General features: G+C 46.3%; 5 protein-coding genes, 1 long non-coding RNA gene and 1 pseudogene across 10 annotated transcripts in view; 2 read left to right on the plus strand and 5 right to left on the minus strand.

Moving 5' to 3' along the window:
* Positions 1-316, minus strand: part of LOC120669230 (protein Barley B recombinant-like) — a 1860-nt gene extending 1544 nt beyond the window's left edge. Inside the window, exon 1 of the mRNA XM_039949016.1 lies at positions 158-316. The gene's annotated coding sequence lies outside the window, so the exon portion shown is untranslated. The remainder of the gene's footprint in view (positions 1-157) is intronic.
* Positions 317-5530: 5214 nt separating this feature from the next.
* Positions 5531-6685, plus strand: LOC120695153. Its single transcript, XM_039978462.1, has 4 exons — positions 5531-5749; positions 5828-5926; positions 6015-6395; positions 6517-6685. The coding sequence occupies exons 1-4, from the start codon at positions 5531-5533 to the stop codon at positions 6553-6555; spliced, it is 738 nt and encodes a 245-aa protein (XP_039834396.1). The 3' UTR covers positions 6556-6685.
* Positions 6686-10854: 4169 nt separating this feature from the next.
* LOC120669238 lies at positions 10855-12302 on the minus strand. Of its 2 annotated transcripts, XR_005672673.1 has the most exons (3): positions 12173-12302; positions 11875-12096; positions 11704-11770 (listed from the first exon to the last, which is right to left on the minus strand). XR_005672673.1 is itself a non-coding variant. In XM_039949022.1 (2 exons), the coding sequence occupies exons 1-2, from the start codon at positions 12112-12114 to the stop codon at positions 11285-11287; spliced, it is 726 nt and encodes a 241-aa protein (XP_039804956.1). In that variant the 5' UTR covers positions 12115-12295; the 3' UTR covers positions 10855-11284. The 2 variants fall into 2 exon arrangements, 1 of the variants encoding a protein (XP_039804956.1); XM_039949022.1 differs by having other exon boundaries at positions 10855-11770; positions 11875-12295.
* A 262-nt stretch (positions 12303-12564) lies between these two features.
* On the minus strand, positions 12565-13136 carry LOC120695953. Its single transcript, XR_005683957.1, has 2 exons — positions 13076-13136; positions 12565-12677 (listed from the first exon to the last, which is right to left on the minus strand). It is a non-coding gene; the product is annotated as an uncharacterized LOC120695953 (long non-coding RNA).
* A 41025-nt stretch (positions 13137-54161) lies between these two features.
* LOC120669248 (calcium-dependent protein kinase 18-like) lies at positions 54162-75823 on the minus strand. 2 transcript variants are annotated; one of them, XR_005672675.1, is made up of 12 exons: positions 75352-75823; positions 74203-74333; positions 73729-73770; positions 73076-73187; positions 72891-72969; positions 72634-72803; positions 58343-58469; positions 57667-57782; positions 57466-57573; positions 55434-55496; positions 54700-54905; positions 54162-54547 (listed from the first exon to the last, which is right to left on the minus strand). XR_005672675.1 is itself a non-coding variant. In XM_039949030.1 (12 exons), exons 1-12 carry the CDS (start codon positions 75613-75615, stop codon positions 54392-54394), a joined length of 1542 nt encoding a protein of 513 aa, XP_039804964.1. In that variant the 5' UTR covers positions 75616-75812; the 3' UTR covers positions 54162-54391. The 2 variants fall into 2 exon arrangements, 1 of the variants encoding a protein (XP_039804964.1); XM_039949030.1 differs by having other exon boundaries at positions 54700-54873; positions 75352-75812.
* Positions 75824-82838: 7015 nt separating this feature from the next.
* Positions 82839-100161, minus strand: LOC120669261 (protein EXPORTIN 1A-like). 3 transcript variants are annotated; one of them, XM_039949041.1, is made up of 32 exons: positions 99876-100161; positions 98744-98860; positions 97890-97982; positions 97723-97794; positions 97480-97587; positions 97306-97388; positions 96175-96313; positions 96032-96100; positions 95797-95874; positions 95650-95709; positions 94992-95036; positions 94649-94756; positions 94488-94568; positions 93054-93266; positions 92905-92964; positions 91992-92102; positions 87859-87956; positions 87660-87768; positions 87344-87409; positions 86385-86483; positions 86231-86311; positions 86044-86133; positions 85519-85604; positions 85238-85318; positions 84987-85169; positions 84750-84816; positions 84555-84665; positions 84320-84427; positions 84104-84241; positions 83896-84027; positions 83720-83824; positions 82839-83409 (listed from the first exon to the last, which is right to left on the minus strand). In XM_039949041.1, exons 1-32 carry the CDS (start codon positions 99972-99974, stop codon positions 83287-83289), a joined length of 3213 nt encoding a protein of 1070 aa, XP_039804975.1. In that variant the 5' UTR covers positions 99975-100161; the 3' UTR covers positions 82839-83286. The 3 variants fall into 3 exon arrangements, with proteins under 3 accessions (XP_039804975.1, XP_039804986.1, XP_039804981.1); XM_039949052.1 differs by lacking the exons at positions 97306-97388; positions 97480-97587; positions 97723-97794; ... (1 more) ...; positions 98744-98860; positions 99876-100161 and adding an exon at positions 96660-96892 and having other exon boundaries at positions 96175-96267; XM_039949047.1 differs by lacking the exons at positions 97306-97388; positions 97480-97587; positions 97723-97794; ... (1 more) ...; positions 98744-98860; positions 99876-100161 and adding an exon at positions 96660-96891.
* A 5033-nt stretch (positions 100162-105194) lies between these two features.
* On the plus strand, positions 105195-107404 carry LOC120669281 (annotated as a pseudogene).
* The last annotated feature ends 36362 nt before the right edge of the window (positions 107405-143766 follow it).

The following is a 143766-nucleotide window of genomic DNA, read 5'->3' on the forward strand; positions in this document are numbered from 1 at the left end:
CAAAATCGCGGGGCATTCCAACCAACCAAACCCTAGGTGTACCAAATCGAAGCTGCCGGGCATCACACACACGGATACCTGCCGCCGCGGGTCAGATCCGGACGCGAATCGCTCGCGGCTCGGCGCGGCGCGGCGGGAAGGGAAGCGGCGGGCGTACCTGGTGGGCGCTCGTCGCCTGCGCGGAACCGGCGAAGTGCACCGCCGCGCTCCCCCCCAGTCGCCGCCGCCGCCGCCAACGAGAGGAGGCAGAGCCCGGGCCACGGCACGCGAGAGGCGAACGAACGGATCCCTCTGGCGTTTTTCGGAAGCAACGTCGTCAGCGTGGTTTTTTATATTTTTACCATTGACGCTGACATTTTTAGTACTCTTATCTCCCGGAATTTTTTTTATTTTTAACCTTTTTTTAATAAAATTTTAATTTCAAACCGTTTTTATTTGCAGGAAGTAGCCCGTTTCGTCGCGCCACTTTACCCGGCGCGACAGATAGCCTCTGTGGTGCCAGTGCATGTGGCGCGACAGGGTGGACACGCTGGCGGCCCGAGCCTGCGCTGCGCCGCGTCGGCGCTGACGTGGACCTCCCTGTCGTGTCACATGCACTGGCGCGACAACGAGGCGGGCTGCCGCGACAAGGCAAATGTTCTGGGCCCGCGCCGGCCTCTTCTCCCCCACCCTCTCTTTCCTTCCCTCAGTCTTCCCCGAGAAGAGCGCGTCCAGGGCGACGCCGCCGCCCGCCCCCCAGATCCCCCCAAATTCGGCATTTTGGAGGGGGAAAAGTGGGGGGAAACGTTCCGCACCCTTCCCCGAAGGTATTGCTCCCATTTTTTCCTCCTTTAACCGTGCACATTTGTAGATATTAGCGCTTCTAGGTGATTAGGGTTTGGTTCTTGATTTGAAAAATAATGTCGTAGTTGTTAGTTTTCTCATGATTAGTGCTTTAGGTGATGCGTAGATGGTACTCTGCTCTCTATTTGGACGTGAGGTAGTACGTGCATGCATCGATTAATATGATTTATAGGATTGAGTAGTGGGGATGTTAATATGGGTTTCACCCATAGATACTAGGCACAGTGAAGAATTGTTATTGTAGTTGATTTCTTTGTATAAGTGATGAAGGTACTCCGATTTCTTTTTTGTTGTAGATGGACGAATTAGTTCGGGTTTTTTATGGTGGTATGGTTAAGGAAAATGGAGAGTTTGAGAATATGGTAGATGATATCGAACTGTTCGATAGTCCTCCAATGTTAAAGGATTTGGTAGACCGGGTGGTTTCAAAACATTCATGTGGAATTGATGAAATATCTCTGAGGGGTAGATTTGATTGTGGTAAAGCTAGAGCACATTATGTTTTGATGACATTGGAATCTGAGATGCATTGGAGAAAGTACAAGGATATAGTAGCTCGTGCAAATGTGATTTGTTTGGAGGTGGTTGTTGAATTAACCCGTAGAACAAGATTAGAAGAATAAGTTGGGAGAGTAGATGAAATTTCATTTTCTATTGAGAATATGACTCCAGAGTCAACCTTTGTAGAAGATGCCCCAAATCCCACTTGTGCTTCGGATTACGATATGGCAGTCGCTTCCGATCATTTGGGGCTAGATAGCTTCGAGGAACAAGATGACATGGATGCTGCAGATGATGATGATATTTCTTTAGGTTCGGAGGACAGTGAATACGATAGTAGTGATGAGGACGACAATGGTGAAGACACCGGGGTAGAAGAACAGGAGGGTAATGGTGTAGAGGCCCAAGTAGAGCAGGAAAATGATGCCGGCGATGGAGACAACACAATTGATGATGATCAACGATTTATTTATACCGCCGAGGAGTTGCGCATGTTGAAGTTAGCCCACGTAGAAGTCCCTACGGTATCAAATGCTAAGGACCTTAGCAGGATCGATAGAGACATTTGTGATTCAACTATTTTTGAAAGTGAGTGTGTAATTGATAGTGACTGTCCGGAGATTCGAAAGGGCATGAAGTTCAATTCCCTTCCAGAGTTGCAGTTTTTCTTGGTTGATTATGCAGTGCGTCACCACCGACCATTTTATGTGGTTCATTCAGACAAGAGGGTACGCTACGATGTGCTATGCAAGTAGGGATGCTTTTGGGGTGTTTGGGCACGTATCGTTAGTGGCACTGGTCAGTGGAAAGATCACCAATGTAAAACAGCCTCACACATGTGCATCGTCGAAACCGAAGCAAGTTCATGCACAGTGCACCGCATGGTACCTTGCTCCTCGGATTCTTGGTATTGTTCAGAAGGACAGCGACACCTCAGTTCCATCGCTTATGGAGTCCATTTTCGCTTTAAGTTCTTACCGGGTGAAGTACTCCAAAGCATGGCGTGCAAAGCAACATGCTATAGCTCTGTTGTGGGGAGATTGGTTAGAGTCATATGCCAGGGTGTCCAAGGTGTTGACGGGCATGTCTCTCTTCAATCCAGGCATAAGATGGTTCACGTACATGGGAAACATGATGCTCCCTCATAACGGAGTGTACAAGCATGTTTTACAAAGGGTGTTCTGGTGTTTTCCCCAATGTGCTGAAGCATTCCAGCATTGCCGACCTGTGATTCTCGTGGACGCCACATTCCTGACGGGTAAATATAAGGGGCACTAATGATGGCCGTTGCCGTGGACCCTGATAGGCAACTAGTCCCTCTAGCATTTGCTTTGACCGAAGGAGAAAACAACGACAGCTGGTCTTGGTTTATGAAACTGGTGCGGTTGTATGTGTTGGGTCCATCGAGGCAAGTTTGTATGATATCTGACCGGCATCATGGTCTCCTAAATTGTGTTAAAGAGCACATGGATGGTTTTCCAACTCTTGTGCATAGGTGGTGCATGCGACACTTTGCAGCAAATATGTGGAGGCGTCAGAAAAAGAAAGAACTAATTGGGAAACTAAAGTTGTTGTGTTCAGTGCGCACGGAGAAAGCTTTTGAAGACAAACTTGCTGATTTAGAAAAGGACATGAATGAGAGGGCCAAGGAGTGGTTGAAAGGTGAAATGGTGGACAAGGACAAATGGGCTCTTGCTTATGATGACGGTGGGTGGCGGTACGGTATCATGACCACAAACAACGCTGAGTTAGTGAACAATATATTCAAAGGTATTCGATCAAGACCTGTTGCTGGCATTGTAGAGTTCTCTTTCGAAAAGTTGAACGAGTACTTCGTCGATAGATGGGGGAAAGCTCGGAGTTTGTTGGACAAGGGTCAACAGTGGGGACTAATAGCGCATGAACACCTTGGGGATGCCGAGAATAGATCGGTCAACCAACTTGCAGCGCCTTACGGGCCTGAAAGAATGATTTATGGTGTTAGAGGAGCAGGTGGTACAAATATAGGAAGTGAGAGTCATGGAGGACGCCATTACAAAGTGGTCCTCAGATCTGGAGGCTGTACTTGCATGACTCCACAATTGTTACACCTTCCATGCTCGCACCTAATAACGGCATGTAGGGCCCGCGGCTTTTGTTTCAAAAGCCCCACTTATTTGAGCCCGTACTACGCTCGGTCGAACACAATCAACATATGGGAGTCTAGTTTTGAGCCTTATCTCGATCCGTCCCAATGGCCCGAGTACAAGGGAGTAGAGTACGTGCCGGATGCGTCGCTATTGAAACCTAAAAAAGAAAGGAGGCGGAAGAAAAGGCTCAAAGGTGACATGGACGAGTCACAAGGTCGGGCTAGTGCGGACTATGGCACCAGTGATTTCGATGAGGACAGGAGCCAAAACCGTTGCTCCAAGTGCCATAGATTTTGTTCTCAGTGCAAGTGTAAGAAGAAAAAAAATCAAAACAAAAAAGAACGTCCACAACAAGTGTTAGAAAGAGGACTAGGCATATCACACGGAGAGAGGTACAGTAGTTTGTGCTTAGCACAAATATTAATATATACATACAGTGTTTTGCTTATCATTATTAGTTGGGTTTGTCATGGTCTTTATTTTTGTCTTATACTCATCAAGTTCTGATTCATCATTGCAGGATGGCGCACCCCACGTTCCCACTACTGGAGACGTTCTACGACTCCAAGCACCGAGCACACGTCCTAGTTGACCGTGCCGAGGTTAGTGTTACTGTTTGTCAATAGTTCAATTTAACTTTTTAGCTGCCTGTAATGACTCATTTGCTCCCATATTAGGTGTTGGCGCCCCTCCGCGCACGTGCCCACTCCCCCCTTCGGTGGGATGAGCGGTATGTGCCGTACCTTCGCCGGGCTGGGATGCTTCCTCTTGCTCGACTGGTGTGTGCGGGCCTCCCAGCGATGGATGCGCCTCTGCTAACTACTTTTGTGGACTGTTGGAGGCCGGAGACACATTCTTTTCATTTACCTTACGGGGAGGTCAGCATCACTTTGCAAGATGTGGCGATGATTCTTGGGCTGCCTTTAGATGGAATTGCAGTGACCGGCATTATACAGACTGATGGCTGGAGAGATATTGTAGAAGCACTGATTGGGATTCGGCCTCCATAACCACCTGAGGGGGTCAAGGACAGGAAGACCTCAGGGGTTAGCTCGGCTTGGTTGAGGCAGAATTTTAACCATTGTCCTCAAGGAGCACCGCAGGAGGCTATAGAGCGGTATACTCGCGTATGGTTGTGGCACATGTTTGGAGGTTTTCTGTTTCCTGATGGTTCGGGAAACACGATTTCATGGATGATACTTCCAATTATTGGCCAGCAGTGGGAGAACATTGCTCAGTATAGTTGGGGGCCGGCAACTTTAGCTTGGATGTACCGGCAGCTTTGTGACGCATGTCGGCAGATTGCTAATGATTCAAACCTAGGAGGTTGTGTATACCTCCTGCAAATCTGGATTTGGGAGCGCTTTCCAGTAGGCCGGCCGTACCGAGGCGAACTAGAGGTATTAATTAGCGTTGCAATCTCACTTTTCGTTGGCGGGACATTAAATGATTTTTGGATAACCATAATTTTCCTCCTTTTGCAGCCGTGGCCACACCATGATGAGGAGTCTAGGCCCACCGTTGCTTACTGTTGGAAGAACATGGGAGCTGTAAGAGGGGATCCTGCATGCCGCTACATGCGTTACATGGATGACCTAGACTGCCTCACTCAAAATCAGGTTACAACCTTCATACCGTTCGGTAAATAAATGCTTCTATCTACATGATTTCTAATGCGTACGTGGTATGTAGATCTTCTGGACACCGTACAGTAGAGCCGAGCTGGACGAGTTGGAACTGAGTGATATTTGCACACGCGATGCCGAACTGTGGAGGACTTGCGTGGCTTTGATTTTTTTCTTTGTAGTCGAGATGCACTTGCCACACCGTGTCAAGTGACAGTTCGGCAGATTGCAAGACTTCCCTCCGGAGGCAATTTCGACGTCCCAAGCTTTGCATAGGTACATTTTATGCCTTCAAATTCATTTCTCTTTACCAATACTATTTCACTAATACACCGCTCTTATGTCAGTATTGACAGGAAGAAACGGTACAATGAGAATGATTGGCGTGTCAAACATGCACAGCCACTGGCACAGTGGGAACAAAGGCAAAGGATGCATCCGGAAAGTGGACTGGCACATAGGCACAACCATTACAAGAAGTACCTTCGGTGGCTTCATTCAGTGGCTAGAGTTTCTGTCAAGCCACCACAATCCACTAAACCTATAGAAGACCACGTGGACACCGACGATGATGATGACATCATCGATGTGTACGATGATATCACTCGTGGAGGAGTTCAGCCCGAACGGGGCCCTTTGCAGAACTACATGGTACATCACGCTCTTTGTTTGACATTTCCTTACGTTTGCACATTTTCAATTATTTTTGGACTAACTGAATTGAAATAGGCACAACAACTCGGACGCCTCGCTAACGAGGCTGGCGTGGCAATGGCTCATGCAAACGAAGGAGACAATGCCGGGGGGCACTTTAGGGCATTTGTCGAGGTTACTATCTTTCCTTGAATCCGAATGTAACTAGTTATCTGAAATATAGTTCAACGGGTAATGACTCACATATTGCTCTTTGATATAGAGAGTCCATCGGAGCTGCAGGCGGATGGCCGCTAGGCTCAATTGCATGGCTCGGCCAGACGAGGCGTTTGGTCCAAAGGCCTCTGGTGCGCGAACTTCAAGTGCACGTGACCCCACTTCCAGCATACGGACACCGATTCACTACGGTGCCGCAACCGCTACAACTCCTGGGCATTCCGGTTCGAGAAGCCGTTCAAGGACCACTTCCAGGACTAGTTCACGTGCCTTGTCAAGGGGCAAAGCTATCCAGTCATCCGAAGGCAGTGAAGAGTCCGACTACCAAGGCGACTCAGAAGATGAGGACCCAAGCTTTCAGGTGCTTAGGATGTCGCAGATGTTTGATGCTCCCCTAGGAACGCAGACTCAGGGTGAATCGAGTCAGGTAAGCATGTGTAATTGAAATGTTCTAACTTAGAGGTGATACTGCATCATTATAAAGAAAATGTGATATTGTACACATTTTTTATCTTCAACATGCCTCCATTTTATATATTTTTGTGCAGGCACCTCAGGATGCACCCGCTTCTCCTCCGCGTCGCTGACAAAGGCGTTCTCGTGACCACACCGACGTTGGTAGCACGAACGTGCTCGCAACAGTTCCTGGAAGGCAACGGCGGCCCACCGACCCTTTCAGCCCTGCCGAGCGTGGACGGCGCCGTGGATGAAGGAGCACCGACACTTTGTTCCTAGATGTATTGTAAAAGTGCTAACTAGAACCTATTTGTGCTTGTCATGAACTTTATGTGCTTGTCATGAACGATTTGTGCTTCTCATGGACCACTTTAGGTTGAGATGGACAAGGTCATTGTAATGGACTACTTTAGGTTCTAATGGACTATGTGCTTGTGTGCTGACAGCTCTCTATCTCTTTATTGGTTGGTTTGAATTTATGTTAGTACAAGCCCCTCTTGCGAAAAACAAGATTTATTTTTATGGGGTGGGGCAGTTTTGGTTCGGTTATTGAACCATTAGCAGCTTGAGCACCAGCAGCACAAGCAAGCAGCAGCGAGAGAGCAGCAGAAGCAAGGCAGAGCAGCAAGGTACCTAAGTGGCAAATTATGTGCTTGTCGCGCCACTCCGGGTGGCGCTACAAAGCTAAGCTGTCGCGCCACTAGGAGTGGCGCAACCAAAAGGACCTGCCACGCCACCGAATTGAAAATGCAGTCCTTACTGGGCTTGGGCACACAATGGTGCGACAGAGTAGGCTTGTCGCGCCAACACCACTGGCGCGACAGATGCCCTGGCGACAGTGTGGCCACGCTGCCGGCCGGCGATAACGTGGCCCTCATTATCGCGCTACATGCACTGGCGCGACAACATTGTCGCGCCAGGCGGGCTGGCGCGACAAGGCCAATATCCTAGGCCCACCTGCCTCTTCTCCCCAACCCTCCCTTTCCTTCCCTCAGTCCTCCCCGAGCAAAGCACGTCCAGGGTGACGCCGCCGGCCGCCCCCCCCCCCCCGATCCCCCCAAATCCGGCGTTTTGGAGGGGGGAAAGTGGGGGGAAACGTTCCCCACCCTTCCCCGAAGGTATTGCTCCCATTTTTTCCTCCTTTAACCGTGCACATTTGTAGATATTAGGGATTCTTGGTGATTAGAGTTCGGTTCTTGATTTGAAAAATAATGTCGTAGTTGATAGTTTTCTCATGATTATGGCTTTCTCATGATTAGGGCTTTCGATGATTAATATGATTTCTAGGATTGAGTAGTGGGGATGTTAATATGGATTTCACTCATGGATACTAGGCACCGTGAAGAATTGTTTTTGTAGTTCATCTAGATTGGTGTTACCAAAGCCATCTATTAGCATTGCTACGTGGTCCAAATCCTAGTATGAGCGCAGGTATAGTTTTGAGAGAGAGAGACAATCCTAGTTCATAAAAATCTGATCATCTTGTTTTATGATTTCAATTATTGAATAATTGCATAACAAGGACAAAGGCAAAGCGCCACAAAGACACATTCAAGCACCGTACGAAGCCCATGACACAATATAGTTGTAAAGTCGTATATTTAAGCATTGCTATGCCATCCAGCACAACTTCTAAATGCAGTTCCAATTTTTTTAAAAAGTGTCATGCAGTTCAATTTCTTTTAAAACTGTCATGCAGTTCCATTATACACAACTCCAATAATTAATTTGTCCCAGTTATTCTACCAACTCAGTTATTTTGTTCTTGGGACTCAGTTATCCTTGTCTGACCACTCAGTTATTCTGGTATGCGGCCTCAGCTAGCCCCCCTCCCAGGCGCCTCCTCCAAATTCAAGACTGCGGCGAGGCCACTTCCACCTACAACAACATCACCAAACCCAGATCCACATGTGAAATTTGTCCTGTGTTTGCTTTGGTGGAACCATTGAAATATCAAAGTTCTCACCAAATACTATGACATTACGGAAGAAACTATCCAAGATGATTAGCTGGTTAGATGGGTGTCTGCCCTGTAGCAACTGTGCAACACATGTCAGCTGCTTCTCCAGCACCAACAACGACAACAACCCCATCGTCACCATCAACTACTATGCCAATACTCCAAGGGAAGGAGAAAGTAGTGGTCACGGTACCCAGCTGGAAGAAGGAAGCCAAGGTCGCGGTAGCAAGCAAGATGCTTTGCCGGATCTTATATCGATGTAATTGCTGGAAAGGTCTTGTGAGATGGATTTCTGTTGCCTTATCTGTATGCATGTACATCTAGAGTATCGGTTTGCATGCTACTGAGTACGTGATTTGTTATGGACTTGTTTGGTGATACTTGTGAGCTTGGTGGTGGGCTTGGTTTGATTTGTGGACTTGTGATTATATCTGTGTACTATATGTGTGATATGTGGACTTGTTTGGTGATATATGTCATATTTGAGACATTTGTGTGATATATGTGATATTTGAGCGATTTGTGTGACATGTGAGGTGTTTGATTTGCACGAGCTGAAACTAAAAACAAAAATAAAATTGAATATATGGCCGCTTTGCCGAGTGTTTAGGCTAAAACACTCGGCAGAGCGGCCCTTTGCTGAGTGTTTTTGCCAAAACACACGGCAAATATGGGTGCCGAGTACCATCACTTTGACCTGTTGCCGAGTGCCATGACTTCTACAGTACGGTGTGCCTTCTCCTTAGGCGGTGTTACCACCTCCTCCTCATACGAGGTGCTCTGGTCAGACGACAAACCACCATCATCAATTATAACCGGACTCGAGTTGCGCCATTCTTTAGTAGGCTTGGCCGCCATTGGAATCTATGAACAACAGAATATATGAAAAGTACAAAAGAGTATAAGGAAATTGTAGAATCAAAGAGATCATTTATATATTCATGGTATAAAATATTTCTAACTCTAAAAAAATAGAGTGAGGCCAGCCAGCCACGTGGCGGCTTTGTTTATTATTTGATGTACATCATAGAGTGTCAAAATAATTCATTCATACTACAAAATTTGTATTAAAAATAAATACACTATCTCACAATTATTTTTGTCACTCTCTTCAGTTTTCTTACATATTCACAATTACTCCCATATCCTTGAACTTTGTTACGAAAAAGAATCTACAATGTCAACATTATCACTCACTCTTTTGTCTCTCTATGTATGTGTCTACGTATTTGTATCTTGCGAATGAGAGAAAGAAAGAATGGAGACATCGCAGATTCTTTCTTATAATCAAATCGAGGACTCATCATATATTCAACTTTAATTATTCACTAACTTAGATTATAAGCAAAGTACAAAAGAGAATATTGAAGTACAAAATTGTAACAATTTCATGTCCTCAATCATTATAAACCTATTGTAACAATTTCATATCCTGAGTCTGTGTATAGCTCAAGAACACCTAGAACATTTATGTGTCATTTAATCTAGATTTAAATCTAAGGTTCCAAATTTCCGAGAACTGTCCATGGTCATGTTGACTAAGCAGAGTAGGCTTGTCGCGCCAACACCACTGGCGCGACAGATGCCCGCTGTCGCGCCATTGTGTGCCCACGCCCAGTAAGGACTGCATTTTTCACTTGGTGGCGTGGCAGCTCCCTTTGGTCGCGCCACTCCCAATGGCGCGACAGAGTAGCTTTGTAGCGCCACTCCGAGTGGTGCGACAAAGGTAACTACCTTGCTGCTCTGCCTTCCTGCTCCCTCTCCCTGCCTGCTATTTACACCGACATTTCAAAATCAAAGTATTTTCGTAATTTGTTCGCATAAATTCTTATCGTCATCTGTTGCACCTATGATTTGGACACCGAAACATATTCTAATTAAAAAACATTGAGTATGGACGTCGCTCAAAACTTCAAAACCAACAAATTCGCAATAGAGCAGTCTTGAACAAATGTTGCTCCAAATTCTAAAATCTATAACTTTCATACACAGCTAACACAATTTAATGCAATTTTCTATTTCTCTTGCAATATTTTTCAAATTTAAACAGAAGATATACTTTAAAAAAGTACTCAATATTCAAAAGATCTAAAATATTTCCACTTTCAAATTCAACGTGCTTTGGCATTCATTTTCAAAAAATATATATTTATAAGATTACGGTGCGCAATTGTTAAGTTTACACGCGGGTCGTGCCACAATATTTTTTGCATCTGCAGTTGTGATTGTAATCTAAAACACTTGTTCAATAATGGAGATGACCCATCATTAAATTGCACACGATACAAACTAAATAAATTCCTAATTTCATAACCATACAATGTTCCAAACTACAAATAAAGTCTCATACACATACGACAACCACATGAATAGGTAAAGCACATATATAGACCAGCAATAAAAAACGTCCGTCACACACATAGTCCAATCATATATAGAGTTCATACAATTATAAACAAAAGAAGCTAATCAGAGTCACCTTCAATCAAAAGCTCTCCCCAACCATCATCATCATCATCTCCATCATCTTGGACTAAAGCTTTCCCCTTTCTTACCTCAATTTGGGACACTATGACTTCTACTTCATCTGCATTCATTGACCACCACTCGTCATCATCTCCATCATCAGTAACATGGTCATGCTCAGAAGCACTCTTCCCTTTGTCATGCACTGCACTATTCCCTTGGTTATCGACTACAGGTGTGTCCACTGCTTTTCCTTTCCTGTCACACGGGTGATCCTGGGCAGGTAAGTCTCCTACAAGTGCCTTCATTGCCTCCATTTGAGTAGCTCTAACACCCAAAACCTCCGTGCTCGCGGATGACACATCCTTCTCAACGTTGGGCACCTTGTGTGGCAGATCGGCAACTAGGGCCTGCATTGCCTCCATCTGAGCCTCCTAAGCTAAATGCTCCATCTTTTCCATTTCTTCCATCCTCTTGTTAGCCTCCAATTTGTGAAAATATTCTTCCCATGAACCCTTTGGGTATTTAGCTTCCGGATCAACAGTAAAACATTTCTTTGCTCTTTCCTCCCTTAACCTCTGCCTCTCCATCTCCTCCTCCTTCTCCTTCTTCACATAATTTGCCAAAAGCTCCCTATCTGTGAGGGGCCGTGGGTACTTGGTTCGGTTCCTCCTCCAATAAACAATGCAATCCTCAAGAGTCACCTTTTCTGCTGCCTTCTTTCCATACTCACGCCGTAGGTCTTGGAGTACAGGCCCCGACAGAAATGACTCAAGGGGCAAAGTAACTTGGTAATCCTTCCTTATCTTCAGTTTTCTATTTAAAGTGTCTCGCGATTTCCAAGGCTCTTTTGTTCTGCCCAATTGCAACATTAGCTCATACCGGCCTTCGAACCACTCCCAATCACATGTCCTTCCCTCCTGAAAAATTATTGAGAGCCAAACATTCAGAAATGTTAATATACCAAATACTAGCACAATGACATAATCATAAGGAGTTTCAACTTTGTCGTTAATATACGAACCCAATACTCTCCGTAGCTATTGCCACAGTAATATCTGTAGCCAAACTCAGAAGGAACTACGCCTTTTGTGGCCAGAATACCACACTTGCATCGAAGACTAGGAGTAGTTGTACATGGCCATGGCTTCTTCCCACTCTCAAATTCTCGCACTTCCTCTTCTGTCGGCCAATGAGATCTAGGACCATAAATATACTCATTGAAGTCACATGCCGGCCATCCATCCTGCATGACACATAACATTAGCGAGCATCTACTCCTGCAAAATTAAAGAATCAATGCTACGCTACATGACACTTACTCTAGTCTTTAGCGAGCATCTAAAAAAGGGAGTGAACTTTGGAGGGACACCAATATTAGGCCTTTGAAGTTTGGCACGAACACCGCAATGACATTTGGGAGGATTGTTCACACGATATATAGCAGCTTTTGCTTCTCTTCATCTGTCATAGGTGGTGGATTTGGTGGGGGAGGGACCCATCGTCTAAACTCATTGTACGCCCACGACTCTGACCGATAATAAGGGAACAGCCAAATTCTAGGATCAAACTTATCCGGACCATCAATCCACTGAAAGAAAAGGCAGTGGCAAGGATTCAATGAATCATTCCACTTGCATATGTAGAATGCGCTACCGGCCATCTTGGGATGCCTCGATTGCTTCACCTCTGCCAGCTGATTGCCCGGTTCACAACGACAGAATGGAACTGGAAGGGCAGGAGGGACTGGGGCATCCTCATCACACTCGGATGGGTACTGTCCACCACCAAGCAGCTTGTACCGGGCATCGCTCATTGCCATGTGCACTGCAGATACATAAATTCAATTGCCATGTGAAATAAAAAAAACTTATGGAAACAAAAACAAAATAATTATGGAAACAAAGTATATACTAATTAAGCACAATATACCAGCGCTCAAAATATAATATGTACATTCCTAAAACTATGGAATAAAATTACATGTAACTCATATTAACATCCCCACCACTCAATCCTAGAAATCATATTAATCAATGCATGCACGTACTTCCTCACGTCCAAATCGAGAGCAGAGTACCATCTAAGTATCATCTAAAATCCTAATCATGATAAAACTATCAACAACACCACCATTTCTCATATCAAGAACCTAACCCTAATCAAAAATACCACCAATAACTACTAATGCACACGGTTAAACGATGAGATATTAGGGGCAATACCTTCGGGGAAGGGTGGGGAACGATTCCCCGTACTTTTTCCCCTAAAAAAATCTGATTTTTGGGGGGGATCTGGGGGGGGTGGCGGTGGCCAGCGGCGACCCTAGACGCGCTGTGGTCGGGGTGGAGCGAGGGAAGGAAAGGGAGGGTGGGGGAGAAGGGGCCGGCGTCCCAGTACATTGGCCTTGTTGCGCCAGTGCATGTGGCGCGACAGAGAGGGCCACGTCATCGCCGACGCAGCACAGCGCTGGCTCGGACCGCCAGCGTGGCCACCCTGTCGCGCCACATGCACTGGCGCGACAGAAGCTATTTGTCGTGCCATGCGGGCTGGCGCGACCAAACGGGCTACGGCCTGCAAATAAAAACCAATACGGGTTAAACTTAAAATATTATTAAAAAAAGGTTAAAAATAAAAAAAATCCTATCTCGCGGCCCTTACATATATACCACTTTTGCCGATGTGGCAGTCCATGTCGGCCTGACAGAGTGGCACACAGTCACTTGGGTCACGAGAAATGACCTATGTGCCCCTGCCCATTAGTGGATTAGTCAGCAGGGTCACGCACGCCCTCTCCCTCCTCTCATTTCATTCTCCTGGAGCCGCCCCCCCCCTTTCTTCCTCCCCCGACGGCGCTGGCACCGGCGCCTCCCCCAGCGCCGCCGCAGCTGAGATCCAGGTACGTGTGCCATACTCACTCATTGGGACCCAAGAAGCCCGCTTCGTCTCGGGTTAGGGTTCGTGGCATCTGATTTCTCTTCGTCGCCATTGCCACAGTAATGTCGCACATGTCGGAGTCGTCAAGCACAAGTAGGGTGACGAGGGTGCATGGAAGAGGCTTGAGCTCCTGATGCGAGCAGTATTCAATTTGGAAGGAGTCAGGGCTCCCTTTGATTTGGTGCCCCAATTGCAACCTTACCCGGGTAATTGAGCTTCGCGTGGTCAAGCAGGACAGTACGAACAAGGGGCGCTGCTTCTTTAAATGATCGCGAAATGGGGTACGTGCTCAATGTTCTTTGTTTTGTTTCAGTATCACATATGAACAAAGGAAAAGTGCTCAACTTTTTTGATTTTTTGCAGAATCTGAAGCTGTGTGGATTCTATATGTTTCAGAAAGAGTATTTGGATGAGTTGGTGGAAAAGAAGATGATCAGGATCTACTGTCAACAGATTGAGGAACTAGAAGAGGAAGAGGATGAGCGGATGAAGCAACTGGAGATAAAGCTGGATGAAATGAAGCAACTGGAGATGAAGCTAGAGAAAATGATGTGCAAAATGAACATTGTGATTGTTTGTCATGCAATTGTTGTATTGGCAGCTGTTGTGAAATCAGTTGTATGAGTACTTAGAAAATGATGTAGGAAGTAGCAGTAGGGAATGAACTTGAATGATCAATTTGTCATGTAGGAAGTAGCAGTTGTATGAACTTGAATGATCCACTTGGTAAAGTGGCAGTTTTATTTTGGAATGAACTTGCATGATCTTGAATGAACAATTATGTTGGGCATAATGAAAGATGCCACCCCAAAATGAGCATGTTATGGCCAGTGCACAGAGTTCATACAACAGAAAAGAGATAGTGGCCAGTGCCATTACACAGAGTTTGATGGCCAGCGCCCATTACACATGCTAAATGTTCAGAAAACACACAATAGTGTTCATACAGCACAGAACTTCAAAATTCCATGCAAAAGACAGTATTTTGGCCGAACATACAACACAAAAGTTTTGTCAATGAGATGAGCACAACTCAATCACTGCTCACTGCGCCTTGCGTGCTTTCTTCTTAGGTGGAGTTTTCTTCACTCTAGTTGCAAGAACCTTCCTTTTTGGTGTCATTTTCTTGAATAGTTCCCTGTGTTGAAGACAATAAAGAAAATTCATTCACTACTGCCATAACCAGATGGATTGAACAGTTGAGAATAAGAGGTTATAGAAGAGGGTGACAACCTTTTTGCTGGAGGGGTAGCCTTAATGGGTTTTGGGTCATGGACTAGTGCCAGAGCAAGAGGGGTAACAGATGGTTCTGCTGCTTCCCTTGCTGCTGGGACATGTGCTACAAATTCATTCTTGGTAGCTTCAATCTCTTCTCTTGCTGCTGCTTCCCTTACTGCTGCTGCCTTCAGTTCTGCTTCTTCTGCCTCTCTCTTTGCTTTGGCTGCTGCTTCCCTTGCCAATGCTCCTCTTGTCCTTGGAGTTGTCTGTTCAGCAGGAGCTGCAGTTGTCTTCTCCTTTTTCTTCCTCCCAACCTTGGCAGCCTTTTTCTTAGTTCTCTTCCTGCAAAACATAAGTCATGGGTGGTTAGAAAGTAATAATATGTACAAACACTTAGAAAGTAAAGGTACTTAGGCACCTTTTCTTTGTTCTAGTGAGATGACACTTCCAGCTACTAGCTCTGTGGCCATACTCTAAATAGTTAGGGCACTTGACTTGCCTAGTTGCTCTGCCTCCTGTCTCTCTAGCTGATTTCATTCTATTTTTTCTCAACCTCCCAAGTTCTTTCTTTTTTTTGGATTAGAGGGTGCAGTGTGAAACCCTTGTCAACCTCAGTCCATTGACCCCTGTCAGTGATGCTAGAAATGATCCCTGCATAAGCTACTTGGAACTTGGCAACTAAATAGTAGTTGTCCACAAAAGATCCCATGTCAGGCTGCCTCATGCTAGTAATCACAGTCAATACATGTGGTCAGGCTTTACCAGTTGCTTGCCACTATCTGCATGTGCAAATTTTCTGAGATAAGTACACAACATGTCTTCTAATATCTTCATCTTTGTACACCTCTGTGACCTCTGCTTCATTAGGGTGCCCTTTGGAAATCTTCAAGTGTCCTAGTCCCCTAGAGGCAGCATTTAGCTGATGTATGACAGCAGGCAGTATACCCTGAGGCAATGCTGTAGATATCTTTCTCCTTTTTGCAAACAGGATCATTATCTTCTCTCTGATAGCATCAGCCATGCAATGCACAGGTAGGTCTTTTAGATCTTTGATCCAAGCATTCCAACATTCGGCCAATTTGTTGTTTATATAGTCACACTTGATGTCTGCTGAGAACTTACTTCTTGCCCAAAGAAAAGGATGGTGCTGATCCAACCATTTCTGGACTAGCTGCCAACACCTTGTCAAAAAAATACTTGAACTTATGTGGAGAGTATGCTCTAGCTGCAGGCCACATGTTCTTCTTATACACATCACCAGTATAGAAACTCTTGAGGTTGTCCATTAAATGCCTAAAACACTCTCTCTACTCTACTTGTGAAAACACAAGTTTAACAGATGACTCTAATCCCTTGCATGCATCTGTGTAAATAGCTAAATGCTGCATGGGACGAATTGCTTTCCTAAGTTGTTGCATGAACCAAATCTAATTTTCCTTGGACTCTCCATCTCCATCAAAGAATCCAAATGCCACAGGAAACATCCAATTGTGGCCATCTAGAGCTAAGGTTGTAGGCATGTGCCCACCCCACATGCCATTCAGATGTGTGGAGTCTACACTAAGAAAAGGCCGGTAGCCATTCAAGAAACCATCTATACTTGCTTTGAATGCACAGAAAAATTTACTAAACCTAACATTGCCATCTTCATCAGTGATAGTGCCTATCTCTACCACACTACCAGGAGATCTCAGTTCTATCTCTGCCTTAAACTGATACAACCAATCGAAAGAATCATTCCACTTACAAATAATTTCTCAGGTGCTCTCTTTAAACCATTGTACACAGTCTGATAGGGGATGTCAATGTTGTATTTGTACCTCAGCTGCTTCTGCATTTCTGAAGCATCCATTGATGGCTTCACCTTTAGCAAAGGAATTGCTCTCTCAGCCACCCAGCTTATTGATGCCATCCTGCTCAAAACCCTTTGTGTAGATGCACACTGATGTTCTCCCTGATTTATTTGTATATGCATTTAGAAAAAACAGCCACAGATCAGTACAATACAACTCAAATAAATACAATACATGGCACACAAACATCCTCTAAGTAACAAACAAAATCAGAAGTTATACCCTGATACTGCCATCATGCTGGGTTCTAGCTCTAAGTTTCCAAGGACAGCCTATAGCAGCACATCGAACCCTGTATATTTCTTTGTCAGAATGCTCAGTTTCAAGCTCAAACTCCTTGACTATAGCATGCTGCTTAACAGCAAGTCTAATGTCTGCCATGCTGGGGTAGCAAATGCCTACACTCAGATCAGGATTGTCCCTATCCCATTCATATAGTGGCTCTTCATCAACTGTGTCATCAACATTTACAACTGCTTCATTCATATCTTTTTGTATCTCTGCTGTCATAGATGGAATTGGTACCTGTTGTCCAACCCCCTCTTCTGGTTCCACGGCTTTCTTGAATCCCATTGCCTCAAAGACATGGTCCTCATCAACAAGCTTTGTAGCTAACCCAACATCATCAGGGTTCTCTAATATGATTAGAGTGCTCCAATCAACTGCTGCCACAGGATGTTCAGTAGGTGCTGGTGGGGGGAGCTCTATGTATTACCACAGCCTTCTACATCATTTACCTCTGCATAGCTTGTTGATGTCACACCAGAGACACATCTACCTTTTGAAGCATTAGAGAAAGCATTGCCATTACTGGAGTCTTTTGTCACAACATCTACTACAAGGAAAGCCTTCCTTTCATCCCATCTATCTTCAATCATCTGCTGCACATGCTCATCCCTCCTTAGCTTCCACTCGGACCCAGTATCTTGGTCAAGAACCCAGACTGACACTGTTTGATTGGGACCCCATATAATCTTTGCAGCTAAATCCTCAGTTAAACGAGCCAGAGAGTACTCACTGGTCCTATCAAACCATATGTCATGGTGCTGCTCTGCCATGTCCACCATCCCATACTCACCATCAGCAACATATGCACCAACCTTAACAACTAGCCTAAATGCACTACAAGAATCGATCCTGGCATAATCATAAATAGTGAAAAAACATGAGGAACTACTCTGTATCTATGCACAGTACACACATTCATGGGCTGGTGCTTAAAGGCTTACCAGGGAGGGCAGTCACCACTATCCATTGCGACCACGAGAGATGGCGTCCCCTTACATCTAACGCCTGAGACGAGGGAAGAGAAATCAGATGCAATGAACGCTAACCCTAGACGAAGAGGGATTCTTGGGTCCTGTCAGACCCGAGGCAGCAGGACTGCTCGCGGGCATGGAATATTCTTGAGTAGGGAGTAGTTCATGGGTACGCCCTACCTCTTTTGTATCTACCCGAATAGGAGTAGAACTTGTCGTTGTACTCGGGACCTAGCCGAACTCGTCGGACTAGGATCCTATCAGAACTCCACTAGGATTTCCCATGTAACCCTATTCCCCTAGATCATATAAGGGCGAACAGGGACCCCTCCAAAACAGCGAACAACACCTAAGGGAATACAAACCACCACACAGGACGTAGGGTATTACGCTCCGGCGGCTTGAACCTGTCTAAATCCTTGTGTTCCTTGCACCATCGCGTTCTGATCGCGGCGAGTCCCTACTTATAACCACTCTCCTCGGGAAACCGCCCCGAAGAACCCAACGGTAAAACACCGACAGCTAACGCCCACCGTGGGCCCTCTCGCCAACAATCGTCAGAAGAACTCGATGGCTCCTCTCGACGACAACTCAGTGCTTGAAAAAGGCACCTCCTTCCGCGTTGGCTCCTGGATTTTCGTCGCCAACGGATCAGGCGGTTTCGAAAGCTGCTCGACTGACCAAAATGTTCCAGAAGCCTCGGAAAACCGCAAAACATCACGAACTCGACGACTTCATCGACCAACTCAATGAAGTCGGATTCTCGGCCCTCAATGATTCAACCCGAATTCGGCGCAATTAGAGCCAAAACACTTTCCAAGTTGGAAGAGGATTTGGAAAAACTGCCGGGAGAAACAAGACAAGAAACTCCCACAGACGAAAAGGCTTTATCTTCTAGCCGCATCCACTTTGTTGAACCAAGTCTTCAGAGAAAAAGCGAAAGACCAATTTCAAGAAAACTACTCGCAGAAAGAAGCCATCAAAAGACATTTTTTCAAACATCGATAATATCGACAAAAAGATCGAACATTGCCTTCAGCTAGCAGAAGACACGTTCAATGACGGGATTTCCTACAAAGAACTATCCAACCCTTGGGCCCTCAACTCTGCAGAACTAGAGCAGGACCAAGCATTCATCAAATTCCTCAAAGAACTGGACGAACCAATCTCCGAAGACGAACTAGCCGAGTGTGGTCAAACGACATCGACTTATTTATGGAAGGACTGACAAATCCAGACAAGATTGAAACACTTTGGGAGCAGTCCAAAGCAAAAATACTATGGGACGATTCACAAAACAGGTTATTGATTCAGCCAAACTGATACTTGTCCGAATCTCACCTTGCAGAAGATTCTGTTTCAATTGAAGACTACATGAGTCGCTGGTGCAATGTCATTCAAACTCCAAATTCACCTACTCCGCAAAAAAATCATCACATGCCACATCTATCTTCTCCAGAAGAACGTGACAATCTGGACAAGTACAATAAATTCATAAACAAGCTTTCAGTCCGAATCGAAGGCGGATGGTCCCCAGCGAACACCCTCCCGTACGATGAAGACCTCCTTCGATTCACGCTTGGACTATCTCCTCGAGTCAAGACAGACGAAGAATTCTATCCGGATTCGGATCAAGTCCTTAAAAGAAACCGACTTGCAATACAACTCAATTCGGACAAGAAGACAGAATCCGACAAGGAATCTACTTCTACTGTCTCTACAAAAGGAGAATTGCAGAGTTCAAATCATAGAGAGGAACAACAACTCTCAGAATACGAAGAATTCCCATTCCAGCAAGGTTTTCCGCTCAAGGAAGACAACAAGACGAAAATCCCCAATCACAATCGCGAAATTTTCTTGACGACCCTCTCGGATCCTATGAACCAAAAGGCCAATTCCATGGCGTTGGAAGACCTAAACTACAATGATTTCCTTTCTGAAATAGAGGCAAGCGAAGCAGCAGCAGCAGCTAGCTACGAAATCCCTCCACCACCACAAGGAATCACGGTCACCGTCCATCTAGATAACAATCCGAAGATGATCCTCAAGATAGAGCACCATCAACAACTTGGCGACTCGTTTGACTATTCCAACAGCGACTTACGCAATGTTATCAACATTGATCACAATGTGAAAATAGTCATCATCAACAATGGTGAAGATCATGAAGAAGTCGAAGCTTACAGCCCAACATCCAACTTCAAACTACCCAATAACTATGGGTACAATTCGCAGAAGCAATCGAAGATTGACTACACTCATCAGAAATTACACTCAAAATGCTTTCTGCACCCCCAAAGGAAAGCACTCGAGCTTCCAATGCATCATCCTTCGCAAAACACTCGGAGTACCTCCATCTTCTGCCGACAAAGACAAGAAAAATCAACACGAGCAAAATCTCTTCTGAAAATCAAAGGAGCTAGTCGGATGGGTCCAACCACCTCAGGGCTCACCCCCGGTCTTATACCCAATAAAGGCTAGCATGGGTCTGCCCAAGGGATGTTCCACCCCCGAAGTACTCGAAGAATAAGAAATACTCCTCACAAGCTAGTCGGATGGGTCCAACCACCTCAGGGCTCACCCCCGGTCTTATACCCAATAAAGGCTAGGATGGGTCTGCCCGAGGGAGGTTCCACCCCCGAACTATCAACAAAAAGAAGATAGGAGTATGACAACAACTTGATCGAGTCACCTCAGGGCCTACCCCCGGTCTTACACCCAACAAAAGGCTACGATGTGTTTGCCCGAATTCTGACTTAGTATCCAAGCTACTCGTGTCGGCAGAAGACAATTACTAAAGTTGAATCCCTCAGGGCTCTCCCCCGGTCTTACACCCAATAAAGGTTAGGATGGGTCCGCCCGAGCAAGATTCCAATATAAGGAAGAAATCGAGTACTTCAAAGAAGATTTTGTCATCAAAAATCCTAGAGACAAGTTCGCTACCTTCTTCAGGAGTCGTTACTCCATCAGGTACTTCGAATACCAACCTTTCTTTGTTCATTCAAGGTAAAAGGCACAATGAATCGAGTAGCTGGGGCTAAGAGACATGAGCTCTGCGGTCCTAGAGACAAGTTCTCTACCCTCTTCAGGAGTTGTTACTCCATCAGTTACTTCGAATACCAATCTTTCTTTGTTTACTCAAAGTAAAAGGCACAGCGAATCGAGTAGCTGGGGCTAAGAGACACGAGCTCTGCGGCCCTAGAGACAAGTTCTCTACCATCTTCAGGAGTTGGTACTCCATCAGCTACTTCGAATACCAACCTTTCTTTGTTCACTCAAGGTAAAAGGCTTGGTGAATCGAGTAGCTGGGGCTAAGAGACATGAGCTCCGCGGCCCTAAGGAACAAGTTTCCTATTTCCCAAGAGGAATCAGTCATCCATGAGGTGACAATTCGTCGACTGCTACGGTACTCGACTCAAGATGAGACAAGATCTCTACCTCCCAAGAGGACTTAGTCATCCATGAGGTGACAATTCGTCGACTGCTACGGTACTCGACTCAAGATGAGACAAGATCTCTACATCCCAAAAGGGCTTAGTCATCCATGAGGTGATAATTCGTTAACTGCTATGATACTCGACTCAAGATGAGACAAGATCTCTACCTCCCAAGAGGACTTAGTCATCCATGAGGTGACAATTCATCGACTGCTACGGTACTCGACTCAAGATGAGACAAGATCTCTACCTCCCAAGAGGACTTAGTCATCCATGAGGTGATAATTCTTCGACTGCTATGGTACTCGACTCAAGATGAGACAAGATCTCTATTTCTCAAGAAGACTTAGTCATCCATGAGGTGATAATTCGTCAACTGCTACGGTACTTGATTCAAGATGAGACAAGATCTCTACCTCCCAAGAGGACTTAGTCATCCATGAGGTGTAAATTTGTCGAGTGCTACGGTACTCGACTCAAGATGAGACAAGATCTCTACTTCTCAAGAAGACTTAGTCATCCATGAGGTGATAATTCATTGACTGCTACGGTACTCGACTCAAGATGATACAATATCTCTATTTTCCAAGAGGACTTATTCATCCATGAGATGGCAATTTGTCGACTACTACGACAATCGATTTTGAGAAAATACAAGGCTTCTAATTCCTAAAAGGAATTCCTCGTCAATAAGCCGACAACTCGTTGACTACCACAGTACTTGTCAGACCCGGGACAGGAGGACTGCTCACAAGCATAGAATGTTCGAGAGTAAGGGATAGCTCATGGATGTACCTTACCTCTTTTGTAACTACCCGAATAGGCGTAGTACTAAATGCAGTACAAGGAAACTACCCGATTGTGTTGTAGAAGGACTCCAACTGTACTCAGCTAGGACTTTCCATGTAACCCTATCCCCCGGATATATAAGGGCGGGCAGGGACCCCCTCGAAACGCATCTACACCTAAGGCAATACAAACCACCACACAGGATGTAGGGTATTACGCAACTCGCGGCCCGAACCTGTCTAAATCTTTGTATTCCTTGCACCATCAAGTCCCAGAGCCGTCGATCCCTACCTACAAATCCTACTGCTAAGGGTATCCCTGAGCAGGCTTGGCGGTAGACACCGACAGCTGGCGCGCCAAGTAGGTGTAACACCCTAATTTAAATTTCAGCATTTATTAATAAATTTAATTGGCTTTATTTAATTTTCTAAGGTTTATTGTGTTAGACTGGCATTTAATCTAAAATTTTGTTCCTTAAGTAATTAAAATTTTATCATAGGTTAAAAATTGTGTTGCATTCATGCTGGTGCATATTTTTATTTGAGTGTGGTTTGAATTCAAATTTGTATTTGAAGTCAAACTTTGTTTGAATTAGAAATAGAAGAAAAAAATAGAGGAAGAAACCAAACCCAAAACCCAGTCCGGCCCATCCCCCCTTCCCTTTTTCCCGAGCCCAGCCCAAGGCAAACCAATCCTCTCCCCGCCTGGCCCAACTCGCCACCCCCCTCGGCCTGCCAGCGCCCAGCGCCCACGCAAGCCCCCGCTCACCCCGCGCCGAAGCCAGCAAACGCCCCCGGGCCCACTTGTCGGCGCTGCTCGCCCGTACGCCAGCGCTCGCGTCTCTCCCTTCCCGCTGCCAGCCCGGCCCCACGCGCCAGGGCCGTCACCTTCCTCCGGATCCCACTCGCGCAACTGCCGCCCGAACGTCTCGCCGGGGATCACGCCCGCGCCCCCACGGCACGCGTCCCCAAGATCCCCGACTTGCCCTTTTTTAACCCCCCCCCCCCCGCGGACCCCTGCGTCCCCATCTCCACCCCGCAACCCCCACCATCACCCTAGCGCTCCCTCGCCTCGCTCCGCCGTGCCGCCGCTCTGCGCCGCCGGGATTCGGCCACTCCGCCGCACCAGGGCCCCGTCCAAGGAGAGCACCGGCTCCGCCTCGACTCCTAGAGTTTCCCCGGGGCCGCTGCACTCCGTTCCGACCCCTGCATCAACCTTGACGCCGACCTCCGCCACACGCCGCCGCATAACCCCATCGCCGGTGCCACTACATCACCTATCCGTCCACTACAACCCCTCGGGGAGCATCCCAGAGCCCCACGCCTCCGTTTGCGCCACTCCAATTAGGCCGTAGGCTACTCTGGCGCGCCGGGCACCGCGCGCCGTCGATGCTCCGCCGCACGCACCCTGCACCACCGCGAGTCCCCAACCGAGCCGTAATCCCCCGACCTGAGGGCACAGATGGGTTACGCGTTTTCCGCCGTTGCTCCTTGACCCAACCCCGACCCGAATCGAGTCCGGGAACGCCGGATTCGGTTTGCGCTGGCGATCCCCTGCCGCGGAAGCGCGCCGTCGGCGCGTTCCGCCGCCCCCCCCCCCACACCCAAACCCTCTTGAACCGTCCGATCCGGAACCTGTGGTCAGGATTAGATCACCCCCCATTTAGATCCAAACCACCCGATCGCGATCCTACGGTCGAGATCTATAGATACCGGTTCGCTGTGGCGGTTTTACATAAGAGCCCCTCGGTTTTCTTAGTTTCAACCCGCGGTCCAACTCTATTCAAAACTAATTCCAAATCCGCCCCTGCTTTTATGTTTTAGACCCTGGGTTTCTATAAAATACAACCCGCCGTCCAGCCTGGTAGTTTTTGCGAGTTAGACCCTGGAGTTAATGGTTAGTTACGTCTAGGCCCTCGATTTTAGCAGAAAAGTCCCTGGAACCCTGTTTTTATAACAAATAAGCCCCTGAACCTTGTTTTTAGCCTAGATAATGCGTTTTAGCTCTGTTTTAGGCGTTCTTTATATCCACACGATCGTTGTAATGCGTAGAATAGTTTTAGACTAGTTTAGTGTGCTGTTTTTTATGTATTGATGTATTGTTTCTTAGTTTTTGTTAGTGTTTGCTTGTATGCTTATTGTTGTGCATTGTTTTGGCCATGTGTTCGTGAGTAGACGCTGATCCATCTGAGGAGCCCCAGTACCAGTACCCGGAGCAGCCGTCTTCCGAGCACTTTGAGCAGCAGCAGGAGCAGTACGAGGAAGGCAAGTATAACATGAACACCACCTATCATCTTTAATTACAATTTCATACTGCATTTTAATACTCTATGCCTATAAGGATTTCCTAGCCACTTTATATCCTTTATATATACCTTTGGGTTGCATTTTGGTTAGTTGTGCTAGGTGCCGCGCTATAACGCACTCTGGTCCTTTTTAATTAATTTGATTAATGGTTTACTTGAACTTAATTCTGAGAGTGGCCCTCTGTGTGGATGAGTGGCTCACAGTCTCGTTAAAAGATGGTTTTTGTAGAAACATGGTTTAGGGGGCCAGCACGGTGCTTAGTGCTTGGTTGGCCACTCTCCATAAGGACCGGTTCATAGAGCGACACCTAGGACAACAGTGCTACCACAAGGCTAGAATGGGATAGACTTGGCTTACTAATTAGGTCTTTTTGGTTTGGAGTAACTTACCTACGGGGCAAGAGTAGTAAGCTTCAATGGTCCCTGCTCCTCCGGCTGGTCTGTGCTTGGTTTGCGTACCTGTGCTTGTACCCCTGGAGGTGGGCCCCATCGTCGCTGACCTAACTCTCGCGGTTACGCCTTACCAACGAGATTCTTTGTAACGGCCTCGTAGTGAGTCGCTAGTCATCTCACCTAAGGAAGTGTGATGAACCTCTAGCGTAGCTCACGACTTGTGGGTAAAGATGTGCAACCTCTGCAGAGTGTAAAACTGGTATACTAGCCGTGCTCACGGTCATGAGCGGCCCAGATCCTCCTTTTGATTAGTGGGGTTGTCTCCTTCCGACGAGAGAGGTGCCTCTCGGGGTTACCTTGGTGGCTTGGTCTTGGTTTGGTTCTCAGTAGTATCATAAATTAATTCTGATTAATTACTATGCAACTGGGTTAATGGTAATTCATCAACTTGTAGTAAATAGCTTTAATAAAATTTTGCCAAGACTTAAAAGCTAAAGCAGTTGAGTCAGCCAACCTAGAGCCTCATAGTTTGTGTTATACTTGTTGAGTACAAGTTGTGTACTCACTCTTGCCTCTTCTCTACTTTTTCCTCTTGGCTACGCTACTGCTGCTCAGTTCCTGCCGACACGAGGGAGTTCGCTCAGCGCTTCCAGGACTACGAGGACTTCTAGGTGTTCGTGTCCCAGTCGACGTCCCTGTGGCGCCCTGCTCAGCTTCGGAGAGTTTTATCGTATTTTGTACTTCGGTTCCGCTATATCAGACATTTTTGTCATTAATGTAATAAATAACATACGTATTTCGATTTATTATGTCTTATTCGTGATATGTGCTATGATATATTGTTCATTCTGTTGTATATACGTGTGACTTGATCCTGGCACGTATATGATTGCTCGGTTTATGTCCTTTTATAAACCGGGTGTTACAGAGTGGTATCAGAGCCGTATCGACTGTAGGACGAAGCCTAGATAGAACTGGTCGAGTTGTAGGACTTCTTCTCTCCAATCCTTGCCTGCTGAAACTATTTTACTATTATACCCCTTGAATTCTATGACTTTTACCCGTCTTGCCTTGATTTCTCTCTCTGAAGAATAGTTTTCCTAGATTTGGCCTGAATCAGTCATCTGACCACCATGAGTATTAGCTAGGTGACCCTTTTATAATAATACGATAGCACGTTCTGCGACGCGTTGTGTTAGTCGAGTCGTATGTTAAACTCGGTTAAGTCGTGAAAATTGACTGCTTGTTATTATGCTACATGTTTGATTTGGATTTTTGAATGATTGCATAGCTTAGTAGTTTAAATTTGTTTAAAAAAATCACTCTTATGTTAAGTTAATTAATTAATAAAAAGAGTTAGATCGTTGGGGGTAAAATAGTCCACTCTATTCTGTCTACTTTATCATGGCTGAGTCTTCTTCCGCAAAGAGTTATCATATCCATCTGAATTTATTCCTGTAATATCCTTACTCGTGAAATCTTTTGTCCAAAATCAGATGGTGAACACCAGGCGTGGTTCTGACCAGCAGGGGCAGAACAACCAGGGTCAGAACACCCAGGGGACCGGGATCCCGATGCCTCCGCCCTTGACTCCGGAGCAGTACTTCCAGCTCCAGATGCAGATGATGGCCACCCTGAACAACACTGTTCAGGCTCTTCAGCATGCTCACACTCAGCCTCCGCCTCCTCCACCGCCGCAGCCTCGCGACAGGCGTGCTGAGTTCCTGAGGGGTCACCCGCCGACGTTTTCTCACACGTCCGACCCTCTTCAGGCTGACGACTGGCTCCGTGCAGTGGAGCGCCAGTTGGACATCGCCCAGTGCGATGATCGGGAGCGAGTTCTGTACGCAGCAGGACAGCTGCGAGGGGCAGCTTTGGACTGGTGGGAGTCCCCAGTTCAGGACCGCGAGGCTCTCACTTGGCGCCAGTTCCGAGAGCGGTTCCGCAGCCACAATGTCCCCGCGGGCGTTATGAAGATGAAGCAGAAGGAGTTCCTTGCACTGAAGCAGGTAATCTTAAATATAATCATTCAGCGATTTCTTTTGAGCTAATGCCCCTTGTTCTATCCTTATGAATCTTGAGTTAATCTTTCGATATCTATCTGTCTTTGTCAATTCAAGGGACTATGTCGGTCACGGAGTATCGTGATCGCTTTCTTCAGCTGGCTCGCTACGCCCCTGCCGATGTTGCGGATGACCGCAAGAAGCAGGAGCACTTCATGGAGGGCATTGAGGACTACCTCCAGTACGCGCTGCTCAACCTCCGCTTCGACAACTTCAACCATCTGGTTGACAGCGCGCTCAACACTGAGCGCAAGTACTTGGAGATGGAGGACAAGAAGAGGAAGATTGTCCCCGTTGCTTCCGGCAGCAACACTCGTCCTCGCCTCCAGCAGCCTCGGCAGTACCAGCAGCCTCAGTACCGGCCTCCTCAGCAGTACCAGCAGAGGCCACAACAGCAGTACCCACCTCGACAGCAGCAGCAGGCGGGGCAGGGCCAGAGGTTACCGGCACCTCCGGCTCGTTCTGCTCCCCCAGCACCGCAGGCTCCACGTCCGGCAGCTCCTACCGGACAGCAGGCTCAGGGACCCCCTCGCACCTGCTTTCACTACGGCCAGCCGGGGCACTACGCCAACGCTTGCCCCCGGAAGGCGCAGGCGGGACAGCAGGGGCGCCCAGCTCAGCCCAGGGCGCCACTTCAGGGCAGAGTGAACCACGTGACGGCCGAGTCAGCGGCCGAGGCTCCCAACGTGGTTATTGGTACGTTCATGGTTAATTCATATCCAGCTACAGTGCTTTTCGATACTGGTGCTACGCATTCCTTCATTACTCAGTCTTTTGTCGAGCATCATGGTATTCAAACTAGCACATTAAAGAGGTGCCTGTTAGTATCTTCACCGGGAGGACAGTTGAGGTCTCACACTTACTGCCCGAGAGTCAGTGTTTCCTTGAGGGGAGTAGAGTTCTGTACTGATCTGATGGTGCTAGACACCAAGGGCATTGATGTCATTCTGGGAATGGAGACTCTGGCCAAGTGGGGAGTCCGGATAGATTGTGCTCAGAGGACAGTCTTGCTATCAGCTTCCAGTGGCCAAGAGGTTGTTATCAGTGCAGTGGAGCCTTCGGGATTTCTTCATCAGATGAAGGCTAGACCCACGGACGGTATTCACGTGGTGTCTGAATTCCCGGATGTCTTTCCGGATGATCTGACAGGTATGCCGCCTGAATGCGCTATTGAGTTTTGTATTGATCTCTTGCCTGGCACAGCTCCTATTGCAAAGCGGCCCTACCGTATGGCACCTATAGAGCATGAAGAAGTCAAGAAGACTATTGATGAGTTGCTAGCCAAGGGCTATATCCGTCGCAGCTTCTCTCCTTGGGCTTTTCCATTATTGCTGGTAGATAAGAAGGATGGCTCGAAGAGGATGTGTGTGGATTATCGGGAGCTGAATGCAGTCACTATCAAGAACAAGCATCCACTGCCCCGTATTGAGGATCTCTTTGATTTGCTTCGAGGTGCCCGTATATTCTCGAAGATTGATCTTCGTTCGGGATATTTTTAGCTGAGGATCCGTCTTGGGGATATTCCGAAAACGGCATTCACCTGCAAGTATGGGCTATATGAGTATACGGTCATGTCCTTCGGCTTGACTAATGCCCCGGCTTTCTTCATGCATCTGATGAACATGGTTTTCATGGACTATCTGGATGTCTTTGTGGTGATTTTCATTGATGATATTCTGATCTTCTCCAAGACAGAAGAAGAGCATGAGGAGCATCTGAGACTCGTGTTGCAGAGATTGAGAGAGCATCAGTTGTATGCCAAGTTCAGCAAGTGCGAGTTCTGGATTGACGAGGTGCCATTCCTCGGACATGTTATCTCTCAGGGAGGCATTGCTGTTGATCCGAGCAAGGTAAAGGATGTAGTCGAGTGGGAGGCACCGCAGATAGTAAAGGAAGTCAGGTCATTCTTGGGCTTAGCTGGATATTATCGGAGGTTCATTGAGAATTTCTCCAAGATCGCGAAGCCTTTGACTTCCTTGCTAGAGAAGAATGTGGCATTCATATGGACTGATGAGCGTCAGAGGGCCTTCGATGAGCTGAAGAAAAGGTTGACTACGGCGCCAGTCCTGACTCTGCCAGACCAGACCAAGAGGTTCACGGTATATTGTGATGCTTCGAAGGATGGTCTTGGGTGTGTTCTGATGCAGGAGGGCAGAGTGATAGCTTATGCTTCACGGCAGTTAAGTCGGCATGAGCTGAACTACCCCACTCATGATCTTGAGTTGGCCGCAGTTGTGCATGCTCTGATGATTTGGAGGCATTACTTGTATGTGCAGTGGTGTGATATCTACACTGATCACAAGAGCCTCAAGTACATTTTCACGCAGAATGAGCTGAACATGCGGCTAGAGTTAGTCAAGGATTATGACCTGGAGATTCACTATCATCCGGGCAAGGCCAATGTTGTAGCAGATGCTCTGAGCAGAAGAAGTTATGTCAACATGGCCGTGGCTTTCCAGATGCCTCCAGAGTTATGCGAGGAGTTCGAGCAGTTGAGTCTGGGCTTCTTGCATCATACTTCGAGTGCAGCGTTTGAGGCAGTACCGACTCTAGAGTCAGAGATCAAGCAGCATCAGAAAGATGATGAGAAGCTGCAGGAGATCCGTGAGTTGCTCAAGAAGGGCAAGGCTCTTCATTTCAGAGAGGATGATCAGGGTACTTTGTGGTACAAGAACCAGATCTGCGTGCCTGATGTGCATGATCTCCGGAAGTTGATTCTGAGTGAGGCCCATGATACAGCTTACTCTATTCATCCGGGCAGCACAAAGATGTACTATGATCTGAAGGAACGTTTCTAGTGGTATGGGATGAAGCGTTCAGTGGCAGAGTACGTGGCTATTTGTGACACCTGTCAGCGTGTCAAGGCTGAGCATCAGAGGCCAGCAGGTCTGTTACAGCCTTTGAAGATTCCAGAGTGGAAATGGGAGGAAATCACTATGGACTTCATTGTTGGATTGCCTCGTACTCAGAAATGGTACAACTCTATATGGGTAGTAGTGGATCTATTGACGAAGGTTGCCCACTTCATTCCAGTGAACACTACTTACTCCGGTGCTAGACTTGCAGAGTTGTACATCTCACGGATTGTCTGCTTACATGGTGTGCCCAAAAAGATCATATCTGACAGAGGATCTCAGTTCACTTCTCGGTTCTGGGAGTAGCTCCATGATTCGCTGGATACGAAGCAGCGTTTCAGTACGGCTTATCACCCTCAGACAGATGGGCAGACAGAGAGAACCAACCAAGTGTTGGAGGATATGCTGAGAGCCTGTGCCATTCAGTACGGTACTAGTTGGGATAAGTGCCTGTCTTATGCTGAGTTCTCATATAACAACAGCTATCAGGCCAGTCTGAAGAAGTCCCCCTTTGAGGCATTGTATGGCAGAAAGTGCAGGACTCCTCTCTATTGGGATCAGATTGGTGAGAAGCAGCTCTTTGGCCCTGAGATCATAGATGATGCAGAGCAGATGGTTCAGGCTGTGCGGGAAAATCTGAGGATTGCACAGAGCAGACAAAAGAGCTATGCTAATGGCAAACGGAGAGATCTGACCTTCAGTGTCGGTGATTATGTGTACCTGAAGGTGTCTCCGATGAGAGGAATTCGCAGATTCAATGTCAAGGGAAAGTTAGCACCTCGGTATGTTGGGCCATTCAAGGTGCTAGAGCGGAAAGGCGAAGTTGCTTATCGCCTGGAGTTACCTCTCAGCTTCTCAGGAGTTCATGATGTCTTCCATATATCTCAGCTGAAGAGGTGTCTGCGAGTACCCGAGGAGCAGGCACCACTGGATGGAGTAGATGTCCAGGAAGATCTGACTTATACTGAGCATCCGGTGAAGATTCTGGAGACATCAGAAAGGGTTACTCGGAACAAGCGCATCAAGATGTGCAGAGTTCAGTGGAGTCACCACAGTGAAGCTGAGGCTACATGGGAGCGAGAAGATGAGCTGAGGAGGACATATCCAGATCTCTTTGCTAGCCAGCCCAGCTAAATCTCGGGGACGAGATTTCTTTAAGGGGGTAGGGTCTGTAACACCCTAATTTAAATTTCAGCATTTATTAATAAATTTAATTGGCTTTATTTAATTTTCTAAGGTTTATTGTGTTAGACTGGCATTTAATCTAAAATTTTGTTCCTTAAGTAATTAAAATTTTATCATAGGTTTAAAAATTGTGTTGCATTCATGCTGGTGCATATTTTTATTTGAGTGTGGTTTGAATTCAAATTTGTATTTGAAGTCAAACTTTGTTTGAATTAGAAATAGAAGAAAAAAAATAGACGAAGAAACCAAACCCAAATCCCAGTCCGGCCCATCCCCCCTTCCCTTTTTCCCGAGCCCAGCCCAAGGCAAACCAATCCTCTCCCCGCCCGGCCCAACTCGCCACCCCCCTCGGCCTGCCAGCGCCCAGCGCCCACGCAAGCCCCCGCTCACCCCGCGCCGAAGCCAGCAAACGCCCCCGGGCCCACTTGTCGGCGCTGCTCGCCCGTACGCCAGCGCTCGCGTCTCTCCCTTCCCGCTGCCAGCCCGGCCCCACGCGCCAGGGCCGTCACCTTCCTCCGGATCCCACTCGCGCAACTGCCGCCCGAACGTCTCGCCGGGGATCACGCCCGCGCCCCCACGGCACGCGTCCCCAAGATCCCCGACTTGCCCTTTTTTAACCCCCCCCCCCCCCCCCCCCCCGCGGACCCCTGCGTCCCCATCTCCACCCCGCAACCCCCACCATCACCCTAGCGCTCCCTCGCCTCGCTCCGCCGTGCCGCCGCTCTGCGCCGCCGGGATTCGGCCACTCCGCCGCACCAGGGCCCCGTCCAAGGAGAGCACCGGCTCCGCCTCGACTCCTAGAGTTTCCCCGGGGCCGCTGCACTCCGTTCCGACCCCTGCATCAACCTTGACGCCGACCTCCGCCACACGCCGCCGCATAACCCCATCGCCGGTGCCACTACATCACCTATCCGTCCACTACAACCCCTCGGGGAGCATCCCAGAGCCCCACGCCTCCGTTTGCGCCACTCCAATTAGGCCGTAGGCTACTCTGGCGCGCCGGGCACCGCGCGCCGTCGATGCTCCGCCGCACGCACCCTGCACCACCGCGAGTCCCCAACCGAGCCGTAATCCCCCGACCTGAGGGCACAGATGGGTTACGCGTTTTCCGCCGTTGCTCCTTGACCCAACCCCGACCCGAATCGAGTCCGGGAACGCCGGATTCGGTTTGCGCTGGCGATCCCCTGCCGCGGAAGCGCGCCGTCGGCGCGTTCCGCCGCCCCCCCCCCCCCCCCACACCCAAACCCTCTTGAACCGTCCGATCCGGAACCTGTGGTCAGGATTAGATCACCCCCCATTTAGATCCAAACCACCCGATCGCGATCCTACGGTCGAGATCTATAGATACCGGTTCGCTGTGGCGGTTTTACATAAGAGCCCCTCGGTTTTCTTAGTTTCAACCCGCGGTCCAACTCTATTCAAAACTAATTCCAAATCCGCCCCTGCTTTTATGTTTTAGACCCTGGGTTTCTATAAAATACAACCCGCCGTCCAGCCTGGTAGTTTTTGCGAGTTAGACCCTGGAGTTAATGGTTAGTTACGTCTAGGCCCTCGATTTTAGCAGAAAAGTCCCTGGAACCCTGTTTTTATAACAAATAAGCCCCTGAACCTTGTTTTTAGCCTAGATAATGCGTTTTAGCTCTGTTTTAGGCGTTCTTTATATCCACACGATCGTTGTAATGCGTAGAATAGTTTTAGACTAGTTTAGTGTGCTGTTTTTTATGTATTGATGTATTGTTTCTTAGTTTTTGTTAGTGTTTGCTTGTATGCTTATTGTTGTGCATTGTTTTGGCCATGTGTTCGTGAGTAGACGCTGATCCATCTGAGGAGCCCCAGTACCAGTACCCGGAGCAGCCGTCTTCCGAGCACTTTGAGCAGCAGCAGGAGCAGTACGAGGAAGGTAAGTATAACATGAACACCACCTATCATCTTTAATTACAATTTCATACTGCATTTTAATACTGTATGCCTATAAGGATTTCCTAGCCACTTTATATCCTTTATATATACCTTTGGGTTGCATTTTGGTTAGTTGTGCTAGGTGCCGCACTATAACGCACTCTGGTCCTTTTGAATTAATTTGATTAATGGTTTACTTGAACTTAATTCTGAGAGTGGCCCTCTGTGTGGATGAGTGGCTCACATCTCGTTAAAAGATGGTTTTTGTAGAAACATGGTTTAGGGGGCCAGTACGGTGCTTAGTGCTTGGTTGGCCACTCTCCATAAGGACCGGTTCATAGAGCGACACCTGGGACAACAGTGCTACCACAAGGCTAGAATGGGATAGACTTGGCTTACTAATTAGGTCTTTTTGGTTTGGAGTAACTTACCTGCGGGGCAAGAGTAGTAAGCTTCAATGGTCCCTGCTCCTCCGGCTGGTCTGTGCTTGGTTTGCGTACCTGTGCTTGTACCCCTGGAGGTGGGCCCCATCGTCGCTGACCTAACTCTCGCGGTTACGCCTTACCAACGAGATTCTTTGTAACGGCCTCGTAGTGAGTCGCTAGTCATCTCACCTAAGGAAGTGTGATGAACCTCTAGCGTAGCTCACGACTTGTGGGTAAAGATGTGCAACCTCTGCAGAGTGTAAAACTGGTATACTAGCCGTGCTCACGGTCATGAGCGGCCCAGATCCTCCTTTTGATTAGTGGGGTTGTCTCCTTCCGACGAGAGAGGTGCCTCTCGGGGTTACCTTGGTGGCTTGGTCTTGGTTTGGTTCTCAGTAGTATCATAAATTAATTCTGATTAATTACTATGCAACTGGGTTAATGGTAATTCATCAACTTGTAGTAAATAGCTTTAATAAAATTTTGTCAAGACTTAAAAGCTAAAGCAGTTGAGTCAGCCAACCTAGAGCCTCATAGTTTGTGTTATACTTGTTGAGTACAAGTTGTGTACTCACTCTTGCCTCTTCTCTACTTTTTCCTCTTGGCTACGCTACTGCTGCTCAGTTCCTGCCGACACGAGGGAGTTCGCTCAGCGCTTCCAGGACTACGAGGACTTCTAGGTGTTCGTGTCCCAGTCGACGTCCCTGTGGCGCCCTGCTCAGCTTCGGAGAGTTTTATCGTATTTTGTACTTCGGTTCCGCTATATCAGACATTTTTGTCATTAATGTAATAAATAACATACGTATTTCGATTTATTATGTCTTATTCGTGATATGTGCTATGATATATTGTTCATTCTGTTGTATATACGTGTGACTTGATCCTGGCACGTATATGATTGCTCGGTTTATGTCCTTTTATAAACCGGGTGTTACAGAGTGGTATCAGAGCCGTATCGACTGTAGGACGAAGCCTAGATAGAACTGGTCGAGTTGTAGGACTTCTTCTCTCCAATCCTTGCCTGCTGAAACTATTTTACTATTATACCCCTTGAATTCTATGACTTTTACCCGTCTTGCCTTGATTTCTCTCTCTGAAGAATAGTTTTCCTAGATTTGGCCTGAATCAGTCATCTGACCACCATGAGTATTAGCTAGGTGACCCTTTTATAATAATACGATAGCACATTCTGCGACGCGTTGTGTTAGTCGAGTCGTATGTTAAACTCGGTTAAGTCGTGAAAATTGACTGCTTGTTATTATGCTACATGTTTGATTTGGATTTTTGAATGATTGCATAGCTTAGTAGTTTAAATTTGTTTAAAAAAAATCACTCTTATGTTAAGTTAATTAATTAATAAAAAGAGTTAGATCGTTGGGGGTAAAACAATCCACTCTATTCTGTCTACTTTATCATGGCTGAGTCTTTTTCCGCAAAGAGTTATCATATCCATCTGAATTTATTCCTGTAATATCCTTACTCGTGAAATCTTTTGTCCAAAATCAGATGGTGAACACCAGGCGTGGTTCTGACCAGTAGGGGCAGAACAACCAGGGTCAGAACACCCAGGGGACCGGGATCCCGATGCCTCCGCCCTTGACTCCGGAGCAGTACTTCCAGCTCCAGATGCAGATGATAAACCGAGAGGGAAACTGGCTTCGGTGGAACTGTCCTAGCTGATTACGAATCAGACCTGGAAAGCTTCTCTCACGAGCATTTGGTTCCGGTAATTGTCCAGCCTGGGGGTGCTCCAAGCAACCATGATCCCAACGAAGCCTTGGATCAGATCTCAGCAGACAATTTGACCCAAGATGCTCCAGCTGATGAAGACGAAGTCACTCGTACAGCCCACAGGGAAACGAATCAACGCAAAGAAGTGCGCAGGACTCGTGCGGCCGAACGTGCTCATCTCCCACCACGCAACCTCAACAACGAATTCAACAATGCTGCAGATCCCATCTTCAGAACGCCAATAGCCGCAATGACAGAAGCAACCCTGCGACTCATGACGATGCCCCAGAATCCCGAGTTGGAACGAGTAATAAATCTCACCAAAAATGTTGTTGAACAACTCGAGAGACAGAACCCCTGTCCTCGCTTCACGGTACGCGATCAAGGGCTACTGCAACAGCAATACCTCAAGCAAGCCGTACCCCCGGAGGCCACCAGCGTCAACAGCAGCAGGAACAGCAGAACCAAAGAAACCAAGAGGATCAGGAAGCTGCGAGTAGTCATCGCCCCAGAGGTGGCCAACCACAAGCAAATCAAGCTCCTGGCCCTCAGCAAAACCGCAACAACAACAACAACCGTGGGAACAACAGGGAAGAGGTAACCGATTCCATTATGGACGCACGGGACATCATCAACGCAAGACGTAGAGCGCAACTTGCGGACAACTCCAACCGCTTCCAAGCCCTGAGTAAGGCTTTCGACAACATCGAGTACCCGAAGGATTTCAAGCCTACGAACATCCAAAAGTACGATGGTAAGCAAGACCCTGCTCAATGGTTACGATTATACTCTATTAGTGTTGCAGGGGGAGACACCAACACCAAGGTCCTCTACCTCCTGATGGCCCTGAAGCCCGCACATCTCACGTGGCTCGAAAGCTTAGCGCGCGAGTCAATCCACTCATGGGAGGACCTCAAGAAGGCGTTCGTCGACAACTTCCAAGGGTCGCTACACCGAGTAGCTACTCGCCACGCCCTATCCATGATCAAGCAGGAGCAAGGTGAGTCTATCAGATCCTACGTCAAGCGCTTCTTCGACACAAGAGCTACCATCCCCAACGTCGCCGACGACGACGTCATCGACTACTTCCAGAGCGGCATCACCGTCCAGTCACTATACCGCGACTTTGGGCGTAATCGGCCCAAAACGGTGGTAGATCTACGTGACATGATGTAGCGCTGGGCAGATGAAGAGGAGCAAGAACGCAGTCGCTTTCCCCGCCGCAAGAACGACAACAACGGGAAGCACCACAATGACCGTGGAGGGCCCAGCAACCAGCGGGATCCCACGCGTAAGCATAAGCCTGACGACACTGTCGACACTATGGATCGCACACCGCGTGGTAAGAAGGGCGACAAGCCGCAGGACCAGTTCGACAAGATCCTTCACAACAAAAGATGTCTAATCCACCCCAAGAGCAACCACTCAATGTGGGAGTGCACGATCCTGCGCAAATCCTTCCAGTCGGCACCTGCAACTGCAACAAAGAAAGAACAAGACAAAGATGATGAAGACGACAAGAAAGACCGTGATGGTTTCCAACATCTGCAAAATGTCGTCAACGTCATATTTGGAGGAGATCCTAACTTCTCCAAGTGAGCTCAGAAGCTCCTACTCAGAGAGATCCTCTCAGTCGAGCCAGCAATTCAGAGGCCAATCAAATATAGTGAGGTCCCCATTACCTTCTCCAGGGAGGATCAGTGGAGCAGCTTCTCTGAACCTGGAAAGTTCCTGCTAGTACTCGATCCAGTCGTTCAGGGCTCCAAGCTTACTCGAGTACTCATCGACGGCGGAAGTGGGCTCAACCTGATCTTTGCAAGCACATTGGTAAAGATGTGCCTCAATTATATGAGTCTGCTTACTCCAAGCAAGGCTCCATTCTACGGCATCGTTCCTGAAAACTCTTCTACACCAATTGGCTCGGTCACCTTCCCAGACACATTTGGTACAGAACAGAACTTTCGGACAGAGTACATTAAATTCGAAGTAGCTGACTTCAAGTCCTCTTACCATGCTATCTTGGGGAGACCTACATTAGCCAAGTTCATGGCAGTGCCGCACTATGTCTACCTGCTCCTCAAGATGCCAGGCAACACAGGAGTCCTTTCACTATGGGGAGACCTCCTCAAGTCCTTCGAGTGCGACAAAGAAGCAATAGATCATGCTTCTACTATCCGGGTTCCAAGTTCTGTCAGCGAAATACTTGCTGCTGCTAAAGAACTCTCACTCAAGGAGTCGATGCCTTCTAAAAAGCCAAGCCAATCATCGGTTAAACCAACCAATAGTGTGGGCACCAAAACTATCCAGCTACAAGAGGGAGACGACTCCAAAACAGCCATCATTGGAGCGGGACTGGGCGACAAATAGGAACTCGAGCTCGTCAACTTTCTTAGGGCCAACCGAGACGTATTCGCGTGGAAACCAGCGGATATGCCAGGGGTGCCCAAGGAGTTGATCGAGCATGCCTTGAAGGTCGACCCTAAAGCCACACCAAAAAAGCAACGGTTACGGCGGTTCTCACCGGACAAGCGAGAAGCCATCAAGAAAGAGCTGGCAAAACTACTCGCAGCAGGGTTTATCAAGGAAGTCTACCATCCTGATTGGTTGGCCAACCCTGTGCTCGTCCAGAAGAAGAACAACAACGAGTGGAGGATGTGTGTCGACTACACTGATCTAAACAAGCATTGCCCGAAGGATCCTTTCGGGCTACCACGTATTGATCAAGTAATCAACTCGACAGCTGGATGTGTCCTCTTATCCTTCCTCGACTGCTACTCAGGGTATCATCAGATCGCCCTAAAAGAAGAAGACCAAATCAAGACGGCCTTCATCACCCCTTACGGGGCATACGCCTACAAGACCATGTCCTTCGGGTTGAAGAATGCTGACGCTACTTACCAACGTGCGATACAGTTGTGCTTCTCCGATCCGCTACATCGCAACGTTGAAGCCTATGTTGATGACGTCGTTGTCAAAACGAAGACCCAGGATCAATTCATTGCTGACCTGGAAGAGACCTTCGACAGCTTCCGAAAATTCCGCTGGAAGCTAAACCCAACCAAGTGCGTCTTTAGTGTACCCTCTGGAAAATTACTCGGATTCATCGTCAGCAATCGAGGAATTGAGGCTAATCCAGAAAAGATCAATGCCATCATCGCCATAGACGCTCCAGCTACCATCAAGGACATCCAGAAGCTTACAGGTTGCATGGCAGCCTTGAATCGATTCTTGTCTAGGCTTGGCGAACGGGAATTTCCCTTCTTCAAACTCCTAAAGCGACAAGATAAATTCGAGTGGACTACAAAAGCTGCGGAAGTACTCGAGAACCTCAAGCATCATCTCCAGTCACCGCCGATTCTAACAGCCCCACTACTCGGTGAGGAATTACTCCTCTACATCGCTGCGACTACCCATGTAGTTAGTACGGCGATAGTAGTCGAACGCCCGGAGGAAGACCACGCTTATGGTGTTCAGAGACCAGTCTACTTCATCAGCGAAGTACTCTCTGAATCAAAGGTTAGATATCCATCAATTCAGAAACTTCTGTATGGAATTCTTATCACCTCCAAAAAGCTCCGGTATTACTTCGACGAATACAAGATCTCAGTCATAACTGACTTCCCATTGGGGGATATACTCCACAATCGAGATGCCACTGGATGAATCTCAAAGTGGGCAGTTGAACTGGGAGCTTTGGAAATCAACTTCAAGCCAAGAACAGCAATCATCATAGGCACTAGTCGACTTCTTGGCTGAATAGCGGGAAAATCAAATTCCAGCACCCAGAGCATTCCAGAGCATTGGGTGATGTACTTCGATGGCTCACTCAAGATCGATGGAGGCGGCGCTGGAGTTTTGTTCATCTCCCCCAAGGGAGAACAATTGAAGTATGTGTTCCAAATCTTGTTCAAGGTCTCCAACAATGAAGCTGAATACGAGGCATTGCTACACGGCCTCCGACTAGCAGTATCTCTCGGCATCAAGCGACTACATGTCTACGGCGATTCTCTACTCGTCGTTCAACAAGTAAATAAAGAATGGGACGTCAACAAGGATACAATGAACGCATATGTTGCTAAAATCAGGAAGCTCGAAAACAAGTTCTCAGGATTGGAAATCCACCACGTCGATCGCAACAACAATGTGGGAGCTGACGTCCTCTCCAAACTTGGGTCCACTCGAGCAGCTGTTCCACCAGGAGTTTTTGTCCATGAACTTTACCACCCATCAGTCAAGGAACAAAGCCAACAAGCCACTGACACGGAGGACCCGGCCATAGTCAGAGAAGTGCTGATGATTGAAGAAGATTGGCGAACTCAGTTTATCGACTTCATCAAGGAATTCAAACTCCCACCCATATTGATCCTAAAAGCGCTGAAGCTGCCCACATTATCAGGCGTAGCAAGGGTTTGGTCCTCGTTGGCGACAACCTATACAAGTGCTCTACTTCAGGCATCCTCATGAAATGTGTTACCCTTGAAGAAGGCAAAGACATCCTCCGAGAAATACACGAAGGAGTTTGCGGCAATCACGCTGCATCAAGGACAATAGTCGGTAAGGCGTATAGGTCAGGATTCTTCTGGCAAACAGCTGTCTCGGACGCAGAAGACCTGGTTAGACGGTGTCCTGGCTGCCAATTCTTCGGCAAGAAGACTCGCGTCCCAGCACACAACTTGATAACAATCCCTCCATCATGGTCGTTCGCCTATTGGAGTTTGGACATGATCGGACCATTAACCGCCACTCCAGGAGGATTCCATCATGTGCTGGTAGCAGTCGACAAGTTCACCAAGTGGATCGAGTATAAGCCCATTGTCAAGATTTCATCAGATAGAGCAGTGGATTTCATCTCCGACATTATCCATCGGTTTGGTTTTCCTCACATCATTATTACAGATCTTGGCTCCAACTTCACGTCACAATCTTTTTGGGATTTCTGTGACAACTCCTGCATTGAGGTCAAATATGCTTCAGTAGCTCATCCTCGGCCAAATGGACAAGTTGACCGCATCAATGGTTTAGTACTCAACGGCTTGAAGAAAAGACTCTACGACGCCAACACCAAGAAAGCCGGCAAGTGGATTCAAGAACTACCTCATGTAGTCTGGGGGCTGCGAACCCAACCTAGCAAAGCAACTGGACAATCTCCTTTCTTCCTTACCTATGGGTCAGAGGCTATACTACCCGCTGATATCATGTGGATATCCCCAAGAGTAGAAGCCTATCAAGAAGGAGAAGAAGATGAAGCTCGACAATTGGAGTTAGATTCAGTCGAAGAGGCCAGAGTCAACTCCTTAACTCAATCGGCTAGATATCTTCAAGGAGTCAGACGCTATCATGATCGCAACGTCCAGCAAAGATCCTTCAACATTGGAGATCTAGTACTTCGCCGGATTCAGGATGAGACAGGATTGCACAAGTTAAACTCCAGATGGGAAGGTCCATTCATCGTAACTAAGGTTACAAGACCTGGTTCATACAGAATCACTGATGCAGATGGCAATGAGGTACTGAATTCTTGAAACATCGAGCACCTGCGCAAGTTTTATCCCTGATCCAAGCAACTTAGTGGTGTCAGTTGATTTCTTTAATAAAGTGAGGATCCTTATTGGCATATCAACTACATTAAAGACAATTTTATGGCATCACCATTTCAGGATAAGCTTACACAGTTTTCTATCAGAATAACTACACAAGCCGCATCCTTTCCCTTAAAGGGCACAACCTACTCACCTAGCTCGAGAAGGTGAATGGATACCTTTACTAGTTGTCAATCTTGGGTAACTCGACAGAGTTCATCCTAACAGGTCAACTATGAGGAACTCCAGCATTGTTGTAAATGCAAAACTACTCACTCGCCCGAGTATGTTATGGATACTACTGCATTTTGTCCATCTTGGGCAACCCGACGGGGTTCGCCCTAACAGGTCAATCTTAGTAGTAACTCCAGTCTATAAGTTAGACACCTTACTCACCTCGCTCAAGTAAGTTTTAGATATCTTTCTAGCATTTACGTCTTGGATAGCCCGACGGGGTTCATACCTAATAGTTTTGCCTTAAGGATTACTCCAGTCCTTGGTTAAAGGACACCTTACTCACCCTGCTCGAGTAATTTTTGGATATCCCTTCGACATTTACATCTTGGGCAACCCGACGGGGTTCATTCCTAACAGTTCTGTCTTACGGATTACTCCAGTCCTTGGTTAGGACATACTACTCGCTTGCTCGAGTAGTTTTTGGATGTCTTTACAAGTTTTTTCTATTTGGATAGTCCGACGGGACTCATCCTAACTGATTAACTTTAAGGATTACTCCATGTGGGTATTCTACTCGATTGATCGACTAGCTCATACTTATCCTACGATATCAGGATACAAGCTATGAACAACGACAAGAGGTCACTGGAGATTATAAGAGTTGTTACAAGCAGTCTACTCTACCATGTTCTTCAGAATTTCCTCCGCAATCACTTCTGATTCCTTACAATACTCTCGGAATTTCTCATCAGAGCAACTGGGAGCTATTCCTTTAGCTATCAGAGCTAAATTAAACTGAGGCAAGTATGACATGACAAATCCTATCATGTGGGTTAGATAATTCTTGGAAGTAGCCGTCATGACATCAAAAAATTTCTGGGGAGCTTCTTCCAAACGCTCCACCAAGGACTTGCTACTTGACGACTCTTCTTCAGTATCAACCACATCCACAAGAGCTTGAGCTACTGCTATTAGTTGAGTATGGCCTTCCGGAGAACCTGAGGGGAAGATATCTTAGAAATTGATATGACAAAGCAAAATCAGGACAAAAGATCGAGTGCTTACAGGCTTGGGCAGACTGCAATTGCTTCTGAATCCTGGAATTTTCCTCTTGAAGCTTTGATTTTTCTTCTTCAAGGCTCTTAATTTGGCACTTCATGTCACAAACTTCCAGATGATGCTGCTGACTTGCTTCATAAAGTTTGTTCCGAGCAGCAAGGGCTTCATCTAGTCGTTTGGCAATCATGGCCTTTTGCTCCTCTAAGATCTTTCGATTGTCTACAGTCTTATATAAAGCATGAGACTTCAAGAAAGATCGATTGGCTACATCCTGAGACATACAAGGTGAATCTGGTCAGACATCAACAACTACTCGACAAAGACAAGTAGTGGCAGAAGACTCACCTTGGTAAATTTAAAGCTCCACTGCATACAATCTGCAAGTTTTTCTCATGTTGTCTAGAGACAACAGTGGATCATCAAATAGTTCCTTTCCCAACTCTTCCTGGGCTGACTGAGGCATAGACTGGAACGGTACCAGTCGAACGGAAGGACCTTTTGACCCTTCTGCTCCTCTACTCCCAGATCCACCAGCTTTGGAGGCTCCTTCAGCAGCCGCAGGAGTATCAGATGTTTCAGGGCTTGGTTCGCTTGGTCTCTCAGCTGTGTCTGCACTCAGGAAACTGGGAGCCGGGGTCTCGATCAACCCAATTACAGGAGAATCAGTGGCTGATCGACTAGTTCCTTTAGAAACATTCGACACCCAGTTGCAGAAGTCTTGGACTTGATCTTTTTCATGCTGTTGGCGCTCCTTAAGTATCCATTTTATCCCCTGTTTAACTTTGATAATGGCATGAATTTAATATCAAAATCACTAACCATCCTAACCTCGGCCCAATTATTGGTCGTTTTCACGTTTGCACATATATTTTGGAGGTACTTCATTTTTGCAGGTTTTTGACCAATTTTGGAGCATGAAATGGCGAGGCCCACGATCGCGCGATGACACGAAGAAAGATGAAGGCCAAAGCCCGAACAAAGGATCGAAGGCCATGATGATTAGAGGCCCGTTCATGCACATCCACCCTCCAATGAAACCCAAAAGACAAAGCCCACAAGATAAGATCGAGATACTTCGGGGCTAAGCAAAGCAAAGAGATATTTAAGGAAGGATTTTCCATCCTATCCTTCTCCTCGAAGAAATCTCGAAGATAACGACGTCTAAAGGGGTGCAATCGTGAAAGACATAAACTCTAGAAGATTCCAGGAGACTTGGGGAGAAAGTTGAGCACAAGCCGACGAAGGAAAGACCCAGGCCGGCCGGCCTAGGCTCATTGGGCCGGCCGGCCCAGCCTGTTTTTAGGTCAGTTCGACCTCCCCTTTGACCGAGGGTTCCCTGAGGCTATTTAAAGACCCCTCCCCAAGGTTCACGCAGAGATCAATTCGGGAGACGACACTAAGGAGCAAAGAAGATAGAGGGACACCTCTCGGAGAGCCGAGGGTCATGCTAGTTGTCTAGGGTTCGCCCTAGCCGATGTGGGAACCTTGCAAGGAAGACCACGTTGGAGTTCTGGAGCCCCAGTTGTGATCTTGTGATGTACTATCATTCATGGTGAAGTTATTTGTGTTTCCGAATGTTTAGCGACCATGTTCTCCTCTTTCGATTTCGTTCTTTTCTTTGGGTTCGCTTCATCCTAGATCTATTATCGAGATAGATCACTTAGCATGATCTTGTAGTCATGGTGGCTAGAGGTTCATGGCGGAACTACCAAAGGGGGTTCGACTTGCTTCAGGGTATCTCGTTGAAAGGGGTGGCGTCGTGACAGGCCGTTGCCACTTAGTAGGTTAGGTATCGAGGGATCGGATTGGAGATTTTGGGTTTAAAGAGGCTTTTCATTGAGATTCACATATATCTTACTTCACTTTATCTAGCTGGAACTACAACATATGCATGATCTAGGTGATCTAGATTGGTTATCTCTAACTTTCTCTTGCTACCTTCGGTGTTTGTCGTGTTTTTAGTAGATTAGATTCGTTTTCACCATCTCACACAAAGGAATCTCTATGCTAGTAGATTGTTTCTTGTTTCTTTGGTTCCGTGGATTGATAAACCTTGGGGGAATACTCTGAGGGAAAAGCTACACGAAACCGTGCGCTTGCGGTATATAAATCGGAGGCACTAAGGAGCGTCAACACATGCGCTGAAAGATGTTGGACCCTAGCCAAGCAAAATTCTGAATAAGAAAGCTGAGGCAAACGGGATACAATCAACAAAATATTATATACTTATTGGCCGGCATCGAGACGAGGAATTTTCCTCTGCGACATTGATCCGGGAGCCACCTTCCGTTTCTTGCTGTCGTCAGAATCAGCATTTGCAGAAGTCGGAGGCATACAATACCAGGATTTATATTTCTTCTGCAGAAAAAAGCTAATACTTAGTCAGAAGATCAAAAATGGTTGACTACAAGTACTCGACATGGTATCCAAAGCACGTACCCAGGCATTCTCGGGAGGATTTTGTGCCGAGAAGAGTGTTGGAAGCATCAAAGACTTGTTGAAGCTATCGAGTACTTTGCAGCATCTCTTTATTACTTCAGACTGAGCCATTGGTTCTAAGGACATCCTAGTGGGATCCTGCGTACCTTCATATCTAAAGGCAGGATGCTTCCGCACCTGGAGAGACTGCGTCCAGCGACTGATAAATGAGAAGACCACATGATCTCCAGTGACTCCCTTTTTCTTAATAATGGCAATCGCACGAAGAATGGTTTCAACTTGTTTGCCACCAAGTCCTCTACTCGACCAACTCTCCTGGACTTGGGGGGCACCAGCAGTCCTTTCTGGAAGTGGGGATTCAAAGTTCCCAATATGGAACCAGAATTTCTTCCATTCGGCTCCTTGACCCGCCGGATCATAAACCAAGTACTCGCCTCGGTTCTCAAGGCGGAGTACCAATTCACATCCCCCGACGAGGGTGGCATTGGTGGCTTTAGGGATTGGAACAAGGAAGAAGAAATGTTGGAAAAGGTGGAAATGGGGGAGAATTTAAAGGAATGCCTCACAGAAATGAGTAAAAATTGAAAGATGCAAGATGGATTGGGGAGTGAGATGGTGTAAATGAATTCCCCAAAACTGTAGAAGTCTATAGAAAAATTCTGAAAGGGAAAGAGTGAGACCACGTTCTACAAAATCGCGAAACATAATGGTCTCAAGGGTACCTTCCATGGGGTAATCTTCTCCTTCACCAGCGTGCCACTGGCTTACGCCCTGCTCTTGGAGGAGACCCATACTCTCCAACTCCCGGACCAGTGATTCAGACATCTTGCTTTTACGCCAACCTGTGGACATATTGGCGATCGTTCCCTCTTCAATCTTGGACTTGTTCTTCTTGGGAGCCATCTCACAGTCACGAGTTTTAGCTCGGGGGCTACGAGAGGGGCTTTTTGATTTTGACTGAGAAGAGGCGAATGTGAATCTGAGTTTGACGGCGGCCAGGAGTTCAAGGGGTAAAACCCTTGGAAGTTTTCAATCGGCTTTATACGGTCTTCAAGGGCAATTTTGTGAATATTTCGGATGCCAATGGATTCTTTTCTTCTCAGGGATGTTTTCAGTTTTTGCCACGAGTTTACATTGATTCTTAAATCTAAATGGAGGAATTTAAATTCAAGACTCGGGGGCTGCGGAATATGTGCATCAGAGATTTATTTTTCATTTTTTTTGGAAAATAAAGAAGCAAAAAGACTGAAGTGACCCTCAGCCTGATTCTGCGATTCAACCTAAGGCTCGGGGGGCTACTCCATATGGAGCGTGAGTACTTTGTGTACCATATATGATCAAGATTTCGGGGCTTGAGCACCTCATAGCCTCGGAGCAACTACAAGTACTTGGAGGATTTCTCGGCGCATCAGAAGGAAGACCCAGAAGCAACCAGAAGGATGTTCTGACTACTTAAAGTACTCGAAGACGCCGTCCAAGTACTCGACGCCTGCAGAACTCGGCTACGAAGAGCTCGGGGGTTTGTCAGACCCGGGACAGCGGGACTGCTCACAGGCATAGAATGTTCTAGAGTAAGGGATAGCTCACGGATGTACCTTACCTCTTTTGTAACTACCCGAATAGGCGTAGTACTAGCTGCAGTACAAGGAAACTACCCGATCGTGTTGTAGAAGGACTCCAACTGTACTCAGCTAGGACTTTCTATGTAACCCTGTCCCCCTGGATATATAAGGGCGGGCAGGGACCCCCTCGAAACGCATCTACACCTAAGGCAATACAAACCACCACACAGAACGTAGGGTATTACGCAACTCGCGGCCCGAACCTGTCTAAATCTTTATGTTCCTTGCACCATCGAGTTCCAGAGCAGTCGATCCCTACCTACAAATCCTACTGCTAAGAGTATCCTTGAGTAGGCTTGGCGGTAAACACCGACAGTACTCGACCTATGAAGAGACAAGATCTCTATTTTTTCAAGAAGGAATCATCATTCACAAAGACTAGTCGACTACTGCGGTACTCGACTAATAAACAAGTTCTCCAAATTCCTAGAAGAAACTATCCATCCACGAGACAACAGGCAATTCGACTACTATGGTACTCAAGGAAACAACTCAAGACAGCCAACGACAAGCTTCGTGAAAAGGCAACCAGCCGATCGGCCGTCAACTAAAAAAGAAAAAGTAATATACATCGGAATATCAAAAGTATTGCGGTGGACACACAACCACACAAAAGCCAAAAGAATATTACAACAATTGTTCAAGCCTCTGGCGCCGGCTCCAAGCCACTAATAACCCTATCAGCGATGGGTTTCATCTCCACGACACTCAGAGAATCTCTCCTCTGAACAGCCAAAGGCCACCCCATCGCCAATAACGGACAAGTTCGCAGACGGAAGAAAGGATTTAACCAATCCTAAGGCATGAGCCAAGTAATCCCTAGAGGTGTCGGAGAAGAAGCTACTGAGTCGTTGGGGGGGCTTCACGAAGACGCTCCAGCAGACTCTTCTCACCAGCTCCCTCATCCTCGACCATGTCAACGACTACTTTAGCATCCACCTCAAGATCAGCCAGCTGCTGGGACAACTCCTTGATCTGCCTCATATCGCTGACCGTCTGCTTGTCAACATCAGCCTTGATCTTGGTCAGCTTCTCCACAGCATCTACGTGACGATACATAATATTTTTAAGATCAATCACCAGTTCATCCCTTTGCAACAACAAGCTTTTAAGCTCAGTCAAAGCAAGGAAAATATGAGCACAGAAGAAGCTACTCGAAGAACACAAGAATCAAAGAAGGAAAATAATACCTTTCTTCTCCTTGGCAGCAGCCTTGGCCTTCTCTTGCAGCTTGGAAGCTTTATCTTTCAGAATAGAATTGTCCTGCTCCAATGCTTCGACCCGGGCCTCCAGAAGCCCGACCTTTTCCGACTGCTCCTGAGAAGACTTCTCAAGAGCAGCCATCTTCGCAAGCTGCTCCGCCTGGTCATTGGTCAATTGGAGACTCTCTCCAGTTTGCCGAAGGAATTCGGCTTGTTCAGCGACTTGCTTAGCCAGATTCTTTCAATAAAACACAGTCAAGACAGAGTACTCGACAACTCAACAAAAGAACTCGAGTACAAGAGATTCTCACAACAAGAGAAGAATGACAACCCAAAATCCCCTGGACCACAACAGTCGACTCCGCGACTGGCTTCGCCACCTCCTGCCGCGGCATCTCCAGAAGGACCAGATCAACGCTGGCGGCAGTCGCAAGAATCTTCGGCTCATCTTCAGTCCGTTTCTCTGAAAAATACAAAGATATCAGCAAAAGCATAAAAGAAAACTAGTCGATCATAAGAAGCCACTCACTAGTGTCAGCAAAAGGCGACTTCTTGCTCACCTCCCCGGTGACCAGATTCTCCATCGTGCCAGCAGCAAAATCGCCCAACCGATCATCATCCTTCGGCGGGCTGGGTGGAAACTAGGCAATATTATTAAGGGAATCAAAGATTCCCTTCTCCAACTCATCAATCCCAAGAGCATCTGGATTGCTACAAAACAAGAGAAGTACTCGACACTTCAAACACAAAAACAAAGAAAGCAAAGACAAGCAGCTGATCAGTTGCACTTACTGAGAAGAATGCTTCAGCACTAATTTCTTCGGCTTAGTAAACTTTGGGATACCGCTCAGCCCCGAAGCACTCTACCCCTTGGCAGAGCCACTCCCGCCGGACTCAGCCAGCGCAGCGGGAGTCGTGACGGCAGGGCTCACAACAGAGCTCACCGACTGCCTCTTGGAAGGAGAAGGAGGCCTAGGAAGAAGAAAAATCTTCAAAATACCAAATCAAGACTCCAGAAAAGTACCAGCTCGTACTCACCTATCACTGCTACCAGCAGAAGCGGCCTTCCTCTTCTAAGTCCTCCCTGACTCGATAGACGGCTCGTCCACCGCCACATCACGGATATCTGACGCCGTCCGACTAGCCGACGGACCTACACAAGAACCAACACAGATCAATCAAGAATCCAACGGTTCAATTGAACAAAGATGCAAGACAAAAGAAGTTAGATGCACACTTGAATCAGTATGCGCCAGAGACGGATCTTCGGGCAACGGAGGCCTACTCTGATAATTTTAGGGGTCAATCTGCACGAAATTCACTAACTCAACTCGACTACTCGACAAAAGTACTTGATCAAAACTACAGTCGACTACTCGAAGCAATACCTCCCGAGGACACTTGCCAGCACTGAAAACCCCAGCAATATTGGCCTTTCCAAGCACATTTTTCAGCAGTGGCATCACCCGATCCTTCAAATCATCCTCAGCAATCTTGGGCTGACTGAAGCGGGTAGGATCCGTCTCTCCGGTAAATTGAAAGCCCAAATGGACTCGCAACTGCAGTGGTTGAATCCTCCGTTTCGACCAGTGCGCAATCACAGAGGCACCGCAAATCCGGTGATCTGCCTTCAACCTTTCAATTTCCCCGAGGAGAAAATTGACTTGATCTGCATTGCCGCCCCTGGAGTTCCAACTAGGCTTCTTCACAAGGGGGCCAGGTGTACGAAGAGGAAGAGAAGAAGAAAGATTCCTAACGTAGAACCACATCTCCTTCCAGTCGATGACTTTGTCACTCAAATCATAGGGGATGTACCTCAGTTTCCTCCCCTGGCGAAACTACAACCCGGCCTCCCCCAACTATATCTACCTTATAGTCGTTGGGATGAGGTTTTAGATGAAAGAAATACTGAAACAAGTCAAAGTGGGGCTTAATCTCCAAGAAAGCTTCACAAAGATGAACAAAATCGAGATGTGAAGGATGGAATTAGGGGTCAAGTGATGCACTTGAATCCCCCAATGGTGAAGGAGGCCCCGGAAGAAATCAGAAACAAGAAAGCCGAGGCCCCGAAGAATGTAAGAAAGGAAAACAACAGATTCGTCCGTTCCCTCATGAGGAAAAAATTCCCCATTGGAACGCCTCCAGTGGATCATGATCCGGGGTTGAAGAAGATGCTTCTCCACAAGATCCAGAAGATGGGAGTCGGTACACTTACTCGACTTCCACCCTTGGACCTCCGCCTTGCCTCTGGCAGTGTCGCCTCCCTTCGCCTTCGATGCAGATCTCTTTGGCGCCATAGGAACAGGGAAACACGGATTCTCTCTCGCTTCACGCTCGGGGGCTAGCGGTGGCTAGTTTCTCGCGGCACTCAGAGGCGAGAGCAGATGAGTTTGGCGGCGGCAGAGAAGACGAAGGAAGCGTGCTAAACCTAGATTTACTCGAACTATTAAATAAGCAGAACCAGTGGCAGTATGGTAAATAACTAGAAGTTCAAAGGTCACGAACCAAGTTCTTAGAGTTATTTCAGCCAACAATCTCGGGATTCGCTCCAAAGGAACAAGAATCAACACGAAGAAGAAAATCTGACTCCAAGGATTACATTCCAATATAAGAAAATACACAGATCTGAACGGTTTCATCACTCGAAACCACTCAATCTCAACTACAAAGAGGCCAGCTCCAGGGCTGATACAGAGTAATCCACTCAATCCCAAAGGAGAGTAATCCACATTCAGGGAGGAAAAGGCTTGTTGTAAGAAGATATGCATGATCAAGAACATCGCAAATCCTCTTCTTGCACCTGCTCTTCTCCCTGATAGGTTTTGCAACAAAAATAATGTCATCTCTCCAGAAGCCATCGAGGGGGAAACCACTAAAATTTTCACCCAGACAATGGCTCCAATAGACTGCAAAGGCTTCTAACACAGCTTCCACTATCAGCCCACCAGGTGCAAGACGACCAGGATGGATCAGCCTAGAGAAGCAAGGCCGGCAGCCATGGAGATAGCTAGTGTTTTTGCTGCTCACAAATACTCTTCTAGCACCTACAAAGACAAATCAACTACTTCCATCGGGAGGTCGAGTACTCTCCAGCGAAGAACTCCACTTGGAATCCATAGCTACAACTGCAAGATTGAAGAAACAAGTGCCACAGACCCTGCTTAAATAGAAGAAGCAGCGGAGCCTCACTACCCCCCGTGACACCAGAGGACAGGGCAGGTCACGGGCAAAACAGAAAAGATTCCACAGCAGTACTCGCCATGTGAACCCATGGGTACACAGTACACCGCACAATCACCCCTTCAGAAGATTCGCCGCAGTACTACTAATTTCAGAAAGATTGCAGAGGACATGATACGATATCCTGGACCCTTAACACCAAATCACGGATTTGAATTAAAGTCTCGGGGGTTGCGGGATACGTGTCATAAAAGGTAACTTTTTTTCAAAAATACCTCGAGCTCCGAACAAAAATCCGGAGGACCCAGAAGACTGAGTTAACCCTCAGCCTGATTTGTTAAATCAAACTAAGGCTCGGGGGGCTACTCCATATGGAGCGCGAGTACATCGCGCACCATATATCAAGACGAATTGGGGGCCTGAGCACCTCATAGCCTCGACGTAGCCAAAGAAGCACTCGAAAGATTACTCGAAGCACTCGATGAACTCCGAGGATGGTCAACCTGCTCCAAAAGCATCTGAAGCACTCGTTGCCCGGACAGAAGTCCAGAAGCTCTCGAAGCGCCCGAACGAACATCTTCAGAAGCACTCGACGCCTGCAGGACTCGACTACGAAGAGCTCGGGGGCTTGTCAGACCCGGGACAACAGGACTGCTCACAGGCGCGGAATATTCTAGAGTAGGGAATAGCACATGGATAAGCCCTGCCACTATTGTATCTACCCGAATAGGAGTAGAACTAGTCGGTGCACTCGGGAACTAGCCGAACTTCTCGAATTAGGATCTTAACAGAACTCGACTAGGACTTTCCATGTAACCCTGTTCCCCCAGATTGTATAAGGGCGAACAGGGACCCCTCCAAAGGAGGACGAGACACATCGAACAACACCTAAGGGAATACAAACCACCACACAGGACGTAGGGTATTACGCTCCGGCGGCCTGAATCTGTCTAAATCCTTGTGTCCCTTGCACCATCGCGTTCTGATCCCGGCGAGTCCCTGCTCATAACCACTTTCCTCGGGATACCCCTCGTAGAAACCGACGGTAAAACACCGACAGTGACGTACGCGTGTTTGAACATTCTTTCGGACAGATTTCTGGTGCCAAGAGAAGTGCAGATGATATCTTCTTTTACAGAGTAATAAGGCCAGCTGCAGATTAGAATTGATTCGGATCCAAAAGTGTGTGCAAGCTCAAAGCTACTTTTTTTTTGCAAATAAAGCTTGTTGATTCCCGGGATAAATCTACCGGTTAACTCCTAAAATAAATTTAGAAGCATAAGAATAACAATGATGGTCAGGTTTGACCATAGGAAACCTTAACAGTTGAGCAATGCTCAGTTTGCAGCTCAAAGCTATTTTGCCTCAAAGCATGAGTCTCCATCAATACATAAATAAAAGAAATAATAAAGAGACAATTCTACAATGAATTGACCAAGTTTGACCATGAAGTTCATTGTTTTCCAATATGATGGTCGCTCCATACCATCCATCTCCTTCCTATTGGTAACACCATCTATCAGAAATCACAACTTATACATATTATTTCTTAGGATATTGAATACTGTCAACATGTTTATGGCATCGCTATTTGAAAGTTTACTAACGGATTGTGACAACATATCATCCCTGTTGTCTCCATTGGCTAAGTACTCATGGAAAAGAGACGATATCTTATTTTCTATGTCACAAAACATAATTATGCGATCAAGACGTTGCCTCATGAAGTAGTCGTAAAGGTGAATGTTCTCTTCTTTCTCGATGCCAGGAATAGCGGTAAAATCCTTAAAGATCCGATGAGCACTCCGTTGAGATGGGTGATCTTTTGGCTGATAGATGATAGTTATCTTGATGCCGTAGAAGGCACTTAGATTAGTCACCCTCTTCAGTTGGTCACGTTGGTACCTTTCAAATGCTCGGCGTCCCCTAGTACGTCTAACAATCCATGCAATTTTGATCTTTATGGATCTCATTTCTATGATGCAAACTAGTTTGTGGGACTAGGCTAATTGTTATGATATTTATAGGCAAATCGACTTGGTTGGATATGCGTCATTGATAGTATATGACCAATTTTTATTATGTGAAATATGGACAATATTTAAATATGGCTTATCTTGAAATGCAACGGCAATATGCGCCGAAACATATAAGTTAATTCTTAATGATATCGGTTATACTATGGACTCTCGTGCTTTGGAAGCAACTTGATGTTGTTACAGAAAAATATAAATTGGGGGGGGGGGGGGGGGGGGGGGGCTGGAGAAATAGTACCTTTTAGTTGCAATTAAACTATCCAAATTTAGAGGCGGCGCGCTAGATTTAAAATGCAAATCTTGGCAAATTGTACAACTCCTTGATGTCATAACCTACCCCTATAGTTGCCTGCATTAGATATGTACTCATCTTGAAAAAAAGGGTTAATAACTTATGTTCTACTTAAATCACAAATAGCAGCTATCAGCCTATGACATCAAGGAGTTGCTCTCATGGAGTTGTAAAGGAATTGTTTCCAGCTTTCTTGATGCCAGTAATTATGTTAAAATCCTTGAAGACCCAGCAGCACTCTGTTGATATGGTGGTCATTAGGTTGAACAAATCGAGGGACCTTGATGTTTTAGATGTCACTTAGATTAGACAGCCCGTGTCTAAAATCTGTTTTCGGGCTAGCTCCTTAAGTGGCATGCATATATGCATAACACCTCTCTTACACTTTTTTCATTGCTTTGTATAAAATGATTAACCCAAATATGCTATATTTGGAGTGACAAGGATTATAAGTTGGTCTCAACCCCTAAACTTCCAAGATGGTACTAAACCATCACACCACATGGCCCAACAACAACGGCTATTATAGTGCATCCTTTTGTGCAGATCTTCTTGTTATTTGTCCATTATTTGGTGATGCTTGCTATGTGTAAGGACCCTTGCAACATTGAAATTTACGAGGGTGATCTCTGTTGTGCAAGCAATTTTGTGGGACAACGGGCTATTTTTTGACAATTAAACTTGGTGATTGGATATGCATCATTGTAGGATATGCTGAATTTATTATGTGAAACATAATTGTATTTTAAATGAGGTTAATATTAGAAAGTAATGGGACGGAGATTTGTGCCAAAAGACACGTGCAATCTCTTGATGCAACTATATTCTTGTATACCACACGTTCTCGTGCTTTGGAAGCAACTTACTCTTGTTACAAAAAAAAAATGTAGTGTTTTTTTATCAACAAAGTAAAAATTGTTACAACTGTAGAGGCAACGTTCTACATTTGAGGCCATGCAGATATGTAATTTTTAAGTTTCTGCTACTATACATTTTGTTTGTTGAACAAGTGTATATTTGTTCTTGTTGCAAGAAGAGTGCCTAGATGTTTGTTGAACAACTATAGTTGTTCTGGTTGCAAGAAGAGTGCGTAGATGTTTCATAACTAGTTGCCTTAGATGTCAAAGATGTTTCATAACTAGTTGCCTTAGATGTCAAGGACGGTGTTTCACAATGTCGCACATGTGTGACCAATATGTTTCAGGAGGTTGTATTAAATGTTGTGATGTGTTGGATTTTCACGTTGTAGACTAACATCTTTTTTTTGTTGTAGATCAAACCTGAAGAAGAGCATGATGAGTTTGCTTCCAAAAGTTAAGAGTTGCCGCATTCAATTTTGTATTTTCGTAGCACAATAGCAGAACTTGTTGGAAACAAACGAAACCGAAAACAAACACCACGAACCATATGTGAAGTGCACTCCTGCATAGGAGTAATACATCAAGGAACAACTACAGGTCAACCCTATTTCATGTGCATTGATTGTATACCTTACATACATCAAGAAGCCTTTCCGGCAACAATTCTCAATTACATGTGTCGCCCAAAAACATCTCACCATTTCCTGCTCCCTTGTTCAGTGAAGTGAACTATGAAAATTGAGAAACTATGACACGCAAACGCCCCTCGGAGTTTGTACAGTGCGCGCGCTCATGCTTGCAGTTTTCAAGAGCCTGCGGAATTCGTCTAGGCTTATTTTGCCATCTTTGTCAATGTCAGCCTCCTCTAGGAGGGGGTCAATAGAACCCTTCATTCCTGTATGCTGGAGACAAGGAGCAACGCGTCACCGAACAGCCAAAATACATTAATAATTCAATTTCTGCACTAAGTAACAATACAACAAAATAAAATGTCAATGAAAAAACAGAAATGCATGAATAACTGGGTAAGCTCCGGCAATTTTCTTAAGCATACCATTCTAAGTTCATCAGATGTGATATAGCCATCGCCATCGACGTCAAATTTATCAAATGCAGCTTGAGACAATGATTTCCACTTTTCAGTATCATGTTCCACCAGCTGATGCACGTGTAGTGTTGCCGCCACGAACTCTTCAAAATCAACTAGCCCATCTGTATTACTATCAATCTGCCCAAGAATGCAATATTGGCTGTCAATTCCTGAAACTCGAATGAAACATTTAACTATTCATTCCAACCCAACAAAGATATCAGGTGAACAAACACAATTCTAATGACTTAAATATATACTACTAAAAAGCATTGTTACAGTGAACATGAAACGTATACCATTAACTAAAAGAAAAAAGAACAGTTGGAAATTTATTTTAGCAAATCTCATTATCATCATTCAGAGACAAAGAAAATGTTATAGTTCTTCCAAGTTTCCTACAAGAAATTGTACAAGTATTTTAAGCTATTATAATCATGAAATTGTACAATCATAACACATAGGTTTGGATTTGTGAGTTGGGATCCAATACCACAAAGCAGTATAGTACATAAAACAAACAGACTAAGGGGTTGAAATGGGCAAGAAACGAGGAAAACTGCTACATACATATACAAATTAACAAATACCACACTCAAAATAACAAAAACTTTGTTCCAAACAAGCATGTGACAATACTTAAAACCAATATGTGACAATACTGCTACAGTGCTACAGCATAAGCCAAAGTAACATACCGCCTCAATAATCTCTAAAACACGAGGACCCTTTAATCTCCACGGAACATCCTTTGCAAGAGCCTGCAGATTAGTGTTGACACCAAATTATAATGATTGATGTGTATACAATCAATCACCTAGAACACAGGTCCTAGAACAAAATAAGGAATCTAACTGCTTTATAACTTTTGTCTGTTCCTGAGAAGAAAATTCACTACCACATGGAAATTTTCTTTATTTTGAGAACAAGAAGTATTTCTCAAATTTATAAATAAATGAAAAAATTTGTGAGTATAAGTGTATAATACTGATCAACTTTGACTAAACTAACATACTATAAAAGGGCTACCCCTTAGAAAAGATGGAGCAACACAAAAGTCAAAAAATATTTTGCAACTAGTTATTTTGAAGCATAAGCTGACAATCGAAAGAACTACATTCTTTCATTTTTAAGAGAAACCCATTTCAACCAACTTGCTAATGATAAAAACCCTTTCTATGGAAATCACTTTGAAGGAGAAAAATATCATCCCTATGATGGCAGTGATTTCTGGCAACACCACTTTTTTCTCGAATATGCAGGAGAGCTGTGTATCATCGCATTAAGAATAGAGGAAAAGTCTAAAATAACCATACAAACACACACACACACATACCACAGACCCCCTTATTACTTTAGATTACATGCGTGCCTGTTCTTACATAAGGCGACCACACCTACCCAAACACTGCTTAACCACCAGGTCGAGCTGCACCACTAGCATGACTAAACTTGAGGTAAGTCTAGAGAAATTTGGAATTAGTTCAGACCAGCGACAAAAAAGTCAGTTACCTATTCATATTAATAGTAGATAACCTTGTGTCTTTTCTTATGCAATAGTTAAATTTTGATGTGGTTTGCTTAGGGTGCCAATAAGAGAAAATTGCTATTTTAGGACTCGAAACAAGCGGCTTCGCTAAAATAAGATTCCTAATATTCGCTTCGCTAAAATAGGTCCTCAAACATTGGCACTTCGGAATACATGACATTTTACTCATTTTAATTCATTTGATAATCCAAAAATACATGTATTTCTCGTATTGACTCCATTGCCCTTCTGTACTACACGTAAATATCTCTCTCTTTCTTAACCCTCACGACCATCGCGATGGAGACTCGCGACGCCGCCGCCCGCCCTACGAGCGACATGCGACGCCCATCGCCGGCGCCCTCCCTGCGACACCCGTCACCGGCGACGCCCGTCGCCCGCTGAGGTCGACGCCGGCCCAACGCCTCCCTCGGTCCGCCCGCCGAGGTCGACGCCGACGCCTCTGGAGGCCGGGCTCACCACGGCTAGGCACAGCGCGGCAGCCACGGCCGCGTCCACGGCGCCGCCGCCGTCGCAGAGCGCGTCGCGGCCGGCCCTCGAGCACCAACCGTCGTCCGCGGCCACGGCGCCCCCACCGTCGCGCTCCCCATCGAGCAACGCCCATTGTCCGCGGCCACGGCGCCGCCGCTGTCGCGGCCACATCACTCTGTCAGTCTTATATGTTAATCGTCGTCCATCTCTAGTCCTCTGATCAAAGCCCGGCCAAACAGGCAGCAGTTCGTGGCAGGAAGCTTCGACTTCGGCTTGGGCGAGCATGCCGTCACTCCCACTCATGCATGTCGCAGGGGTAGCAGCCCTCCTGGGCGATGTCGGTGATCTGGACGCCCGTGTTGTAGACCTCGCCAGTGACGCCCCCTGCTTGCGGGGCGCCCAGGCAAGGGCTAAGGGCAAATCAGTCATACTCATATAAGCCCCCCAAATATGTATTTGGATTATCAAATGAATTAAAATTGGTAAAATGTCATGTATTCCGAAGTGCCAATGTTTGGGGACCTATTTTAGCGAAGCAAATGTTAGGAATCCTATTTTAGCGAAGCCACTTGTTTCGAGCCCCAAAATAGCAATTTTCTCATAACTGTGAATTCTGATAAGAGTCTTACAGTTGAGAAGCTCATTCTATGCAGTCCAGAGTTAGATGTTAGAAAAACAGTTACTCAGCAATGACATCCAACCAAACGTACCTGCTTCAATTCCTCCAGGCTAATTGTTCCATTTTTGTCAACGTCAATGGCATTGAACTGATCACGAAGATCAGACAACTCTTCTGAGTTTAGTGTAGATGCTAATGCCTACAAAAGTTGTATCAACCATTTCAATTTACTTAATCAAATCTCCTGAAGTAATGTTTAAGATCTTCACAAATTCTGGCACCTTTAACTTACCCTTAAAGCAAATTGCTTGAAACGGCTATATTTCACAAACTGTCGCATATTATGTAATACTGATATATCCAAGGGTATTTCAGATGCTTTTCCTCCTTCTCTTACCCAATCATGTGCTGGAGAAGAACACAAATTAAACAATAAATAACTTTAGAAGAAACACTATGCTGTACCTAGTCTACTAAAACAAAGTTCAATTTGTTTTCCCCAAAAGGACACATTTTCTGATAAACAATCATAGTCAGCACGAAACGCTCTGTAGTCTATAGTCACTGATAATAGTAGCATCCTAGTTACGTTTCGATAATACTATAATAGCCTGGAAGAATGAACCGGCCCTTGATCATGTGACCTACTATGCCCAACTGTGAGAAAGGACAGAAAGGAAGTTTCTATAAAGTGGCATAAAGGCTTAAACATTCATAGTTTATACACGGGCAAAAAGGAGCGAAAAAAATCAAATCCCCCCATGCCAAAGAAGAGAAACTAGACAACGAGCCTGGCATTAGTTAACAGGATATACTGCAAATCCATCCTTTGGTCTTAACTATGACCACTGGATAGCAAGGTGTGATCCCTCATATAGCCAGATTTGTATTGGTTACACAATTACACTAACCAGATTAGCAAACTTTAAGAGTTAAATTTTTCGGGATGGTAACATAGTCTTACATACATAATGCCTGTGCAGCAGTTAGTCTTGCACGGGGATCCTTAACTAGTAACTTTTGTACAAAATCCTTTGCAGCTGGAGTAATATTTGGCCAAGGCTTGCGGCGAAAATCTGGCTTGTTTTTTAATACCTGCATCAAAAAGAAAATAGCAAAATCGGTACAGTAATCATACAAATCATAACTACAAGGAGACACTAGCTGAGTAGAGTAACCACATATATTCATGCTTTTGTACATGCAAAGGTGATGTTTAGGACTGCATTCATAGTTGTGCTAGTGCATTAAAGCTTAGGAGAAAAGAGATGAATGATGATTCTCCCCAAGAGGTGAATCTAGAGCTATCCGTGCTAGAAATTTCTGGACAATAAGAGCCTTCACCAAGGATGGTTTGTTCCTACATTTATCCAGATAAGCATGCTTTAATTCAAACAACTCTAGATTTTCCTTTGTTGCATAGGTTTAGGAAGATAAGAGAATTTATGGTTTTTCTTTCAAGAACCAGTTATGTGAACACACCACAAAAACTTGTGAACCCAAAAGATCGCTTCATCCTAATTTGTATTCACGTATGGCCAATATACATCTTTTGGCTGGCCATTTCCTAGATCGTTTTCCCAGCATCTCAAAAAAAAAGATCGTTTTACCAGCAATATCCTTGGATGACATCGTTATTTGGTAACAGTGAAAGACAGTGAATTGGGAAAATGGTGAATGATTAATGGGAGCAAAGGCTCGAGTACATATAGGCAAGGATGTTCACTGGAGTAGGAAACAATCCTATCAGGGAGGATCCTTGCCTATTATAACCAACTAACCAAACCAGGGGGAGGCGCACAAGGCAACAAGCCTGTGCAGCCGCACCACCCTAAACCCAAGGGTATTGCCTAACATAGCAAGATCCCTGCCTAATATAGCCCACGCTAAACACCCCCCCCCCCCTCGGATCATCAGCCACTGCGCTCGTTCAGACTGGTCCTGAATTCAGTAAAGACTGAGGATGGGAGGCCCTTGGTGAAAATGTCTGCATACTGTGATGTCTGTTGGAAATATGCCCTAGAGGCAATCATATTTCCTTGTATTCATGGTTAATAAAGTGTACTTTGAATATTCATGAATGACAACTTGTATTGATTAATACTTATGTGAAGTATTTGTGAAACTCTATACTTGTATGAATATTCTAAAATGTTCCTAGTCGGAGTTCATGTGAGGACACACATGAATATTAGACTAGCACATGTATTAGTTGATTGACTATGTTTCACAAGTCATGGACATGGGGATGTCAAACTAATAATGTGGGCTCATGTGAGACATGAGATTGAACTGACCCAACACGAGATGATGACTTCTCATTACACAATATGTACGTTGTGTCCTAAGACCTGAGATCGTCGTATATACTCAAGATGTGAACCGACTTACTTAGAAGCCATCAAACGCTGCACCGTAACTGGGTAGTTATAAAGATGGTTTTTGGGTCTGTCAAGAAGCATGCTGTGAGACATAGTCGGTCAAGATGGGATTTGCCCCTCTCTACAAGAGAGATATCTCTGAGCCCCTCGAGTGATTCGGATCAAGAAATGCATGGTCATGCTAGAGTTAAAAGTTAACCAAGGATTCTGAATCATAGGATCTAAAAAGAGTGGTCGGCTTCAAGCAAGACCAAATATCGTGAGGCAAAGGGAACAGCATGTATATGATATTGTGGCGGTTCGTCTGATATGATCTTTGTGTGCGTATAGGAGTTGACATGTCTTGCTAGAGGCCACTGTCTACTAATGGGCCGAGTAAGAGTACTCGGGCCATGTCTATTCGCATGTGAGCCCATAGGGTCACACACTTAAGGGAAAGAAGCCTGATAAGGATGAGATCCGAATTAGACTGGGCTTAGGTGCACTAATGGGCATTTTAGGCCCAAAAGGGGGCCCAAGGTGGGGCCCAAGGCAGCCCACCTAAGGGGGCTATATAAACAGCCCTCCTGTGCGCCAAGCCCTGGGTCGACTTCGCAGATCTAGCAGTCCGGATAGCGACGCTTCTTCCCGTACGTGTGGATACCTTGGAGGTGCCGCATCTGCTGCACAAGGACGAGCCGTTCGAGAGGAGGTTCACGCAACTGCACTGCCGGCTTCCATCTGCACTACACCGACGTGCTACAGAAGTTCCGCAACCGCGCGTCTAGTGGTAATCCCGTGATCTATAACTGCAGTAATCCTGGTTTATGTGGTAGAAAATTTTATTTCTGCTACCCCATATTCCTACAATGTCGTCGACACATGCAGGACACGAAGATCACCAACAGCAACCCGTTCTCTGACGAATTGTAGATCAATCTCGATGTGCTTGGTGCGTTGATGCTGGACGGGGTTGGAGGTCATGTAGACAACACTGATGTTGTCACAGTACACCAGTGTAGCGTGGCGAAGAGGGGCGTGGAGCTCCAAGAGGAGCTGGCGCAGCCATGTAGCTTCTGCAACTCCATTAGGCACAGCGCAATACTCAGCTTCAGCACTAGACCTCAAGACGGTGTTCTGACGCTTGGAGGACCAGGAGATGAGGTTGTCACCGAGGAACACAACATAGGCCCGAGGTGGACTTGTGTGTATCCGGGCAACCAGCCCAATCAGCATCAGTGTAGACCACAAGATCAGTCGCTGTAGGTGGTCGCAGCAAGAGGCCAAGATCAAGGGTGTCGCGAATGTAGCGAAGGGTCCGCTTCAAAGCAGCAAGGGGTGGCTCCCGGGGATCATGTATGTGAAGACAAACTTGATGAACAGCGTAGGCAATATCAGGCCGGGTGAATGTCAGCCACTGTAGAGCACCAGCAAGACTGCGAAAATCCGAAGCGTCAGTCACCGAGGCACCACCTGCTGCTGCAACCTTCGGGCTAGTGTCAACCGGCGTCAGGCAAGGTTTGTACTCTGACATCCCTGCGCGATCAAGAAGCTCCACCATGTACTGCTTTTGAGAGAGAAGATCATCGCCCGAGGGCTGAACATGCATACCAAGGAAGTGATGCAGCACACCGAGATCCTTCCTAGAGAACTCCGAGATGATCCGGCGCACGAGGGCAGGTGAGGAGGCGGTGAGGACAATGTCGTCGACATAGAGCAACAAGTAGGCAGTGTCGGATCCCCGCTGGAAGACAAAGAGCGACGTGTCTGACTTGGCCCCAACAAAACCAAGGGAGAGCAAATATGTGGCAAACCGGCTGAACCATGCGCGAGGAGCCTGCTTCAACCCGTAGAGAGACTTGTTCAAGCGACAAACAAAGTCTGGGTGTGCAGGGTCTTCAAATCCGGATGGCTGAACGCAGTATACTGTCTCGGACAAGGTGCCATGCAGGAAGGCGTTCTTCACATCAAGCTGGTGCACGGGCCACTGCCGAGATAGAGCCAGGGAGAGAACTGTGCGAACCGTAGCTAGCTTCACCACAGGACTGAATGTCTTCGAGAAATCCACACCTGGGCGCTGGGTGAAACCTCGAAAAACCCAGCGCGCCTTGTACCGCTCCATTGTCCCGTTTGCATTGAACTTGTGCTTGAAGATCCATTTGCCCATCACCACGTTGGCATGAGGTGGTCGAGGCACAAGATCCCAAGTATGGTTCTGCAGAAGGGCAGCATGCTCTTCCTCCATGGCAACGCGCCAACTTGGGTCAGCGAGGCCACCACGGTAGGTCTTGGGCACCGGGGAGAGCTGCGCAGCATGGAACAGAGCCGGAACGCGAAATCCGCGTTTAGCGCGCGTCGCCATCGAGTGCAGGTTGGTCACTGGCTGGACAGCAACAGCACCCTTGGGAAGCGGCGCTGGTGCGGGCTGCGGCGGAACAGCGTCCGCGCGTGCCCGGCGCGTTTAGATATTGGTGATGACGCACGCCGGAGCCTGGAGAGGCGGGAAGCCCGGTGGTGGGCTGCGCGTGGCGGCGCCTGGTGACCTCTGTGCCGCGCGGAGCGCTGGCGAGATGCAGTCGGGGGGGGGGGGGGACGCAGCAGGCGATGACAACGGTGCCGCGGGGGAGGACAGCGTCGGGGCCGCTCGTGTCGCGGGGGAGGACTGTGACAATCCAGATTTTAGGGGTCAAAAATAAAATTTGTGTTGATTTAAAAGTTTAAACCATGATTTCTATAGCAAGGGTATTTTTGTAATTTTTGAAAAGTCCAAAGTCCTTTCACAACATAGTTTCGCAAAAGGCAAAATTTCAAAATTTATGAGGAGTCAAAATGCACATTTTGTTTTTTTCACTTTTACCCTCATAAAAAGATGTTTTTATGCCTAAGGCTACCCTTGCAATTTTAAAAATTAGTTGCGTTCTTCTGCATTTTAAAAGATTTGATGGATTTCAAAATATTTCAAAATCCTTTGATCTAGTGAAAATTTACACAACATGAAAGTTGTAGATCTTAAAAAGTTACACAACTTTCATGTTGAACACTTTTTCATTGGAGTCCTAGATCAACGGGAAATTTTACTTTTCAGTTAAGCCCCTGGAATTTTTGGAAATCACAAAACCATCCCTATCTCTATCTTCTACCTCCCTCCTCTGCTGAAAACAGAGTGCGCCGCCCCTCGCCGCGGGTTCTCGCCGTCCGCCGTTGTTTCTCGCCCCCAGGTCGCCGTGCCGCCTCGGAGCGCCTCCCACCGACTCACGCGCCGTGCAGGACAGCTCCGCCGCCTTTTCCTCCTCCCTGCTGTCCTCACCTGCCCGCGCCACGCTGCCGCACCCTGCAAGCTTGCCGGCCGCCCACGGGGATGCACTGCCGTCGCCGATTTCACCTTTTCTTCGGCCGAATTCATTCCCTAGACCCTGCTCTTGCTTATCCTTCCCTCCTAGCCTATAAAACGGGCCTGACCGAGCCCCTTTCACGACCAGTCCACGCCGTCGAACACCATTTCCGCTGCCGCTCGCCGGCGCGTGTGGAGACCGTCTCTCCGCCCCCCTTTTCCTCCACTCCAAGTAGCCCATGGCCTTCCCCATCCTGCACTGATCCTCCCCAGCCCGGTCACCCCCTCCACCTCTCGCCGGAGCGCCGCCGCCACGGCATGGCTCGCCGCCGACCCGCCTGCTCCCGTGGCGAGCCCACTACAGGCCATCCCAAGCCCAACCCGAGCCACCTACAGGTGCGCACAAGCTTCCTCTACCTTTCCCCCAAGCTCCCCCTTGCCCTCAGGGTCCTCCCTCGCCGGAATTTTGACCGGAGCAGAGCTCCCACGCCGGCCATGGCCAGGGACCCGATTGCTTTAACCTTTTTCTTTCTAGGGTCTTATCTGTAAAACTGCCAGAGCTTTTTCTATTTTATGTTGTGAACTGAAAAATCCTAGAAAATGGTAGAAAAATCAGAAAAATGTCAGATTAATTTTGTTGTGTTCCTCTCAACTAAATCTATAACTTTGGCTACTAAAGTCTGTATGAAACTTTGTATTGTGAGCTCTAGTTTAATTGTTAGGAAATGAGTAATGTATTTATATCTTTTTAACCATAGCTCTGATATGTTTGATTTTTAAAACCTACCATCCTCTCCCTATGTATGTTCTTGAATAAAAATTATGGCCCAAATGCTTGATTTTTGCTTGTTATTTCATGTGATTTGTTTATTTCTAGAATATCCACCTATTTTATTTATTAAAGCATGTTTCTATTAATTTCTTGGGGTCATCTTTTGTACCATGGGCTCTACTAATCATATTTAGCTTATGATAATTTTTTGGGAGAATTTTGTGCTGTTTAGCTTGAGTTTGTGATTTATTCTTGCGCTCTAGAGTTAATTCATATATACTAGTGCTGTCTTTGTTTTTGTTAGAATAAATTCTATGTTTAGGCTTAATTCATATACTTGGTCGTTTCTTTTTATCTTTGAATTGATGTTTTGTTTGAACCCTAGTTGTGCATTTTCTTTTGAATTCAAATTATAAATTTGAATTCAACCCATCCCATGTTCCTAAATAGGTTTAGCCTTCTTTTCTTTGATTTCAAACCATGTTTCCTTTGTGTAACTAGTTTTGTTATTTCATGAAATCTTTTATGTTTGCTTTTACTCTATAAATGATTGCCCAGCAAAATAACACTTTTAAGCTCAGTCTTAAATAATTACTTTATTGGATAATAACTCTTTAGTGAAGGAAAGCTATACTTAAGCACTTCACTAATTTCGAGTACTGCATTGTATATAGAAATAATATCGCTAGTCAACGGAACGTACGAATTCATCCAGGAACCAAACGGAGACATTTCTGAAGTTCAAGTTAACGAGGATACTTCTGAAGTCCAAATCAACACTATGGAAGATAACAAAGACCTGAACATGAACCCGAAGTCCAAGAGTGAATTGCATGAAGCCCAACCAACGTTTCGGAATTAACTGAAGTTCCGAACTTCGATTCGGAAGAGCTGAAGTCTACTAACTCTTTAGACTCTTCTAAAGGCAAGCCCCGGTGCATAATCCTATTATTTTAAATTATGCAATTATTTACTTGTGCATTTAAGTTATTGGAATTGTATGAAAACCTTAGATGCATAATCCTAGGTACCAATTGATTGAACACTCTTGAGTTCGAAATAGCTGCTATGCTAATAAGACCGGTAAAAGTCGAGTGATTGTCTGTCACTCGCGAGCTTATAGGAGTTGATTGTTTACTTTCTGCAATCACTATAAGGACCATGGACGGATTGGGTTACAAGTTTCATGGTGGTAATCCGTCTGTGTTGATAAAACTTGATAAGGCCGCAGTGTGTGGTAGCATTGGTTAAGCCTTTAAAAGTACTAGCCACGTGCCGTAAATATGGTACGCGGCAAGCCTAGTAACTGATCGGCCCGGCAAATGGACTTTACCCCACTCTCTCTTAGAGATAGGAAGTTATTTTATGTTCGAAAGTTTATTATATGTTGCGCAACGACCACGGCTGCAGAGAGGGTCGGGCTCGCTGTAGTCGGGGAGAGTGGCCCTGTCCATGAACCGGAATGAGAAGCAAACGGTTGCTTGGGAGTGACTCAACAGTGCTCCAAGCGTGTGTGTTAGGTTTTACCTTGCAAGGATTGAAATTCGGTTCGAACTGTTCCGCCTCTCACGGATATTGAGATTGTTTAATCTCTTTGCCACATAGAGTAAGAAGTGAAACAAAGATGATATTCAATCTTGTTGTATGCAAATAATTTTTTTCTATACCATGCTTGTATAGATAGGTGCAAACCTAGAATGGTTAATCCAACTAGACTCTGAAAGGTAAAATTTGAAATTAAGGACCTACTCTTTATTGCTTTTCAACAAATAAACTCCAGAGCCTTCACAAGCCTTGCATGTCTAGTTAAAGGGATATTATATACCCTTAGTCGGGTTAGCCTTACTGAGTATTAGTATACTCAGTCTTGCTTTTAACATTGTTTTCAGGAAACTCTTGGAATGCGTGGTGAGATTGACATCATGTACGGGCTTCATCATAATGTCATATGACGTCGCTAGATATCGTTTTCTTTAATTCTCTACTTCAAATTTCTGAGGTACCCTACTTAAATCCTTAAACTCAATTTGCAATAACTTTTACTGTTGAAGTTTGTATTGTAATTGCTGACACCTTTTACGGGCCAACACACGATCGCGCTAGGTCGCGCGACGCGAGGAGCTCCTTGCAGCACCTCCCGCGTGGAGCGGTCAGACCGGTCGCCGTGCACAACGGCGACGATCCGACGAACGCTCGCCCGGGAGGGACCCCGTCGGGGCAAGCGCGCGTAGGGTTGTCCTAGGCTCGGCAGGCCAGCTAGGGCGTCCTCAAACGCCATGGAGACGAGAGAAGAACAGCATGTCGAGGTTGGAAAAGTAGGATAACGAGGAAGAAAGGTAAAAACGATAAGGATAAATGTATTTGATTGGTTCGATTGGGTTCTTCCTTCAATCGGCCGTGACCCTTCATATTTATAGGGTGGGGAAGACTTACCCCGCAAGAAATCCTGTTTACAGATCTAAATCTATTAAGAACTCTAATTGTACTCGGACTCCTCCTAGACCGGTCAGACCGGTTGATCATGCCAGACCGTCTACAGACACCTAGACCGGTCAGACCGCCTGGACACACCGGTCAGACCGGTCTGTTCAGGTTACTACCAATTTTGGTCGTCAACATATGCCCCCCTGTTCTTTGGCAAAGCTTGCGTGCCAAAGAACACTTCTCTGGACCAAAATTGTCTAAGGGCGACGATTAACAATACGTCGACCATTCATTATATTTAAACATGCTAAAATAGCCGAACTAAGAGAACTAGCATGTAACAATTTCTAGCTTACGATCAGCAAACGTTTTCGGCTTTACATTCCTTAGCATGTTCAATAACAAAAATCTTGAGACGGCCAATGCGGCCGATTATACAAATCATAGCTCCTTGGTAAAGTATAAAACTGATAATCATAATATGGCAGCCAAGGATTATGACCAAACCATGGATTAAACAAACCTGAATATGCAGACCATGGTACGTGCATCGACGGGATAAATGACGAAGACCAATACGATGACCGTTGATACTTTCTTGATCTTGGTGATGAACTCTTTTTTCGTTTGCCTTCCAATTGATTGCTTTGTTTTTGCGCAAATATCTTGTATTTATCCAGAAGCTCCTCAAAGGTCGGCTTGATCCTATTTTTTGCACCACCAGACTTTCCAGGTTCAGACCGGTCAGACCGATCTGACGAACCGGTCAGACCGGTCCTGTCAGGACCGATATGGTTGCTCTTATCTTGCCCCCCAGCCGAACTTAAACATTGTTCGACTACATTGTTTAAATCAGGATAATCATTGAGGACAATTTTACTAATTGAGCTATCTGATTGCTCTTCAACAATCGGCTTTTCTTTATCTAGTGTCAAATCTGAATTTTTGTTTAACCGTCCATCTTTTTTGACATGATAAACTTGCTTGATCACCTTGTATTTCTTTTTCTTCATAGACCGATCTTTTTCATCAAAATGGTCATTAATGGTAGGTGATGGTTTACTAATTGCCGGCTCCCTATAGGTAATATAATCCGGATACAAATATCTAGGAAGAGACGGCATACATGAATTATAATACCATGACGGATAAAAGGAAGACATGCTATAATAAGATCCGTATGGCATATGTATAGACGACCTATATGATGAAAACGGCATTGAATTAGGAAAATTATTCAGCTGTCGATTCCGATCATGGAATTGCTGTTTTGGAGTATACCTCGAGTGTTTTGGATGTTTTGACCGACTAGCATCATTATTTTGTTTTTTGGATTTAGCCGGAAGATCTCCAAGAAAGGGCTTCGGCTTTTCCTTTTGATGTTTGTGACGGCCTTTGGATTCAACGGTTTTCCAAACACCAATCTCGGGTTTTTTGGGCTTAACCATCTTAGATTTTGATTTATTTTGCAAAACCCTAGATGAATCGGTTAGACCGGTCGTGGAACCGGTCAGACCGGTTGCAATGCAACCAGCATCTTTGCCTTTGTTTTGTTGCCCCCCGAGCGATGAAGTACTAGATTTAGTCTCTGTGCTCTTGTTAGGGGATTTTGGTTCAGCAATTTCGGCTTGAGACGGCCGAATTGTATCTTGACCAGCAACATTTGGCAAATTTTTGCAAGGTTTATTAGTCGGCTTTTCAATAACCGACTTTTGAACAACAGGAATTGGATTTACTTTATCCACTATATCAATTAGTTCAGGTTTATCAAGCAAATACTTGATATAAATACGATCACTATTGGATAAAATACTTGTAGACAGTACCTCTCTCAGAACATCGTGGTATGATGGCGATCCTTTGTCCTCCATCCAGCATGAAAAACTCAGGTCGATCTGTACTCAAAGAATCTCTTGACCTAGTTCAGAAGTCATCGCCAAAGGTATGTCTTCTGATTGCGCCATATTGTTAGGGCTCGATTTCGGTTATGCAAAAACTGAAACACCTTTGTCCCCAGCGGAGTCGCCAAAATATGTTGACACCTTTTACGGGCCAACACACGATCGCGCTAGGTCGCGCGACGCGAGGAGCTCCTTGCAGCACCTCCCGCGTGGAGCGGTCAGACCGGTCGCCGTGCACAACGGCGACGATCCGACGAACGCTCGCCCGGGAGGGACCCCGTCGGGGCAAGCGCGCGTAGGGTTGCCCTAGGCTCAGCAGGCCAGCTAGAGCGTCCTCAAACGCCATGGAGACGAGAGAAAAACAGCATGTCGAGGTTGGAAAAGTAGGATAACGAGGAAGAAAGGTTAAAACGATAAGGATAAATGTATTTGATTGGTTCGATTGGGTTCTTCCTTCAATCGGCCGTGACCCTTTATATTTATAGGGTGGGGAAGACTTACCCCGCAAGAAATCCTGTTTACAGATCTAAATCTATTAAGAACTCTAATTGTACTCGGACTCCTCCTAGACCGGTCGGACCTACCGGTCAGACCGGTTGATCATGCCAGACCGTCTACAGACGCCTAGACCGGTCAGACCGCCTGGACACACCGGTCAGACCGGTCTGTTCAGGTTACTGCCAATTTTGGTCGTCAACAGTAATCTCTGGACTCAACTTCGAGTGAGGTATGTTGTTTCGATCCGAAATCCAGTGGTGTTATCGGGATTTTACCCGACAGACTGTCAAATTACTCTGTTGAAGTGCGTGTAGATGATGGTTAGGGCACTTTAACTGGATTAATTTTGGCTGTTCTGCCACAAGGACGGCGTCGGGGCCGCGCGTGGCGCAGGAGAGGACGGCGCGCGCCGTCCTGGTGGGACGTACAGCGCAGGCGCCGTCACAAGGGTCGGCACCACAGGGTCCTCGGGCGCAAGCGCGGAGGTGCCTGTGGTGGCATCCGACGATTCAGGATCGCCGGGGAGAGTTCCTGCAGGCAAAAATTTGTGTTGTGGTCCAATAGGATCAGGCACAGTGTCAGGAGCATCAAGAAACTCAAAAGCTGCAGGAGAGCGTGGTTCATCGCGATCAGCAAAGGGAAAGGCAGTTTCATCAAAGATGACATGCCTCGAGATGATGATGCGATTGGAAGAGAGGTCAAGGCAGCGGTATCCTTTGTGATGGTCGGAATAACCAAGGAAGACGCACAGAGCAGACCTGGGGGCGAGTTTGTGGGGAGCTGTGGCAGACAGGTTGGGATAACATTTGCAACCGAAAACCCGTAGATGATCATACACCGATGGAGTGGCATACAAGGCGAGGTGCGGCGTAGAGAAAGCAAGGGTCCTGGTCGGTAAGATGTTAAGCAGCCCTGTCGCGGTGGAGAGTGCCTCGACCCAATATGAGGGGGGCATGGACACCTGGAACAGCAGGGAGCGAACAATATTATTGATTGACCGAATGATGCGTTCAGCTTTACCGTTCTGAGGCGAAGTGTAGGGGCAAGACATGCGAAGGTGGATGCCCTTGCTGAGAAGGTAGGTACGAGCGCTGGAGTTATCAAACTCGCGCCCGTTGTCGCACTGGATGGCCTTCACAGAGGCGCCGAACTGAGTAGAGGCGTAGGCAATGACGTTTGCGAGCGTGCTGAAAGTGTCAGATTTAACACGAAGAAGAAAAGTCCACAGATAATGCGTGCAATCATCAAGAATGACCAAATAGTATTTATAACCAGACACCCTGACGACTGGAGATGTCCAGAGATCACAATGTATAAGATCAAACTTGTTAGACGCACGAGATGCAGACGCATGAAAGGGCAAGAGAACATGGCATAAATCTGAGCAATCTTCTAAGTGAATGAGCCACTAGACGCGAGCTGCGACAAAGCTTCATGGCCAGGATGACCGAGACGGCGGTGCCACAAGGGGGAGGCGGCCTTGGCAACAAAGGACTGAGTTGGAGGAAGGCGCAAGGGGTACAGGGCCCCGGAGCTATTGCACATGACGATCACGTTCCGAGTTTGCAGATCCTTCACAGAACAACCAGTAGGGTCAAACTCAACAGAGCAATTGTTGTCGATAGTAAATTGGCGAATTGAAATAAGATTCTTAATAATTTGTGGAGACACAAGGATATTATTAAGAAATAGAGAGTGAGGTAATTCAGTAGAGCCGGTGCCAACCACAAAAAGCAGGGAACCATTACTGACAGGAATGGATGGAGTAGGATACCGCGGGAAAAAAAGTGTGAAAGATTGTTGGAAGGTGTCATGTGGGAAGTTGCACCTGAGTCGAAGTACCACTCGGTGGTCGGGGGCAGCTGCAGCGACGCCGTGCTGAATGCAGAGGCCAGCGACTGGGTGTCCCAGGAGAGCAGGCCGGCCATGGGGTGGTAGAACCCCGGCGGAGCCCACTGGCCGGCCCCCTCAGTCGGTGCAGGAGGAGCATGTGCCGCAGGTGGCTGCTGCTGGGCGACGAAGGCCTGCTGCTGAGGACGAGGCTGGGGAATCGGCACCAGTGGAGGGCGTGCGCCTGGCCACATGTGGATGGTACCCGTCCACGAGTTGTAGACCGAAGGCCAGGGACCAGCCGGCGGCGCAGCAGGTCTGGCGCCGGGCTGATGCTGTTGCTGCCCGCCGCCGCCACGCTTGCTGCGGCGGCTGCTGTTCCTGGAGCTGTTCCCGTGGCCAGTCCCCCTGGAGTTGGAGCCGGACGGCTGTGGGGGCTGCTGCGAGGACTTGGTGGTGGCGGCGAGAGTAGTGGCCGGAGAAGGCTGCTGGTTCACCAGGGTGAGCTCTTCCAAGATGAGGTCCTCGCGGGCGTCGAGGAAGGAGGGGAAGGGCCAAGCGCGACGAAGCAGGGCACCGACGTGGGTGAAGCGTCCGTTGAGGCCGCGGATCACGTTGAGGACGAGGGTGCGGTCGGTGACGACTTCCCCGATGGCGCCGAGGTCGTCGGCCATCTTCTTGAGGTGGCGACAGTACTCGGCGATGGAGAGGTCGCCCTGGACGAAGTTGCGGAACCTCGTCTCAAGCTGGATGGCGCGTATCTCCCGGTTCCCAAGGAACTGGGACTCAACAGCGAGCTAGGTGTCCCGGGCAGTGCCGCCCTGGGAGGAGACGATCTCGACGAGGTCGTCGGTGAGGGAGCCGAGGATCCAGGACTTGACGACGCAATCCATCCGATCCCAATCCTGGGAGGGAACCGGGGCGTCGAGGTAGACATGATCCTAGAGGGAGAACTTGCCGAGGGGCAGTAAAAACTGATCACGCCAATGGTTGAAGTTACCGGAGTCGACATCCAGGACGATGTGGACGAGGCTCCGAATGTTGTTGACGACGACGGCCTGGGCGTGGAGGTTGAGGAGGGCGGCGGCCTCCTGAAGGAGCATGGCGGCTTAAAGGTCCGCCGGTCAACCCATGGAGCGCGTCGGTCCGCCCGCAGAAGAGGCCTCCTGGGTCGAAAGATGCAATGCGGCGGCGACGGCGACGGCGGCGGCGATCGCCTGCGCCGCGGCGTCGCGGGCTTTGATGGCTTTGGCGGCGTCCTCTTCAGCCTGGGCGACGAGGGCGGGGCGGCATCGTAGGCCTCCTACCGTTCCTTGGTGACAGCGCTGGCCTTCTCCTTGGCCAGGCGCGCAGCAATCTCGTCCTGCTGAGGATTGGCGCCAGGAGCAGGGGAGTGGGCAGCGGCGGCGGCCTCCTTGGCCGTGTCGCTCTTGGGTGAAGGGGGTGGAGGCGGGCATGGCGCAGGCGCGCAGCACGGCAGGGAGGGCCGGCACGCAGGCGCAGCACGGCAGGGGCTGGCGCGCTAGGGCAGCGGAAGAAATCGGGGAACCCGGACTCGTGATACCATGAAAGAATATGAGATTTGGGTAAATGGCTGATTGATTAAGGAGATACAAAGGGTGTACAATATATAGACAAGGATCGTCTAGGGTTTATAGAATACACTCAATCAACGGAGATCCTTGCCTAATCAATAACCAATCACCTGAAAACCCTAAGGCAACCCAGCCTCTAGGCGTGGGCGCCAATGGCCCATATGGCCGGCCTAACAGCCCATTCTAACACTTTCTATGTTACATAACCAAACTTTCAATGGTATTCAAACAACCAAACTGTTTCATTGGTATTTTGCAAACGTCAGAGATTCAAATTATCATGTTGTAAAATAAACCACACATCAAATATAACAGTACATCTTTGATGCTTATGTAAGATCAACATGAACCATAATTGGCTACATGGAATAGATTTTTAATCTGTACTCAATTAGAATTAGGAAATGATATCAAGATAATGTAGCATCATTGTAGAACAAAATAGAAAATTAATTAATATGTGACATGTAAATGAAAAAAATTATGTACATAGAAAATGAAAAACATGTAAAAATGGTTACAGAATAGAGATAATTTAGGCTAATAACCTCTTTAAATATTCCATCTTCAGTTTTGTCCCAGAAAGGCCGTCTTCCACACAGCAAAATATAGGTAATAACGCCTATACTCCAAACGTCAGATTCCGGCCCTGACTTTCGCTTGAGTACTTCTGGTGCCACATAGTAGGCACTTCCGACAATGTCACGGAATTGCTTTCCTGCAAAATCACACAACAATGTTTAAGTGCAAGCTATAACCAGCGCATACAGTGATAGTCTTATGTAATAGTAAATTAAGAACACACCTGGTCTTATGAAATCTGAAAGGCCAAAATCTGTAGCCTTGAGGGGTGAGTCCTCCTTTGTTGATTTGAATAGGAAGTTCTGTAAACAGGAAAAACACACCAAAACGTTAGGTATTCCTTTTTGTCGAACTATATTATCAGTTACTCTTGATGACAAGATTCCATCGTATACTTTCAGACTATACCTCAGGTTTCATGTCCCGATGAACCAAACCGTGCAGGTGGCACTCAGCTGCAACCTTGAGCATCTGTCGGACAATTACTGCAGCATCTTTCTCGCTATAACGGCTATCTTTCCTGCTTGGACACAAAATATCTGAGTCCCAGCATGGCAAATATCTTCTACGTACATCAGAACAAAGACTCTTGTATAAAAGGGATAAACATAGCATATAAGAGTAGAATTTCGTTTTTTTACTGTTGCTGAAAAGTGACTAGGATATTCAATCTCTACCTATCAATAAATGCTATAAATCCATCTTATGCAACTACTTACAGTGTGGTGCACTATTGCAGTTGAGAGAGTAATCAAACTGTGGCTAAGCCTAGTAGGCACAGTTATACAGAAAAACTATCCTTCAGAAAATGAATCAATGTTTGTATAGTCCAAGAAAAATTATCAGAATAATAATAGCAAAATTTGAAGACATATTTTAGAATAAACTCTGAAATGAGAAAGTAAAATTCAAAAGGAACACTTGGCTAAACAAAAGAAGGAAACGTTTTAGCTCAATAATGCAAATAAAAGTAAGAGAGAGAACAAGAAATGGAATATTTCTGCAATGAAGGTAGGAAGTAAGAACGACCATAAACATCTAAAGGTTATAATATTTCTTACTTGGCTAATATACGATCAAGTAATTCACCACCCTCACATAATCTGTTAGAAGACACCACAGAAAGTGAGATGTTTCATTTAGTGTATAAAGTGATAAGCAAAGAATAAAGACTGAAAAGCATCAAAATTGCTTGCCAACTAATCTGATCCCTGTTTTATTCCATTCCGAATTTTCATGTAAACCAGCAATATCCTAGAATTTGTACAGGAATAAAAAATAATGCTAGTTTGAATATAATGTCATGCCGTTAAATTCCCAACTACCCCCAGCCCCACTTAGCTCAACTCCTCCATATAAGTTATGGGAAAAGTTTCTAACAGAAGTGTAATCAAACTCTGTGGCCCACTCTACTTCATGTCTGATTGGGGATCTAATAGAATAAAATCCATGACCATTCGGAGTTCACACAGGCCTTATATTTCAAAGGAAATTTCAAAGATTCAAAATCATTCGAGAGATTTTCTAAAACTTACTCCATGACTATATACACAAAGTTGTCATCTTCAAATGCATTGTAAAAATGTACAACATTTTCGTGCCCTTGTAAGGCCTTCAATATTTTAACTTCTCGCTTTACGTCTTCAACAGCAACAGGAAGGACCATCTGCAAGGAAAACAGAACCTCTCATACTAAGTTAATTCTGTCCGCTTTATTTTGCAAATATGAGTTAATTCAGTACGCTTTATTCTGTGAAAATGTGTCCATGAGTTAGTTCTGTACTCTCTTGATATTACATACAAATTACAGTGGCTACGATGCACCAATACTGAATATACAAATAAACATCGGCAACGGCAAATAGCAATCATCTCCATTTGAACAATGACGGATGAAAGCCCAGCATGCTTCCAATACATCTACGCTACAGTCATGATGTAAGGCCGAAGCAGAGCTGACACTAGCCACGATATGCTTACCAGTAACTTGTGACTTGCCCAATTCTAACTTGCTCTAGAAGACTAGAACGGTGGGCAGCCTGAGCAAGGACAAGTTGGCATATTGCCACTAACCATGACATAGTTACCAGTGACCTTCAGAAACCAGAACCCACCATCTGTCCTGAACTCCTGATTTGTGTATCACTCATGACTGCTATCTATCCCTACCTTGCACACATTATACTGATCCAATTATCCAAAGACGAGCGGCTCTCCTACTCGTCCTCCCGAAAGGAAACTTGCCCGAAGTAGCCTAATATGTATACAGTACAGAAATCCCAAATAAGCCAGCGCGTCATTATTCGGGAATCCTGTTCCTGCTGATTCGCCATGTGCGGTCTCCCCGGACAATTGGCATTTGGCAACTCGTGCTAGCAACTTTTGGACAAGCATCGCAGGTACCACCGCAGATTCCCGCATTTGGCTTTCCTATCCGCACCTCCCCAATCCACGTGGTAAACGGGAAGCGCCAACGCGCAAGCTCGACGGCCAGGCTAGCCCAGCTGTCGCGACGCGGCCCGAGGAGGTCCCCGGGCCTGGCCCACCCGTCAGCCAGCCACACGGCACGCCCCTCCCTCCGCTCCTCGGCTCCTCCGCAAGAGAAACGGCCCGAGAGAGAAAAAAAAAAACAGAGGCAGGGAGAAATGAAGGCCCGGTCACCGTCGGGGAGCGGAGCACGGCACCTTGTTCTTGTCGATGCGCTTGACGGCGACGCGGTCGCCGGACGCGCGGTCGACGGCGGCGAAGGTGTACCCAAACTGGCCGTGGCCCAGCAGCCTGCCGAGCGAGAACCGCGCCTCGAAGTCCTTGTCGTACCCGAAGTCGGTCCGCTTGCCGCACGCCACGATCCCGCGCCCCTTCTCCCTCTCCCTCCTCCCCGCCGCCGCGCCGCCGGGCCGCCGGGGCGCGTCCGCGGCCGCCGCGGTGGAGGAGCTGCAGAGGCCCATCGTCGTCGTCGCCGCCGGCTCCCCGCTCCCGCTCCCGGTCCCCCCGCGACCATCAAATGGAGTCGGGGGAGTCAAAGCCGGAGGAGACTTTGTAGTAGCAGTCTCTGGCTCTCTGCTCGCTGGGGGATCTCTCTCACCTCCCCCTGGCGGCGATGTCGTCGCTCTCCGCTCTCTCTCTCCTCCTGGTTTCGCGAGTAAGAAAATGGCGGTGGCCTTCCGTCGGGCCCCCCCCGCGCGCCGCGACGCGGCGTCCGGCGGCCACGTGAGGATGACGCGGTGGGGACGGGGATTGGTAGGACCCGCGTGTCGGTGGGGCGCGAGGGTCGGGAGCCGGGTGGGGGGTTCGTTCGGGGCTCGGGTGCGCGGTGACGTGGCGCGGGAAATGGAAATGGGGAGGAAAGGAAGGCGACGCGATTTGGTGGGTGCGCGGGTGTTGGTGACCTGGTGGGAGGTACTCGCTCGCGTGTGCTGAGGCCCGGGGCGGGGCCCGCCACTTGGAGAGAGTTTTTTTTTCCTTTTATCTTTATTTTCTTTGTTAAATTAAATTAAATTGGGAGACCGAGGCGGCGGCGGCAGCAGCCTCGGCTGCTGCAAGACTTCGATGATTCTCTGATAGCATCGCGTTTCGCGTGTGGACTTGTGTATTTTATATGTACGAGCTGGGGTACTGAGATACGGAGGGAATAGAAAATCGAAAATGGGCCAAATAATTCAGGAGGGTACGATAGAGAGGATCCTTGAAAACAAAAGAAAACGGGGGAGAGGCAAAGAAAATGCGGGAATGAGTGGATGCGTACTTTACGTGGATGAAGAAAAAAAACTATGCGACTACAAGAAGCATAGAAATGATGTGTCGGAGTGGTACTGTGCTAGCAATGTGTACATACGTGTACACGTTTCAGTGTCATGTACGTGCTGGTCCTATCTGTTGAAAAAAATTGAAAATTTATGGAACCGGCCTTTTTTTTTGTTTCCTCTCCAGCAGCTAGTCAGCCACTCATCATATCTCCTGGCACTAATGGCAGGGGGAGTCTATTCCCCGCATATGCGAGCGGCGACAAACGCATCGTAGAAGGATTCGCCAAGCTCCGGCGCCGCCCCCGGCGCCTCTGCCGCCGCCCTCCACCGCCTCCAACCCTAACCAAGCTCGTCGCCACCGTGCCGCCGGCTTCTTCTCGCCCCCGCCGCCGGCCGCCGCCCGTCCTCCGCCACCCGGGGCCCCTCCTCTTCTAACGCCGGCGGCCATGGAGCTCCCCGAACCTAGGTAACCCGGAACCCTAAGCTCCGCCGCCTCCCTCCACCACCCCCGCCGCCGGCGACCTCGCCGGCGACCTCGCCGGCGGCCGCTCCCCCCACGTACCACCCCTCCCCTCCCCGACCACCCCCTCCCCAAGCTCCGGCCGCCGCTTACCTCAACGGAGAAGATGAACAGGAGCCACCGCGCCGCCGCCCTCCTCTTCTGCGATGGATCGATAGCAAATCGCATATGCGATATATAGATTTCCCCCTAATGGCAACTTGGCAAGCAACCTGCGAAGCTGCATCCACCATCAATCAGCCTGCTCGTCCCGTCAGCGCCCTCTAAGGCTGGAGATTACCGGCATCCCCTCCTCTCAAATATGGGCAGCCCCCCTTCGCTAACATCTTTGCTGCCGGTGTGATTTAGTTTGGCCATGAATTAAAATTGAAGCCAATTCCAGTCCTATAAAGTATAAAGATATAGGAGGTGTGAGGAACTTTTATTTTGTTACAGCTCCAACTGGATGAACTTTTCTTACCACTCCCATATCCTGTACACCTGGATTGAAGTAAAAGTTCACCGTTGAGAGAGTTTTTGAAGCGGCTTACAACATGGTAGTAGCTAGTCAGGAGGTGGCTGCGTGATGGCCTGGTAAGGGCATCACCGGTGCTGGTTCGAACCGAACGACACTGGTGGGCCCATCAAATCGATTTGATTTTCTATTCGATGCGTCCCGTTCGATCCATACATGATCCACGACAGAGTGAAAAAAAAAGAACTCATCATCTGCTCTCTCACGTTCCACTGCCCTCTTCCTCCTCCTATTGCTATTTTATTTGTTTCCATTTCCAAACATCGAACAGGGTTCAAGATGCGAACAGAGGAATCTTTTGCCTCTGTTCGGTTGCTGCAGCATAGAAATCGACCTCTACTCTTATTTCTGTGTCCTTACTGTTCGCTTTTCACACGACACTGGAGCTGGCCTAAAGATCGCAATGGGATCGGAAGACATCAAAACATGATGGCACTCTGCGCTCCTATGAGCTAGTATGCATAATAATCTACCGAATTGGCCCCCATTAAAGGTACGTAAGTATAACTTATGATGTGTGTGAAACATAATAATTGATGAAAAATGCGAGCACCTATTCTCAGACGACTGTTTGAACCAAAATGAATTGCTTTCACTAGAAGAACCCTAAGCAGTGATCCAAACATATATATGTAGAATCTATGATAAAGTCAAATTCCCTCAAGTATTGAGACAACTCTTTTTTTTTTACCACCTATGCATCATATTCAGGTTCATCTTATTTAGTAGAATCCATTATTCGGATGTAAGCTTTAGAACGTGGAAATAGTTAATTCATAGGACTAAATTGTATTTTTTTTTAGATTCAGGAAAGTCCAGCCTCGATAGGACTAAATTGTATGACAAGCGTTGTTGCGTGAATACATGTTAGATCTTATTACTGCTTTGAATTATTCTTGCAACGGAGTGGTAGTAGGTATAGGAGGATTCTTAGATCAATATGATAATTATCAATACGACTAAATATGCAAGTTGCAACAACATATTAACTTTTTCCTTGTAATTGGAAAAGGAAAAAGGTTCCCTATCTTGAACCATATATCTATACTCCATTGAGAGATCCTCAAACTAGTAGGACAACAGAAAGTTTCAAAACTTTTCAGTGGGGAAGCAGCTACCCTTTTGTTTTATTTTCCCGTCAGCAACTTATGTTCTGTTTAGTTGGAAGAATCGATATGAATGTCTGCAGTGCACGTGGTAAAGGTGCCTGATGAACATGCACCACCACCACCACCACTGCAAGGAGGCCGAATAAATCAAGTTGTAAATAACAGATCTCAGGTTCAGAAATTAGTTGTTTATAGTGAGATGCAGCATGGATTCGTCATGTTAATTGTGCATTTAATTCCAAAAAAACTAAAATATGGTCTGTGTCCTCATTGAGTCACTCCCGGTTCCCTTGTCAGTGAACTTATCTGAACCAGCTTTGATTACTTTTAGAACCTTGACTTCAAAAAGGGGCGTACCCAGTGCCGTAGGCTTCCCGCACTGTGCGGGGTCTGGGGAAGGGTTGTTTTTAAGCCACAAGTCTTACCCACACAAATATGCAGAGGCTGGGGCTCGAACCCGGGACCTTCCGGTTACAGACGGTAGGCTCTACCGCTGCACCAGGCCCGCCCTTGTTTTAGAACCTTGACTTCATTAACTTCATTAACCAAAATTGCTCCGTTATTGCACATATTACTAGTGTAAGGAGTGGCAACTAATCTTTCTGGGTATCAACTTCGAGCATCCAAGATAGTACTCTCTCCGTCCGGTTGTTTTGACGTTTTAGGTAATTAACTTTTGTTATGTACATAGGTATACGCTATATCTAGAAAAGATGAAAATGGTCTATAATTTGGAACAGAGAAGCACTAAGAAGTTTTAACAATGTAAAATAAAAGACGATCGCCCTATGTGCTAAAAAGGACATCTTTTATGCTGTTGTCTTCAAAGATCGGAGAGCAGTGAACCCTATAAATTAATAATTAATTAGTTTATCCCAAACATCATATATTTTAAAAGGGCAAATTCTAATTGTTTTTCATAAAACAAAGATGATACAACTCTGTCAATTCAATATTTGTGTTTTTGTCTCTCTTTTTTTTTGAAAGATATATTTGTGTTCTTGTCAAAACCAACCTACGAAGAATCTACCTTTCCCTAACGTGCGCCACTGATCGATTGATCGATCAGAGACTTCATGGTCGTCGACAAGGGAAAAGCTCGTCAATGTAAACAAAGCAGGAAATTAAAAGCTCGTCTGCTACACGTAGGGCTTGGATTATAGTATCACCCTACTTGTTGATAGCAGTGGGAACACGCGCCACGCCACCACTGATGCTGCGGATTTTAATGGCTAATCCTTTCATGTGACAGCATGATGATGAGTGCTACATACAGGCCATAGCAATATAGTGGATTAGTGGTATCTGCCAAGTGTCCCAGGACATGTGCCTCGACCAAAGTAAGTTATTAACACGCATCCGTCTACTCCGATCCCTGTCCTGGCCTGCTGGTCGTGGACGACCAGGTGCTTAAACTAAGAGCAGTGACCCTTGACACAAGCTGATTAGGGAGTCCAGCGGCCAATAGCAGCTGCAAGGACCAGCTTGATCATGGCGCTAATTAATGGAAGGGGGACCAGGATGACTGATGGCCTCATCGTCACGTGAGCCACAGAGTCACGGAAGAACCTCTATAATTATTTATGGGTCGGTAGAGGTCTAACGGCAGACAGTATGATTGTTTGACCTTTTGATCTGGGGCGTTCTGTTGACTACTGTCACGCTCCAACCAATTGCATGCTCTCTCCGATCCCTTTAATTTGGTCACATGTCGTTGCTAGTAATTTGTGTAATACTCCTTACGTTTACAAAAGAGTGTTACTTCAGTTTCGCAGTCGGTACCTTCAGATATGGCCATCAATAATACCTATTTAAAAGTTTTAATTGATCCTTTGGAAATAGTAGATTCCTTTTCGAATAGTAGCTTCATAATATTCTAAGTTCCTTGTATCTTGTATACTCCTATTTTTACAAGACGCATTAGGATTTGGAATAATTCTTTAAAAACTAAATTATATGACCACCAATTTCTCTTGCAATAGTATGATCAATCGGTACAAATTAAAACAATCATGAACAGCAAAATATGTAGCAGTTCATTCAGTAACAATGGTCATGCTGACCAATACATTGCTATTATTTTCTAGCAGGCATTCAGCTCTGTCTATTTTGATTTTGGTGGTGTACAGTAGGTGCACTGGCATCCCCCCGAAACACAATCGCCAACAGCTCCAAAGCCAATGTCGTTCCGACAACTTTGAGAGCACGACGCAGGGGCGCATGGACCTGGGCGGGCGGGCAGAGTTTGGCAGTCTTGAGGTGTAAACGAGCCACCATGTCCATACTCGACCGCCTTTTCCGCCATCGCGATATCTAAGGAGAAGATTTCAAAAATGAAAGATGTAGAAAAGACCATAATATTTCGAATGTACAAAGTGAAATAGATTTGGAAGGACATGTACACAAAGAAAATTACAAATTTAAATACCTGAGTACTGCGCCACCAGAGCAACGACGATCAATAGTATGCAGGATGTCCTCATCCTAGCCAGGTTTGTTTGGGGATGGTTGTGATTTGTCATTTGTGAACTACTGCGCCACAAAATCGTGAAGCTGATTCTTCCTGGTTGAGTGCCCCACCTGCTGAGGCGGCTGCCATAGGTTTTATACTTGAAACATGACCCCCACCATTGATGGAAATTAAAACATTAATTGCGTATACTACAGCTGCAAATGGGTTTTATGGAGATTTTGTATTGTAACCCAGGGTGGATATGTGTACAGCTCAACGCTAGTTATTTAGGTTTAATATGGAGCTATATTTTCTGGTGGATTATTGCTCCTTCAATACTCCATTAATTTCAGTAAATGCTTTCCAAATTTTAAGCATCATCTCAGTCTTCCTTATGTGTATAATATACTAGTTGAAATAGTAATGTCAAATAAAATAAATACACTGCATATCTCCTAAATAAAAAGGACTTATTTATCTAAGAGTTAATCATGTGTTTTATGTTCACAAAATGTGGAGTTCGAAACCTTTGCAACATCTCTTTATGGAGTGCCCATTCTCAGTACAACTTTGGGGTATTTTGCGGCTACAAATCACTCCAAATATGCAGCCCTTCTTCATGGAAGTTAGTGTGTCCTCATCGCATGGAGCGTATGGACAACCAGAAATAGAGCAACTTTCAACCATCAGAAGCCAACAATACAAATCTCCAAAGATATATTTAGCATGAATTTGCCATGGTTATACATTTGACTAAAAGAAATTAATATCTCCCACAAGTAGTAGAATGGCTAGATCACCTTGCGTAACCTCCATTTTCTTGCTTTATGGGTTTTCCTCTCCCATCGCCTCAAAGAAAAATAAATATAAATAAAGAAACCGGTGCATATTTACGGGTTTTCCCCTCCCATCGCCTCCATTTTCTTGCTTTACGAGTTAGTAGTCTTAACTTTTGGTGCATATTTTTCATTCCAATTGCTACTCTACTCCTGTAGAAGTTTGATACTTAATATGTACTACTAGAGATCTACTCGACTTCGAACAAGCTGTCATCCTAAAATTCATGGAAATTAGTAATCAACTTAATTTGACTAAGTAGTTACCTTCTTTTCACATAATTTACTACTTCAGCTTCCACTAGAGTTGCTATCCAATACTGTACCAGCAAGTCAAAGAAACAAAAAGATAAACTACTGTTATTCTTCGGATGAATGTCTTCCTATATGAGCGGTTGAGCCCAGCCGTGCCATCTCGTCGATGGAACAAAAGGTTCCTTTCTCTCAAGCCAATCTGTTGTCCTAATCCCATTTTGTTCCTTTCTCTCAAGCCAATCTGTTGTCCTAATCCCTGTCGACGGGCAACGGAAAATCCCTCGTCTAGCAGCAACAGAACCGAGTAGCTGACTGGGTCTGCGAGCATGGACGGCGGCACAAGAGCACAGGTGTCATCATGGCCAAGAGGCCAAGCACAGTGCTGCTGCAAATGTATCATTTTCTGGAAGGGAGCGCTTGGGCTTAAGCTTAACTCGCTCAAACTTCTTCATCCGTCAAAGAGATAAAAAGAGCACGCTTTATATTGTTCATTCACAAGGTTCTGAATAAGTGATGCATGCAGAAAAACTAAGTAGGCTGAACATCAGCAAATCAGAAAAAGCTTTTCAATCAACGATTCCTGCAAACTGTGATAACAATTGCAGTCATGTTCCAGGTAAAAACGGTTGAACAACACCTAACTGATTATTATTCAAAAAATGATCAGCCAATTTACGTGTATAACAAAAAAAATCCAGGAAGCAACAATAGAGATCATTATATTTTGGCACCAAGAAAATGAAACAAGCAAGTGGTTCTCAGGGTAATACATTAATATAATGTAGCATGATTTCAACTCGACTACTGTGATCCAACAGTTGAAACTCATTCTATAAAAGAAATGAAAGTGGAGCAAGGTCTGGATATCATCATAATACAATACAAAGTGGTGAAGCAGCAGCACAAACACCACTCTCTGCTAAATACATCGAACGCAACTGCCACTGCTACCAAATCAGCCAATACAACCAAATACACCAATGGTAGTCTGAAACAGCTCAGACAACTAAATCTTCAAGCTATCTACTTAAGAAACATCTGAACCACCAGTGTAACTATGGAGAATGTTAAAGCTAAAGCCAGCACTTCTTTCATAGCCCTAGCAAAAGAATTGGGCCTTTGACGCAAGGGCTCCAGAAGTTTAATGTCAAAGCAACCATTAAGAGGCTAACTCAGATGCACATGCACTACGAATCCGCCATCTCATCCTGCAATTCATTTGGGGCGACAAGTCCGGGAATGGAAAGCATACGTTGGCGTTCCTTTTCCATCTGTAAAGCAGCCTCCTCAGCATATAGATCTTTGTTATCCTGGCACCACATAACAACCAGAAGAAAATCAGAAGAGGGATTACAATTTTACACTGAACACACTCAAATAATGTATCAGACATCATTAAAACTATGTTATACAAGGATCTTCTGCAATTGAAGTCCCTTCTGATATGTTGTGGCCTGATTGATGTAGACTAGGGTGTTTTTTTTTTCTTTTTTGCTCACTAACTAGAGGTGAGAGGCTATCCACTTAACAATTTCATAATACGGTCAAATATCTTCATCCCAGCAAGGCCAAAATGAAATAAATTTATTCCAGATGATATAGGCAATTTTGTGACATTACCAGAGCAGAAAACTCCTTCGATTGAACAAGAAAATCTCTTATATGGTTCTTGAAGTTTGGAAGGTCAGCTTTTGAACTAAAAAGTCCATCAACGAACTTAGCTACCTGCAGGAAATATGGATTTCAAACTCCTGCTGATTGAATTAAGAATGCATGTACACGAGAGATAAAAATACCTCTACAGGCGTCATGTTAGGAAATGATGAGCTGAGAAGTTTGATAGTGTAGTCACGGACAAACATTGCATTATTTGTGTATTGAGAAGGAACCATTGTGGCATCCCAGAGAGGCTCCGCTAGACCATCAACCTAATATGCCAGCAAAGATAGTAACCTAAAACGCACAATCATCAAAGAATAGGAAAGTGTATAAATGTATACATACCACATAGAACAAATGTTGTAGGACAGAAATGTGAAGCTTGAAACCAGGTTTGTGGAATGTATCTGTGAGCACCGCAAATATCTCTTGCTCAATATTTAAGAAGTATGTCTTGTAGAACTGATTTTGGAACCCCGAACCCTGCTAGGAAATGGCATTACTCAGATTAGCTTCAGTGTAATGACAAAGTGTTAATCAAGGATAGAACAAAAGTTGCACCTCAAAGTTCTTTAAAATTTCCAATAACAGGCATAGGCCAGTCTCAGCAATATTTCTCTCTGTATGTCGAAATGCCCAACTTATGGAATCCATTACAAGCTTCAGTTGCTGAAACAGACAAATGAATAATCAAGGAAATAGTCAACAAGTAATCTGCAAACACAATAAGAATATGTGCTGATGCTATTGTAATTTACAGAACTTCTGAAAAAGGAAATATCAAGTTCCTACTTACCTGACTTGAGAGATGAATAAAAGCTTGGAAACAATGTGTACCAATAGCACGAAGTAAGGAGAAGAATTTAAGACGATGTTCAGGATAGTCTTCAAAGTTTTTGGTGATCATCTGATATGGAAAAGAAATATATCTTGTTATCAATCAGAATTATCATTTATCAGTAAATGAAACATGTTAGTATTGACTATATACCTCAAGAGTACACTGGAAGACAGCCTCAAAGATGTGCGGTACTTCCTCGAGCATCTCACCTTTGTACCTACATAGAAAAGGAAGTATTTACTTAATAACAAGAAGCCTTTAGTCCCGAGCTAAGGATAGGGTAGAACCAATGACAATTTTTTCAAATAAAAATCCAGCAGAAAATAAATCTAAAGTTAACGAACAAATCACAAACCAAAATGGATGAACAGAGAACAATAGGCTTACTTGTTTATAATTGTCGCAAATAAGGACAAAACTTCAGATTCTCTTGCATCAGGTACATTTCTAGCATAATCACCTAGAACAGGATCCATCATTGGAGGAACAAACTGTTTCCCTAGGTGTGGTAAGTCTTCAGCCTTGTCCAGAAAAGTCTCGATCAATTTTAATGTCTCCCTCTTTACCGATCTATTTATTACAAATTATTTAGCAAAAATTACACAAAATGAAGAGATGCAGAGATTAATCATGCACACCTCAGAAGTTTTACAAATGATGTCTTCGAAGCAAAAGGTCCTCCTTCACAAATAGTGTTCGACACCAGCTCGCTGTACATTCTGATGTACAGGCAAAGATATTAGTAGCTGAGACATTATCTCTATAGTTCATTACCAGGTGATAGACATGACATGAAGAAAGCAAAACTACCAGAGAAACCAAATTTAGGAAGAGAGCTCTGGAATAAGCATACATGGACCAATTTCAATTTAAGAAAATAAAGGCATAACAATAAATTTGGAAACTGCAAGTAAAATACCTATACACTGTCAGCATGTCCAGGAAGATTACTGAAATTTGTGGGAAAAAATATGGTCCAAGTGAGCATGCAACACTTGTGTTTGTCTGCAAGCACCAAAAACCATATCCGATAAGAACAAGAGAAAAAAAAGGTGAAATAGAGCACTGCTAAACAGAAAGTTGCCTGAGCAAATTTAAATGGACAGAATGTGCTTCTAATAAAGTGGTCAACACAATTATCTAAAATATAATATATGAAGGAAGTATTACAAGATTGGAGAAAATGAAGGAAGCCAATAGGGTGAGTAGCAATATGGCACTAAAGTATGCTTCTGATAAAATGATTTATGGAAGGATATTCTAAGACTGAAGCAAAAATAATTACAAATTGAGCATGAAGCTTAATGGGAACTGTCTCAGTATCAGGCGCCAGGCATTAGGTGGCAACAGGATGACACTGATTACAACATTAGATAAGCAATAGAAACTTAAGAGTAAAAATAGTCTCTTAGGACTTAGAATCTTCAGAAGTCAATTTTATTACCTGTAAGATGTTTAGAACAGATCTGATAACATCTTGGTTTTTCAGTATATCAGAGCTTCGGCCTGCCTCCGCAATTATTTCAGCCCATTTCTGCAAAGATTAGAATAAAACAATGTTACAACCTACAACTAGAATACTAGGCAAGAATCGTAGCAAAATTAGACGGCAAAAGATAAAATTGTGGAACCTGATTGGGAAGGCTCATCAATCTGTTGAGATACTCCTCCCTCTTTGTATTGACAGATTCAGCCTGAATCATCTGACCAACCTGAAACAATAACAAAAATATAAGATATATCCTTCGTTAACCCACAGCAAAACTGTTAACTTTAACAGCATACCGATTCATAGAATGTGTGGATCTGATGAGACTCAAGATCCGCTATTGTGGTAGGAAGGTTGGACAGCAGCACAGAAACAAATGGTTCGTTTTCACCCACCTATACAACCATGAGTAAATGTGAAATTAGATGTTAACAGCCGCACATTACCAAGAAATAAACATCAGAACATGCTCATGCATTCCATACTTCAAGAGAGTTGTTAGTTGGGTTGTTGGCTGGTTTTGTTAGGCTCGGCAGTATATAAGCCATAGCAGATTAGGAGATGGGTATGCAAAGATTGAGCTAAGAGCCTAAGAGTCCTTTCTCAAGGAGGCGGGAACTCGCTCAACCTTGTTATCTCTAATTCTCCATTAAATAAAGCCTGAGTTCCCTGCCCCAACAGTGTTGGTGCGAGTGGCTGGGTGTGTGCGTGTGGTGGGTATGCTTTGTAGGGGCTCATGCCTCCCTTCTTTTCACCATCTTAATATAAAGATAAGCAGCTCTCCTGCGTGTTCGAGAGAAAAAAACCTGTGCTTCAAAATGGGTATGCATGATCTGAAGATGTACATGTTATGAATTTTTCAATGAATTTGGACAATAGGGGACATTTAGGGGGACTTGGGCCCTAATGATGAGATTAATGTGCAAGGAATTCATGACATTAGTAAGAGGCACATCACAAAAGCAGGACAACATTATTTACTGTACTACAACGACAAGCTACGTATCTACTGAATGGTCAAAAGTTCGTAATGTCCACTCATTAGCTGACAACTTCACCTTTTTAATGGTTCCTGGCCCTTTAAAAGGTCACAGGTCATTCTAATTTTTTCAATGTCAGGATGGTATAAAGTATATATTGAGTTTAATTGCAACCACTTCAAGTTATGAAGCTTTTTCCAAAATAACCTGACTTGAATAGGCATGATTTTAAGAGAGCTATATAAAGCTAGACTATTCAACAATAACAAACTTACCTGAAGTGTCACAAACTTGCGCTTGCACTTCTGAACTATTTTCAGGAAAGTGTCACATGCCATATCCTGCAAGCAAAACATGCTTTAGGTTCTATATTGATACAACAGTGCCAGATATATGGCAGAATAGTAACATAAACTAACAAACATCCTTGCTACCAGATACACAGCAGTGACTAAAGATTAGCTGACCTACTCGCTAAAACTAGGGGAGGTAATCATCGTGAATATAACATTAACACAAAAAGCTGCAGAACCAACTGAATAGCAGATAAATGCATTTTTCTCTAACAAATAAACAAACAGAAATTCTAACCTGAACTCCAGGATGCATCTCATGCATGAACTCAAATAATTTGTTGACCACTGTTTTTAAAAACTTCCAGTGTGCCCTTAAAAACCTTGGGTATTGTCCCACAACATACCTATTCATGAAAGGAAGAATAGCAGCATACTGATAATTCTGAATCCCAATGAATAAAGGCATGACAAAATAAAATGAAAGCAATACTTACATAATATTACTAGCAATCACAGCTTTGTTATCTTTCCCTTTTGTAATCTCACAAAGGTTTAACAAATCACGAATAACCAAAACCAAAAACCTGTTTTCCTGTAGAAGATTCAACAGAGAGATATTCAGAGATTTTGTACATGAGCTGACCCTAAAATTACATTACAGTATGAACAACATTATATTATAGATGTGAGAAAGTGGCAGATCCAAGAAGCTAGAAACATTGGTGTACAACAATGCGTTGACTTTCCAAGGTGGTAGACCTCAAATCAGGGTCTGATTAATTGCACAAGGGAACAAGAGAAGATTACATAGTTGTCAGTTGGAACAAAACTTAAGTGTTTTCTGGCTGTTGATGCAAACTTGGTCAATCCAACATGTTAAAGACTCAGTTATTTTAAAGAACAGTCTATGTTGCTTTAAACGGATCTAGTCTATAAAAGTGTGATAGATTCGAGGAATTAGTAACTCCGCCTATGCTGACTGGAAGACTCTCTCTCCTGAGTCGTCTCAGCATAGCCGGTCCCAAGCCTGGATAAAGGAGGAGGGTTGCGTTAGGTTTTGGCAAACCAGCATAAAAATAGCCACTCTAATGGATTTGAAACCCACAAGAAACTCGTTGGGGCGTAACCCTCTTAGCGACGCGCTACATCGGAACCCGGGTGTGGTGATAAATGGGCAAGGGCCGGGTCGCCATCCCCCCAGGGCGCGTCGTATCATGACCTGGGTACGATGATAAGTGAGCAAGGGTCGGGTTGTCACCTGAATGACGCGCTACATCTACGCCCGGGTGTAGTGAAAAATGAGCAAGGGTCTTCGCACTTTCCTCGACGGGTGCGAAGGGTAAGGAAGCTAGCCGAGCCAATTAGAATTCGTATAGGTAGCTGGAACGTAGGGTCCCTAACGGGTAAGTTGCGAGAGCTAGTTGATGTAGCAATTAGGAGGCGTGTAAATATTCTATGCGTTCAGGAGACTAAATGGAAGGGCCAGAAGGCGAAAGAGGTTGAGGATACTGGCTTCAAGCTTTGGTACACGGGAGCAACTCCGGGTAGGAATGGTGTAGGCATCTTGATTGATAGGAGCCTTAAGGATGGAGTCGTAGAGGTTAGAAGGCAAGGCGACCGGATTATCCTAATCCAGTTGGTAGTTGGAGATTCGGTTTTGAATGTGATCAGTGCCTATGCCCCTCAGATAGGCCTTAGTGAGAGCACCAAGATGCAGTTCTGGGAAGATCTAGATAACATGGTTATTACCGTGCCTACCAGCGAGAAACTCTTCATAGGAGGAGATCTCAACGGCCATGTGGGTGCGACTAATGTAGGGTTCGAGCGAGTGCACGGGGGTTTTGGGTACGGTAGCAGGAGTCAAGAGGGGGAGGATGTGTTGAACTTCGCGTTAGCCTACGACTTGTTGATAGTGAATACCGTGTTTAAGAAGAGGGAATCCCATCTTGTGACGTTTCGTAGTGGACAACACTCGAGCCAGATTGACTTTATCCTTGCTAGAAGGGAGGATAGACGTGATTGCTTAGATTGCGAGAACACAAGCTTGTGGTGGCGGACTTTCGTCTTCGGGTACGCGTCCACCGGGACAAACGTGCCAAGATTGCGAGAACAAAGTGGTGGAAGCTTAGAGGGGAAGCGACACAAGCGTTTAAGGAAACGATGCTAGGTGAGGGGCCTTGGGAAGAAGGAGAAGACGCAGATGACATGTGGCTAAAGATGACAACATGTGTTCGGAAGGTGGACTCAGAGGTGTTTGGCGTGAGTAGGGAAGACAAACAGGAGGAGAAAGACACCTGGTGGTGGAATGACGAGGTGCAAAGGGCTATTAAGGAGAAGAAGGAGTGTTTCAAGTGCCTCCACCTTGACAAAAGTGCAGCCAACATCGAGAGCTATAAATTAGCGAAGAGGGTTGCAAAGCGAGCTGTGAATGTAGCAAAGGGTAAGGCGTATGATGATCTGTATCAGTGGCTAGGCACGAAAGAAGGGGAGAAGGACATTTATAGGATGGCTAGGATCCGCGAGCGGAAGACAAAGGACATCAACCAAATCAAATGCATTAAGGATGGGACAGATCGACTGCTAGTGAAGGATGAGGAGATCATGGATAGATGGAGAGAGTACTTCGACAAGTTGTTTAATGGGGAGAGTGAGGGCCCTACCCTTGAGTTAGATGACTCTTTTAACGATACCAACAGACGTTTTGTGAGGAGAATTCAGGAGGTAGAGATCGGGGAGGCTTTGAAGAGGATGAAGGGAGGTAAATCAATGGGCCCTGATGGTATCCCCATTGAGGTGTGGAGATGCCTAGGAGATAGAGCAATAGTATGGTTAACTAAGCTTTTTAATCTCTTTTTTCGGTCAAACAAGATGCCGGAAGAATGGAGGAGAAGTATATTAGTACCTATCTTCAAAAACAAGGGTGATGTTCAAAGTTGTACTAACTACCGTGGGATTAAGCTGATGAGCCATACGATAAAGCTTTGGGAGAGGGTTATCGAGCATCGCCTAAGAAGATTGACAAGTGTGACCCAAAACCAATTTGGGTTTATGCCTGGAAGGTCAACCATGGAGGCGATTTTCTTAATACGACAATTGATGGAAAGATATAGGGAACAGAAGAAGGACTTGCACATGGTCTTCATTGACCTTGAGAAGGCATATGACAAAGTACCGAGAAATGTCATGTGGTGGGCCTTGAAGAAGCACAAAGTCCCAACTAAGTACATTACCCTCATTAAGAATATGTACAAGGATGCGACGACGTTTGTCCGGACATGTGATGGCAACACCACTGACTTTCCTATTAACATAGGCCTACACCAGGGGTCAGCATTGAGCCCTTATTTATTTGCTTTAGTGATGGATGAGGTCACAAGGGATATACAAGGTGAGATCCCTTAGTGTATGCTCTTTGCTGATGATGTGGTGCTAGTTGACGAGAGTAGGGCAGGGGTTAATAGGAAGTTAGAGCTGTGGAGACGCACGTTAGAGTCGAAAGGGTTCAGACTTAGTAGGACCAAGACCAAGTACATGATGTGCGATTTCAGCGCGACTAGGCATGAGGGGGGAGACGTTAGTCTAGATGGACAAGTGGTGGTCCAGAAGGATACTTTTCGGTATTTAGGATCGGTGCTACAAAAGGATGGCGACATTGATGAAGATGTTAGGCATAGAATTTCAGCTGGCTGGTTGAAATGGCGGCAAGCTTCTGGCATCCTTTGTGACAAGAGGGTGCCACAAAAGCTAAAAGGCAAATTCTATAGGACAGCAATTCGTCCGGCGATGCTATACGGTGCTGAATGTTGGCCTACAAAAAAGCGACATGTCCAGCAACTGAGTGTAGCAGAGATGCGGATGTTGCGGTGGTTTTGCGGGCACACAAGGAGGGATAGAGTCCGGAACGAAGTTATTCGGGATAGAGTCGGAGTGGCACCAATTGAGGAGAAACTTACCCAGCATCGGCTGATATGGTTTGGACATGTCCAACGAAGGCCTCCTGAGGCGCCGGTGCGTAATGGGGTTCTTGAGCGGGTCGATAATGTAAAGAGGGGTAGAGGTAGACCTAAACTGACGTGAGATGAGTCGGTTAAGAGAGACCTTAAGGATTGGAATCTCTAAAGAGATAGCTTTGGATAGGAGCGCTTGGAGACTAGCTATCAATGTGCCTGAACCTTGAACTTATTTCTTTCGGATTTCATCTCTAGCCTACCCCAACTTGTTTGGGAAAAAAGGCTATGCTGTTGTTGTTGTTGTAGATTCGAGGAATTAGTACTAGACCCCTACAGTCAAGTTATCCCACCACTTGTTTGACTAGACGAGTGGGAATATGGATGAGTAGATGTATGAGCACGGATGACATACTATACCAATACAAAAATGAGTTACAAGGTCATGCTACAAAAATCATGCATATCCTCAATGCCTCAGGATGGACCAACCGATTCTTATATATGTAGAGGAGAGCTCAATGTGCAAGTAAGGTAGAGAGATTGGGAACTTAGCTGCAACCTAACAATTGAGCTCATTGTGTTTGGGGTTTCTAAAGTACTGTATTTGGGTCATTGGGTGTTACTGAGGAAGAAACAGCAATGGAAAGGTCTACAAATGATGAGTACAGTCAACGAACCTGTTCCTCCACCATAGAACCGGAAATAGATCCAATAGCCCAACATAGAGTATTTAAGTTATTCCAGCTCCAGTCTTCTCCATTCAGTTGCTTACTCAATTTCTTCAACATCTGTAGTCAAACAAATGAAGAATTATATCAATTTAAAAAAACATTTTGAAATCTATCAAAACTTTCTTAATGTTCTAAGAAGATAAGAATGGCTTCTACATCACCAAATAATAACTATCATCTCTACAGCCTTTTTCTGTCTCCAATGTCCCAATCGGAAAGCAGGATGAAAAACACCAGAGTAGAAAATAAAAGGCACCGGAATAGGATATAAATCTAGGTGAAAACAATGAAAAGTTGAAGGGGATAGTGTCTGAAGTGAAAGGGCACAGGATACACTGTTGCAATCATATGCAAGCAAGAGAGAAAATTAGGTCAAAATTGTTTTTTAGGTTCCTCTGTAACTCTGAAATCAAAGGAAAAGCAATATATCCTATGAATTTGTTTGATTGTTCCAATGTTCAAAACGCCCAAAAAGTGCTCATAGATTTGCCTGTCCATTTTTTCCGAGAATCATTTGTTCCAAACAGGTTCCAATTGTTTCTCTTGTTTGTGTCATTTTACCCTATACCTAAGTACCTAACCCAATATCAATATCAAATGGAAACAGCATAGTCAGGGGCGAAGCCACATTCACTTTCCCTGGTGCACATGCACCTTGGTGAAAAAATAAATTCCTAGTAGTTGACTCAATTTTTACCATGTAAATTATATCAATTTTGTTCTATGCAATAGAGAGTGCACCAGGATCATTTCAATCCTAGCTCCGCCCCTGAGCATAGTGAGCAGAGTTTATAAGCATCCTGAAAAGGTTGAATTAGGATTCACGGAATCAAAAGATCAACCCTTTGGTAAGACATACCTGCTGCTCTGTATCTACATGATCAAGATGTGACAAGTATATCAGTGTTTCCCTCATGATCTAGAATAAAACAGCAGATGACAATAATAGGAAGTTAATAAAAGGTCCCTATGATATCCTGCATGAACTGCCATTATACTTTTACTAACCTTATATTGAACAAGAACATCATTATCTTTCAATGTTTCTCGTACAATATTCCCGTTCTCATCTTCAACAATCAAAACCTCCTCTGGCTTCGCCATCCGACAGATCATTAATGTTCGTAACTTTGAAAGTGGACCTGAATAAAGTTTCCTCCTCTGTCGAACAGCTATCAGAGTACCAAAATCACTTCCAGGAATCCCATGAGCTTGACATTTCTTCAAGTGGTAAACGATTATTAGTAATGAAGTAAACAGAATTTAATGACAAGAATGAACAGTAACACACCAACCATGCAAAGAGGCTAGTTGTATCAAAGCAATTTATTAGAAAAAATGGATAACATATCATTTACAAAAGATCAGACCTGATCATAATCAAAAGTTTCAGAACCTCTGGAATATTTCTATAATAGCATCAAGACTGGCGAACTAATTCACCAGTTTAAACAATTTTAACAGTAGTTAGGCATGTACATGACACGGAAAGGTAAAGTTAGTGATGCAATTGATGGACAGGCACAGGAAGCTCTAATCATCCTAGGGGCCTGGTCAATCTGGAGGCATCGTAACAGATGTGTTTTAGATGGTACTGTTCCAAGAGTCCTAGTGCCTTGTTGCTGGCCAGTGAGGAACTACAGTGGTGGGGTGTGGCCAGGGCTCGGGGTCTTTCCTTCCTGACTGTCCGTGTGCCAAGAGGTGGTTAATGCTTAGGTCGAGTTCATTTTCTCAAATAAATCAGGGGTGTGAATGTAATTTAAGAAACCATTGGCGTGTAACTTGTGCTGGGTGTGTTTGTAAGAGTTTCTACCCATTTGTCTTCTTATACAAAGATACACATCTCTATTGCGCGCGGGGGCAACAATATACCACTTTACATTAACAATTACTTCGCTCATTTCACTGCGTAACTATTTTCTCAGGAGTACACATTCCATAATGTATGGAATCAGGTGTTTTTTATTGCATTTTCCCTCATTTGACCCTGACTTTTAACTGAACAAATTTAGTTACGCGACACTTCATTTGACAAGGATAGACATGTTATTTCTGTTCCAGTTTTGTACCTAAATTGTTTCTACATGGTAGGATTATTCTGAAAAAGGAGGTTTTAATGGGCAAAATGTCAAATTAGCAATGACATACATATCAATGATGGCCCCAAACTAAATGTTTATATAGCAGCGCAGTGTTAGTGTCGTGTATGTGTATGTGCCACATCTTCGAAATGTCAAAACATTAATAGCTAGCATAAAAGTTACAATGAGAGGAAAATGAAAGTATGAAACACAATGCATTAACAGCTTGGGAAATTTCAAATTTATCTAGTTCTGACATCTCTCACTAGGTGCTATTAAAATTTTAAAAAAAATGATCAAATCATATTATCAGGATCTAATCACACCGGAAAGCAAGAAGCAGGATTAAAATTAGAAGAACCTGAAGTCCCATCAATCGCTCCACTTGGTTGTAAGTTTCAAATAGTTCTAAAACAAACAGATTCCAATAGTCCAAGCAGACCTGTTTAACAAACAACCAACATCATGAGATGACCTTTAGACAATACTTTATACATCCCAGAATTTGGCCAAGCTTCATACCTTAAACATCTCTGTGTCTTCAACAAATGAAATTTCAATTAGGTAGTCAAGGCCCAGAAGCAATGCAGCTCTATTTTCAGGAGTTGATTCCAGTATACGAATGTGATTCTACATTTATCACAATGAAAGAAAAGTAATATAATTGAGACTGGAATGGCTTATAGTACAATAAGAAACAACAATTTTTATTTTCCTTGGTTATAAATTAAGCATGAAACTAGCCTGCATTCTACAGTTGAATAAGAGTATATGGGCTAACCAGAGCGACAGAGCGTTTGAATGAATTTTAGCAATAAAAGGTATATTACCAGACAGCTTTGATTCACAATACAGTGATCATTACCTTGAAGAAGGATGTCAAAAAAAGCGCAAGATTCTGGATAAATGCCTGCTCAGAGAAACAAGTATGTATTAGTGCATTATGTGGGAGTAACATGTTCATTATGCAGAACTGGACTCCACAATCGTAGGCCTATTAGAATTCCATAATAACAAAATAGGTTAGCATTACTTACAAATAATCCATTAGATTATGATAATTAATAGCTATAGTTGTAATCATGTTACTAGGCACCTATAATTTCCCAATACCAGAAAGGTTGGTATGATAATCTCATTATCAAAAGGAAACGCATTCACTATCAAATTTTAATTCTAACAAAATTATGAAATCCGATTTCTTTATTGAAATGTCCATCTTTGAGATATCAACATCAAATTTCAATTCTGAAATTCGAGATTACTTATATTACACATGTATGTTGAACATTTTGAATTTTCATTGGTCCAATCTGAGCTCAAGCTTCTAAACTCTAAAATCTCCTATTTAAAATCGGAAGTTTGCAATTTCCAGAAGTGAGCTGGGACAACTGAAAATTGGATAAGATGTTGTATGGTTGAGAATAATTAGATGAACACTCCAACTAGATATGGTAAGTATAGTAGTTTCTAAGAGGAGACAAGAAAAAAATAACTGCTTCTTTAATTTGGATAAAGTATACCTGTTCTTCATTAGAAACATTACCATATCCATCTGAAATTGTTCCAGAAGGAAGCATTGCCTGCTCATCCAGAAAAACAAGGAGTGAAAAAAACCACCAAACAAGCTAGACGAAAGTGAATATAGTTTTTGACATTATGTAGTATACCTGCAACTGCAACATAAAAACTGTGTACATCTGAACATACTGTGTGTTGTAGAAATCACCAAAGTGAAGAGCAGCAACCTGAAATAACTTAAAACATCAGTAACAGACACCACCTGAATCCTGATTCAATTCTCAGAGGTAAAGCTCAATTATCGAATCCAAATAAACTGTGCAAACTAGTTGCTATACTGGAATAACGTGTTAGAGATGGCAAGAAAATGGCATCTTTGTTTACCTCTGATAGGCATTGAAGTGTAAGATTCCGGTAAGCAGCAATGGGGAAAAACTTCAAGAGTGTCTCCAGCTAAAAAGAAGGATTAGTTGGAGCAGACACAACTTTACATAAGAGCATTCAAATTATAAGAATAGACTACAAACCAGAGGTGACTCAAATATGAAGCCAATGGGGATCCATGACAAGAAAGCATGAAGTGTGGCCAATGTAGCACAAACAAGTTCAGGTTGTTGTGACTGAGATAGAACATTTAAGCAAAGCTCATGAATAAGACGAAATTCACTGTTGAAAAATATAGGTCATTGTATTAGTGCTCACAGATAAACATTTTACAAATAAAAAATTGTATTCAAACTTACAGACAAACTATTTTTACATACAAATAGGAGTTATATCCTGTGTTACATGGACACGGGTGCGGGTGTCGGAATCCGACTCGGGTGCGGGTGTCCGATTCGGCAAATCCTAAAAAAACAGGATTTGGGGATTCGTCTGGGATTCGTCTAATATCTTTTTTATTTTTAAATTTTACAAATAAATATACAGAGGACTGGACTGAAAGTTAGACAAAAGGCCCAAAAGGCCCAGCCCACCATCCCATCCCACCTTTATCTACACCGTCCCTCACCTTATCCACCACATCCATCCACCTTATCCACTGCTTCATCGCTTCCATCGCCACCGTCTGCCTCCTCCCTCCGTCTCCACCGCAGCCCGCCTCCTCCCATCCATCTCTGCAGCCGCTAGCTTCCTCCTTGCTGCCGTCTCCACCGCCGCGGATGGCCAGCGAGGCGGTGACGGCAGCTCGGTTCGGGGGGCGGCCCGGCGGCAAGCGGGCGTACGGCGGGCGGCTGTATCGGCCTGCCCGGGCGCTGCCACGGGCAGGCGGCGGCCGGCGGGCGGGCAGGCGGTGGCTGCGGCTCGGTGGGCTCCGGGCAAACGGCGAGCGCAGCTGCAGAGCGCCCGGCGGACGACGGGTGGACGGCGGACGGGCGGACGACGGGTGGACGGCGGACGGGCGGACGACGAGCGCAGCTGCCCAGACACGGTTGCGGCGTGTCTGATACGAGTCGCACCGCGTCCGATGCGTATCGACACGCCGATACGCGTCGACGTGCCAAAAAAATTTCGGACTCGCGTGTCCAGGTAACACAGGTTATATCACAATCCACACAGGCAAAAGAAATATGCCATCAAAACAATATACAATGAATGAAACGAATGAGCAATCTTGCAGAAGCTAAAAGTTAGCAAAAGGAGATAGAAATCTATACCTATTTAGTGAACTCTTTAACTCTTTAATCTTTTGTTGTGTCATTTCACCTCTTGAGAAATCAAAAATCTCTTCACTTAGGAGCTGCATATTAGTTGTCAAGTGAGACAACCAATTCAAATATGGTAAAACAAATAGGTGACAGACAGTCAGACATACTAAGCGGGTAACTTGCCTTCAGTATTGCCATACAATTCTCGCATATTGTTGGATTACTTGTTGCTGCTGCAATAAGGTCAGGAATGAAGGTAGTCCACCTTGCAGGCCACTCGCGCTTTAAAACCTGTTATAGCGCAAACATGCAATATAAGAAACATATATCTAGAGTGCCATGAAACCACGAGTTCTTGCAAACAAATCTGCAGACTTTGACAAAAGAAAAAGGTGCTTCAGAATAGAATCAAACAGTTTAGCCTACCTGCACCAGGTTAATGTTCAGCTTATTTACATAAAGCTTCTCTTGTCGAAAGGAAACCTCATTTCCTGATAGCTGTTGGAAAGTGAAAACAGAAAAAGAAAATGAAGTCAGATAGAATCAGCTTTGCAAACCACAAAAGATCATCAGGTTGACATGTTGATCATTACCTGAACAATGACATCAGATATATAATTCTTTATGCCATCACGCTGTTCAACTGGCAAAACATTCCATTTATATTTGATAACATTTTCAAGTACCTAAAAATATAGTATTAGGATCAAACATAAATTAAAGTTCAGCAAGGTAACTAACAACTTTATTGAATTAGGGTTTTTCCTAATAAAATAAAGAATATCCCTATTGAACATAAGTCACAATGACAGATATTATATATAATCAAGGGCACATCAGCTTGTTCTTCCGTTTTTCGTCTTTCATATGAAGACTAATTTAAGCGCACTCTACTATGCTGTCTCTTCATAGGTCAGGATAAGTATTGCAGTAGAGTAGGCATGCAATCTCACAAAAGAGAAATAGCATAGCATAAAACATAAGTCTGGACACTGTCTACCACAGCCCAGCAGTGTGATTATGCATAAGTTTTATATGATAGTAGCAATTCCCAATGACAAATTTGAGCATGAACTCCTAATAGACACATCAAAATACAATATAAGTCAAGGTGTCTAAGAAACTTTCACAAACAACCCTGACCGATTGCACTGTATTTGGTCTGAGTCCGAGGAATGGACCATCTAATCCTAGCTCTGAAGTCTGAACTAACCAACTAGTTTGGTTTCAGAAATGGGATGCGCTGGTCCATCACCGCATCATCCAGTATGTCCAGTTAGAATGGTGTTATCCACTAAAATAATGGGGTGATCCCGTCATGGAACATCCCATGAAATACAAAGCACCCCATAAGTAAGCAGTATTTCCAAGGATGAGTCTCTGTTCAGTTTCAAATTATTTAATGTTTACAATGTCTCGTACAAAAACATCTCAAATCAAAACTTACTTGGAGAGCAAAGAACTTGGTATTCAAATTTTGAGAGTTCTGCAGAATGTGAACCACTTGTAGCCACATATCTGGATTATTTTGCAGCTCCCGCAAGATCTGATCTGCAGCATGCCTCTGAAACACAGCAGCAGATATAAAAATGACCAAGGTGACCACACACAGGAAAATAATAGAAGCTTGTCGAATACTTGGCCATAGAATTAATTGTTATAATGCCAAAAGATATATTCCTGCAGTTTGTCTTTTATTGCTTTTGCCAGTTAGAAAGCATGCATATAAACAGTTTTATCTAACAGCACTATTAGACTCAGCTGTCAATAATGCAAGCAACATGCAGTAAGCCAGTAACTGCGTAGGAAAAAAGAAATGATGTTGGAAGAACACAATAAATTGCTAGAAATTACTTAAAATAGCTACTGCTGGTAGGTAAGTAAAAATCAATTTAGATTTAGCTGATGATGCAGGCGTCATACACTTTCCACTGTACTAATATAGACTGACAATTGGTGATCCAGCAGTCTGCACTCTGCACCACTATAGAACTACAGCTTAATTATATGCTTCTGATTCATTGAAAGAACAAATTGCGCTAGAATGTGGTATTGGGCAATATTTTGAGAATATTTGCTTCATCATGTCAGCTGTCGTATATGGAACACTCGTTATTCAGTTCACAGTTCAATACTAGAATACAAATGTTGTTCCGTACCATTGTTGATGGTCCAAATTTTACAATTATGCAATTGAAGTGTTAAACATGTATAAGTTGCATAAAATCCAATACTGGATTCAGAAGCACTTTGCAGACTTCAATGCAACCAAGCAAGGTAATCATCATATCAGAACCACACTCAAATGACAAACGTATCTACCCGATCAACGCAGATGCGTCGACTCACGGAAGCGGCCAGGCCCCTTACGCTGAGACGCGATCACCACCGAAACACGGGCCAAAAAAAAACGTCCCTACCCCAGCGAGCCATTCACCATTCACCGCCAAAACCCTAGACCGCCCGCCCCCATCGATCGGCCGCCGAAGGCCGGACACCCCCCCAAACTCCCAAACAAACTCCCCGGTAACCCCGTGACGACCGCAGCATCCAACGGGTTCAGGGGGGGGCGCCGTTACCTCATCACTGGAGCCTGTGCCGTAGAACGCCGCGACGGTGGCGTCGAGCAGCGGCACGTCGATGGGCCGGCTCAGATCCCGCAGCTTCTCCGCCGCCATGGCGCCCGCGGCGGTGAGCTCGGGGCGAGAAGCTCGGCGGCGTACTCGTCGCGAGGCCCGAGAAGGTCGGAGGAGGTCCCGAGGCGGCGGAGCGGCGGGGCGATGCGGTCCAGGAGGGGATTCCGGGTGGGGGTGCGGACGGATTCGAGGAAGGGATTTTGAATTTGTTTCGCCGCAGCCGCGGGGTTTAAGCGGAGAGCGGGGGAGAGGAGGCAAAGCCTTTGCGGTGAAAGGTTGCTGTGGATTCACGCGAACTCGGGAGAAACTTGCGCACCAGCCCTTTGCCGATAATATAATCGTGGACGGGTACTTGTGATGGAGAAGAACGAGGGTGATTTTGTAATTATTCCAGGGAGCTTGGATCAAAGATGGAACTTGGAGGGCCGGGGTCTCCGGTCCGCGATGGGCGTAGCTGTGGGGCTGTGGCCTTCTGGGTCGTCGCGGCAGTTTGAACTTTTGAAAAGGTTTCACGCCCGACCATATTTCTCGACTTTGTGACCTTTGTTTTTTCCTTTTCTAGATTTGGGCAGACTTTATGTTTCATAGTGTGTTTTATTCGATTTGTGTTTTGTTTCTTCTTGCGAGGCTTGTGTTTTGTTAGTACACATTGTCTGCGGAAATATTTTCACCATTAGCTTACGCTCGTGCTTTTTCGCAACTAGTGCTAGGATTCAAAATTTCTCGCTCAATCTGGTATAAGAGAGGAAACGATAACTTTAAAAAGTCAGTTACACGGTCGTTTTGATTGCGAATCAAGTTTCGTAAGTAATGAAAACGATTAATACAAATTGCCAACTAATTAATCTAGAGGCATGAATCAGCTGGGAGGGTTGGGATCAGGTTAGTAGAGCTCCCTGATTCTTCATCTCTAGCTCCCTGATTCTCTAATAGAGTGATTTTGGTGGGGAGCATGGTAGGGAGAGATGAGAAGTGATTTTAGAGTGATTATGGTGTACAATGAATGGGGAGCAGGGGAAACAGATTATTTTTTAGCTTCATCTCCCAGTGCAAATGGAGAAGCGATTCTTAACAGCTTCCTACCATAATTAAGTTGTTGTGTTAACTATTTGATATAGCTTCATAAAATCCGCTCCGAAAAAATTAAAAGAAGAGCTCTACCAAATAGGGTCTTAGAGCTTGGGGACCTGATTTGGATGTATTAGCCCGGAGGCTTAGAGTTTGAGAATATGCGCTAGAGAGGATGGATCCCATAAATGCTATATGAGAGCGCGAAAATTAATATCTTCATGACTAACTAGTGCGATGTTTTTAACTATTCTTTCTCTTCCACATAGATAGCGATATGATATCGATAAGATCCGAGCTAGATTGTTGGAGCTGCTCAGATGTAGATGAGACATGGAAGAAGGTTACCTGACGTAAGGTTTTAGGCGACCAGTAACAGATGGAGTTGCCATTATTTCACGAGGATGGAAGTATGCTGGATTCTTCCTCAAATAATTTAAATAACAATATTCAACCATGGAATAAAATAAAATGTGCCCCTTATTTTTTATTGTATTTTCAATATAATAAGGTTGGAATCAATTTGTTCAAATAATATTGGAACTATTGTTCATACTTCGGGCTATAATATTGGAACTATTGTTCATACTTCGGGCTTCTTTCTTCTTAAAGAATGTGCATTTTGTTTTCTTGCATATATTCTGATTTTAAGCCTTATTAAACTATTCCCCTCTCTCTCTGTGGGGGGAGGGGGCGCACTTTTTGCTTTTTAACTCTTTCAAAAAAAAATTACATATAGATTTTTGAAGAAACTCCAGAGGTCGGCACCACGGTCCATGGCGCCGACGTCCCGGCGCCAAACTCGGCGCAGCTCTTGGCCTCTACACTCCGAGCCGCCGGCCGCGCCTCCCCCGTCTCGTCCGTTCTCTGCTTCGGCCGCCGGCCGCCGACCGCGCAACCGCAGCACCCGCGGCGACCTTCCTCCGCGCGCTCGCTCTGGTCGACCCCCGCGCCTCCGCTAGTCGCGCCTCTGCTCCCGCAGTTCGCCCCTCCGTCCTCCGCGCCTCGGGCCGCCGTCGCTGCACGAAGTAGGCAGGCGCGCTGCGCTTCCTGGGGACATGCGGCTCGGGATGGTACCTGCTCCCCGGAGGGTCGCCGCGGCCAGGGGCGTGGCGTTCTTGCCGCCCCGTCGCCATAGCCGAGCACAGAGGCATCGTTTGTTGTGTTCGCGTCGTCGCCGGATCTCGTCCCCTGCCAGATTCTATTTTTTACTTGATAGTTTGGATTTGAGGAGCAATAATCACTTCGGATTCTTCATGTTCCGATATAATTTTGGACTGTAGAGTAGATGCAGATGCTAATTGCTTTGCTATCTTGCAAAACAGCTGAGTCCAGCTTAATTGTGACCGCTTCGAAGGAGAACAATTTGCATGGTTTGTAGCTTGTCTTGTGAGTGTGCTTGATCTGATTGGAAACAAAAAACTGAGGCGATGGTAAAAATAAACCGCGAGAATTGAGTATTGAGGTGTTGAAACTCTTAGTCTAAGAGGGAGAGGGGGTGAATTAGGCACTCTAAAAATCTTAACATATGGCTCCAACTAGTTTGCACAAAATTTAAACTAAAACAAACTATCTAGATGTGCAACTACGGTTCACTATAGTGTGAAACTCTCATCCCAAAAGAATTTAGCAACCTATAGCCAATCCTATCAAGATACTACTCTATGAAAATAAAGGCACAAATGTATGAAATGCGGAAGCTTAAAGGAGGCTTAAAGGAGGGATGAGAGGAAGCAAACTCTCGACACGAAGATTTATCCCGTGGTTCGGATTGCCACAAAGGCACCCCTACATTCACGTTGTTGAATCACTCACGAAGAGTATCGCTTCCCGGCAATCAAGTTTCTTCCGTGAACACAATCACGGTCACCTTGATCCTGATATCTACTAAGGGAGATTACCCATGAAGAAGGGGTCTCCGTTCCCCGTACAATGTTGTCGACGCCGCTCCACACCAAGCCGGAGGGTCGTTGACGTGCCGGCGAGCCACCAATGCTCTAAGTGGCCAGCACACCGAGATACAAAAGTTGGTTCATTCAAGAACCATAGCACAAGGATCTCAATCTTGCTTACTCACTCACTTAGGAGCTAACCTAGCACAAACACTCTCAAAGATGTGCAAAGGACTAAAGATTTAATCACTAAACTCTTGGATGGTTTAGAGATGTTCTTGGGTGTGTGTGATGTCTTGGAACTCCAGCAAGCATCAAATGGCCGGGGAAACTCATATATATAGGCCTCCAACTTGAACTAGCCGTTTAGAGCCGTTAGCTAATTTTCTGCGTAGGCATCGGAACTTCCGGTGCTAAAGGCATCGATTCTTCCGATCACTCACAGACTGAAACTAGCCGTTGGCTTTACTGACACAGATGCAGCAACTCCAGTGACCATCGGTTAAACCGATGTTTAGGCGTCGGTTCTTCCAGTGACACTTGATCTTCACGTAGTCGTTGCACTCTTTCTTTCTTGCTGACGTCATTGCACCGATGCTATGCTCCGATGCACCGTCGGTTCAACCGGTGCTGAAAACTTGGCTTCTGCGCGCTTGACATCGTCTCTGGACAATAGTATGTTGAATGCACCGATGCCTCTGAGCGACCCGTCGGTTAAACTGGTGCTACTGAGTTTTTCTCACTTGGCTCAGTATGCATGCCCAATTACACCGATGCAGTGGCGTCGGTTCTTCCGACAACCATCGGATGTTCCGATGGTGGGGCATTGGTTAAATCGGTGCAGCAGAAACTGCATCTTCTCGTCCAATTCGTCGCGGCGATCATTTGGATCCTTGACTGATTTCCACTATACTTTGGCACCTCTACGATTGATTGGACTTGTTATCTTGATGGTGGATTGGACATGGCGTCTCGACGACAGATTAGACATTGCGTCTTGACGATGAATTAGACGTGTTGAATTATATCCATGGGACCTAAAGACTCCTACAAATGTGATCTCACAAACTTGTTAGTCTCATTGATAATGTTGTCACTCAATCACCAAAATCACAAACAATGGCCTAGATGAGGTCAGCTGTGTTTGCATGCATCCCTTTTACTCCCTATATAGAAGTATCAACCTCCTCATGTATGACGTTGAGATCATTCCGGGTTAAGATTTTGGATTATAAAATGTTACAAGTAATTTACAAAGAAAATTGATACTGATACCTGCTACTTGAATATGAAATGGAAAATAACTTCTGGTAAACCTTCACTTCTACAATAACAGAGCTACAAGTAATTTACAAACATCGGAGAGATGGAGACCACAGCTCTGAACAGACTGAGTTGAATCTGGTTGCCAGAAAATATGGGGTAGAAAATGTTGGACAGCATTGACAAAAGATAACATGCAAGTTCACTACTTTTTCTTGGCGGTGACCGCGCAATACATCCATCCTCATTTTCCAGGTCTTCACCACGTAATGCAGGATCACCACCCAGGTCAGTGCAGGCTGCAGGATCTTCAGGCTGCCGCAGCGCTTGTGCATCACCATCACTCCACCAGGAGCACCAGCGCTTGCATTACCAGTCTACAGTACGTCGCCAGGCAGAGCAGGTTCCATGGAATAGAGAACGGAATAGAGATATTCTAATATTTACTGACTGCCAGTTATATACATGAAAATACACAAAGGAATGCATGCAGACAGCACGACACTTGAATTCCCACGGCACACATGCAGCCACTAACTTCAGTTCACACTGACATTATGTTGCCACCACACATCAGCGGGTGCTGCGGGCAGGCGGCGACACGGCGGACAGTGGGGGTTGCGCGGCCGGCGGCCGAAGCAGAAAACGGGCGAGACGGGGAGGCGCGGCCGAACTCGGCGCAAGATTTGTGGCGCTGTGATCTTTGCCATGTCGCCTCCAGCTTAGATGCCCCGTCAGAAGCCTATTATGAGGTTGGCGCCACGGGTTATGGCGTCAAGACGTGTTATCTCGGTGCCAAGGGCTGTGACGTCGACTTTCTGAGTCCAAAAACACAATTCATTTCTCTAAGAGTCTATATGTAAATCTTTTTAGTTAAAAATATTAAAAAGCAAAAAAAATGCAGGGGTGGGTGTTATGTTTGGGACTGGGATCGTTTGGTGTTGAAAAAAAACGTAACCCCTCAAAGCTCGCGGAACCAGTAAGGTAGCCATCCTCCACCACTTACACCCCGGGACCACTCCGAAGCCCCCAGCTATCCAACGGCCCAACCTCCTCGGCCATTCCGCCCCAAAACCACAACCCCTCTTCCCTCCTCCCCCTCCAGCGCCGCCACCCCGCCTCGCCGCCGCCGCCGCCGCGATGGGCCGCGTGATCCGCGCGCAGCGTAAGGGCGCCGGGAGTGTGTTCAAGTCCCACACCCACCACCGCAAGGGCCCCGCCCGGTTCCGGTCCCTCGACTTCGGCGAGTGCAACGGGTAACCTCAAGGGCGTCGTCACCGACGTCATCCACGACCCCGGCCGCGGCGCGCCCCTCGCCAAGGTCACCTTCCGCCACCCGTTCCGCTACAAGCACCAGAAGGAGCTCTTCGTCGCCGCCGAGGGCATGTACACTGGCCAGTTCGTTTACTGCGGCCGCCGCGCCACGCTCTCCATCGGCAACGTGCTGCCGCTCAGGGGCATCCCCGAGGGTGCCGTCGTCTGCAACGTCGAGCACCACGTCGGGGACCGCGGCGTCTTCGCCAGGGCGTCCGGGGACTACGCCATCGTCATCAGCCACAACCCTGACAACGGCACATCGAGGTGACGATCCAACTGGCCACCCCCCACACCCTCTCTGCGTAACGTCTTCATATCTTTGTGTTTGTTTTGTTGCGTGTGCTGTGTCTGCATCATTAGCTGGATGTGATGCGTGTCGATGTCATGTTTTCTTTAGGGTCTGTTTTCGTTGGGCATGATGGTGAATTGTGTATTTTTTTTTTTGTGTGGACAGTTTTAGTGAGTATGTGCAGTATACTAGTTGTATTATGAAATGTTAGAAATGAAGATCTTAGCTGAAATGTTTGAGACTCTTAGCATTTATGGATATATGAAGCTTGTGAAAACATCTGTTTAGGCCCTTTTGTGTTGTTCAGACAACATTTCTCTGCAATCAAGCCTTTGTAATCTGTTGAGGAATTTTAGTAGTCTAGTAAAAAATTTAGTGTTCGTGAAATGCTTCCAATCTGTGAGTTGAGTACAGTTATTCTGTTATCATGTGGTTTAGCTATGCAATTTTCAATGATTTAACCCATTGGACTAAAGTAACCTATGTGGAGGTCTTTTATCACTGCCCAGCTTTAGCCTGGCTGTTTTGAATTATTTAACTGTTGAACTGAGCTCTGTAGTAAGCTGTTGTCCTAGATGCTGAATATGATAACCTATTGTACTTGGTGCAGAACTGTTCTGTTTTTATCAAGATGCCAGGATTGGATTCTTTTGGTATTATGTAGATTTTTCCCCACCAGGTTATTGTCCATATGGTGTCATTCTAGTTCAATGCTTGAATAATTCATACATGTGTCATTTCACTTTAAAACCACTCTAACACTGCCAACAATAAGCAACTAATATAAGAGGCATCTGGTGGAAATGTTCCTCAGGAACCGAGAAAAGCATCTTGAACTCTTTATGTACACCAAAACCAACTTCAACCTCTTAGGACAGACTATATCCTTGTCCATCTGATACATGGTATTTGGTATTAGCTTGCTGACTGCATCATTTTTCCTTGTTTTGTTGGTACGTTGTGATGCTTTGGGTGAGCTTTGGAGTTATTTAGTTGGTATGGGACAGTCTTCTGTAGGAACTAATGGTATTGTGTTTTGCAGGATCAAGCTACCCTCTGGTGCTAAGAAGATTGTCCCGAGCAGCTGCCGTGCCATGATTGGACAGGTTGCTGGTGGTGGCAGGACTGAGAAGCCAATGCTGAAGGCTGGCAATGCCTACCACAAGTACCGCGTGAAGAGGAACTGCTGGCCTAAGGTCCGTGGTGTGGCCATGAACCCTGTTGAGCATCCTCACGAAGGAGGTAACCACCAGCACATTGGTCACGCCTCCACCGTCCGCCGTGACGCTCCTCCTGGCCAGAAGGTCGGTCTCATTGCTGCAAGGAGAACTGGTCGTCTTAGAGGCCAAGCTGCTGCTACTGCTGCCAAGACTGATAAGGCCAGTTAAATCGGTTATTTTTGCCATATGCAGCATGCCAGCATTAGCTATCTTATAGATTAAACATGATTTCCTTTATGGATGTTAATTTTGTGTCATTTGATGAGACTATGGGCATTTTTATCAGTTTTGTGGCTATTATCGAGATTGTTGGTTCTATATAAACAAGTTGTTGAGTGTATGCTTTCTTGTTTTATGTCTAGTGCTCTCACCCTTATCATGGATTACGGAACTCAACGCTGTGGAATGCATTTATCTTCTTTATTTTCCAGTTTTGCAATCTTATTTGTTGCCTGTTGAACAATTGTTGAGTTGTTCCGTATATTTTTTTCATCATTTGGGCAATAAGATCAACCTTTGATCATCTGGTACAACCTTTGCTCCTACATATATTTCACTGAGGATTGTTGGTTAATATATTTGATGAGGCTATGTTGTTGTTGTTGTTGTTGATTGTTGGTTAATATAAGCCTTGAATGTGAACACATAGATTAATAATTCCAATAATTTAATAATGAAGTTGGTAGATTTATCATGACAAAACTTACTTGAAATAATATATTGCTAATCATGATGCGATAATGGGGACATGTCGATGATTATCATCTAGTATTAGAGGAAGCAAACTGCAATCTTCTGGGCTAGCCACAGATTTGGGATTTGCATATCCAATCCGGAAACAAAAACATTAAGCTTTGGATGTTGATCTGGTGGCCTAGATTGAAGTTTGCACGGAGAGATTGGTTTGCACCTTATATGTTTCCGTATAAATTTTCCAAAGGAACATGCAAACACCCATTATAAGATGAAGTTGGTTGGACATTACTAACGAGATTCGTTTTCTATTTTATGGTTGTGGAGTCCTCGAGCTGTAATTTAAAGAAGATGGGCATCTTTGTAAAAGTATCATTAATATTGAAAATAGTAAAAATATGGCAAAATAATAATGAACGTTTTTTTAAAGGTCAAGATGTCTACAAGTGTATATCAATATATGCATCCGTGTTTCAAAAAAAAAACTAGATTCGTGGGGGGAGACCGCCCCCACGACATTACACTAAGAAGACGACCTTCTCACGCAAGTCTAGAAAATCTTGGAACCCCTGCTCTCCCGTACATAGTGGCTCGTTACCCATGAGAAAGGTCAGATCCTAACCATGCTTTGAACATGGGACAAGCAAGGGATTTTTTTCAACACGCATATAAACTGCGCCACTTCCAGCTGAAAAATTCGCCTCCACTGGAGTCAAACTCTAGTTGGCAGGATGCTGAGTGCACGGCTAGACCAACCGGTCTAGCGCTCGCTGGCATGCATCCATGTTTCTATATGCAGGCATAACCAAGTTCAAATGCGATCATTTTAAAAATATGCACAAAATTGTTTGCCATGGACTGCAATTGCATCCAAAGTTGATCCTTTTTGTATCTCGTTCGTGGCATCAAATTTTGACTTGAAGTTTTGTGTGTGTATAGAATATGGATGCGCCTACATTTAGAGGTGGTAAAAGGTCTCAAAATTTAATCTAGATAATCTAGAACCTTATACAATTTTGAGCTAAAATGGATTGTGAAGAGAGATCACTAGGGCATGATCCACCACTAGTACAGTGTGCGACATTTCAAATGTTCTTTTTCTGAAAGCTTGTAGTATGCTTTGAATGAATTTTCAGTTTCGCCATATTCAATATTCGTGCCATTTTCAAGGTGGCACCTCGTTGAAAATGATCAAAAAGAGATATCAGACCGTTTCCAAAAAAAGTAAAAAGAGATACAGTATGATCGAGTTAAATTAGATGTAGCCGGATGTGATCCTAGAGATATTTCTCGGCAAAGATGCTGACGACCCACGCCCTCTTTGGGAGTTTGGGTGGGTCGGCTGGGTTCGCGACGAGCTTGCTCGCTAGTCGCTACCGACCTACCGTAGGCCCACGAAGTCTCCACCTCCTTTTGGCGCGCTCGATCTCTCACTGCCGGTGCGTGCTCGCTTCCGTGCATTGCGATCCGGGCGTTCCCGAACGGCTCTTGCCGTGGGTGCCGTCCGTGGTGTGCTACTGATTGTTGGGGGATCGGAAAAATCTTAAAGAGACGTCTCGCTCCGTCCTACCACGTACCACTAAAAACAATTAATTCCAGCACTGGTCCCGGAAGATGGAAACATTTTTTTTAAAAAAAGCTAACCAGCTGACGCTTAATCCTGGGCTGTGTTTGGTTAATGAGGAAATTTTTCGGGCACGTTTTTCGAGAAGGGAATCTCGTATGTATGGAGTACTAAATGAAGTATATTTGCAAAACCTTTTTCAGGGATGTGTGTAACTTTTCGAGACGAATCTAGTGGCGGTAATTAATTGATGATTTGCTACAGTGATGCTACAGTAATCATTCTCTAATCGCGCGGTCAAAGACCTCATTAGATTCGTCTCGCGATTTACACGGGGGTTGTGGATGTGGTTTTGTAATTAGACTTCATTTAATACTCTAAATTGGTGGTCAAAGATGGAAAAAAATTCCATCAAATATAACCAAACACGGCCCTGATCCTCGAACGTGCCTGCTATGCCCATGTTGGGAACGCGACGTGACGTGCCTGCGTGGTTTGATCATCACCTGGGGCTGAGGAGTGCGCTGTAGGTGCGGCGCATTGCGTCCGAGCTCCGAAATGGATTTTTTTTAATTTAACGTTGCGCAATACTACGAGAGTGCCCGGGCCGGGAGGCGCCTGGCTAAAGGCTGCAGCCTGGAGACACATTGTCCCTTCGCCGCTTCGCGAGTCGTGAAGGGCGGTGCACTGCACAAAAACCGGTTAGCAGCAGTCCAGTCCAGCACCACGGAGGGGGCGACTTCGCCTTGTCACGTGCCAAACGTGGGCACAATACCCCTATAACTCTATTTTTATATACTCTATCCGTTCCAAATTATAAATCATTACAAGAATCTTGAAAAATCAAATCATCTCAAAGTTTGACCAAAATTATAGAGAGAAATATAAAGATTTGTGACATCAAATAGGTGCATTATGAAAATATAGCTAACAAAGAATTGAATGATATTTAATTGGTATCATAAATATTATTATCTTGTTATATAAATTTGGTCAAATTTGAAAAACTTTGACTCTCCAAAATTTTTGGAATGACTTATAATTTGGAACAGAAGGAATATATAAACTAAGTCAGGGTCGATAGTTTTAATTATATTATAACATCATCGAAATAAATTATCAGTTGCCACATTTTATACTGTGACAACAAAGAAATAAATTATCAGTTTAGGTCAGATTGATGGTAACAATAGGCCACACTATAGTTGGATATCGTAACAACATAATGAGGAGCTTGCCTTCGGTCCAGCACAAATATACCACCATCGTCTGATGTTAGTCTTTTTTTTTAATTACACAGTACAACTCAGACACTCATAACGCGCACACACTTATCCCTATGAACACGTATATAAATCCTAACCCTACGAGCATTTTCAAAGATTAGTTGGCAAATCTTTGAGATTGACGAAGTCAGAACAAATGTCTCGCTATTGACGGGAACGTCGTCTATCATTGAAAATACAACACCGTCAATTTCTAAATTAAAAAATAGTCTTTCGATGACTTTTTTAAACAAAGTATATCCTGATTTTGAATTGAGGGGGCGGAGGGAATAATCTAGAGTAGATAACTACTTAAGCTCGAGCACGAGGGTCAGTAATATTAGTAAGTTCAAACACTGCTATTGAAAATGATGGTGCGGAAGTGGCGAGGCCCCCGCGTGCGGTGTCTTCGACGTGGCGACGCGAGTGAGGAGGAGTCCAATGGCGGGTGTGGCGAGGCCCCCGCGCGTTGTGTTTTCGCGGTGGCGACTGCGAGGCAGTTGGCGTGAGGTCTGGATTCGGCGTTTCCACTCTATCGGATGGTGTGTGGCGTTGCAGCGGTGCTACAGCGACAGGTTTCCGTAGGGCGGTGGCTGCTCGGTAAGGTGCCGTCTGCTTCCCTCTTCTCTCTTTCGGCACGAGGCTGTGTTTTCATGGCAACTACAGGTGAAGATATGTGGTTGGTCGTGATGGCTTCGCTTCTTTTCTGTCTGTGTCGCCCTGTGGGGTCGTTTCAACCGTGTTGATGACCTAATCCAACCGGTTTAGACTCTCCATGTTAGTCTGGAGTGTTCCTCCGCGTTGAGTCGATGAGTTCCCCGTGTTGATGTCCCAATCCAACCGGGTGAGTCGAGTTGTTGAGTTTCCCAGGTTGATGTCCCAATCCAACTGGGTGAGTTTTGTTTTTCTTTTTTTCTGGCTATGGCTTTCCAGGGTCGTAGCCTTGTACTTTTCTGCTATATCAATGAAACGCGCACTATCTTGTGTGGTTCATTCTAAATTTTTTTAAAAAACCATAATTTACAAGTGCTTCCAACATTTTTATTTGCAGAAGTTTCATAGATACACACTTAGATGCATGTGAGTGGTGTGTACGTCCATAAATGCGACCTTGTGGAAAATGGAAACAACTATTTTGGTTTTTGCTGCGAGTATGACCAGCACGTTAATTTCCCATTCTCCAAAGACGGTGCACATAACTGAGCAGCGAGCTGTGCGATGCATCATACCCCTCCAAGTAGCCTAACCCCGCATTTCGATCAACTCCGAACTTCAGCCAGGTTAACTTTAAGATTCGTACACGAAGAGTGAACCGGTATTCACGACTTTATTGGCCCTGTCTGTTTCAGCTATTGGCCGATTTTGAAGTCCCGATTTTGAGCAATCCAAAAGTTATATGACTCCTAGAATCAGAATGAAGAACCATAATCAGCTGGATTCTCAATTCTCGGAGTCATCTGACATTAGCCAGAAGCTGAAACAAACAGGGCCATTATGTCTCCCCTCAACTTGCTCGGCTCACGCACAATACCACCGCCCCGGAACCATGGTGATGCTGCCGAAGCTCACTTTCATAGCATAGGGTTTAGGTTTATTAGACTCGTGAAGACATCCAGTTACATACATATTTAGAGGAATCAACAAGAGATCTAGATATGATATTGATCCGAACTAGCTGTTGCAGTGGGTGATGAATGCCGCCAGCCGAGCGGGTAGATTGCCGGTGAGTAGGGATAGGATAGAGTCACAAAGACTATGGAACTATTGGAGTAGTTATAGTACTCCCTCCGTTCAAAACTATAAGACATTCCAATAATTTTGGAGAGTCAATTTTTTTTATGTTTGACTAAATTTATATAATAAAATAATGACATTTATTATATAAACTAAGTACTATTAGATTCTTTATTAGTTATATTTTCATAGTACATCAACTTAATATCATAAATTTTTATATTTTTTTCTATAATTTTGGTCAAACTTGAGATTGTTTTGACTCTTCAAGATTTTTGGGATGTCTTATAATTTGGAACGGAGGGAGTAGTAGTTAATTAGCGCAGGGGTGGAAAGGAGGAGAAGGTGGCCACGGTAAGGGTTGGAAAGGGGAGGTTGAGGCTAGAGGGGTGACCGCAGGTGCCTCGCCGAGGCGGCGGCCGGGGCACGTACGCTGTGCCGGCCAGTCGAGTTGTCGCCAACAACGATGAAGAAGAGGTCGACATATATATAACGCCGTGTTGGGACGGACGATTTCCACGCTTGGAAGCATTGCCCCTGTCACAAGTGCACCAGCGATATCACATATCAGAGGTCAGAGCCTCGCGCAACCGTACCGTCTCCGGCCGGCCGAGAGCACCGCCAGGCACCAGCTATATACTCCTAGCCGACTTACTGCCGGTGCAGCATCATCAAGATTCACTCACGCTGCCAGCGTCACGTACGGCACGTACGCCCGAACGAAATGATCGCCGGCCGGCCAGTCGCCGGTGAACCTTGATGACGCCGCACCCGCAGAAGTCCGGCTTCTTCGGCGCGCGCGGTTAGCTCGGGGCGACGGGCCGGGCGGGCGCTCGATCGGGAAGAGCATGCAGGATCGAGGTAGCTAGATCGATCAAAGCCATGTGTGTGTACGTGTATATATAGGCGGGCGCGCGCGTGGCGGCGGACGCGCGGAGTCTGGCGCAGCGCGTGCGCCTGCGCGCACGACCATGTCACGGTACGTCATGCGTGCACCGGACCGGGGCGGCCGCGGCGCGCACGTGGGCCGGGCGTGCGCGCCATGCAGCCGACCGGGCGGGCGGGCGGGGGCATGGCGGGCGGCGGGCGCGGCCTAGCTATTTGCGGCGGCGGGCGGAAGCTGGCGCTCGGGCGCGCCGCCGGGGCTCGGTTGGTTGGGTTGGGCCTCGCCTGGGGGAACGCCCCCTGGACCCCGCATGGGTGGCCGGGTTCGGCTCGCTGAGCCACAAGGGATGGATGTGCTATGTAGTCTGTACAGGTGGGAACGGAGACGAGACGACCTCCTCAGTCCTCAGCCCCACTTGCGTCACCAACTTACTAAATGCTACTATAATATTTATGTTTATAATATATATATATTATATTCGTTAGAGAGAAAGTACGACTCGGATATGGGATGGAGGAGCTGATCCAAATGGTTGTAGTGCCAAATGCACCGAACAGTGTGTAGTAGGTCTGAGGGTATGCACGCCTGGCAGGAGTACAAGCAGCCGGGGAGCTAGCTAACTCAGACCAGTGGGCAGTGACGGCCTGGCTGCTGCTCTGCTGTGGGGATGGAGACCCCTGCTGTGCTCTGCATGTAACTGCGAACGGGCTCGAGCTGCAGCTGCACGGGGGTCCGTTCTCTTCTCTCCCACTACGGCTGCGTAGTTGAGTGAGGACGGCTTCTCCGTGTGTAGCAGAGAGCCAGGATCGACGGGCCGGTGAATACACTGCACCGAGCCCGGCGCCGGCGCTTGTGCTGCTGAGCATGGAAGCATTCCATTCCATCCCCCTTAGTTTGGTATCGTGGAGCCATAGGTCAGCAACAATGCTTTTGGAACTTGGTTGCTTGTTTGTTCCATATTGAGGAGGATGTCATACCATTAATTTGTTTCCAAAGGGTACGGTACACCAAGGTTGATTTCCAAATTCGAATGTTTGTGGTGCCATCCAGGAAAACTGAAGTTTAACATAACATCCTGCCCCATCTGTGATCTGGTTCTTAAGATGGACCCTCCACAAAGTGGGTTTGGGAAGGTCCAGACTACAGAGCAGCTTCCCGGATGGTGGCATCTTAGCTTTCAGAATTTGTGCAAATAAATTAACCTAAGAGTTTAGTTGAAAAGGCAATACGCCAAGCCGCAGCAGATATGAGCATGGTGTTGTTAATTAGTAACTCAATGTCCATGACACCTAATAACCAGCCATCTTGTTCGGGCAAATAGGTTATTGATTTCCAATATCTGAGACGCTTCGAAGAAAAAGAGAGACTTCGCCAAGAAAATTCTTAAGTTCTGTGTTAGGAAGCAAAACACTGACTGAATCAAGGTTGGCGTGCCAGCATGTGTTGACAGCAAAAATTGGCACCTGCCGAGGCCGACCGGTCTGACCGGTCTGGTCTGTACAGTCTGAGTAGAATTAGGGTTTTTGTAAAGAGTCCTCATGTAATCCTACTCGTGAAGGGGTACGTCTTCCCCGGCCTATAAATATAAAGGCTAAGGCCGATTGAGATTATTCCCAATTGAATCAATCAAAATATCGCATTACTTTTTATCTCTCAAACCCTAGCCTTTTCCAGCCCTAGATTGCTTTCTTCCTTCGTCTCGACGGCGTTTGAAGACGTTTTGAGTGGCCCGCCGATCTCAGGACAACCCTACGTTCACGAGCTCCGACGGGGACCCTCCCAAGCTCGCTGTTCTAGGTTTCCGGCGACGCCCTGCCTGTACCGGTCAGACCGGTCGGCGGCACCGGTCAGACCGGCCTGCCCAGGGTTTCGTAGGTGTTGATCGTTTTGACGATCGTTCGCGCGTTCTAGCGCATTTGAGTGTGTTGGCGCGATTCCGTGTCAATATACTTTTTGGCGACTCCGCTGGAGATAGATTAATCTGGTTTTAAAACTGATCTAATCTAGTTTCTCCATCAAGATGGGTTCCTCTGAAATCGGTGGAGCTAATGTCATCAAGGCGACCATGGAGGAGCTCACCGAAGACGAGCGCTAAGCCTACCTCATCGCTGAAGAGCACCTGAGGGAAAACTTCCTTCAAGGATTCAAGAAGGAGCGAGGAGGCCTATTCAAGAGGGTTGGGGAGTTCATGATGCCATCCTTCAAGCTGAACAAAGACAAGGTCGAGGTACTTCCTAACGATCCCTCTGAATTGGTTAAGCAATTCTCTCTTATGGTAGATTCGAAAATATCTACTGCGCAAGTAGCTACGGGAGAGACTTTTGCTGGGCTTAACGATGAGATTGCAGCACTTAAAAAGGATAAAACTATCGAGGGTGGCGCTCAATTCTCAGAAGCGAATTCAGCTGGCACATCTGCCACCCAAGATCAGTTATATGGGATGCCGCCGAATTTGTTTCAAGGGCAAACTCCGCCGCCATCTACTGTCCATGCGCCATCGGCCGAACCGGTCTCGTCGACCGGTCAGACTGGTTGTTGACGCTCCTTAGAGCGCCAATTTACGTACCGCAAGCGCACGGATCGTGTAGCTTTTCCCTTAGAGTATTCCCCCAAGGTTTATCAATCCACGGAACAAGTGTATTACTATGCTTAACTAAGCACTAATGATGTTGGTAAAAGATCTATATTGAGTGGTTGAGTGTGAAATAGATCTAATCTAACCAATCTAATCTAATCTAGACTAGTGAGCAATGATAGGTGTGTGCACAAGATATGAAGAGCATTTGTCCATAGGGTCTAGGATCACTAGAGATGTAATCGCCAAGCAACGAAGAATGGATCTAATCTACCAAAGGTGTGTTCCAAGATCAAAACCTTTCCCTCCCGCATACTGTCACTATACGAGGATAATCGGTAACGAATCAACAAGAACACGATAGTTGATGTAATCTAAGTAAACCATGCAAGAGCAAAGCAAACCCAAAGCCAAGTTGCGAACTATTAAGCATCAAAGCATCATCAACAAGAATCGTGATAGATCAATCTCATAAAGGATTCGGCAATTACAACTCAAGATCTCCTTGCAACCCCATGAACAAACGAGGACTTTACCCCATGAAGCTCGGCGAAGCGTAGTCAATCATGGTGATGAAATCTCCGGCAAGGGATGGACCCCTTGCTGTCCTCCAACTTGCAGCTGCGCCGAGGGACGATGAGGCCTCCGATGTCGCCTTTCTCTTGTGTCTAACTCGAATGGATCTCTGGAAATCGTCTCTGGATGATTCCTCTCCGATCCCCCTCTCCCTTCTCCTCTTTGACGGCGGCTTCGGGGTATTTATAGGCGGATATGGTCGGTGGTTTTGGTAAAACACAGGCTAGGGTTGACGAATACTTCGCGCTGAAGAAAATTGAGGCCGATTGGGCATCGGAACGGGCTAGGCCGGCCGGCCTAAAGGGCTCCAGGCCGGCCGGCCTGGGCTCTTTTTGGCCCCTCTCGGCTCCATCTTTTGCGTGCGGGTTCTTCTCCTTATTCCTCATCTTAGCCCAGTTGTAACCATGCGTCGAAACATCTCCAAAAATGTCCAATTTCCTGCCAAAATACAACATGCTCCAAAATCCAGGACAAAATCGAAAACGGTCAAGTTCGGGTGCCAAGTGGTGGGTTAGTACATGAATCATCCCGAAGAATTTACCAAAACCTCTCCTAATTGTATAACAAAATGGGTACTTAAGGAGTGCCAACATTCCCCCCATGCTTAGCTTTTGCTCGTCCTCGAGCAAATCAAATCATCAAGTCCTTCCATGGGTTGCTCGAGAGTTCTGAAACTACAAAATTTACTTATGCAAACAAGTCTAACAATATTTCTTCAAACAAAGGTCAGAGGAGCAGCGAGGATAATCATATCATGGGTGTTTAAAAACTCATCCAATATTACTCCACGACTCTTACCTTTAACCGACAACTTGAATATCGACAAGACTTGCTTTTCTTGCCATCCTTGGAGGTTTTTTTCTTTCTTTTTTTTTAGTTTTTAGAAGCAAAATACCCTGCAACAAAGGTTAGACCAAAAATTCTTACACAAGTCCTTTCATGTCTCTTGATATAAGTGGCTATCCTATTATTATTTGCAAACTCTCATCTCCCAAAAGTCTCTCAAGTATAAAATGGGGCTATAGTGAGGCTAGCAAAGTATATACATATATTGTCAAGTTAAGAAAACCTTCTAATTGTTGCTTACCTTCTGAGCTAATGATCATGAGAGTTTCCCCATAATGTAAGGGGTTCAAGGGTAAGAAGATTTAGAATGGTGGACATGTGCAAAGGCATACAAAAAGATTGACTTCAAGGCACAAGTGTCGTCCTCGTTGTCGGATTGCACATGGTTGGAATTGAGGATATTGTTCAAACATCAAGGTGATATCTCTTTGCACTTCTCTAACCATAGAATCCCTTCATTTATTCTTTTCTTCTCTTCTTATTTTTTTCTTTTCTTTCTTTCTCCCGAATTTTCCTTCTCTTTTCCGAACCTTTTCATAGGACACTTTCTATAAAACATAGATACGCAAATCTCCAAAGTGGCTCCCTGAATTTTTGGAGTCCGAGCCGAGGCCAGAGGGGCCTAGGCCGGCCGGCCCAAGGGGTGTAGGCCGGCCGGCCTGGGGCTTTCCCAGGTCGGATTCGGTCCATCTTTCCAGTACTCCTTCCTTTCTTCATCCCAAAATTATTTTTTATACAACTCATGCGCAGGAACAGAACGTATCCTCATAATTGGGTCGTGGTCAAGGAAGAGGATAATAAACAAGATAATCTCAGGTTTGGGTTTTGGAATCCGGTAGATTTCATGAGTTGTTCTAATGAGGAATTCTCATTACCGAATATTGACGGGGCTAGCAATTCAGAGATAAAAAATACGGACATGATCATTGCTCGAAATTAAAACTCCCAAGAGAAAGAAATCCTAACTCAACTCAATGCACATCCAATGCTTATGGTGGAACGAATATAGCTTGTGGATGATAGGATTTTTACTCTCAACTTGCCAAGAACTTGATCAACCTTATGTTTGTAGGGGTTTTATTATTTTTATGAAATTAAAGTCCTCCAAATCATGCCTTACTCGCAAGCGTAATCAAAACCAAGCGCTAGATCAAAGCTCAAGTGTGGGTATTAACATGGACGAATAATTTACTAAGCTCCACAAATAAGAATTAATTTTCATGACAACGCTCGTGAACAATTGCTTTAAAGAAAATAAAGTAAAACTGAATGCATAAATAAAATTGCACGATCCAGCAAAAAACAAAGACTCTTTTTATTTCGTTTTCCTGACTCAACACTAATTTTAGACTCACTCTCACACATGCGAAATTAAAGACATCCACACGACGAACTTTCGACTAAACAAAGACTAACAAAATTCAATCTACGAGCCATCACACCTCTCCCCCCATGCTTAGATTATGCGGCGTCCTCGTCGCAATGATATAAAAGATGGGTGTGACGCTCATCGGTGTTCTCAACGGCACCTAGGGCAATTGCATCTAGGACGCCCTCCTCCTCCTTGCTTTTGTAGATTTCCGACCATCCCGAATAACTTCCTTATGTTGCGGAGAAGGAAGTTGTAATCTCTTTCGACCAAGCGCTCGATGTCGTCCATCCTTCGATCCATTGCCACGATTTGATCGTGACACCTATTGATGGTGGCGTGGAGATCCGCAATTTCATTGCGGCACTTGAAACAGCACCCGAAGTGATGGCCGCCGCGGTTGGGGTCGTCGTCTTCAGGCTCGTCGTCGTCCTTCTTCTTCTCCTTGCCGCTGTCACCTCCGGAAGGGTCGTCATCCTCCCTTCTCTCCTCTTCGGCCCACCCCGGCCAATCATCATCGTAGTCACGACCGGTGGCGCCCCATGAACCGGGGCTCATGTAGCTCTCCCAATCGCTGTCCCTCGCATAGTCCTTCGGCTCCGGGGTGTGCTCGATGTAGTTTTTCCTTTTAACTCCAAGAAGGCGCAAGGAACGCCTAGGTGCGGGTGGCTCTTTGTCTTGTCGCTTCTCGCCCTCGTCTTCGTCACTGGTGACGACGACCGCCCTTTGGGCTTGAGCTAGCTTCTCCTTGCACCACAGAGGGTCCTTCCCTCCGACGCTCATCCGTGCTTGGGTATTAAATTTCTTCGGAGGGGCCTTCGCTTCACATCGCTTTGCTTCGACAAGGAGGAGCGGCGCACCGGTTGCCGAGATGGGGCTAGGCATCCGCTGGTTTGGCGTGGGGGTGTCGGGTGCCATGCCCCTCTCCTTGATCTCCATTGCTGCAATCATGGCTCTTGCGCTCGCTGGAACGGCCATTGTTGATGTCGCTCACGAGGTGGTGGTATAGATTGAAAAGTATGAGAGAATAGATCTAAACCGCGCCTCTATTTAAGTCTTGAAAAGACTTGGACGAGAAGTCTAATATCTCTGCATCTTTGGCATGCGAAATCTATAAGACACGGGTTTAAAATTTCCTTATCTCATACCTACCAAAAATCGAGACCGAGACGCGCACGAGGAGGCTCAGGCCGGCCGGCCCAGGGGGTTTTTCGGCCCCCTGGACTCCAACTTTTTCCAAGGTGCCCACCAACAAATTATGAGCCTAAGTTTTACTCAAAGTTCGTCCGGAATAAAAATAAAACTACGAAAATAAAATCTAAAAGAGAATATTTACAAACTTATCTTGCTTAACGTCGTTAGGCTTGACGTTCCGGTTCCTCATCCATGGTATATATGTCGATGTAATGAAGGGGCACGATGTCGGGCTCCAAGAATACCTTTAGTCGCTGTCCGTTCACCACATATTGGTCGCCTTTCACATCCATGATTGTCACCGCTCCTGTGGGTGAAACCGACTATACGACGTATGGTCCATCCCATTTGCTTTGCAATTTTCCTTTGCCAAAGTGTTTGAATCTTGAATTATAGAGTAGGACCTTGTCTCCTCTTTGAATTCCTTGTTTTGTAATCACTTGTCGTACCATCTATTCATCCTTTCTTTGTAAATTGTTGCACTATTGTACGGTTTCAATCTTAACTCCTCCAATTCGCTTATTTGGATTCTCCTTTTAATTCCAGCGGCTTCCACATCAAAGTTCATCTCCTTCATCGCCCAATACTCCTCATGTTCTAGCTCAACTGGCAAGTGGCATGTTTTTCCATAAACAAATTGATAAGGAGTCATACCAATCGGGGTTTTGTGTGCCGTACGATATGCCCATAGTGCATCATCTAGTCTCTTCGACCAATCTTTTCCTCCTTTTATCACGGTCTTCTTTAAAATATCCTTCAATTGTTTGTTCGAAGTTTCCGCTTGTCCGTTTGTTTGGGGGTGATAAGTCGTGGACACTCTATGTTCAATTCCCAATTTCTTCAAGCATTTACCAAAGTCTTTGCCCGTGAAGTGTGTTCCTCCATCGCTTATCAAGATTCTCCGGATGCCATATCGAGGGAAGATAACCGATTTAATCATGTGTGTGGACTCCTCCGTTGATGCCTTCCGACATGGCATAGCTTCAACCCACTTTGAAACATAGTCCACCATCACCAATATATGCTCAAACCCATGTGAGTTCACGAATGGTCCCATGAAATCGATTCCCCAGACATCAAATAGATCTATTTGCAAGTTGTAGTTCAACGGCATGGCATTCCTTTGCGAGATATTCCCCATCCTTTGGCATTCCGGACAAGTCGAAATAAATCTTTTCGCGTCTTCATGCATCTCGGGCCAATAGAATCCACTAGCCCATACCTTAGCTTGAATTCTAAAGTGCCCATAATGTCCTCCATATCCCGATGAGTGACACTTTCTTAGAACTTCTTCACGTTCCTCTCTCGGTATGCATCTTCTTAGGACTCCATCTTCTCCATATCTATATAAGTATGGTGGATCCCAATAGTATTTTCTTCTTTCCGCGCTCACTCTTTTCTTTGCATTCTTGTCCAAGTGATCCAAGGGCATCCCTTTTATTGCCCTTATTATATCATTCATCCAACTATCTTGGTCGAGAATTCTATATAGGTGATCATCTCTCATTTGGTCCTCGATAGGTTCTTTTCCATCATCTCCATGGTTCATCCTTGATAGGTGGTCGGCCACAACGTTCTCTGCCCCTTTCTTGTCCCTTATCTCCACATCAAATTCTTGTAGAAATAGGATCCATCGAATCAAGCGTGGCTTAGCATCTTTCTTGGACAAGAGATACTTGATTGCCGCATTGTCGGTATAAACTATCACCTTTGAATTTACTATGTATGATCTGAATTTTTCAAAGGCAAATACAACGGCAAGCAATTCTTTCTCCGTTGTTGCATAATTAACCTGGGCTTCATTGAGAGTCTTGCTTGCGTAGTAGATAGCATTTACCTTCTCCTCTTTCCTTTGTCCAAGAACGGCTCCTACGGCGTAGTCGCTTGCATCACACATGATTTCAAAAGGTAGATTCCAATCCGGAGGTTGCATGATAGGAGCACTTATGAGAGATTGCTTGAGTGTTCGAAAGGCGTTAAGACAATCACTATCGAAGGTGTATTCCACATCTTTTTGGAGAAGTTGTGTCAATGGCTTGGTGATTTTTGAAAAATCCTTTATGAACCTCCTATAGAATCCGGCATGACCGAGGAAGCTCCTCAAAGATTTGATGTCCGTAGGTGGTGGCAATTTCTCCATGGTTTCTATCTTTGCTTTGTCCACCTCTATTCCTCTTCCGGAGATAACATGACCGAGAACAATTCCTTCTTTCACCATGAAATGACACTTCTCCCAGTTAAGCACAAGATCAACCTCTCCACATCTTTTAAGAACTTTCTCCAAATTTGCCAAGCAATTTTCAAAGCTAGTACCATGCACCGAGAAATCATCCATGAATACCTCCATAATCTCTTCTATGAAATCCGAAAATATAGCCATCATGCACCTTTGAAAAGAAGCGGGCGCATTGCACAATCCAAAAGGCATCCTCCGATATGCAAAAGTTCCATACGGGCAAGTAAATGTGGTCTTATGTTGATTATCCGGATGAATAGGTATTTGGAAGAATCCCGAGTATCCATCAAGGTAACAAAAGTGTGAATGCTTTGCCAACCTTTCTAGCATCTCGTCAATGAATGGTAGTGGAAAATGATCCTTCCTCGTTGCCTTATTCAATTTTCTATAATCGATGCACATCCTCCATCCCGTGATGGTTCTTTGCGGTATCAATTGCTCCTTCTCATTTTTCACAACCGTGAGTCCTCCTTTCTTCGGAACGCAATGCACGGGGCTTACCCATTCACTATGTGGCACGGGGTATATTATTCCGGCATTCAACAATTTGATAACCTCCTTCTTCACCACATCACGCATAGCATGGCTCAACCTTCTTTGATGCTTTACGACCGGCTTGTATTGCTCCTCGAGTTGTATACGATGTGTGCAAAAAGCGGGGCTAATACCTTTCAAGTCATTAATCGAGTAGCCGATCACCTTTTTGTGCTTCTTTAATAAATTCAGCAACTTCTCCGTCTCTTCCGGGCTCAATTCGTCGCTAACAATCACCGAGAAAGTCTTGCCATCTCCCAAGAATTCATATTTCAATCCCTTGGGGAGCGGCTTCATCTCAACATTGGGCCCACCATCCTCTTCTTGATCTAATTCTCCAATGTCTTCAAATTTTTCTTCCTCCAAATTCCATTGTTGCGGCTTCAACTCTTCCATTGTTTCCACTAGTTCTCCATCTTGATCATCTTGAGCGTCCCCATTCTCCAAAGTGCGTTGGAGAGGATCCCTGAAAGAATCAATGAAACGAATGCTCTCTACCCCTTCGTTATCAAGAGGTAGAGTTGAAGCACGAGACGGTTTTGAATGAAATTCGAAAGTGCGCTTCTCTCCATTTAGATCAAAAGTGACAGTCCCTTTTCCAACATCTAGAATAGCATTTACTAATTTGAGAAAGGGTTTTCCAAGGATTATGCTTTCATGTTCACCATCACTAGCATTAATCACAAAAAAGTCGGCAGGAATATCTTTACCCGCTATAGTAACTTTTAAATTCTAAGCACTCCTAGCAGTTTGATTAATCTACCATCTCCCATGATCAATTTAATGATTGTGGCATCTAGGTTCGGTGTTTTGTTAAAAAGCATAGCATAAACCTTGGAACTCATCACACTAACATGGGCGCCAACGTCACATAAAACATTGCAACATTTTATTCCGTCTATCATGCAATCAACACGAGGTGTGGGTGATGGATTACCTTCGCCTTGATCGCTTCTAATCTCATATACTTGGGCTATGTGTGCGTAGGGTGATGATTCCGATTTCACTCCCATGATCCTTTTGACCTCCAGCACTTCGTCCAAGTCAATCTCTTCCTCTTTTTCTTCAAAAAGTTTCCGAATAATACCACCGGCCAATTCCTTGCCAAATGTATATCCCGTGTGATTATCCGGCGGAAAGTCTTCCGCTATCACCTTCGCCATTCCTCGCTGATTTGGATGCGGTCTTGCTTTGTCGAACAATCTTCCGAAGTCAATTGGTATCCAATCCATTTGCTCGAATTCCCTTAGCGATTTGGCGGTGCCCAAGGTTCTTCCTTTCTTTTCCGGGTTGTCTTTCGTTGCACTCCGGATTGATGCTTCTTCATCGTGGTTTGTCTCTATGACTTTCCCATGCTTCGGTTGTTCTTCCCTCACTTCCGATGTCTCTTTTCTGAAAATTCCAGCAAGCACCCGCACTTGAGATTCTTCCTCGGAGCTTGCCGAACATCGTTTTTCCCAATCTCTTCGCATGGCCGCACCCTTGCTGATTTTGTGTAGGAGTTGGACGGCTTCCGTGAGTGTTTTCTCCATGAGATCTCCTCCTGCACATATTTGAACAAATTGCATGCACTCGGGGGGTTATGGAAAAATAAAAGGTATGCAAGAGTACATCACTGGAAAATCCGAGCTTCGGTCCTTGTTCAATCAACCCATTGAATCTATCCTATGCTTGATCTATCCCTTCTTTTTCTCCTTGCGCGAAGTTGATCACTTGCTTCCGAATATGTTGAACCTTGCTTAACGGAAAGAACCATTTGCAAAATTTCTTCATCAAGTCATCCCAATTTCCTTTTACCTCGAAGGATGCAAGTGCAAACCATCTTCTCGCTTCTTCCGCAAGTGAGTATGGGAAAAGATTCCATCTAAACCAAGCTAGCGGAACTCCATCTTGTTGTACCGTGTTGCATAGCATTATGAACCACTTGATATGTCTATATGGGTTATCCGTCTCATCTCCTCTAAAGGGGTTTGCCGCCGCCATCTTGATGATTTGAGGCTTGATCTCGTACTCGGTGGCTCGCAACACCGAATCTGAATTTTGCATGTCGAAGTCCTCCGATCACGGGCTTGCATAATCCCTTAGTGATTTTTCTCCTTCCTCCACGTGTTGAATGAGATGGGCCAATCAAAACAAAAACAAAAAAACAAAAATTTTCTAGGGAAAAGGTTTGGTGTTAGTAACCAACAAAATTAATACAAAGTTAAACGTAGCAAAATCGCTTGTTCCCCGGCAACGGCGCCAGAAAAGCTTGTTGACGCTCCTTAGAGCGCCAATTTACATACCGCAAGCGCACGGATCATGTAGCTTTTCCCTTAGAGTATTCCCCCAAGGTTTATCAATCCACGGAACAAGTATATTACTATGCTTAACTAAGCACTAATGATGTTGGTAAAATATCTATATTGAGTGGTTGAGTGTGAAATAGATCTAATCTAACCAATCTAATCTAATCTAGACTAGTGAGCAATGATAGGTGTGTGCACAAGATATGAAGAGCATTTGTCCATAGGGTCTAGGATCACTAGAGATGTAATCGCCAAGCAACAAAGAACGGATCTAATCTACCAAAGGTGTGTTCCAAGATCAAAACCTTTCCCTCCCGCATACTGTCACTACACGAGGATAATCGGTAACGAATCAACAAGAACACGATAGTTGATGTAATCTAAGTAAACCATACAAGAGCAAAGCAAACCTAAAGCCAAGTCACGAACTATTAAGCATCAAAGCATCATCAACAAGAATCGTGATAGATCAATCTCATAAAGGATTCGGCAATTACAACTCAAGATCTCCTTGCAACCCCATGAACAAACGAGGACTTTACCCCATGAAGCTCGGCGAAGCGTAGTCAATCATGGTGATGAAATCTCCGGCAAGGGATGGATCCCTTGCTATCCTCCAACTTACAGCGGCGCCGAGGGACAATGAGGCCTCCGATGTCGCCTTTCTCTTGTGTCTAACTCGAATGGATCTCTGGAAATCATCTTTGGATGATTCCTCTCCGATCCCTCTCTCCCTTCTCCTCTTTGACGGCGGCTTTGGGGTATTTATAGGCGGATGTCGGTACCCTGTAGCAGGGATACCCACTTCTACTACAGCAAGGCAAGACTCGCGTAGTCATCCGTAACTACGCGGTAAAGGGCGGAGCAGCCGGGCCCCACGGGTCAGGCCCTTACCTCACCGGGCCAACAGCCCCGGACCCGCCCCCTGCTCAGGGACGGGTCCGGAGACGCCATGTGTCCCTGAGGGAGGGAAGCTCCGAGCTGACAGCCGAGGCCGCGGACCCCCCATAGGGGTCCGGGACCTCCCGCGTCCATCCGGATCTCCCACGCGGTAGAACCAACATACCACTGGGGGGGGGGTCCGGAGCCGCCACGTGTCCCGCTGGCGCGGGCTCGGGCTCGAGCGCGAGTCTTCCACTGGAAGACTCGCCCACCCACCACATTCAATGCGGGTGGTTGAGGCGTGCTCTACCGCCGCGGCACGCGGGGCAGCCTTTGTCAGGCCTCACTATGGACCGTGTATTACCAAGGTACGCAGTGCAGCCGCCTACACCGCACCCGCGCAGAGCCCGTCTGCCACATTAATTGGATACGACGGCACGACACTTTTTCCATCATGCCGCCTATGCCGCAAGCTACACGGCCCGTTCAGCTACGTGGCAGGTGACGCCGCTGGCTACGTCTGGCGCCGTTTCGACAAGACAGCGTCTGGACATGCTGAACGGGGGATTCCAGGAGCAGGCAAGGAAATCCAGGAAGGAGATCTCCTTTGCCCGCGACGCCATAATATATGAACAGTACGTTATTTTGTACTACATTGTTTGGGCCCACCTGTCGGGGACCCAACGGCCATGTACGCGCCTCCCTTGAGATATAAAAGGGAGGCGCTCGCTGTACACGACAAGCTCTCTCGAGCATACACGGACACACACTGGACTCAGCACCAAGCTCTCGCAGACTCTCTCGAGGCAAGGCAATACAACACACAGTGGATGTAGGGTATTACGCTCCGGCGGCCCGAACCACTCTAAACCGGCCGTGTTCTTCATGTTCTTGAGCGAGATCGAACTAGTCGCTAGCTAACCCCTGAGTACTCACCCTCTGGGCTTAGGCGGGTGCATTCCGCCACCCGGCTGTGGTTTGCCACACCACGACATTTGCGCGCCAGGTAGGGGGTGGCATAACTGGTTTCAGTTCATCTCTTGCTCATCTCCATGGTTCAAGTGGACGATGTGGAGATGACGGAGGGTGTGGCATCCTCCATGCCACACGCCCCTCGCGCTCCTGCTCCAGGGGCAACCGTGCCTGTGGAGCAGTCACCATCGGCGGCGGCGCGCGCTGCTCATCGGCAAGAGTCAGGGCGCCTGTCAAGGGCCCCCTCACAAGCTACGAGCGGCGGAGCACTGGCGGCGGCAAGGTAGTTGCTTCGCAACCCTCCGGCTGCTGCAGCCTCGCCATACGCCCTGAGGCAGTGGCGGGACGACGTCGACCGTCTCCTCCATCTGGCTGTTATCGCCATAAATTAACAGGGTTAATTTATGGGCCGAAAGCAAGATGGGCGTAAAGCAGAGGATTGAGGAAGGCTTGTAAATCGGCTCCTGCGTGAGCATATGGGCCACATTAGCCGTGTATCCTTAGATTTAGTTTAAGGTTAGAGATAGAGTCCAATCGGGACAAGATTAGTTTAGATTGTTTCCCAAGTCTCCGGACTATAAATATGTATCCTTTGTTATTCATGAAGGAGAGCGTCATCACGTCTCACAAACAACAACTCTCGGCGCATCGCCACCCCTAATCCTAGGGTTTCATCCAAGTAAGTGCCATGCTGCCCTGATCGCTTCCTGCGATCAGGGCAGCGTAGTCCTTGCTTTTACCTTGGTATTACTCGTACTGAAGCGTTTTTGATGACGAGTAATACTAGTTATCCTGATGTTCGTAGCATGGCTTTTAGTAGATCTGTTGTGCTTCGTTGCTTATCATCTACGAATATCACGTTGTTTCTGTGCTGTCACGTTTCAATCTCATGCTAGTTCTTGTCGCATAGAATTAGTTGCACAGAAGCAACACTCTGCTTCTTTTATGTCTAGTAGATCTAATCTGTTATGGTTTGCTCTTATTCTTAAGAGTTGGCGTAATATCTGCTAGGTTAGGCCTTGCAAACGGATTGGATGATCCGGTGGTGTAATAGATGCTTTATCTAAGCCTTGATAGGGATTGTTCCAGGAATCGGCTCTTGCTAGTTCTTAGGCCTCTGTTTTGGGTTATGGTTTAGTTGTCTGTTATGTTCGCTAGGCCTAGTCACGTGTAGGATGTTCCGATCTAGCGGTGAAGCTTTTACCATCGTGGATTAGATTAATTAGATTTAATTGAAGCAGTTTCTGTAGTTATTTGCTTTATTCATCGACATCTGGATGGTTACAGATCCGATCTGACACCGGGACTCGATCGGCTCTTTAAAGCCGATGCAAGAGTCATCCCGGGGAGCCGACCACGGCTCGGACTTACGTTTACACGTGTCTTTGTATGCAGGAAACTGTTCGGAGCACGTCTGCACCCTCCTGATCGGGTATAGGTCAGGTGGCACGCCCGGTTTTCCACAAAACCTCCGAGTGCGTGACGGAATTGCGGGCCGTCGACGAGGGAGTAGTGCCTGCCAGCGCCCCAGCAACCTCCCAGCTCTTCGTGTTGCCCGTCGCTACTCGCCAGTGGGTTTCGACCGACAACACATTCTGGCACGCCTGGTGGGACGACCCTTCTCGGCAACAACGTCCACTGCAACTATGACCGGAGCTCAAGATCAAGAACCTGCTCCCAAGCCCGTCACGTATGAAGAGCTCTCATCTGAACACAAGAAGAAGTATGATGAGATCAAAGCTCTGCTGGAAGCCAATCTCATCGGCTCTTTTGAGAGGACCCGCAACCATGGCATCAGGTGGAAGGGGTTCTCGCCTGAAGGCGCTCTCGACAACGTGGACCTGTCTGTACCATCAGAGGAGCGCACCAGGGCTCTGCGTCAGGAGATGAACTACATGGTGGCCCATTCGCTTCATCGGCATTCTCAGAGCCTGATGAACGAGCTTGAGCGCATGGCGCACCGCGTCATCCAGGAGATAATCAAGAACCTGTACTCTCCATCGGGGCCAACCCTGGGGAGTCACACAGAGGAAGCTACGCTGCATTCTAGACCAGTGTTGCCGTTCTCATTTGCGGCCCCAAGACCACAAAATTCGCCGATCTACGTCGTCCACAAGATCGGCGGCGATCCTGGGGAAGGTCAATTCCTCACCGAGCCGCCCAAGGAGATCCCACACGGTTACACGTGCACCTACATTCCTGACAGTGTCAATCCAACACGCTCGGTGCAGGTGGTAAGCCCAGGAGCTTCTGGAGTAGACGCAGAGAAACAAGCGTGGCTGGCAAAGTACGCTACTGGGCCGAGTGCTGAGCCATTGGCCCCAGGAGTTCTTAGTGTGGAGCAGGTCAGTGCAATACTGAGAGATCAGTTTGGTATCCTGCCCAAGAGGAAAGCGGTCGGCTATTCCAAGCCGTACCCAAGTGATTATGACTTGATCCCGTTGCCGCCCAAGTATCGGCTTCCTGAGTTCACTAAGTTTAACGGGTCAGAAGAAGCCAGCTCCATAGAGCATGTGAGCCGATACTTGACGCAGCTTGGGATGATCTCAGTGTTGGATCCTCTGAGGGTCCGGTTCTTCGGCCAGTCCCTTACAGGCTCAGCTTTTGGATGGTATGCATCACTGGCTCCGGATTCGATTCGGACTTGGAGGCAGCTTGAGGATCAATTCCATACCCAGTACCATTCGGAGGCTGCTGAAGCTGGAATTGCCGACCTCGCCCAGGTCAGGCAAAAGCGAGGAGAGACTGTGTCGGAGTACATACAATGCTTCAGAGAAGTTAAGAACCGATGCTACTCGTCGCGCATCACAGAGAAGGAGGCAGTCGATCTGGCTGTCCTCGGGCTTGCTAAGCCGATCAAGGATGCGGCTTTTCAGTTGGAGTTCACATCTCTGGCGCACCTGGTGCAGAAGCTTACCGCGTACGAGCATTATCATCCTGAGTTGTACCAAGATAAGTTCAAGCGCCATGTAAACGTGGCCCAGGCGGATGAATCTGACGACTCTGGCGAGGAGCAGGAAGTGGCCGTAGCAGAGTGGACTCGGGGGCAAACCCTATTCCGTGCAAGTGGATCAAACAGCAGGGGCTTGTGAAAGGCTTCGACTTCGACGTGGCGAAAGCAGAGCAGATATTTGATCTGCTCCTCAAGGAAAAACAGCTGAAGCTCCCAGAGAACCACAAGCTACCGACGCCACAAGAGCTGCAGGGGAGGCTGTACTGCAAATGGCACCACTTGTTCACTCATGCCACGGGTGAATGCAAGGAGCTGTGTCGTCAGATCCAATCGGCTATCGAACAAGGCCGATTAATCATGGCTCAACACACAATGAAGGTTGACACGAAGCCCTTCCCACAGGTTAATGTTGTGGAGCTGTCAGACTTCGGATCCGAGGGCCAGGATCTAGCATTCCAGATCAACATGGTGGGACCTATGCGCCGCCATGACAAGCAGAAGAGGGAGGCCGCTTCTGGCAAACGGCCGCAGGATGAACGCGAGTTGGAGCAGCAACACGTGACTGAAGAGCAAATACGTCATATCCGCAACCAGCTCCCAGCTTCTAATTGGCTCCTGGAAAAATACCAGTACCAGTACAAGCTGCGCCGCCGACGCGAATCGGAAGAAGAAGAGTACGAGCACCGCACGGGAAGAACGTTGGGAAGGCGCCAGGCTATACGTGACCATTGGCATTGCCCATTCTGCAGGTATTGCTGGAACTCCGGCATGAGCCGATTACCTACCATAGATGATTGCTTGGAGTGCAGGCCTCAAGGGCGCCAGCGGGTCGAGACATCGGTGTTCCAGCGCTTGGGGCCCAGAACACGTCAAGACAATCATGTGAGGCGCCCATCCAGGGGTGATTCCGAGCAAGAAGAAGAAGACATGTGCCATCGCCCACGGTGGTGTCCTGACGGGCTTAATCGCTCGCAGAAACGTAGAGTGCAGCGTTCGCGCAACCTGGAAGAGGCAGAAGCCAAGTACCTCGACGTGCTGAGGAAGGCGCGTCCGGATCTCGCGGAGCAAATCAGGCGACCGCGAAGGGAGGAGAGGCGCTCTCCAAGGAAGGAGTGGCGCCCCAAGCAGACAAAAGCTGATGAGAGGCCATCGGCTGATGTGAACATGGTGTTCGTGCTCCCATCGGAGTTTCGGGCACCCCAACCGGAAGAATTGGCTATCGCGCAGCTGGATCTCGGCCCACGGCCAATCATCTTCGAGAAGCCCAAGGAGAAAAGCTACAAGCACCTGATGGGATTGTATCTCAAGGGCCTCATCAACGGCAAGCCTGTAAACAGGATGTTGGTCGACACTGGCGCCGCAGTCAACCTGATGCCGTACTCTGTGCTGCGCCGATTGGGTCGTTCTTCCGCTGATCTGATCAAGACCAACGTGATGCTCAATGACTTAAACGGACAACCATCAGAAGCAATGGGAGTTCTTAACGTGGAGCTGACAGTTGGCCGCAAGACGATCCCGACTTCGTTCTTCATCGTCAACAGCAAGAGTACATATACGGTATTGCTTGGGAGGGATTGGATCCACGCCAACTGCTGTATCCCTTCCACAATGCATCAGTATCTCGTTCAATGGGATGGCGATGAAGTGGAGGTAGTCCGTGCAGATGATTCCAGCGAGGTTTCCCTCGCAGACATGAACGCGTGGGATGCGGATGGGCAAGAGCCGATCTCAGGGATCGCCCTGGAAGATTGTGATCGGATCGAAGCGACAAAAAACGGACTGAGGCTGGTCTTATCCACTGGCCTCACAGAGTAGATGCATCCTGGCATGCTGATAGAGAGGCCGGTCCCAGCGACCGGCCCCAAAAAATAGAAAAATTCCGTTTGTGTTTTGAATTCTTACATCATGTACATACGATGGGGCCATGAAGACTATTTGGTTCTGAATGCTAATGGAAGAACAGAGGCGTCCAGCCCATGCGGTTGGCCAAGTAAATTTTCTCGTCATCTCCCTGTGTTTGCCGCTGATCTTGTAGACAACGAAGACTTGCCTGCGTTCGCAGCTGGTTTTTCGGATGACGGTAAACTAGGATACGGGTTCACGTCGGCTGACGATTTGGAAGAAATTAATATCGGTCCTGGGGATAAGCCACGGCCGACATTTATCGGCAAGAAGTTGGATCCGGTCTTGCGTGAGGAGATGATTGCATTACTGAAAGAGTATCGGGACTGTTTTGCATGGGACTACACTGAAATGCCCGGTCTGGATAGAAGCATCGTCGAGCATCGGCTCCCGCTCAAGAAGGGATTTCGGCCATTTCAGCAACCAGCACGTCAGATGAAGGCCGAAGTCCTAGAGGAAGTCAAGAAAGAAATAGAGAAGATGTTGGATGCTGGGTTCATCAGGCCGTGCCGGTATGCAGAATGGATCTCTAGTGTGGTGCCGGTGCAAAAGAAGGATGGCCGATGGCGTGTCTGCGTCGATTTTAGAGATCTCAACAGAGCAACTCCGAAGGATGAATACCCGATGCCTGTTGCAGAGACATTGATCAATGCCGCTGCTGGCCACAAAATGATGAGTTTCATGGACGGTAATGCCGGTTACAACCAGATCTTCATGGCCCCGGAAGACGTGAACAAGACCGCGTTCAGAGTGCCAGGCGCAGTTGGCTTGTTCGAGTACTTGGTTATGACCTTTGGACTGAAGAATGCCGGTGCAACGTACCAACATGCCATGAATTACATTTTTCATGATCTCATCGGCAGATTGGTAGAAATCTACATTGATGATGTTGTGGTCAAGTCCAAATCGGCTGGAGGGCATCTAGAAGATCTGCGCCAAGTTTTAGAACGGACTCGAAGGTTTGGACTCAAAATGAACCCAAAGAAGTGTGCCTTCGGTGTATCGGCCGGTCAATTTCTAGGATTCCTGGTGCATGAACGGGGAATCGAGATCGGCCTAAAGAGTCAAGAAGCTGTGAAGACGATGAAACCACCTACTACGAAGAAAGAATTGCAGAAGCTCATCGGTAAAATCAACTTTGTCAGACGGTTTATCTCCAATCTATCTGGGCGTATCGAGCCGTTCATGGGTTTGGTGAAGATCAAATCCGATGATGAGTTTCACTGGGGGGCAGAACAGCAGCAAGCTTTCAATGAAATCAAAGAGTATTTGTCAAAGCCTCCAGTGTTGGTTCCTCCTCAGCATGATAGGCTGTTTTATGTGTACCTATCCGTGGGTGACACTTCTATTGCTTCGGTGTTGGTTCAGAAGCATGACGGCCAGGAGAGGGTGGTTTTCTACCTCAGTAGACGCATGTTAGACGCCGAGACTAGGTACCCTGAAATCGAAAAGCTTTGCCTTTGCTTATACTTTACATGTACAAAGCTTCGTCATATTTTGCTCTCGGCGGAAACAATTGTTATATGCAAATCGGATGTCATAAAGCACATGCTGTCGGCTCCTGTCCTGAAAGGCCGACTTGGAAAATGGATGTTTGCATTGTCAGAGTTCAATATCCGATACCAGCCTGCAAAAGCAGTCAAGGGACAAGCACTGGCGGATCTTGTTGCGGACAGGATCAGCACTGATATTGCTGCGGTATTTATTTGTGCTTGGGCTATGTTCTTTGACGGATCGGCTTGTGATGATGGGTACGGTGTGGGAATTCTGTTGGTCTCGCCTCGTGGGGCGACTTATTCCTTTTCCATCAGAATGACTGCCCCATGCACCAATAATTTGGTGGAATATGAAGCCGTTCGCAAAGGGATGGAACTACTCCTTGAAGCTGGAGCAGAAGCAGTGGAAATTTTTGGGGATTCAAAATTGGTGATTTCTCAGCTCACGGAGGAATATAAATGTGAGAGCGAGGCTCTTTTCCCGAAATGGATGCAGTGCCGTGAGTTGATGTCACGATTCAGGTATATCAATTTCCACTGGATACGCAGGGCTCTGAATAACAAAGCCAATGATTTGGCACAAATGGCTTCTGGCTACAAGGGAACAGCCGATGGAGTCGATGTGGAGGTTCAGTTTCTGGAACCTGTAGACTGGAGAGCCGATATCTTCAATTACTTGAAGGATTCGGCTCGGGGGGCACCCAGAAGGATAAGACTCAAGGCCATGAAGTATGTTCTGATAGGGGATGACATGTTCTACAGGACCTTGGAAGGACTACTGCTCAAATGTCTGGGACCTTCAGAGTCAAATCGGCTCTTGAATGAGGTTCATGAAGGAGCCTGCGGTACGCACCAATCGGCTCATAAGATGAAATGGCTGATTAGGCGATCGGGTTATTACTGGCCCACTATGCTTGAAGATTGTTTCAAATATTACAAAGGATGTCAGGCATGCCAGAGGTTTGGCAAAATTCAGATAGTGCCAGCATCAGTGATGAATCCTATCATCAAACCCTGGCCATTCAGAGGATGGGGCATGGACATGATTGGACAGATCAACCCGTCGTCTAGCAAGGGTCACCAATGGGTCTTAGCTGCCACGGATTATTTCACAAAGTGGGTAGAGGCAGTGCCCATGAGGTCAGTAGCATCGAGAGATGTGATTAGCTTTGTCAAAGGACACATCATTCACAGATTTGGGATCCCTTAGACCATTACGACCGATGGAGGATCGGTCTTTATATCAGAGGAGTTCAGAAAGTTTGCCGATGACATGGGGATTAAGTTGATCAGATCATCTCCGTATTATGCCCAAGCTAATGGACAGGCTGAAGCATCCAACCAAAGCCTTATCAAGCTCATAAAGAGAAAGATCGATGAATATCCTAGGCGCTGGCATGAGGTGTTATCAGAAGCTTTGTGGGCATATCGTATTTTGTGTCATGGGTCCACCAAGACGTCGCCGTACCATCTAGTCTACGGCCAGGACGCTGTGCTACCATGGGAGATCATGGCTGGATCAAGGCGTGTTGAGTTTCAGAATGAAATATCTGCCGAACAGTATGCAACCTTGATGAACGATAATGTGGAGGACCTGACAGAGCTAAGGCTTTGGTCGCTGGAAAAAATCAAAGAGAACAAAGCTAAAGTTGCCCGTGCATACAACAAGAAGGTCAAGCCTAAGGATTTCCGAGTTGGAGATTTGGTTTGGGAGGCGGTATTGCCATTGGGAACTAAAGACAAAAAGTTTGGTAAATGGTCTCCAACTTGGCACGGGCCATACAAGGTTGATCAGGTTTTGCCTGGGAACGCATACATGCTCGAGGAATTGGACGGCGTCAAGTTTCCTGTTGCTGTCAATGGTCAGGATCTCAAGAGGTACTTCCCGAGCATGTGGGAAGGCGAGTAATAAGAGCCGATGACATCCATCTGGCTATATCACGACAGGCCAACATGTTGAGTTGGCCAGTAAAAAAAAGAAAAAAAAGAGTCATGAAAGGCCAACACGTTGAGTTGGCCAGTAAAAAAAAAGAATATCATGACAGGCCAACACTTTGAGTTGGCTAGTGAAATATATGAAAAGCGAACAGCCGATGTGTGACCATCTGTAACACCCGGTTTATAAAAGAACATAAACCGAGCAATCATATACGTGCCAGGATCAAGTCACACGTATATACAACAGAATGAACAGTATATCATAGCACATATCACGTAAAAAGACATAATAAAGCGAATACGAATGTTATTTATTACATTAATGACAAAATGTCTGATACAGCGGAAGCGAAGTACAAAATACGATAAAGCTCTCTGAAGCCGAAGCAGGGCGCCACAGGGACGTCGACTGGGAGACGAAGCACCTAGAAGTCCTCGTAGTCCTGGTAGCGCTGGACGAACTCCCTCGTGTCGGCAGGAACTGAGCAGCAGTAGCGTAGCCAAGAGGAAAAAGTAGAGAAGAGGCAAGAGTGAGTACACAACTTGTACTCAACAAGTATAACACAAACTATGAGGCTCTAGGCTGGCTGACTCAACTGCATTAGCTTTTAAGTGTTGGCAAAATTTTATTAAAGCTATTTACTACGAGTTGATGAATTACCATTAACCCAGTTACATAGTAATTAATCAGATTTAATTATACTACTACTGAGAACCATACCAAAACCAAGCCACCAAGGTAAACCCCGAGAAGCACCTCCCTCGTCGGAAGGAGATAACTTCACTAATCAAAAGGAGGATCTGGGCCGCTCATAACCGTGAGCACGGCTAGTATACCAGTTTTACACTCTGCAGAGGTTGCACATCTTTACCCACAAGTCGTGAGCTACGCCAGTTGTTCATCACACTTCCTTAGGTGAGATGGCCAGCGACTCACTACGAGGCCTTTAAAAAGAATCTCGTTGGTAAGGCGTAACCGCGAGAGTTAGGTCGGCGACGATGGGGCCCACCTCCAGGGGTACAAGCACGTAGCACAGACCAAGCCGGAGGAGCAGGGACCATTGAAGCTTGCTACTCTTGCCCCGCAGGTAAGTTACTCCAAACCAAAAAGATCTAATTATTACGCCAAGTCTATCCCATTCTAGCCTTGTGGTAGCGCTGTTGTCCCAGGTTGTCGCTCTATGAACCGGTCCTTATGGAGAGTGGCCAACCAAGCACTAAGCACCGTGCTGGCCCCCTAAACCATGTTTCTAACAAAAGCCAATTTTAACGAGACGTGAGCCACTCAAGCCACACAGAGTGCCACTCTCAGAATTAAGTTCAAGTAAACCATTAATCAAATTACTTAAAAAGGACCAGAGTGTGTTATAGCGCAGCAACCTAGCACAACTAACCAAAAATGCAACCCAAGGATATATATATAAAGGATATAAAGTGGCTAGGAAATCCTTATAGGCATACAGTATTAAAATGCAGTATGAAAATGTATTTAAAAGTGATGGGTTGTTCATGTTATACTTGCCTTCCTCAAAAATTCTCCTGCTGCTCAAACTGCTCTGAAGATGGATCTTGGCACTGGTACTGATGCTCCTCCGGTAGCTCAACGTCTACTCACGAACACGTGGCCAAAAACAAGTCCAGCACAATACATACAAGCAAACAAAGGCAAACACTAAGAAACAGTACATCAATACATAAAAACAGCACACTAAACTACTCTAATACTGTTCTACGCGTTACAACGATCGCGTGGACATAAAGAACACCTAAAACGGAGCTAAAACGCATTTTCTAGGCTAAAAACAAGGTTCAAGGGCTAAACTGCAAGAAATCTAAGGTTTCAGGGGCTTTTCTGCAAAAACCAAGGGCCTAAACATAATAACCGAAAAGATCCAGGGGCTAGCATGCAAAACCTACCAGGCTGGACGGCGGGTTTTATTTTAAAGAAACCCAGGGTCTAAAACGTAAAAGCAGGGGCGGTTTTGGAATTATTTTTCAACAGACAAGGACTGCGGGTTTATATTGGGAAAAGTGGGGGTCTCTTTAGTAAGATTACCAGCGCTGACCGGTATTCGCCTGGGTTGACCTGGACTCGGGTGTTTCTGGGCCGTTAGATCTCGATCGGGCGGCCAAGGAGCGTTGGGCGCGCGGGGCGGCGGCAGGAGCACTGGCGCGCGGCGGCGCACGGCGGCGGGGTCGCCGGTGTTTGGCTAAACGGCCCTCCAAGGCTCGGTTTGGGCCGGGGTTTGGCCGTGGACGCTCCTCTCGCCATGCGTAATTCACTGGCAGTGCCAGAAGGGCAGATCGGGGTTCCGAGCGTGGCGCGCGTCGGAGATGGCGGCTCGGCGGTGACTAGCTCCGCGGCGGCGCTTCACCGGAGAACACCGATAACGGTGTTCCGGGGCCTAATTCGACTCGTATTTCGGTCCGAAACGGCGTACGCGCCATGCGTCAATCACTGGTGGCACTATCTGGGCCCGGGGTGGCTCGGAGGCATGGGTGCGGCGGCGGTGGCGGCGAGCCTCGCCGGGGCGCGGCGCACAGGGTCGAAGGGGTGGCCTACAGGCTCTAGTTTCTAATGCAAAAGGGAGAGGAGGTGGAGAAGGTCCTCACCGTGGCCCGAATCGGGCGGAGATGAAGCACAGCGGGGTTGGGGGTGAGGTACGGCGGCGCGGCGTGGACCGGCGTTCGTGGAGAAGGGCGCTGCTGGGGTCGAAGTCGAGGAGGGAGATCTCGGGGAGGGTCCTGGCGCCAAGGAGGAGATCCTGCGGCTGCTCTTGGTGGCGGAGATGGCCTGGGCGTGCTGGACCCCGGCGGCGCAAAGGCAGCGGTGCGCCCGCGGAGGCGCAGAGCTCTGCTCCAGGCGGAGCAAAGCAAGGCGGCCGAGGGTAGGGTTTGGGGCGTCTGCGGTGGCGAGATGCGTCGCAGGGGGGGTCGCAGGTGCGTTTAAAGGGTAAGGCCGGGGATCTCGGGCAGCTGGTTTCCAAGCGGGGAAGCGAGGATCGCGGCGGCGAGCTCGGGCGGGCGTTGCGCGCTGGAGAAGGAAAGGAGGAAGGGGATGGCGCCGACAGGTGGGCCAGGGGCGTCGGTGGGAGCGGGCGCGAGCGCGCAGGGTGCGCGAGCCGGGCTGGAGCGAGCGGCGAAGCGAGCTGGGCTGCGGCGCTGGATCGGGCGAGTTGCTGGGCCGAGGTGGGGGGCGGGCTGCGCGAGAGAAGGGAAAGAGGGAGTGGGCCGCGAGCGGGAAAGGAGGCAGGCCGGACTGGGTTAGCTGCTGGGTTGGGCCAGCTGGGCTGAGGGTTGGGTTTGGGTTTCTTCTTTTTTTTTTTCTTTTCCTTTTCTTTTTCAAACTCACTCAAACTATCTATTTGAATTCAATTCAAATTTGAATTCAAACTCCTATGCACTGAAACAAGTAAAACTATGCAACGGCATGAATGCGCAAACAGTTAGCCCTAAAATAAATTTTAATTACTTATGCAACAAAATTAGATTAAATGCAAGCTAAGCAATTTAAATCCTTAGAAAATTTAAATAAACCAATTAATTTTATTATTAACTAGGAAAGTTAAATTAGGGTGTTACAAATCCTACCCCCTTACAGGAATCTCGTCCCGAGATTCTGGGCTGGCTAGCAAAGAGATCAGGATAGGTCTTCATCAACCTCTCTTCCTTCTTCTGACAAGTTTTCCGGAAAGACATCCGGACATTCAGCTACGCGAATATCATCCGTGGGTCTAGCCTCCATCTGATGAAGAAAACCATAAGGCTCTGTAGCACTGACTGTCATCTCTTGGCCATCAGATGCTGACAAGTGAACTGTCCGCTGAGCAAAATCAATACGGACTCCCCATCTGGTAAGGGTCTCCATGCCCAAAATCACATCTACCTCTGAGGAATCAATGACGATCAAACCAGTGCAGAATTCTGCCCTCCTTATAACAATTCTAACTCTGGAGCATATAGAGCATGTGTGTATCTGGCCCCCAGGTGAAGTAACTACCATAGCTGACCTCAGACACGAAACTGGAATACGATGCTGCTCGGCAAATGACTTGGAAATGAAAGAATGGGTAGCACCGGGATCGAAAAGCACCATAGCTGGATAAGAGTTGACCATGAATGTACCAATAACCACATTAGGAGCCTCAGCAGCTGACTTGGCCGTCACGTGGTTCACCTTCCCCTGTCGTGGTGCCCTGGGTTGGGCTGGGCGCCCCTGCTGTCCTGCCTGCCGTGGAGCCTGAGGTGCTGGACAACTTTTAGCATAATGACCTTTCTGCCCGCATTTGTAGCACATGCGGTGGCGGTGAATGGCGCGACTTCGTTGACCTCCCTGTGAACTTATCTTCACATCTTGCATTATTTCTGCTGCTTGCTCTTTGGACTCCTTGCGACCGCGTGGCTGGATCACATTCATAGTTATAGTCAACCCATCAACATAATCATGGAGAGCTTGATTCTCGACCTGTGTATCTCTAGAGCACTTAGGATCCTTTCTCTTTGGCATGGTCTGTAGCTCTCCGACAGATGGACCGTCAAGGAAAAGGGAATCCTCCGCTAGCTGCCCTTGATGAGGCATCTTTCTCTTTGTACCGGAGAACAACCTCTGGTTCCTTTTAGTTGTGGCTTCATCTTCAGTCGCACGAACTTGACGACAAGGAACACCATAGAATTGGCAACACTGGCAAGTTTTCTCACCATCACCCATTGCACTGTCTCCAAGGTCTTTTTGTTCTGCCGACATCTGAGCTGAGGCAAAAGGAAACACAGATGGGTAAGGTCAAGGAAGAGAGAAAAACTCCATTATTTAAGGTTCTATCCTATTTAGATAACACTGCTCAGGCATTACTGCTGATAACTCCAGATAAATGTCACATAAATCCGGGAACTAGGAGCTAGAGCATAACTCTTCGGTTTCGTCTGAGGGATTCTCAACTTCTCTTGTACTAGTTGTAGGCCGGGGTGTCACATCCCTACCCCCTTACAGAAACCGACGTCCTCGTCGGTGACGTCCTTGTCGGTGATCCCTGGATATCACATCCTCTTCGCACTATCCTTCTTCTCAACAAGTAAGACAGAGGAAACCCAAGGCAGGATAAGGTAGAGAGGATAGAGTGGATGGTTTTACCCCCAACGATCTAACTCATTTTATTAATTAGTTAACTTTAACATAAAAGTGATTTTCTTTAAACAAATTTAAACTACTAAGCTATGCAATCAGTCAAAAATCCAAGTCAAACATGTAGCATAATAACAAGCAGACAATTTTTTTCACGATTTAGCCGAGTTTAGCAAAAGACTCGACTAACACAACACGTCGCAGAACGTGCTATCGTATTATTATGAAATGGTCACCTAGCTAATACTCATGGTGGTCAGATGACTGATTCAGGCCAAAATCTACGAAACTATTCTTCAGAGAGAGAAATCAAGGCAAGAAGGGTAAAAAGCCATAGAAGTCAAGGGGTATAATAGTAAAATAGTTTCAGCAGTCAAGGATTGGAGAGAAGAAGTCCTAAAACTCGACCAGTTCTATCTAGGCTTCGTCCTACAGTCGATATGGCTCTGATACCACTCTGTAACACCCGGTTTATAAAAGAACATAAACCGAGCAATCATATACGTGCCAGGATCAAGTCACACGTATATACAACAGAATGAACAGTATATCATAGCACATATCACGTAAAAAGACATAATAAAGCGAATACGAATGTTATTTATTACATTAATGACAAAATGTCTGATACAGCGGAAGCGAAGTACAAAATACGATAAAGCTCTCTGAAGCCGAAGCAGGGCGCCACAGGGACGTCGACTGGGAGACGAAGCACCTAGAAGTCCTCGTAGTCCTGGTAGCGCTGGACGAACTCCCTCGTGTCGGCAGGAACTGAGCAGCAGTAGCGTAGCCAAGAGGAAAAAGTAGAGAAGAGGCAAGAGTGAGTACACAACTTGTACTCAACAAGTATAACACAAACTATGAGGCTCTAGGCTGGCTGACTCAACTGCATTAGCTTTTAAGTGTTGGCAAAATTTTATTAAAGCTATTTACTACGAGTTGATGAATTACCATTAACCCAGTTACATAGTAATTAATCAGATTTAATTATACTACTACTGAGAACCATACCAAAACCAAGCCACCAAGGTAAACCCCGAGAAGCACCTCCCTCGTCGGAAGGAGATAACTTCACTAATCAAAAGGAGGATCTGGGCCGCTCATAACCGTGAGCACGGCTAGTATACCAGTTTTACACTCTGCAGAGGTTGCACATCTTTACCCACAAGTCGTGAGCTACGCCAGTTGTTCATCACACTTCCTTAGGTGAGATGGCCAGCGACTCACTACGAGGCCTTTAAAAAGAATCTCGTTGGTAAGGCGTAACCGCGAGAGTTAGGTCGGCGACGATGGGGCCCACCTCCAGGGGTACAAGCACGTAGCACAGACCAAGCCGGAGGAGCAGGGACCATTGAAGCTTGCTACTCTTGCCCCGCAGGTAAGTTACTCCAAACCAAAAAGATCTAATTATTACGCCAAGTCTATCCCATTCTAGCCTTGTGGTAGCGCTGTTGTCCCAGGTTGTCGCTCTATGAACCGGTCCTTATGGAGAGTGGCCAACCAAGCACTAAGCACCGTGCTGGCCCCCTAAACCATGTTTCTAACAAAAGCCAATTTTAACGAGACGTGAGCCACTCAAGCCACACAGAGTGCCACTCTCAGAATTAAGTTCAAGTAAACCATTAATCAAATTACTTAAAAAGGACCAGAGTGTGTTATAGCGCAGCAACCTAGCACAACTAACCAAAAATGCAACCCAAGGATATATATATAAAGGATATAAAGTGGCTAGGAAATCCTTATAGGCATACAGTATTAAAATGCAGTATGAAAATGTATTTAAAAGTGATGGGTTGTTCATGTTATACTTGCCTTCCTCAAAAATTCTCCTGCTGCTCAAACTGCTCTGAAGATGGATCTTGGCACTGGTACTGATGCTCCTCCGGTAGCTCAACGTCTACTCACGAACACGTGGCCAAAAACAAGTCCAGCACAATACATACAAGCAAACAAAGGCAAACACTAAGAAACAGTACATCAATACATAAAAACAGCACACTAAACTACTCTAATACTGTTCTACGCGTTACAACGATCGCGTGGACATAAAGAACACCTAAAACGGAGCTAAAACGCATTTTCTAGGCTAAAAACAAGGTTCAAGGGCTAAACTGCAAGAAATCTAAGGTTTCAGGGGCTTTTCTGCAAAAACCAAGGGCCTAAACATAATAACCGAAAAGATCCAGGGGCTAGCATGCAAAACCTACCAGGCTGGACGGCGGGTTTTATTTTAAAGAAACCCAGGGTCTAAAACGTAAAAGCAGGGGCGGTTTTGGAATTATTTTTCAACAGACAAGGACTGCGGGTTTATATTGGGAAAAGTGGGGGTCTCTTTAGTAAGATTACCAGCGCTGACCGGTATTCGCCTGGGTTGACCTGGACTCGGGTGTTTCTGGGCCGTTAGATCTCGATCGGGCGGCCAAGGAGCGTTGGGCGCGCGGGGCGGCGGCAGGAGCACTGGCGCGCGGCGGCGCACGGCGGCGGGGTCGCCGGTGTTTGGCTAAACGGCCCTCCAAGGCTCGGTTTGGGCCGGGGTTTGGCCGTGGACGCTCCTCTCGCCATGCGTAATTCACTGGCAGTGCCAGAAGGGCAGATCGGGGTTCCGAGCGTGGCGCGCGTCGGAGATGGCGGCTCGGCGGTGACTAGCTCCGCGGCGGCGCTTCACCGGAGAACACCGATAACGGTGTTCCGGGGCCTAATTCGACTCGTATTTCGGTCCGAAACGGCGTACGCGCCATGCGTCAATCACTGGTGGCACTATCTGGGCCCGGGGTGGCTCGGAGGCATGGGTGCGGCGGCGGTGGCGGCGAGCCTCGCCGGGGCGCGGCGCACAGGGTCGAAGGGGTGGCCTACAGGCTCTAGTTTCTAATGCAAAAGGGAGAGGAGGTGGAGAAGGTCCTCACCGTGGCCCGAATCGGGCGGAGATGAAGCACAGCGGGGTTGGGGGTGAGGTACGGCGGCGCGGCGTGGACCGGCGTTCGTGGAGAAGGGCGCTGCTGGGGTCGAAGTCGAGGAGGGAGATCTCGGGGAGGGTCCTGGCGCCAAGGAGGAGATCCTGCGGCTGCTCTTGGTGGCGGAGATGGCCTGGGCGTGCTGGACCCCGGCGGCGCAAAGGCAGCGGTGCGCCCGCGGAGGCGCAGAGCTCTGCTCCAGGCGGAGCAAAGCAAGGCGGCCGAGGGTAGGGTTTGGGGCGTCTGCGGTGGCGAGATGCGTCGCAGGGGGGGTCGCAGGTGCGTTTAAAGGGTAAGGCCGGGGATCTCGGGCAGCTGGTTTCCAAGCGGGGAAGCGAGGATCGCGGCGGCGAGCTCGGGCGGGCGTTGCGCGCTGGAGAAGGAAAGGAGGAAGGGGATGGCGCCGACAGGTGGGCCAGGGGCGTCGGTGGGAGCGGGCGCGAGCGCGCAGGGTGCGCGAGCCGGGCTGGAGCGAGCGGCGAAGCGAGCTGGGCTGCGGCGCTGGATCGGGCGAGTTGCTGGGCCGAGGTGGGGGGCGGGCTGCGCGAGAGAAGGGAAAGAGGGAGTGGGCCGCGAGCGGGAAAGGAGGCAGGCCGGACTGGGTTAGCTGCTGGGTTGGGCCAGCTGGGCTGAGGGTTGGGTTTGGGTTTCTTCTTTTTTTTTTTTTTCTTTTCCTTTTCTTTTTCAAACTCACTCAAACTATCTATTTGAATTCAATTCAAATTTGAATTCAAACTCCTATGCACTGAAACAAGTAAAACTATGCAACGGCATGAATGCGCAAACAGTTAGCCCTAAAATAAATTTTAATT

This window comes from Panicum virgatum, chromosome 2K (genome assembly GCF_016808335.1).
Source record: "Panicum virgatum strain AP13 chromosome 2K, P.virgatum_v5, whole genome shotgun sequence".
Classification (NCBI taxonomy): Eukaryota; Viridiplantae; Streptophyta; class Magnoliopsida; order Poales; family Poaceae; genus Panicum; species Panicum virgatum.

Bases quoted from the DNA above. Each gene is read 5' to 3' on its own strand.
- LOC120669261 (XM_039949041.1), bottom strand. From the start codon at position 99,974: ATGGCGGCGGAGAAGCTGCGGGATCTGAGCCGGCCCATCGACGTGCCG. The intron at 95,710-95,796 runs GTATACTACATA...CTGGATGAGCAG, and splicing joins TTTTTATGTTGCAGTTGCAG to GCAATGCTTCCTTCTGGAAC. The intron at 84,817-84,986 runs GTAAGCCTATTG...TTTTCTATGTAG, and splicing joins TTTGCGACAATTATAAACAA to GTACAAAGGTGAGATGCTCG.
- LOC120695153 (XM_039978462.1), top strand. From the start codon at position 5,531: ATGCATCCGGAAAGTGGACTGGCACATAGGCACAACCATTACAAGAAG. The intron at 5,927-6,014 runs GTTACTATCTTT...TCTTTGATATAG, and splicing joins ACTTTAGGGCATTTGTCGAG to AGAGTCCATCGGAGCTGCAG. The intron at 6,396-6,516 runs GTAAGCATGTGT...ATTTTTGTGCAG, and splicing joins CTCAGGGTGAATCGAGTCAG to GCACCTCAGGATGCACCCGC.
- LOC120669238 (XM_039949022.1), bottom strand. From the start codon at position 12,114: ATGTTATGTGTCATGCAGGATGGATGGCCGGCATGTGACTTCAATGAG. The intron at 11,771-11,874 runs GTTCGTATATTA...ATAATTTTTCAG, and splicing joins ATAGCTACGGAGAGTATTGG to GAGGGAAGGACATGTGATTG.
- LOC120669248 (XM_039949030.1), bottom strand. From the start codon at position 75,615: ATGGGCCTCTGCAGCTCCTCCACCGCGGCGGCCGCGGACGCGCCCCGG. The intron at 73,771-74,202 runs GTAAGTTTTAGA...GTCTTCTAACAG, and splicing joins TTTGTGTATATAGTCATGGA to ATTATGTGAGGGTGGTGAAT. The intron at 57,574-57,666 runs GTAAGTTAAAGG...CAACTTTTGTAG, and splicing joins TCAAGCAATTTGCTTTAAGG to GCATTAGCATCTACACTAAA.